This window comes from Bombina bombina, chromosome 5, assembly GCF_027579735.1.
Source record: "Bombina bombina isolate aBomBom1 chromosome 5, aBomBom1.pri, whole genome shotgun sequence".
Lineage (NCBI taxonomy): Eukaryota > Metazoa > Chordata > Amphibia > Anura > Bombinatoridae > Bombina > Bombina bombina.
Genome location: NC_069503.1, coordinates 55,271,441 through 55,415,619, shown reverse-complemented (window position 1 = coordinate 55,415,619; position 144,179 = coordinate 55,271,441). Strand labels below are relative to the sequence as shown.

General features: G+C 38.7%; 1 protein-coding gene across 1 annotated transcript; it reads left to right on the top strand.

Moving 5' to 3' along the window:
- The first annotated feature begins 34,987 nt into the window (after positions 1-34,987).
- Positions 34,988-143,018, top strand: LOC128661303 (zinc finger protein 27-like). The gene is made up of 4 exons (XM_053715574.1): positions 34,988-35,105; positions 35,658-37,030; positions 108,257-108,979; positions 140,638-143,018. Exons 1-4 carry the CDS (start codon positions 35,087-35,089, stop codon positions 141,976-141,978), a joined length of 3,456 nt encoding a protein of 1,151 aa, XP_053571549.1. The 5' UTR covers positions 34,988-35,086; the 3' UTR covers positions 141,979-143,018.
- Positions 143,019-144,179: the final 1,161 nt, after the last annotated feature.

The following is a 144,179-nucleotide window of genomic DNA, read 5'->3' as shown; positions in this document are numbered from 1 at the left end:
AGTATACTTACAACAAGTCTTTAAAGAACATTCACAGACCCACTTTCAGCTGACACTGCCCTCTGCTTCAGGTAGTCTCTGGAAGATAGTTCCAAACCGCGGCAAACTGGCTGAACACCACCAAATGCCCTGAGACCATGGCAGAGACCTCTCTGGCTCCTACAACCTCCTGTTCTAATGTACTCTACCTAAGGAGAGTTAAGGGTAATGCTAGATGTGATCCTCAAGATTTACTGCACACATGGTCTGAGAAGCTTCAGATATCATCTTCAAACAGTAAGTCCTGCATAATAGTTTTACATCTCAACTGCTAACTCTAAAAAGATTGCTGCATGACACAATCCACATCATAGACTTATGCAATTAGCATATACATCTTGTGCGGACTACCTACATATCTCATCCATGTGTACTAGATATCTGAATGTCATGGTGACATGATACAACTCAGAACAAACTGAATAAGAAAACACATCTGAATAGACAAGTAGGTTTTAATACCCACTCACAGGGAACAACCCTAACCCTGTAGACAACAACCAACTTACAGATAATATCTGCCTCAACTAAGACTTATCGTGGCACATCGCAGAACTTCTAAAGCGGATAAACTAACCAGAGCCGCACCCACACACAGGCCCCAATCCTGTTAATACATTCTTTAAACAAATGGATAGAAAGAAAATTACAGACTCTCCTTCCACAGACTGTGAAGAAGTTATTCTAACAGAGCAAAAAAGAGAGATTAAAACAGTGCTTGCTATCTGGGTAGAAAAATATTGCTAACAAATGACTAGTATTATATAAATGTTCTCAATAAAAATACAAAATATAATATAAAACAAAGTCTAAATAACCAAACACAGAAAAATTAATAAAAAAATGTAATTAAAATATAAAAAATAGGGGGCGTGTCCGAACCGCGACTCTACACAGTCGCACTTTCCCTGAGCTCTTACAGAAATCTTGATACCCGCCGGTAAAAAATAAATTTTACAGCAGAAATTTATAACCATCTGTTTACTTGAGCAAACCTGCTAGTCAGCACTTGAATTTTGGGGAAATTTGTGCTGCATTCGTGAAGTTTGAGCCCGGCATCGGATGAAGGAGGCCTAGAGCGGCGGCTCATACATAGGCAGCACCACCCCCCTCGAGGACTCAAGGGTTCTTGCCTTAATTGTGGTTCCATAAATCTTGCCTGAATTAAACAACCCTCTGCAGCACTATTAGCTAAGAAGTGCCCGAAGTAAAGAATACATTGTTATTAATCTCGCATTCCTTCCATAGCAAAAATGTCTGCCACACAGGAAACATGTCTGCAAACACGTATTGACCACAGCATGGAAAAGCTAGAACGCTGCTTCCAAACTCTGCTTGCAGGGACTCCATGGGACTTTTTCATTCAGGCTTATCAAAGGCAACATCAGCTCAATCAACCTGATATCAGCACCAGTGCAGATCCTAACCAAAATGTGTCTGAGGTTGCCATGCCTCCACTGATACCTACACGCACAGTGAGACTCCTGCACCTTGCAACACAATCGACAAGCCGCATGGTGGGAGCTAACAGGAAGGTTTGCTTGGACTATGCTGGTGATACCGAACTTTCGGCTGGGAAGCTAACGGACACCGCAGTGATTAACATTTACGCAACAGAACGGATGGCAGCTGATACGGCTCAAGAGCTCCTAACGCTGGATGGGATCTTGATAGGGGCCATGTCGGTGCGGGGGATCGGGGGGGACTCCCGTGCTGCCCTGTGCTCCAGGATGACCTTCACTCCAGCAAGCCCTCTCAAACTAAATAACTCTGGGCTCTTAATTAACTGGACGGGCTCTGCCGCTATGCCTCAACCTGGAAAATCGAAAGTGGATGTTAACTCACAAATTACCTCCTCAGGCCGCCGCCACCACATTCGTGGCTTAGGTGATCGGGACTGGGATGTTGGGACAGTGTTTTCTTTTGAGGACTGTGTGTTTGAACTTGGACCTGAAATCTAGTATAAGCTCTCTTCTGGCATACATGGTTTATTGTGCGCTAGGGGAGAGATCCGAATATTCTCAACTTGTTCAATTAAATGTTACCCATTATTGCAGAGCAATTGTTTATATATTTTACCTTGCAATGGCATAGTTATAAAGATAGAATACAATTTAACCTAGTTATTTATACTGACATGCGTGGGAGGTTCCTTTGAAATTTTTACTCACTATCTACTCAGCCTGCTTCCTGCGACTTTGTCAGGGATTCATCTCTTGTCATGCTGTACCTTTAAGAAAGTGAACTCCCTAGCCCTATTTAAGGCACCTCCCAACAGAACTCATTGCTTGGCAATTTGTTGCTCAGTGACAAGCTGCTTCTGAAGAGACTTAGCCGTTTATACAACATTGTATTTATTTACATTACTCTCTAAACTCACCTTGAGTTTCTACTTGCTTGGATCTATCTGCTTATGCTCTCTTGAGGTTAAAGCCTTTCACCGTTTATCTCAGTCAGAGATCTTTCTGTGTCAGCTGTACTGAAGTTTACTCCCTGTGGCGTGTGAGGTCACGCCCGACATTCTCCCGCTGCGGCTGTGTCTCCGGCTCTCTCTGATACCGATGGGACTGTTTGCTGTCTGGTAACAGTATTACTCTGCTCATAGCCACCTCCTGTAATACTGGTCTGTATATTTTACATTATACGAACTGCATATACTACTACTACTTCAGTAATCTATCTGCAAGCTTGCCATACTAACTGTGTATCTAAGGCTCACACTTGCTGGGGATTTGTATCTGCCTTCTTTGACGAATAGGTTTAGTAGTGCCTCAAACTATTTTTCCTGCTTACTAACTTGAATACAATTAACTCTGACAAAGATATATATATTGCTTCAATCTGTTCATAACGGACTTCATAAGCATACTCAAGTAGTATTCAAACTCATCTCCAAATCTGCTTGCAAATGACAGTTTGTATTATATCAATTTCACCTGCTTCATAAGAACAACACAGCTACTTTATTTTATGCTTAAAGTTACATTGGATAAGTTTGGATATAACTAAGTATTCATTCTCAAAGTGGAATATACCTTATTTTCAGCTTGGTTAGTTTTTATTCATATAACCATTTGCTGTGTGATTGCTGGTGTGTTTGACAAAGCTAATTGTATATATTTTATGTTTGACTGCATGTGTGACTGAATCAAGGCACCTGCAGTAATTAACACTTTCACTACAAGTGAGTTGCCAATTTCAAACATTTCTCTCCTTTCTGCTGCCAGCAGATTTTGTTGCGTGAAGGTTCCGTATTCACTCAGCTACCCTGCTGTAGTGACCCTCAGATCAATGAGCATATCAGGGTTCCCTTAAATTCAATCTGTGGGAATCCGAGGTAAGGTGTGAGACTGAGTGGTCCTACATTGGCAGTAAGCTGTTACTGTAGTATTATCTTAAATAAACCTAACATATCCTAACAGACTTACGGCCGGAGTCGGGGAAGGGGTTATATTTTGCCTTAAAGGGCACAGGGAATCGTTCTTGACTACAGAGGTTTTGGTTTCAATGTTTAGTCCATTGTGTTTGTTCACGTTATATTGTGTCCCTTATATTTACTACACTCATATTTTGAATAGTGCATTGTACATTTGTGGTTTTTTTATATATTTTTTTATTTTATTTTCCAATCTCGTACAGTGAACACTGCTACTTTTATAATGTCCTTAATCTCCTCTGTATGTTTTCTGGGGGTTTAGTGGGGGGCCCCTTAGGAGACATCCTACAATATATAATTAAAATAAGGGCTTTTAAATTCAAAGTGATGCACTTTCCACAAGTAATTAGTGTAAAAGAACAATTAATCATCTATTTCATCCATATATATAGGAAAATCCATAGAATACAGCAGCTATCACCCAACATGCAACCTATAATGTACTTTAATAGTGGAGCAATGCAGCTCAATATGTCCCCTTAAAATTATGTTGACACTAACTGCTATCCCAGAGATACTAGAGGCATATTTGGATATCTATCGCTATTACAATCCAATATGCAGGGCCTTATTTTAATTGTGCTAATGACTATTTACAACAAAAGGAGTTCCCAGTTAAGGCTCATGCATCTTCCATTTTCATATTTAAAGACAGGAATGTCATTACAGCAATATTATTTCAGAGATGCATTTTTTTTTTGTTTTTCGTTTCTCTTTTATAAACCCCTATAATGTATTGTTGTCATATCTATGATCAAAGAGTGATCTACTAAGTTAATGACAAGGGGAGAAAATGTGGGGGAAGGCTACTCTATCTTAGGTGCATTGCAACTCCTCAAATATGTCATGTATATAAGTATTGATGATTGTAACATGCAACCTATGTTTGTAAAACAATTTTTTTTTACCCTCAATAAAAATATAAATATAAAAAAAATATAAAAAATAAAATCATACACTTGCAAAATTAACAATTAATATGGGTGTGTATAGCAAATGACGTGACAAAATAATTATAAACAAATTCTCACCCTAGACCAAAAAGGTCTAAAAATATCGAAATAAACGGGAAACCAGATGCAGCTGTTTACCAATGGTGTCCTTCGAACTGCCCGGAGCAGGGTAGAAAAAATCTGTGAAAAAACAAAGAGCAACCAGATTAAAAAGTAGATGTTAAAAATAGAGCACACCACACTACTATATTTCACTTACAATGTTAAAAATGTATTGTTGCACATCGATAACACATCCCAAAAGTTCTTCAAACAAGATGAAAGGAAAAAACAAACAAAAGTCCCCATGTGGGTAGGTCACTCCTTCAACGTTATCCTCCAGCCAATCTCGATACTCAATGCCTACAGCTTGTATCATCACGTCCCGCTTATACCTTGGGTTTGCAGCGTGAATTCCTATAGCCGTACTGGAGTAAGGGAAGCGAGTTGATGTTTCTACGGATCCTCGAATGGCTCAATTTTTGCCTCAACGCATTTCAACCACCACCGTGCGGTCTTTATCAAGAGGTGATGTGAGGATTCCACTCTGTTTTGCATCTCTCCTTCCATTTCCACATCACATGGTTTTACCTTTCCCTTTACTTAAGGGATCACCTGACATTAAACAGGTGCTTAGTTATTGCAGATAGTACTGTTTCACAGGTTGTTTGTTTGTTCCTGCTACTTGGAAATTAAGCCTTCATTTTAGACTCCTTTCTTGATCCTTCCTAATTGGATTCATTGCACTTCTGCTATCCGTTTGCAAACGGACATCATTGCTTTGCAAAATTACAAGCTTCATTTATTTCTACTGAAGTACTGAACTAAACCTGTCAGCCTGCTTGGAGTTCAAGCTGTGTGCATTCCCTGCTGCATTACACAGACAAGCTTGGGAGACTATTTATCTGTTTTAAGCTCACATTAAATCTTGAGCTTAACAGCACAGAGTGCTTTGCTTAAATAGAATCTGCTTTCCATTTAACTGCATATATATACTGCCATAACATCTAAAGCTCTACTCTGCTTACACAAACTTTGTGCTCCTTTCAACTTACTTGCTTATTCACAAGACCTGCTCCGGTGTGCTATTTAAAGAGACAGTACAACTAGAAACATCAAGCTGTTCTCTCACTTCTTTTTTGCACAAACAACCACTGCTGCATAATCTCTCAATTTATTGCAGGCAGGTATATAAAGGATGTATAGTGTTGCTTATTAGTGACCATAAAAGACTTTTATAATTACTTGCAATTCTACACTGATTCCTATCTGTAAGGCAATAACAGATCTGAGAAATCAGTGTGCTTTGATTTGCTGTGCTTGCATTAACAGCAACTTACCTAAGTTTATTATATTTCACCTCAGACTGCTTGGTCTATGCTGTCATAATAGCCCAATTGTCTTGGTGATACAAATATACTTTTTTTCATCTGCAGTTGTGATCCTCCCAAGAGTTGAAACCTAAGTTTTCTCAAGAGTTTTACAGAATAACTAAGCCCATTGATAATGGATCCAGCAGATCTCCCAAATATTGTTTTTAACCTGTCACAATGGGTGGATGAGCTCAGCCAGGGTCTGAGAGAATTAAAAGTCGAAAATGAAACATTAAGGAAAGTTATAAAGGATACAGTTACCAGCAAACCAGCTGCTTTGCAGGCTACAACTGAACCTATTATAGCACCTCCAGATTTGTTTAATGGAGATAGACATTCATATCAGCACTTTAGGAATGACTGTGTTCTCACCTTCAATTTGAAGCCTATCACTTATCCCAATGATAACACCAAAGTGTTAACAATGATCAGTTATTTACGTGGTGAACCCCGCATATGGGCGGATACCTTGTTTGAGTCCAACAACCCAATACTCTCCTCTCTACAGTCCTTCCTAGCTGTCATGGATGAGTTATATTCAGATTCTAACCTTCAACATACTGCTGATAATAAACTACGGACGTTAAGACAAGGCAATCGACCGGTTGAGACCTACATCACCGAGTTTAAACAGCATGCAATTGACTCCCAATGGACTGCAGCTACCCTGAAAAGTCAATTCAGATTATGTCTCTCTGACCAGGTTAAAGATGAACTCGCTCGTACTGACCTCCCCGATTCCCTGGAAGCCCTTATGAGATTGGTCATTCAAATCGATAGACGACTAAGAGAGACAAAGTCGGAATGACATTATGCTGATTCCCCTTATAAGAAACCTATCCAACCAATCCAGGCTACCCATCATGCCCATTCACCCACCAGTAGCCCAGAGGCTATGGAAATAGGTTTTATCCGTGGCCCTCTCCCCTCAGAAGAAAGATTTAGACGTAAATCTAAGGGCCTCTGTATGTATTGCGGTTCTGCTCCCCACTCTCTACGAAACTGTCCTTCTATTCGCAAGAACAAAAACCGAAAGTCATCTCCAAATTTGACTTCTTTAATTGTGCTTAACAAACCTATACACTGCATTCTACCCCTCTCTTTACAGTAGGACAGCAAGCAACTGAAGAAAGAGGCCATAATTAATACAGTGGCACAGGAGAACTATATAGATACATCTATTGTTACACTTAATAAAATTCCTCTCATTAAAAAACTGACTCCAGTTTTTATTTGTGTAGTGGACGGCTCTGAGATTTCCTCTGGACCTATCACACACCACACTGTTTCCATTTTAGTAACCACTCTTAATTCACATCAAGAATATATTAGTTTTGATGTTATCACCTCACCACTCTTTCCTATAGTCCTTGGCCTGCAATGGCTTCATTTACATGAACCGACTATCAACTGGAGTTCATTGGACATAACTTTCAATTCTGATTATTGCCAACAAACCTGTTTCCATTCGACTACTTTATTACACTTGACTGAAGAACCCATGATTCCTCAGGTTTACAAAAAGTTTACAGAAGTATTCAGTAAAAAGGAGGCAGAGACCTTACCACCGCATCGTTCCTACGATTGCCCTATTGACCTAAAACCTGGCACCACACTTGCTTTTGGCCATTTATATCCTCTCTGTCAACCAGAGTTGAACCACCTTAAAACTTACCTCGATGAAAATTTAAGAAAAGGTTTAATTCGTCCTTCTGTCTCACTAGCAGCTGCTGGTTTTTTCTTTGTTAGAAATAAAGATAACTCACTTCAACCCATCATAGATTTCAGGCAGTTAAACAAAATAACGATAAGAAATCGCTACCCTCTACCCCTCATCCCCGAACTGATCGAGCGTCTTCAACATGCAAAGATCTTCACTAAACTTGATGTAAGAGGGGCTTACAATCTAGTCCGTATAAGAGAGGGTGACGAGTGGCTGACCGCATTTCAAACCCGATACGGCCTCTCTGAGTATTTGGTGATGCCTTTTGGACTCACCAATGCTCCAGCCACCTTCCAGTACTTTGTGAATTATGTCTTCCACAACCTGCTTGACATCTGTGTCGTCGTGTATTTGGATGACATCCTTATATACTCAAACACCATGGAATATCACGTGAGACATGTCAGCTGGGTGCTCTCAAGACTCCAAGTTCACAGATTGTATGCAAAATTAGAAAAGTGTGTGTTTCACACCACACAAATAGACTTCCTTGGATATACCATTGGACCTAAGGGTATTCAAATGCAATAAAACAAGGTCGAATCTGTCAGAAATTGGCCACAACCTACTAATAGAAAGGAGCTACAATGGTTCCTTGGCTTCAGTAACTATTACCGCAAATTCATTAGAAATTTCTCTCAGAAAATAAAACCTCTCTCAAGACTTACCAGCACTTGCATACCTTTTCGTTGGGACACCTCAGCTAATGAAGCTTTTAACAATCTCAAAAGTTCATTTACCTCTGCACCTATTCTACAGTTTCCAGAACCTTCCCTTCAGTTCGTGCTTGAGGTTGACTCATCATACTATGCCCAAGGAGCCATTCTTTCACAAAGAAAAAGTTTCACACAACCGCTTCATCCGGTCGCCTTTTTATTCCAAATTACTTTCTCCAGCTGAAATAAATTACTCCATCGGAGAACAAGAACTACTTGCAATTAAACGAGCATTTGACACTTGGAGGCATCTCTTGGAAGGCACGGTACAACCAATAATTATCTACACTGACCATCGTAACCTGGAATTCCTTAAGAAGAACAAAACACTCTCCAGCAGACAGGTGAGATGGAGTCTGTACTTCAGTAGATTTAACTTCCTGTTCGTATACAGACCCGGTTCTAAAAACGGCAAAGCCGACGCACTCTCCAGGAGAGATCCCAGACCACTGAATATCCAAGAAACCACTTCAATGATACCTGCGGATAAATTCCTAGGTTTGATGCCCACATTCAAGTTACAACTCCAAACTGCTCTATAATCTGATAAACTGATTCCCCACCATGCTCTTTCACTAAGAAATGATCTTTACTATCATGACTCCAAATTATATATCCCAGAAGTTCTCAGAAATGAGGTAATCAAACAACATCATGATCCTCCATTACTGGGTCACCCCGGTATTAAAAGGACCACGGATCTACTGGCAAGAAATTATTGGTGGCCAAACCTGGTTGATTCGGGCCATGATTACATTCAAAACTGCACGATATGCATCACTTCCAAGAGGGACAAGAACAAACCCTATGGTCACCTCATACCGTTGGATATCCCTGAAAGATCTTGGGTCCATATAGGATTGGATTTCATTGTCGAACTTCCTTTGAGTTCTGGATACAACACCATTCTGGTTGTCACAGATATCCTCAACAAAATGGCTCTGTTCATCCCGTACCATAAGATTCCCACTTCTAGTGAAACCGCTCAGCTTTTCCTGAATTCTGTTGTATGCTTCCATGGGATTCCTCATATCATAACAACAGACCGGGGTGTCCAGTTCACTTCAAAATTTTGGAAGTCCCTCTCTCAACATCTACAGATAGATCATCGTTTGAGTACAGCTTTTCATCCTCAGACCAACGGCCAGACTGAACGTCTAAACCAATGGCTAACATCCGCTGCTACTGTTCCTACCAGCAAACAGAGTGGGCCCGATATCTTTACATGGCAGAATTCGCATACAACAATAGCAAGCATAGTTCAACCAATCTCTCCCCGTTTTTTGCTAACTATGCCCATCATCCAACTTTCTCCATACAAGACACACTGGTTCCTAAATCTCCTTCAGTAGACGATCTATTACAAAAAATTGCTGAGAACTTTCACTTCTTACGTCAAAACATCCAAAATGCACAAGCTACTCAAAAGAAATATTACGATCTTCATAGAAGACCATCTCTTAAATATGCTGTGGGTGATAAAGTCTGGCTCTCAACGTAGAATATTAAAATACCTGTTCCTAGCAAAAAATTAGCCGGATTATTTATAGGTCTGTTTGCCATCACTCAAGTAATCAATTCCAACGCTGTTACTTTGGATCTTCCATCTTCGTTACCCATTCATTCCACTTTCCATGTCTCCCTGCTAAAACCTGCCAGCTCTTCAACAACAAAGACTATACTCCCTCCTCAGCCGGTACCTCTTGATGATGACTCCTTTGAGGTTCTGGACCTTCTGGACTCTAGAATACGCAATGGCCAGTTACAATATCTAGTGAGGTGGAAGGGCTACTCGACAGATGAGGATCGTTGGGAACCTTACACTCATATCAACGCCCCTAGACTGCTTTCTCATTTCCACAGACGTTACCCACACAGACCTAAGCATCAAGCCGAGGATCGGCTTCCTTGAAGGGGGGCTTATGTGAGGATTCCACTTCGTGTTTTGCATCTCTCCTTCCATTTCCACATCACATGGTTTTACCTTTCCCTTTACTTAAGGGATCACCTGACATTAAACAGGTGCTTAGTTATTGCAGATAATACTGTTTCACAGGTTGTTTGTTTGTTCCTGCTACTTGGAAATTAAGCCTTCATTTTAGACTCCTTTCTTGATCCTTCCTAATTGGATTCATTGCACTTCTGCTACCTGTTTGCAAACGGACATCATTGCTTTGCAAAATTACAAGCTTCATTTATTTCTACTGAAGTACTGAACTAAACCTGTCAGCCTGCTTGGAGTTCAAGCTGTGTGCATTCCCTGATGCATTACACAGACAAGCCTGGGAGACTACCTTTGTAAAGTAAGGACTATTTATCTGTTTTAAACTCACATTATATCTTGAGCTTAACAGCACAGAGTGCTTTGCATACATAGAATCTGCTTTCCATTTAACTGTATATATATATATATATATATATATATATATATATATATATATACTGCCATAACATCTAAAGCTCTACTCTGCTTATACAAACTTTGTGCTCCTTTCAACTTACTTGCTTATTCACAAGGCCTGCTCCGGTGTGCTATTTAAAGAGACAGTACAACTAGAAACATCAAGCTGGTCTCACTTCTTTTTTGCACAAACAACCACTGCTGCATAAACTCTCAATTTATTGCAGGCAGGTATATAAAGGATGTATAGTGTTGCTTATTAGTGACCATAAAAGACTTGTATAATTACTTGCAATTCTACACTGATTCCTATGTGTGAGGCAATAACAGATCTGAGAAATCGGTGTGCTTTGATTTGCTGTGCTTGCATTAACAGCAACTTACCTAAGTTTATTATATTTCACCTCAGACTGCTTGGTCTATGCTGTCATAATAGCCCAATTGTCTTGGTGATACAAATATACTTTTTTTCATCTGCAGTTGTGATCCTCCCAAGAGTTGAAACCTAAGTTTTCTCAAGAGTTTTACATGTGATCTATCCACAGTATGAACAGATTTCCTTATATAGCTGTTAATCTTTTCTTATAGGTCAAAAAAATTTCCAATCACCATTTTTCATTTTTATAGTATATTCAATTGAACATTCCATCTATATTAAGAACAGCTTAAAAACACATATATTTAATACTCCAAACAAAAACAAAATGAATACAAATTATATATAATTTTTATATTTAATTATATTTAATTAATCCATTAAAATCCATTTTACCCAGTATAACACCATAATATGAAACAAATAGCAGAATAGAGCAACCATTATTATTAATGCTTCTATACAAACATATATAACAACAACAATAATAATAACAATACTAATAGATACCAACAACCTAACTGATGACCATGTAATTATTAACTTTTTCATATTTCATAGTATATTCAACTTCACATTCTATATTCAAAATAATTAGAAATAATTAAAATCACATATTTATTTAATACTCCATACTGAAACAAAATAAATAAAACGTATTTAAAAAATTATATTTAAAAAATCCATTATGCCCAAAATATTACCATGATATGTAACAGATGGCAGATGGGAACATACATTATTATTAATACTACTAAATTGCTAAAAAAAAACCCATATACAATAGAGCAATAATGATAATAATAGATAACAACAACCTAACTCATGACCCTGTTTGAAATGTTAACTGCTACTAGCTATATCTAGCAGCAGTTTCACATGAAGGCAGCCAAATCTAAATTAACATTCAGACCCCCTGGATGCAGACAGTTTAACTTCTGTATCCGGAATGTTTCCGGAGAGCAAGTAGTCTATTGGATCTATTGGGGGGGGATCCAGTCAACAACTTTAATTCTTAAGGATCTAGAATCTCCCCCTTGAACATCTCTAAAATGAATAGGAACACTATGTTTATCTTATTTATTTTTAATATTATTAAGATGTTCCGTAAACCTGCATCTAATCTTTCTCTTGGTGCGCCCTACATACATAAGGTCACACTCGCATGTTAACAGATAAACCACATGTGTGAAATCACACGTACGACGACTCTTAATTTGAAACTTTGTGGTATGATCACTATTTGTAAAGTTGGAATCCATATTAACATGTTTGCACATTCCACAATTACTTTTACCACATTTATATGTTCCCTCTTTTAAAGATAGCCAATTACTCTTGATAGATGGTGTTTTATCATTTTTTATAGATTTTAATTTGCTCGGGGCCAATAAGTTTTTGAGATTAATTCCTTACTTATAAGTAATCAATGGATTATGCGTCAATATGGGAGCCAATAATCTGTCAGATTTTAAGATTCCCCAGTGTTTTCTATTATAGGAAAGCCCACCAGAGAAATTGGAAGGACAATATTCCTTATAGCCAATTTCTTAGATTAAGAAGAAATTGTACATCTGTAGGAGATTTTAATAACGAGGCAGATATTTTGGCTAGTAAATTCAAGGAGAAGAGCTTTAAAGCAAGATAGGGATTTGCTCTTAGGAAAGGAGAAGGTTAGCAGGATACAGATGAGCCAACAACAACAGCAAAAATGGAATAATGATCAAGTTAGATTTATCACTACTTTTAATGAGGGTCATAAAATAATTAAAGATGTTTTTAGAAAACACTGGGGGATCTTAAAATCTGACAGATTATTGGCTCCCGTATTGACGCATAATCCATTGATTACTTTAAAGAAAGGAAGGAATCTCAAAAATTTATTAGCCCCGAGCAAATTAAAATCTATAAAAAATGATAAAACACCATCTATCAAGAGTAATTGGCTATCTTTAAAAGAGGGAACATATAAATGTGGTAAACGTAATTGTGGAATGTGCAAACATGTTAATATGGATTCCAACTTTACAAATAGTGATCATACCAAAAAGTTTCAAATTAAGAGTCGTCGTACGTGTGATTTCACACATGTGGTTTATCTGTTAACATGCGGGTGTGACCTTATGTATGTAGGGCGCAACAAGAGAAAGATTAGATGCAGGTTTACGGAACATCTTAATAATATTAAAAATAAATCAGATAAACATAGTGTTCCTATTCATTTTAGAGATGTTCATGGGGGAGATTCTAGATCCTTAAGAATCAAAGTTGTTGACTGGATCCCTCCCAATAGATCCAATAGACTACTTGCTCTCCGGAAGCAGGAGACCTTCTGGATACAGAAGTTAAACTGTCTGCATCCAGGGGGTCTGAATGTTGATTTAGATTTGGCTGCCTTCATGTGAAACTGCTGCTAGATATAGCTAGTAGCAGTTAACATTTCAAACAGGGTCATGAGTTAGGTAGTTGTTATCTGTTATTATCATTATTGCTCTATTGTATATGTTTTTTTTTAGCAATTTAGTAGTATTAATAATAATGTGTGTTCCCATCTGCCATCTGTTACATATCATGGTGATATTTTGGGCATAATGGATTTTTTAAATACAATTTTCTATTTACTTTGTTTCAGTATGGAGTATTAAATAAATATGTGTTTTTAATTATTTCTAATTATTTTGAATATAGAATGTGAAGTTGAATATACTATGAATATACTATGAAATATGAAAAAGTTAATAATTACATAGTCGTCAGTTAGGTTGTTGGTAGCGATTATTATTTTTATTATTATTATCATTGTTATATATGTTTATATAGTAGCATTAATAATAATGGTTGCTCTATTCTGCTATTTGTTTCATATTATGGTGTTATACTGGGTACAATGGATTTTAATGGATTAATTAAATATAATTAAATATAAAAATTAAATATAATTTTTATTCATTTTGTTTTTGTTTGGAGTATTAAATATATGTGTTTTTAAGCTGTTCTTAATATAGATGGAATGTCCAATTTAATATACTTTGAAAATGAAAAATGGTGATTGGAATATTTTTGGACCTATAAGAAAAGATTAACAGCTATATAAGGAAAACTGTTCATACTGTGGATAGATCACCTCTTGATAAAGACCGCATGGTGGCGTTTGAAACCCGTTGAGGCAAAAATTAAGCCATTCGAGGATCGGTAGCAACATCATCTTGCTTCCCTTACTCCTGTACGGCTATCGGAATTCACGCTGCAAACCCAAGGTATAAGCGGGACGTGACGATACACGCTGTAGCATTGAGTATCAAGATTGGCTGGAGGATTACGTTGAAGAAGCGATGGACCCACAGGGGACTTTTGTTTGTTTTTTCCTTTCATCTTGTTTGAAATACTTTTGGGATGTGTTATCGATGTTCAACAATACATTTTTAACATTGTAAATGCATAATAGTAGTGTGGGGTGCTCTATTTCTTCTATAAGATATGACGAGTCCACAGATTTCATCCTTACTTTTGGGATTTATCCTCCTGCTAACAGGAAGTGGCAAAGAGCACCACAGCAGAGCTGTATATATAGCTCCTCCCTCCTCTCCACCCCAGTCATTCTCTTTGCCTGTGTTAGTAATAGGAAGAGGTAAAGTGAGGTGTTAGTTTTAGATTCTTCAATCAAGATGTTTTCTATTTTAAAATGGTGCCGGTGTGTACTATTTTTTTCTCAGGGAGAAATCTTCAGTCTGGATTCCTGAAGGGAATGAAGAGATCTTTTTTCTGCCCTGAGATTAATGATCTTAGCAGTCGTTACTAAGATCCATTCTGGTTCCCGCAGAGTTGCTGAAGGTAGTGCAAGAAAAATCTTCAGTGTGGAGACCAGTGTCATGCTATAAGCAGCATTGTGGTATGTTCAGTCTTTTATTTTCTGAGGAGACATGTTATATCAGAACTGGCTGACATTATTCCCTATAAGGGAAAGGGTAAGCAGTAGGCAAATGAGACTTATGGGTTACTGTGTTTTACTAAGTGTATACATAAGGGTTACTACGTTTATGTGGATCACTGGGGGCTTGACACTGGGAGAGGCAGCTTGTTATTTACTGTTTATTAAGCAATATAATTTGGCATAATAAAAAGGTACCTAGGCAGTACAGTAAAATTGTTGCACTTTTATTATTTAAAGGCACAGTACGTTGTTTTATAAAATTGTTTTAATCCATTAAGAAGGTTTAAAAAATGTCTTTGTGTTTTTGCTAGTCTGTTTAACATGTATGAACTTGAGGAATCTCCTTGTTCTATGTGTTTAGAAGCCATTGTGGAACCCCCTCTTACTTTGCATACTTCTTGTACTGAAAGAGCCTTACAATGTAAAAAGCATATTTTATGTAAAGAAAGTGTGCCTAAGGATGATTCCCAGTCTGAAGAGAATCAGGATATGCCGCCTAATTCTCTCCAAGTGTCACAACCTTTAACGCCCACCCAAGCGAAGCCAGGTTCCTCAATCGCGTCTAATTCATTTACTCTGCAGGATATGGCTGCAGTTATGTCAACTACCCTTACAGAGGTATTATCTAAGTTACCAGGTTTACAGGGTAAACGCAGTAGGACAGGAATAAATATGAATACTGAGTCCTCTGACGCTTTGTTAGCTATTTCCGATGTGCCCTCACAGGGATCTGAGTTGGGGGTCAGGGAAATTTTTGTCTGAGGGAGAACTTTCAGAACCGGGAAGTGTGTTACCTCAGACAGATTCAGACGTAATGTCCTTTAAATTTAAGCTAGAACACCTCTGCCTACTACTTCGGGAGGTCTTAGTGACTCTGGATGACTGTGACCCTATTATGGTACCACCAGAAAAATTGTGTAAAATGGACAAATATCTAGAAGTACCCGTTTACACTGATGTTTTTCCTATTAGGAAGGAATGGGAAAGACCGGGTATACCGTTCTCTCCTCTTCCTACTTTTAGGAAGATGTATCCCATATCAGACACCATTCGGGACTCTTGGCAGACTGTCCCCAAGGTGGAGGGAGCTATATCTACCCTGGCTAAGCGTACAACTATTCCTATTGAGGACAGCTGTGCTTTCAAAGACCCCATGGATAAGAAATTAGAGGGTCTTCTAAAGAAATTATTCATTCATCAGGGTTTCCTTTTGCAACCAACTGCCTGTGTTGTTCCAGTTACTACTGCAGCTGCTTTCTGGTTTGATGCCTTAGAAGAGTCTCTCAAGATGGAGACTCCCTTAGAGGATATTTTAGATAGATTTAAAGCTCTCAAGCTAGCTAATTCTTTTATCACAGATGCCGCCTTTCAAATTGCTAAATTGGCGGCTAAGAATGCAGGATTTGCCATTTTAGCGCGTAGGGCGTTATGGTTAAAATCATGGTCTGCTGATGTGTCATCTAAATCAAAGCTTTTGGCTATTCCTTTCAGGGGTAAGACCTTATTCGGGAGATTTCTTCTTTCACGATTGTCTGTAGACCAGATAAAAAGAGAGGCGTTCTTACGTTGTGTAAAAGACCTCTCTACAATGGGGGTAATTCATCCCGTTCCAAGACTGGAACAGGGGCAGGGGTTTTACTCAAATTTTTTCATGGTTCCCAAAAAAGAGGGAACTTTCAGACCCATTTTAGATCTCAAGAGTCTAAACAAGTTTCTCAGAGTCTCGTCATTCAAGATGGAGACTATTCGAACAATCTTACCAATGATCCAGGAGGGTCAATATGTGGACTTGAAGGATGCATACCTTTATATTCCTATTCACAAGGATCATCATCAGTATCTAAGGTTTGCCTTCCTAGACAAACCTTTTCAGTTCGTGGCTCTTCCCTTTGGGTTGGCCACTGCACCCAGAATCTTCACAAAGGTTCTAGGGTCCCTTCTGGCGGTTCTCAGGCCGCTGGGCATCACAGTGGCGCCTTATCTGGACGATATCTTGATTCAGGCGTCGACTTATCATCTAACAAAGTCTCACACAGACACAGTGTTGTCCTTTCTGAGAACTCACTGTTGGAAGGTGAATCTAGAAAAGAGTTCACTAATTCTACAGACAAAGGTTCCCTTCTTGGGAACCCTGATAGATTCTGTAGCATTGAAGATTTTTCTGATTGAGGTCAGAAAGTAAAAAATTGTAAATACTTGTCAAGCCCTTCAGTCCAGTCCTCGGCCGTCAGTGGCTCAGTGTATGGAGGTAATTGGATTGATGGTGGCGGCAATAGACATCATTCCATTTGCCCGGTTTCATCTCAGACCACTGCAACTGTGCATGCTCAAACAGTGGAATGGGGACTATACAAATTTATCTCCTCTGATAAATCTGGATCAAGAGACCAGAAACTCTCTTCTTTGGTGGTTGTCGCCGGATCATCTGTCCCAGGGGACATGTTTCAGCAGACCCTCGTGGGTGATTGTGACAACAGACGCCAGTCTACTGGGCTGGGGTGCAGTCTGGAATTCCCTGAAGGATCAGGGTGTATGGACTCAGCTAGAGTCTCTGCTTCCAATCAATATTCTGGATTTGGGAGCAATATTCAATGCGCTTCAGGCGTGGCCTCAGTTGGCTTCGGCCAAATTCATCAGATTCCAGTCGGACAACATCACGACTGTGGCTTACATCAATCATCAGGGGGGAACAAGGAGTTCCTTAGTGATGATAGAAGTATCCAAGATAATTCGGTGGGCAGAGTTCCACTCTTGTTATCTGTCAGCGATTTACATCCCAGCAGTGGACAACTGGGAAGCGGATTATTTAAGCTGTCAGGCTTTTCATCCGGGGGAGTGGGAACTCCATCCGGAGGTATTTGCCTCTCTGATTCTTGGATGGGGCAAACCGAATTTGGATCTGATGGTGTCTTGACAGAATGCCAAGCTCCCAAGATACGGCTCCAGGTTGAGAGATCCTCAGGCCGAACTAATAGATGCATTGGCAGTGACTTGGATGTTCAACCTGGCTTATGTGTTTCCACAGTTTCCTCTTCTGCCCCGGGTGATTTCTCGGATCAAACAGGAGAGAGCTTCAGTAATTCTAATTGCGCCTGCGTGGCCACGCAGGACTTGGTATGCAGATCTAGTGGACATGTCCTCTCTGCCTCCATGGAAACTCCCAGTGAGACAGGACCCTCTCATTCAACGTCCTTTCCATCATCCAAATCTAATTTCTCTGCAGCTGATTGCTTGGAGATTGAACGCTTGATTTTATCTAAGCGGGGTTTCTCTGATGCGGTCATTGATACCTTGATTCAGGCACATAAGCCTGTCACTAGAAAGATTTATCATAAGATATGGTGTAAATATCTTTTTTGGTGTGAATCGAAAGGTTACTCATGGAGTAAAGTTAGGATTGCTAGGATTCTGTCTTTTCTCCAAGAAGGATTGGAGAAAGGGTTATCAGCAAGTTCCTTAAAGGGACAGATTTCTGTCTTGTCAATTTTGCTTCACAAATGTTTGGCTGATGCTCCAGACGTTCAGTCTTTTTATCAGGCTCTAACCAGAATTAAGCCTGTATTTAGACCAATTGCTCCACCTTGGAGTTTGAATTTAGTTCTTAGTGTTCTTCAAGGGGTTCCGCTTGAACCCATGCATTCCATAGATATTAAGTTGTTATCTTGGAAAGTTTTATTTTTGGTTGCTATTTCTTCTGCTCGAAGATTTTCATAACTTTCAGTGTTACAATGCGACCTGCCTTATCTTATCTTCCATTCTGATAAGGTGGTTTTACGTACCAAACCTGGGTTCCTCCCTAACGTTGTTTCAAATAAGAATATTAATCAGGAAATTGTTGTTCCTTCTTTATGTCCTAATCCTTCTTCTAAGAAGGAGCGTGGTCCGTGCCCTGAAGTTTTACTTGCAGGCAACTAAGGATTTCCGTCAATCATCGTCATTATTCATTGTTTATTCTGGAAAGCATAGGGGTCAGAAAGCTACGGCTACCTCTCTTTTCTTTTTGGCTGAAGAGTATCATCCATCTGGCATATGAGACTGCTGGACAGCAGCCTCCTGAAAGAATTACGGCTCATTCTACTAGGGCTGTGGCTTCCTCATGGGCATTTAAAAACGATGCTTCTGTTGAACAGATTTGCAAGGCTGCAACTTGGTCGTCTCTTCACATTTTTTCCAAATTTTACAAATTTTATACGTTTGCTTCTTCTGAGGCTGGTTTTGGGAGAAAGGTTCTTCAAGCAGTGGTGCCTTCCATTTAGGTTCCTGTCTTGTTCCCTCCCTTTCATCCGTGTCCTGTAGCTTTGGTATTGTATCCCATAAGTAAGGATGAAATCCGTGGACTCATCATATCTTGTAGAAGAAAAGTAAATTTATGCTTACCTGATAAATTAATTCCTTCTATGATATGACGAGTCCACTGCTCACCCTGTTATTTTAAGACAGTTTTAGGTTATTTTTATTTTTGTAAATTTCAGTCACCTCTGCACCTTTAGCTTTTCCTTTCTCTTCCTAATTTCGGTCGAATGACTGAGGGTGGAGAGGAGCTATATATACAGCTCTGCTGTGGTGCTCCTTGCCACTTCCTGTTAGCAGGAGGATAAATCCCACAAGTAAGGATGAAATCCGTGGACTCGTCATATCATAAGCATAAATTTACTTTTTTATCATCTACACTTGAATCCAGTTGCGCTTTGTTTTTTCACAGATTTATTCTAACAGAGAACACTGGTAACATTGTACAAACCAGCCTTCTAGAACCTAAACCAGTAAATGCTGATGGCCCTGTTACTCTGAAAGCGATGGAAGCTCTTATTTCACAGGTCAAATCATGCATAAAAGAACAATGTTCCAACTTAAAGAGAGACATTAATGAGCTTGGATATAGGGTTGAAGCCCTGGAGGATGAAAGAGAAGAAATAGCTAAAGACATGACAGATATGTCACAAAAATACTGAAATAACAGATCACAGATCTAGAACAAAAGTTAGACGACATTGAGAACAGAACTCGATGCAACAACCTTCGAATCAGAGGGATACCTGAGAAGGGGCCAGGCGACGGAATTCACAACTACCTCCAAGAGATATTTCAATCACTAGCAATAGCAAACTCTGTAGTTATTCAAGAAATCCCTCTGGAAAGAGCTCACCGCACACTTCGCTTTAAGCCTACAGAAAACCATCCTTCCAGAGATATTGTGGTGTGCTTTCAGAGCTTCAGGGATATAGAAAAGATACTGAACTTTTCTAGACTACAGCACAGCTTTACATACTTAGATGCAAAGATCCAATTCTTCCAAGACCTCTCCATCAAAACATTGCAAAGAAGGAGACTTTAACATCCTAACTATGCATCTAAGATCCTTGAAGGTTCCCTATAGATGGGTCTTCCCTGTATCCATCCAAATTATCAAAAGTGGAAAACAAATTGAATGTACAGACCCATCCGACACAGCTTCCTTCTGCACTGCACTGGGAATACAAGCTCCAGATGTTCCTACAATGTCATCCAAATCGGTTGTTGCAGTTCGACCTAAACCTCAAAGAAGCACCTTGTCAGAATTAGCTAGTAAACTCAGCAAGAAGAACCTTACATCCGAAACCCACACCGCATCAGAGGTTACCTGAAATTCTGCTACTAAACAGAATGACATTCTAACATTAATAACCATCTATAATTCTAGGAATTTGTGAGTTCTTTCAATCTTAACGTTAATAACCATTACCTGCTATGATAATGAAGTATGTTGTATGTAACATTGTTCATGTTGTTATTAATGTTGATTTGACATAGCAATACAGTTTGCATTTGTGCTCTCAGACACGTTTGTAGTCTTTACAATGTTTAAATTCAGGATGTCTGAAGTTTTTGTATTTTATTTATCTTTTGTCTCATGCTATGACATTCATTTGTTAGAGTATAAATATCTTTGTCCCCCTTTTTACAATTTTTCAATATACTTGAACCAGGTCACTAAACTTCCTTGATGTACTATAACCTGTTTCCCCACCCAACTTTGTTACCCTGCAATAATTCATATCCACCGGTGGTGGGTTTCAACATATCGTATCTAGCCCCCTTCTCTACAGTAAAGTAGACTACTAAACCTAATGCTCTTCTTTCTCCTCACCTTCTTTAACTTTATTCTAACACTTCTTCCCCCTCCCTTCCCTTTAGCCAACTTCAGTCTTTATCTGGTACATACTACACATCTTCTTTGATAGAACCACACATATTCTGGTTTTGCTCTCCGGTCATATTTGATACCCATAGTAGTACCTCCCACACACGCAAATAAATGAGTAAACATGTAAAACTTAAAACTCTTACAAGAGCAACACAAAATGTCAATGGGTTCTTATCCCCAGAAAAGAGGTCAATTGCTTTCCATGACTTCTATAAAAAGCGAATTGACCTCCTTTTAACCCAAGGAACACAATTAAGAAAAACCAATGAACCCAAACTGTTAACATATTACTATGACCAGTACTTTCTTAGCTCAGGCCCAGATAAAAAAAAGAATGGTGTCGGTATCTCCATCAGAAAAGGCACTTCATTTGAACTACTAAATAAATATTCTGACACTGACAGTAGAGTTCTAATAATCTTGGGCTTACTATATGGTAGACTACTCACAATAGCAAATATGTACGCCCCCAACCGATTCACACCCACCTTTTTTCGTAAGGCACTTAACCAACTAATAGATAATGCTAAAGGCCCGACTATTATAGGAGGAGACTTTAACTTTTACATTTACACACAGATGTGCACTTATTAAATCACACTATAGAGTCTGGATACATTTACACACAGCTAAAGGCCCAACTAAAGAGCTAAAGACCAGACTATTATAGGAGGAGACTTTAACTTTCCACTCAACCCAGCAATAGATACATCCACAGAGAAATCTTATATGGGAAATATATGAACAAAGGCTAACTGGCATGCTCTCCAAACCCTTCTACTATATGACACCTGGCAGATTACGCATCCCACTTCTTGGGACTACACCTTCTTCTCACATCCACAAAACTCCTACTCCCGCCTTGACTACTTACTTTGTGACTAAATCACACTATCTAACTTAAAAGATTCTAAGATAACACATACGGTATGGTCAGACCACAGCACTGTGATGAACACTTTCATTTGGTCCTCTATGCCACTTAGCTGTCCAAGCTAGAGGCTCAATGATCTTAATTTTCAAACCCACTCATCCTTACTGACATCAAGGAGAGAACAGTTGAATTCTTTTCTTTTAATAATCTCCTAGACACTTCTAACTACTACAATTGGGAAGCATACAAATGCTATATATGGGGGGAACTCGTCAAACAAGAAGAGACAACGTCAACAAAGAACTGCACAATATTATACTCTTACCTCTAAACTTATGCAATCGAACTGGCGCATAAACTTAATCCGACTTCCCCTCAACAGCGGGACAGAGACACTCTAAATAATTTATACAATTAAAAATGCGCATTTGTGTGATCCCAATTCTAAAACAAATCTGATTACAGATTATCAAGCCCAAATTAACCTCCCATCCTTTACAGCAGAAGACTCCTCCACCTTAGACCAACCATTCCATATACAAAAAATTCTAGCGGCTATAAAATCCCTCCCACCCGGGAAAGCCCTAGGCCCAGATGGCTTCACCCTCAAATTCTACCATCTACTTAAAACACAATTAAGACCGCAACTCTTTACTCTATTTCAATCGATAAACCAGACTGGCAATCTCTCCCAACACCTCTTGGAGGCTAACATATTAGTGATCCCAAAACCAGGCAAATGCCCTGATCAAGTAGGTAACTATAGGCCAATATCCCTATTGAACATAGAACTATATGCTAATATTCTAGCCACTCGTATAAATAAAGTCCTACCCTACCTAATCCATACTGACCAGGTGGGCATTATCCCCGGCAGAGAAGCCAAAGACCATTCCATTTGTGTACTTCAAACTCTACATTACTCAAAATAATAGCAAAACCCCATTTATTTTGCTCTCTACGAATGCTGAGAAGGCGTTCGACAGGGTGGACTGGGAGTTCACGTGGTCCACCTTGTCGAAACTCGGGTTCTCTACCAAATTAATTACAAGAATGAAGGCCCTATACACTAACCCTACTGCTGTAATCCGCACTAATGACTCAACTTCGGACAAAATTTCCATTAAAAGCGGTACCCAACAGGGCTGCCCCCTATCACCCTTCCTATTTTGCCCTTACGGTTGAGACTTTTGCTACACATATCCAATGTAATCTAAACATCAAAGGACTGAAATTTGTCCCCATAGAACAAAAATGTCTACTGTACGCAGATGACATCTTCTTCACCATAGGCTCCCCAAGCACATCCATCCCCACTTTCCTAAAAGAACTTGATCCATATAAAATGATCTCTAACTTTTCCATCAACATGGACAAATCTTCCCTCCTACCCATTAACCTGACAGACAAAACCACATATATAACTTCAAACATCCTATTCTCAACCTCCAACTCTATACGCTATCTAGGCATCAATATTACACCAGACTTAACAGAGCTATTCAAGAAGCTTTTAGAATCATGGCATAAACAGGGCCATTTATTGTGGAACGGATGTGTAAATACTGTAAAAATGACAATCCTCCCAAAATACCTTTTATCTATTTCAAGTACTCTGACTTGATCTACTCTCTCACTATTTGACAACACAACAGAAACCAATAACATAATTTATGTAAGAACTTACCTGATAAATTCATTTCTTTCATATTAGCAAGAGTCCATGAGCTAGTGACGTATGGGATATACATTCCTACCAGGAGGGGCAAAGTTTCCCAAACCTTAAAATGCCTTTAAATACACCCCGCACCACACCCACAATTCAGTTTAACGAATAGCCAAGAAGTGGGGTGATAAAAAAGGAGCGAAAGCATCAAAAAAATAAGGAATTGGAATAATTGTGCTTTATACAAAAAATCATAACCACCACAAAAAAGGGTGGGCCTCATGGACTCTTGCTAATATGAAAGAAATGAATTTATCAGGTAAGTTCTTACATAAATTATGTTTTCTTTCATGTAATTAGCAAGAGTCCATGAGCTAGTGACGTATGGGATAATAAATACTCAAGATGTGGAACTTCCACGCAAGAGTCACTAGAGAGGGAGGGATAAAATAAAGACAGCCAATTCCGCTGAAAAATTAATCCACTACCCAAATCAAAAAAGTTTCAATTTTTATAATGAAAAAAAACTGAAAATATAAGCAGAAGAATCAAACTGAAACAGCTGCCTGAAGTACCATTCTACCAAAACTGCTTCTAAAGAAGAGAAGACATCAAAATGGTAGAACATAGTAAAAGTATGCAAAGAAGACCAAGTCATTGCTTTGCAAATCTGATCAACAGAAGCTTCATTCTTAAAAAGCCCAGGAAGTAGAAACTTACCTAGTAGAATGAGCCATAATCCTCCGAGGCGGGAATCCACCCAACTCCAAAAAAGCATGATGAATCAAAAGTTTAAGCAAGATGCCAAATAAATGGCAGAAGCCTTTTGACCTTCCTAACACCAGAAAAGATAACAAATAGACTAGAAGAGTATCTGAAATCTGAATAGCCTCAACATAAGATTTCAAAACTCTTACCATATCCAAAGAAAGTAAGAATCTTACCAAAGAAGTCTTAGTAAAAGACAATAATTCCTCCCTAATGTTGATAGAAATCACAACCTTAGGTAAAAAGTGCAATGAGGATAGCAAAAACCACCTTATCCTGATGAAAAAATCAGAAAAAGGAGACTCACAAGAAAGAACAGATAATTAAAAATTGTTCTAACTGAAGAGATGTCTAAAAAGAACAATACTTTCCATGAAAGTTAATAATGTCTAGAGAAAACATATGCTCAAATAGAAGAGCCTGTAAAGCCTTTAGAACCAAATTAAAACTCCAAGGAGGAGAAATTGGCTTAATGACAGGTTTGATAAGAATAAATGGTGAGAGACAGCACCTTTTCAAACAGGGGCACAGGAAAGGGTTAGCCAAACCCCAATGTCAATCTCAAAAAGGTAATTTTCCAGCCTCCAGTAGATTTTAAAAGACCTTTATTAGTTTCGTACAGGGTCCATTATAACAATGACGTTTCAAACCTATACCAGGTTCTTAATCATGTTTATAGAATAGTGTACAGGTGTGTCTTTTATACCTGTCCATTTCCTATAAGATTACACAACAGTGCCATCATGTGGTCAAAATTTAAAATTACAAGTGATAAATAAAAATCTTCAGTTATATAACTTCTTATACATCTGAAATTAAATTTTTAAGTTAGTTGCCATCTTCTTCTTGATTTTTATGTATGTTTATCACATGCAACATTAAAACCAAATACTAATGCATCTACAAATAAAACCTATACACATAAAAAATTGGAATCAAATTTGCTACTACAGATAAATGCTACAATTATCAATTAAAAAAATAATGACCATTCAAATTCTTTATTCAGACCTTCAGGTATCATAGTATTTAATTTATTAATCCAAAACATCTCCCTTCTTTTAAGCAATTGGTCCCTGTCACCTCCCCTCCTGGGTCTGTCAACTTAACATTTCTAATTACACCTTATCAGAAATAGAACACAAAATTTTAAATAAAGGTTTATCGTATTGTTTATCCAATATGCATGATGAATTTGTTATAGAACAAGACTTAGAGAGATTTTTTAGAAAACTGAAACTCAAGGTACATTTCTCTACACTCACTAGTATGACAGAAACACCTGTTATAATGGCAAAAGATAGGATTAACAAGGATATAAAATTTAATAATCCAAAGACATATGGGATTAAAGGCAAGAGTAAATTTAACCCACCAACACAATACAGTGTAGCCACATTTGCAAAACTAGTTCAAAAAGAAGTAAAAAACTTACTAAAAAGAAATAAAAAGAGAGAACTAGTACAAATTGATAAGAAACAGCAAGATGCCATCAACAAATTAAAAAACAATAAAGAAATCATAATAAAGGAGGCAGATAAGGGCGGGGCAGTAGTGCTTCTAAATAAAACTGACTATGTAAATGAAATTCTAAAACAATTAAACGATACCACAGTATATGAAGCCCTAACTAGAGATCCCACAATGCAAATAGGTAAAGAAATAGAACACATCACCAATATAGCAGTCAAGAATGGCATCATCACTACTGAATTTAAAGAGTGCCTAATAGAAAAAAATCCAGTAAGACCTGTAATTTATGCTTCACCCAAAATACACAAAGATAAATTTCAACCCCCAGGCCACCCAATAGTGGCGGGAGTTAATTCTATTTTTTCAAAAATTGCAATATTCCTAGATAAAGTGTTACAGCCCTTCTTGTTAGAGACATCTTCTTACCTGAAAGACACTAATGATTTCCTTGAGAAACTAAAAGATATTGGACAAATTGGAGACAAATGCATCCTATATACACTAGATGTCACTAGCTTATATACCTCTATAAAGCACACCAGCGGCATTGAGGCTGTGACAAACACATTAAAAGTGAATAATAAATATACTGAGAAAGAAATACAGTTTTTGACAGATTTATTGTCTGTTATTCTATATCAAAATTACTTCCTATTTCAAGACAATTTTTATTTGCAAAAACAGGGTACTGCGATGGGCTCCAGTGTCGCCCCAACATATGCCAATATCTTTATGTCCCACATAGAAGAGAAATTTGTATACTCAAATCCATTATTTCTTCAATATGGTGCAGCATGGTGGAGATTTGTGGATGACATATTTGGCATATGGTGGGGTGACACTGGTAGCCTATGGCAATTTGTTGAGCATCTCAACTCATCTGTCACAGGCTTAAAATTCACTCTCAATACCGAGGAAACAGGAGTAGCATTCTTAGACACTTTTGTATATAAAGAACAAGGCTTCCTAAAAACTGATCTATATGTGAAACCCACAGATAAAAATAAAGTACTACAATATGATAGTTTCCACTCCAAAAAAACAATAGAAGCCATACCCCAAGGTCAATTTAAAAGAGTGAAGAGAATAGTTACTGATAAAAAGAAATGTGATATAAGATTAAAAGAAATGGCAGAAAAATTCAAAAGAAGAGGGTATCCAGAAGAACTAATTACAAAACAATTAGAGTACTTTAATAATAAGGAAGATGGTAATACAAAAAACAAAACAAAAGAAAACAGAATGGTCTTTGTAACCCAATACAATACTTTAGGATCTAAAATATCACATATTATTAATAAATACTGGCACATACTTCGAGAATGCAATCCTCAAGTTGAAGATTTCAAAAACATACCTATAGTAGCTTATAAAAAAACTAAGAACCTGAGAGATTTACTGGTAAGAGCAGATATAGGTAGCAAAAAGAAAAGCATTCAAACATCAATAGGACCCGATAATAGAGGTTGTTATCCTTGCCTACATTGAAGCCACTGTAGTTCCATAATAAAGGGGAAGGAATTTTTCCACCCTATCAAGGGGACCAAATATCCAATCAAAAAATATCTAACATGTAGAAGCACATACTCTATATACCTCATTAAATGTCCGTGTGCCAGGATTTATATAGGTGAAACTAGCAGGGAGGTAAGAACAAGAATCACTGAACACAAATCCAATATCAGAAATAAAAATACAGAGGCACCTGTTTCCTGTCACTTCCTCTCCATGGGTCATAACATCAGTCAACTGAGATTTCAAGTCATTGAACAAGTTGACAGACCCAGGAGGGGAGGTGACAGGGACCAATTGCTTAAAAGAAGGGAGATGTTTTGGATTAATAAGTTAAATACTATGATACCTGAAGGTCTGAATAAAGAATTTGAATGGTCATTATTTTTTAATTGATAATTGTAGCATTTATCTGTAGTAGCAAATTTGATTCCAATTTTTTATGTGTATAGGTTTTATTTGTAGATGCATTAGTATTTGGTTTTAATGTTGCATGTGATAAACATACATAAAAATCAAGAAGAAGATGGCAACTAACTTAAAAATTTAATTTGAGATGTATAAGAAGTTATATAACTGAAGATTTTTATTTATCACTTGTAATTTTAAATTTTGACCACATGATGGCACTGTTGTGTAATCTTATAGGAAATGGACAGGTATAAAAGACACACCTGTACACTATTCTATAAACATGATTAAGAACCTGGTATAGGTTTGAAACATCGTTATAATGGACCCTGTAAGAAACTAATAAAGGTCTTTTAAAATCTACTGGAGGCTGGAAAATTACCTTTTTGAGGTTTGATAAGAACCAAAGCCTGAACAAAATAATGAATAACAGGAAGGAACACTGCCTTACCCTGATGAAAAATCAGAAAAGGAGATCCACAAGAAAGAGCAGAAAACTCAGAAACTCTTCTAGCAGAAGAGATAACCAAAAGGAACAATACTTTCCAAGAAATTAATTTTAATGTCCAGAGAACGCAAAGGTTCAAACGGAGGAGCCTGTAAAGCCCTCAGTTCCAAATTGAGACTCCAAGGAGGAGATATTGACTTAATGACAGGCTTGATACAAACCAAAGCCTGTACAAAACAATGAATATCAGAATGAATAGCAATCTTTCTGTGAAAAAGAACAGAAAGAGTAGAGATTTGAGATGATTAAGAATCAAACGTTCAATCTCCATTTCTTCAAATTAAATGAATTGAGATCCTGATGGAAAAATGGGCCTTGAGATAAAAGGTCTGGTCTTAACGGAAATGTCCAAGATTGGCAACTGGCCATCCGAATGAGATCCACATACCAAAACCTGTGAGGCCATGTTGGAACCACCAGCAGTACAAACGAACGCTCCATTAGAATTTTTGAAGAACTAGAGGCGGAAGATATAGACAGAATGATAATTCCAAGGAAATGTCAATGCATACGCTACTTCCGCCTGAGGATCCCCGGACCTGAAATAGGCCCCTGGGAAATTCCTTGTTAAGACGAGAGGCCAACAGATCTATTTCTGGAAGCCCTCACATCTGAAAAATTGAAAAACATATCTGGGTAAAGACCATTCTCCCACGTCTATACCTGGGAAAAGGACCCCAGAATTTAGATAGGAGCTGGATTTAGCCCAAGCAAATATCCGAGATACTTTTGTCACAGTCTAAAGACTGATAGTCACACCCTGATGATTGACATACACCACAGATGTGATAATGTCTGAAAAAAACAATAAACGTCTCTTCTTCAAAAGAAACCAACTGAAGAACTCTGGGAATGCACGGAGTTCCAAAATATCAAATGGTAATCTCGCCTCCTGAGATTTCCAAACCCCTTGTGCTGACAGAGAACCCCAGACAGCCTCCCAACCTAAAAGACTCGCATCTATAGAGATCATGGTCCAGGTTGAAAGAATTGAAGAGACCTGTAGAACTAAATGATGGTGATCTTAACCACCGAATCAAAGATAGATAAACATAGAATTCGAAGATTTAAAAAGTGAAATCCTAGAATCCCTGCACCATTATGCAGCATAAAAAACTGGAAAGGTTTTCTATGAAAATGAGCAAAGGGAAATGAATCCAATGCTGCAGCCATAAGACCTAAATTTCCATGCATATATAGCAACTGAAGGAAATAATAGAGACTGAAGGTACCGACAGACGGAACCCAATAAGAAAAAAAATCACTTTTCTGTTAGAGACAAAGACAGTGACACAATCTATCTGGAAACCTAAAAAAGGTGACCCTTGTGTGAGGAATCAAGAGCTTTTGATAAAAAGATCCTCTAACCATGTCTTGAAAAAACAAAATTGAATCATATGAGATTCCGTAGTCTCAGAAAATAAAAATAATCTGAATGAAAACAGAAATGAAGATATGCATCTATTGTATCTAATGAAAACAAATAATGCTATCACTGACCAAAAAAAGTCAGAATAGACCATATAAATACCAATCTAAAAGATGGCACATTTATATAATAAAAAAGATTTTCTATCTTTGGAACAATGAATAGTTTGAATAAAACCCCAAAACCCAGATCCTAAAAATGGAACTGGAATAAATACCCCAGAAGATTCCAGATCTGAGCAGCGCTTGATCCTCAATAGGTGATCAACCGCACTTCAACATTACCCAAAATATATGGGACTGAAACACATTAAGGAAAGTGTTAGCCTTGCTGGAATAGCTGGAATATAATAGAGAGAAAAAGACTTCTCACAGACGGTTTTACTTCAAATTTTATTTGTACCCAAAATCTAAGAATTTTGGACCGAATAGAACCAAAAAAACTTCTAAATAAAAACATGTTACTTGGGTAAGAATTAAGAATTTTGTTCTTTAGTAAGAACAACCAAACTAAAATAAGCTTAAAGTTTTAGTCTAAGAACTTAATCTTGAAGCCCAGAGTAACAGTTAAGAATTGAATCCAATATGAATCAAATAATTGATTATCTTGGAAAAAAAGAAATAAGGATTTTTTAGAAATCACAAAATTTCTTCTAGCTAAAAACAGCTAAGGACATAGATTAAACCTCATTTGTGAAAATATTCAAAAAATGAAGAAACAAATAAAATTATTAGCATGTAAATCCAGTGAAGGGACCAGAACACACCGGACTTGCATAAAAAATGCAAGACCACAAGACAAATTCAACAGCACCCAGTCTGAACCTCAAATGAGCAGTAGACTTTGTCCCTTAACAATGCTAAATAATACATAATCTGATACTTGATCTTTAAAGTAAACAGAAAAAATGGAGCAAAAGCAACATCATCCAAATAAATTACAGGTCCAAGAAAAGTACCTGAAAATAAAAAAAATTCTTTAAATAGGATACAACCATTTAAAAAGAAAATAAATACTATTTTGCTATAGAAACAATAGCATAATTTAGCAGGAGTAGAGATAGCCCCATTAAATTGGAGAAACCTCAAAATTGATTTTAACTGCCGGCAAAGAATATAATTTAAAACCTTTGAAAAAATTGTCAGCCTATTCCATTCCCTAGTATGAAGGAATGGAAAAAAACCTCTGAAGACACAGAAGATAAAATAAGCAGAATTAAAATGTTAGCTAGTTTTGAAAAAGAACTAGTTACCTCAATATCCAAAATAATCAACACCTTTTCAACAAAAAAACAAATGTACTCTAATAAAAAATAAAAAAGTAGATTTGTTAGTGTCAATATCTGATGAAGAAAAGTTCTGAAAGAGAAAAAACATCATCAGAGAAGGATAATTCATTATGTTGTTGGTCATTTGAAACTTCATCAAAAAGAAGTTTGAAAAAGACCTAAAAATTTTTTAATAGAAGGCGCAAAGTCAGACAAAGCCTTAACCTAGAATCAGAAAAATATTCTTATACATTTTCTAAGTATATCTTGTACATAAGATGTAAAAAGAAAAGCAATACATAAAGCATAAAATACTAATGGATTCTGCATGTAAAAGTATATCATGATAACTTATTACAAACCATAGCTAAAGATAAAGATTCATAACATTTAAAATAAATGAACTTAGCTTTGGTAGGACTTCTTAGTCAACAGGAATCCCTCAGTATGTTCTGATCCAGGAATAATTTATGGAAAATCTTGCAATATGTAATAGAAAAAAACAACATATAAAGCAAAATTATCAAATTCCTTAAATGACAGTTTCAGGAATGGGAAAAAATGCAAAACAAATAAGCCTCTAGCAACCAGAAGCAACAAAAAAGTGAGACTTAAATAATGTGAAAAAAAGTGGCGCCAAGTATGACGCCCACATTTTTTGGCGCCAAGTATGACGCCCACATTTTTTGGCGCCAAGTATGACGCCCACACTTTTTGGCGCAAAAAAACGTCTGTAACACACATGCGTCAAAAATGACGCAACCACGTGTAAACTTCCGGCGTCAACTATGGCGCCGGAAATGACAACATTTTGCGCCAAAAAAGTTTGCACCAAGAATGACGCAATAAATTGAAGCATTTTCTGCCCCCGCGAGCCTAACAGCCCGCAAGGAGAAAAGTCAATTAGAAAATTTCTTTAAGGTAAGAAAAAATATTTTATTCATAAATTCATTTTCCCAAATAATGAAACTGACAGTCTGAAAGAAGGAATACTGATTATCCTGAATCATGGCAAATATAAGTTTAAAGACATATATTTAGAACTTTACGTATAAAGTGCCCAACCATAGCTTAGAGTGTCACAAAAAAATAAGACTTACTTACCCCAGGACACTCCTGTACATATAGCAGATAGCCAAACCAGTACTGAAACGAGAATCAGTAGAGGTAATGGTATATAAGAGTATATCGTCAATCTGAAAAGGGAGGTAAGAGATGAATCTCTACGACCGATAACAGAGAACCTATGAAATAGATCCCGTAGAAGGAGACCATTTAATTCAAATAGGCAATACTCTCTTCACATCCCTCTGACATTCACTGCACTCTGAGAGGAAAACCGGGCTCCAGCCTGCTGTGAAGCGCATATCAACGTAGAATCTAGCACAAACTTACTTCACCACCTCCACGGGAGGCAAAGTTTGTAAAACTGAATTGTGGGTGTGGTGAGGGGTGTATTTATAGGCATTTTAAGGTTTGGGAAACTTTGCCCCTCCTGGTAGGAATGTATATCCCATACGTCACTAGCTCATGGACTCTTGCTAATTACATGAAAGAAATAAACATTTATATGGTCATACCACCGACCAAGAGTAGAAAAACAGACCTTATACCGAAACAGGTAAGATGGCAGCCTAGGAATTCCCAACTTGACTACTTAAGGGCTATCCATCTAGAACGTATTGCTGCATTGAACCATAACAACCCTTTTAAGCCATGGGTCCAACTAGAAGCAGCGCTCCCTAATCTTCCTTCTTTGGGCGAGATGTGTTGGATCCCAAAAAGATACATGCACCACTAACTACTATGTAGCAAACACACTCAAAACATGGGACAAAACCATCCAATTAAATCACACAATCTCAAGCCAAATATCCCCTCTCACCTCACTCTGGGGACACCCATTGTTCCTCCAGCCCGAATTGACACAATCTCCATAACCGATCAATTACAACAACTACCAATATCTTCACTGTTTAAAGACGGACATTTCAGAACACAAAATGACTTACAACATATAGGAACACCTTTTCACAAATGGTTTGTTTATCTTTAAATTCGTCATGCAATCCAAATAAATCCACATAAGCTAAATTTCGTAAGACCTAACACACCATTTGAATCCTTATGTATTAATTTATAGTATGCTTAGAGGCTACTTCCCAACACATAAACCCCTATATATAACTAAGTGGGAAAATGAACTGCAAGAAACGTTTACAGAAGAACAAAGCAAATTCTTTAAATTGACCAAGAAAGCATCCATCTCTCCAATCATTGTAGAACTTAACTACAAAATCCTATCAAGATGGTACCTCCCACCCCACTGACTCCACAGTATTTTCACTGGTGCCTCCTCATTGTGTTGGAGACGTTGTGGTGAAATAGGCACTCTCCCATATCTTGTGGCATTGCCCTCAGATAAAAACATCACCTTACACATTAACTCAATATTAGGTACAACACTCAAACTTTGCCCTTCCATAATACTCCTCAATGACCTCCCCCAAATCCCTTGTCTGTATCATAGGAGATTGTTACAATGTATGATAAATTGCGCCAAGAGATTTAATACCTAGATTTTGGAAAAAAGCGACAACACCCACCTTACAAATGTAAAGTGATCATGTTCTCTCTTTGGAAAAACTGCACTACTGCTTTCAAGGTAAAGCTGATTTTATCTTGGACATCATATTTATATGGGACCAGAAAACAACAATATAACCTAAAGTACCTTTGACACAAAACCTCCTTCTCATCTCCCCCACCTCCTCCCCTTCTTTAACTTATATCCTCTCCTACTTTTCCCCCTCTTTAGAAATATCCTTCATTTCTTTATGGTCACACGGCTACGCTGATTATAGTGCCTCTAATTTATGTTATCAAGAGTGACTGTAATTTGTATTTATATTTTACTTTGACTATATTCCACAAATGTTATGTGCTAATGTTATTCATTTTTGAAAAATTCAATAGAAACAATTTAATAAAAAAAAAAAAATAACTGTTTGCTGTTTGTAATTTATTTCCATTATCAAATTGTACACAGCCTTTTAAATTACCTGTTATGAGGCACTGGCTCCTACTTACATTATATATACATTATATATAACAGACGCATTATATAAAAATATGTGTCTGTTATTGGCTGATAGCTGTCACATGGTACAGGTGCAGAACTACATTTATCAGAAAACAATTTACTATGACTTTAAAAAGAGAAGTAGGTTTTATTGTATTGTATTTTTATTATGCATTTGTTGATTTTGTAATTCTATATGTTATGGTCCTTTTAAATGGACTGAATTTGCCAAAAGAACATATCTCATTATATTATCACTCCTTGTAAACAAAAAATCTTTTTTTTTTTTTTAACTCTATCCAAGATAACAATTGAAATGAACATTTTAGTGCCTATCTTGCAGTGTGATTTAAGACAATTCAGTATTGACCAAGAGAAGTTAAAGGACTGGGGGTCGAGCACATGACAAAATGTCTGACAGTGAGAATTAGTAGGAAGTACAATACCAATAATGCAGTATCCAATTTAATTTATATTTAAACAACGGATATTTAACATTTCTTTCAGGAGAAAATATTGTTTCATATAAATGATAGAAAACAAAGATTATAATATATTTGTAAAGTTATGATATGGCCCCACTTAAATAGATTTTCTACCATTATGTTGTATAGATCTGGGAAGAATAATATTTAAGGGGCAATTATAACACCCACAGAGCTCACTGCTAAATGCTTGTGCTGAATCAATAGCACATATGTAATAACCTAAACAGCTGATCTGTATCACATGAATTGTTATGTGTGCCTTTAATTATACCATACGTACAGTTAATCAGAACCATTATTTATTATTATTTGTCTAAACCATTTAATATACTTTTTACAGACATGACCAGAGCACTGAGAGATATCAGGTATTGATGTAACTGGAGTGAATAAGTGAACCTTCTTCCTGAGCACAGACATTGGAGCCTGTTATCAGCATGAACTCATATGTGTTAGGTGAGTAAAATAGATATTATACTGACTTTAATTACTAGGAAAATAGAATAGATCACTCACTAAACAAATATAAACTATTATATTTATATCTGCATCTTTTAAGAACATTTGTGTCAGTGACCATTATAAAGAAGGAGCAACATCCATTGGGCTGAGGAGGAGGGAAAAAATACTACTCCCCCCTCTGTCCTTTTAGACCGACCATGTCCAACAACTGCCTAACCTCACCCCCTGACCTGTTTCATTTCTCAGAACACCTGCAACTCCACCTTCCCCTGCCCTGACATCGCTCATGGAACACCCATAACTACACTTATGCCTACCTTGTTCCCATGTGTGAAACACCCACAACTCAGTAATTTAGTTTACTATGATGGAGTAATGTTTACATTCTATGTCATCCTTTTTCAATTTGTGAGTTAGAAGTAAATACATTTAAAAATACAAAACGGAAGGCATTTTTGAGTATAAAAAATGTTTTTTTATTGAGATGGATGCTATTATAAAGAATAAACAGTTTTATTTTAATTTATTCCATTTCTTTTTATGTAGACAAACACTTGAATAGTTCATATCCCTCCTTCACTACAGAAAGCATCAGAATGATACCACAAACTCCAATAGTCTTGGACACCAATGACTATTCACAAACATTGGGCATATCACAGCAGATATTTAGAGAAGATGGTGAATTGGCAGGAACTGGGCAGCAATCATTATGTACAGATAGTAATTTAGTCATCAAACAAGAGGACAACATTTATGCCTTATCTAGTGAAATTATTATCCCAGAGGATAAACCACACACATTTACTGAGTTTTCAAAACATATTAAAGAAGGGAAAAGTCTACAGTCTAACCAAATGATTCATACAAAGGAGAAACCTTTCAAATCTACAGAATGTGAGAAAAGCTTTAGATGGAAGTCTCATCTACTAGAACACCAGAAAATTCACACAGGTGAGAAACCACACACGTGTACTGAGTGCGGCAAATGTTTTACACGAATAGATAATCTGAAAACTCATGAAAGGATTCACACAGGAGAAAAACCTTTCACATGTACAGAGTGTGGAAAAAGTTTTACACGAAAGAGTGATCTGAAAAAGCATGAAAGGATTCACACAGGGGAAAAGCCGTTCACATGTACAGAGTGTGGAAAATGTTTTACAGAAAAGAGTAAACTGAAAACTCATGAAAGGATTCACACAGGAGAAAAGCCTTTCACATGTACAGAGTGTGGGAAAAGTTTTACAGAAAAAAGTCATCTGAAAACTCATGAAAGGATTCACACAGGAGAAAAGCCTTTCACATGTACAGTGTGTGGAAAACGTTTTATACAAAAGAGTGAACTGAAAAGTCATGAAAGGAGTCACACAGGAGAAAAGCCTTTCACATGTACAGAGTGTGGAAAATGTTTTACACGAAAGAGTGATCTGAAAAAGCATGAAATGAGTCACACAGGAGAAAAGCCTTTCACATGTACAGAGTGTGGAAAATGTTTTACAGAAAAGAGTAAACTGAAAACTCATGAAAGGATTCACACAGGAGAAAAGCCTTTCACATGTACAGAGTGTGGGAAAAGTTTTACAGAAAAAAGTCATCTGAAAATTCATGAAAGGATTCACACAGGAGAAAAGCCTTTCTCATGTACAGAGTGTGGAAAATGTTTTACAGAAAAACGTCATCTGAAAACTCATGAAAGGAGTCACACAGGAGAAAAGCCTTTCGCATGTACAGAGTGTGGAAAAAGTTTTACACAAATAATTAGTCTGAAAACTCATGAAAGGAGTCACACAGGAGAAAAGCCTTTTACATGTACAGAGTGTGGAAAACATTTTACATTAAAAAGTAATCTGAAAACTCATGAAAGGAGTCACACAGGAGAAAAGCCTTTCATGTGTACAGAGTGTGGAAAATGTTTTACACAAATGGATCATCTGAAAACTCACAAACGAATTCACAAGGGAAGAAAACTTTAACATGTTTGGAAAGTGGAAAAAATGTTTTTACTGAAATCAGGTATCACAAAACACTTAATATTTACTCACAAATAAACTTTATAAACACAGTGTACAAACCTTTTTTTACAATTATCCTAAAGATGACAAACTCTCTAAATAGAAGCATCAAAAAGGATCCTATTGTAAATAACACTTTCTAATCCCAGTTATAAAAGCCCCAGATTAGAAGTGATCTCCTGTTGTCCTTTGTTCCTCTATATATGTGCACCTCAGTTTCTCTCATATTAATGTGATAGAATACATATACCACACAGGAATATACAAATCTGTCCTCATACTGACCAGTTTACACAACCATTCACCACCAAAGCACCCCCAGTGTTGTTTATTAATACGCCAGTGTTAGGAGATGTACATTTGATTTACATAGGGGGGAGGAAATAATTACATTTACAGAATAAAGGAGTCTTTATATGAAGAGTGTTAGAGAATTATATAAACAAGAACATCCGTCTCAAATGATTGACATCTGGGAGATATATTTAATGTGCACATCATGTAGATAAACCTTTTCTTATAGCAATAGATTCTTAGCATTGTAAATGTTATATACCAGAGGAATTACTGATTTTATTTCATGAGACACAATATCAGTAACTGGTACATTTGTGATCATAATCAGTATAATATTAATGGCTACTATAACCTACATGTATACTGGGTATGTAATATGTGTGTCATGTGATCATAATCAGTTTAATTTAAATGGTTACTATAACCTACATGTACACTGGGTATGTAATATGTGTGTCATGTGATTATAATCAGTTTAATTGAAATAGCTACTATAACCTACATGTACACTGGGTATGTAATATGTGTGTCATGTGATCATAATCAGTTTAATTTAAATGGCTACTATAACCTACATGTATACTGGGTATGTAATATGTTTGTCATGTGATCATAATCAGTTTAATTTAAATGGCTACTATAACCTACATGTATACTGGGTATGTAATATGTGTGTCATGTTCTGTAACTTGATATTATGTCTGTTAGATGATTTCATGTTAGTTAGAAGCCACAAGAACTGATAATAGCACATACTGTATATATAAAGGGAACATTATATGTCTGATAAATCCCTTTGTATCAAGAGCACAAGTGTTAGGTATATTTATACCATTGTGTGCATATATCATGTAATGCTGCTGTTTACTATATAATGATATACAATGTTTTTTCATGCAAATAAAAAGTGATTGTAATCCAGACCAGTATTTTGTGTTTTTTGTATAAATAAAAAACCAATATCACAGAATAATTAGGAAAACATCATCAAAAACAGAAGCAAAATCTGACAGTGAAAGTTAAACGCTGATAATTCAATTAGAGCAGCAATTTTACCCAACTTTCCAATTCCCTTCTTTTATCTAATTTGCTTTGTTCTTTTGGTATCCTTTGTTATAGAGTTAACCTAAGAAGCTGATATTATATGAGCTTAGGGGCGTGCACGTGTATTTAGCACTCTGTGCAGCAGTGTCTGTAACTGTATAACTGCTATAAATGTTTATGCAAACTCTGCTGTCTGAAGATACATGCACGCTCCTGGGTTCACCTAGGATTACTCTTCAACAAAGGATACTAACAGAACTAAGCACAAATTATAATAGAAGTAAATTGGAAAGTTGTTTGAAATATCATGTTCTATCCAATCCATTTGTTTAATTTTGCCTTTTCTGTCCCTTTAACAGTACATAAAACAATATCAAATTAACCCTCAACCTACACCAACCCAGATTATTAATCACCAGCAAGACTTTTTATACACAGACATTTTATGTAACTTAAATCATACTTAAAGGGATAGAACATTACACTTTCATAATTCAGATAGAATGTGTAATTTTAATTTCACTTCTGTTATCATGTGTATGTACTACTGAGAGCTGACTGGTGGCTCTACACGTGCCTCTTGTCATTGGCTCACCAAATATGTTCAGCTAGCTCCCAGTAGTACATTGCTGCTCTATAGCTGACTTTCCAGGAGTTAAATACATAGTTATAAACAATCAGTGGTACAATAATAAACTGATCTAACATATTTAAAATATTTTTGCCCCTTTATATCCCTTTAATTAACAGCAGAGACAAATAATAACAATTATATCTAGGTAATCAATATCTTGTTAGATTTGTCACAATGTTATCTTCATTAAACAAGGATTCACAACAATATAGCACAAAGCTAGATCTGACTAAAGGGGCAGTAAACACCTTGAGACTGTAATATAAACTGACTAATTATTCCTAGGAAAACAACTTTACCGTATACTTTCATTGTCTAATAGTATTGTTATATCAGCTGTGTGCCGGGATATTATCTGTGTGTCACAGACGTACAGTGACTAATAATGCAATAAACACATAGAAATAACTTCACTGACTCACTAATTAATGTCTAATAGTATTGTTATATCAGCTGTGTGCTGGGATATTATCTGTGTGTCACAAACGTACAGTGACTAATAATGCAATAAACACATAGAAATAACTTAACTCACTATTTAATGTCTAATAGTATTGTTATCTCAGCTGTGTGCCGGGATATTATCTGTGTGTCACAAACGTACAGTGACTAATAATGCAATAAACACATAGAAATAACTACACTGACTCACTATTTAATGTCTAATAGTATTGTTATATCAGCTGTATGCCAGGATATTATCTGTGTGTCACAGACGTACAGTGACTAATAATGCAATAAACACACAGAAATAACTTCACTGACTCACTATTTAATGTCTAATAGTATTGTTATATCAGCTGTGTGCCGGGATTTTATCTGTGTGTCACAAACGCACAGTGACTAATAATACAATAAACACATAGAAATAACTTCACTGACTCACTATTTAATGTCTAATAGTATTGTTATATGAGCTGTGTGCTGGGATATTATCTGTGTGTCACAGACGTACAGTGACTAATAATGCAATAAACACATAGAAATAACTTCACTCACTCACTATTTAATGTCTAATAGTATTGTTATATCAGCTGTGTGCCGGGATATTATCTGTGTGTCACAGACGTACAGTGACTAATAATGCAATAAACACATAGAAATAACTGCACTGACTCACTATTTAATGTCTAATAGTATTGTTATATCAGCTGTGTGCTGGGATATTATCTGTGTGTCACAGATGTACAGTGACTAATAATGTAATAAACACATAGAAATAACTTCACTGACTCACTATTTAATGTCTAATAGTATTGTTATATCAGCTGTGTGCCAGGATATTATCTGTGTGTCACAAACGTACAGTGACTAATAATGCAATAAACACATAGAAATAACTTCACTGACTCACTATTTATTGTCTTATAGTATTGTTATATCAGCTGTGTGCCAGGATATTATCTGTGTGTCACAAACGTACAGTGACTAATAATGCAATAAACACATAGAAATAACTTCACTCACTATTTAATGTCTAATAGTATTGTTATATGAGCTGTGTGCTGGGATATTATCTGTGTGTCACAGACGTACAGTGACTAATAATGCAATAAACACATAGAAATAACGTCACTGACTCACTATTTAATGTCTAATAGTAGTGTTATATCAGCTGTGTGCTGGGATATTATCTGTGTGTCACAGACGTACAGTGACTAATAATGCAATAAACACATAGAAATAACTTCACTCACTCACTATTTAATGTCTAATAGTATTGTTATATCAGCTGTGTGCCGGGATATTATCTGTGTGTCACAGACGTACAGTGACTAATAATGCAATAAACACATAGAGATAACTTCACTCACTATTCCCTTTTGTCTCCGGTTGAATTATAGATCCGTAGGCATAAAGAGTGTCCCACTTGCTTGTGCTAGTAGTCACTACCGATCATGGCGAGTTTCCTGTGTAGCTTTAGGTTACCTCCGGCAGCTGCACGCCAACACTTCAGTGGTACAAAGGGTCCCCACTGTTACAGTGATTCCTCTATTCACTACATATAAATTGTAATAAACAAACAGCAGGGAACAGTCCTATGGATTAAGGCGGCTTTATTAGAAAGATGCAGCATTATCGTGACCTCTTATTGTGACTTCATCGAAGACGTCTGACAAAGCGCTTGATGAGCAAAACGCGTAAGAATTGTCCTGATAATGCTGCCTTTTTTCTAATAAAGTAGCTGTAATCCATAGGGTTGTTCTCTGTAATTTGCTTTATTATATTTACCTTCATTATTTATTTTTCCCCATTTTCCTGTAATTTAAGTCTCAGAATGTTGTATTTTTCAGTCCTGAAAACTAAAAGTGCACACAGCAGCATCACATATCTGCCCAGGAGTGGCTTCTTTTTTATCCAGTAGTTATGTCTTACTGTAAGGTATATAATGTCAAGTTGCTATGAATACTTTCCTTACCTTACCTACTTCATCTTTTCAGTCCATAGAAAAAGAGGTTTGGTATTACAATCACTATGTATACTATATCTGTAAGTGTTTGTTTAGATATAAATATTCTGTCTTATTAATAAATAATATTGTTAATTGAAGGATAAATACAAAGCATTTTTATATCTAATTTTGTATAAAAATATAGTGAAACAATCTCTAGTGGATTATAGGAATAATATTAAGTTCCCAAGAGCTAATACACAGGTATGGAGCACTTCAGTACAACAGATAACTGTGCCTATGTACAGCACGTGAGAGGGGAAATAAGGTTGTCAGATTTACATAGAAAAATCTAAGTCATTGTAAAACAAACAAACACTGAGGATGGACATTATGGTGCCGAATATCTAAAGGTCTCTGGGATGGAGAGATTATTTAAAGGGATAGTAAAGTACCAATTAAACTTTCATGATTCAGATAGGGCGTGTCATTTTAAACAACTTTCTACTTTAATTTTATTCATCAAATTTGCTTTGTTCTCTTGGAAATCTTAATTGAAAGCTGTACCTAGGTTGGCTCATATGCTAATTTCTAAGCCCTTGTAGGCCACCTCTTTTCTGAATGCATTGACAGTTTTTCACAGCTAGAGGGTGTTAGTTCATGTGTTTCATATAAATAACATTGTGCTCATGCACGTGGAGTTATTTAATAGTCAGCACTAATTGCCTGAAATGCAAGTTGTCAAAATAGCTGAGATATGGAGGCAGCCTGCAGAAGCTTAGATACAAGGTAATTACAGAGGTAAAAAGTATATTTCTATAACAGATAAGGAGGCAGCCTGCAGAAGCTTAGATACAGGGTAATTACAGAGGTAAAAAGTATATTTCTATAACAGATAAGGAGGCAGCCTGCAGAAGCTTAGATACAGGGTAATTACAGAGGTAAAAAGTATATTTCTATAACAGATAAGGAGGCAGCCTGCAGAAGCTTAGATACAGGGTAATTACAGAGGTAAAAAGTATATTTCTATAACAGATAAGGAGGCAGCCTGCAGAAGCTTAGATACAGGGTAATTACAGAGGTAAAAAGTATATTTCTATAACAGATAAGGAGGCAGCCTGCAGAAGCTTAGATACAAGGTAATTACAGAGGTAAAAAGTATATTTCTATAACAGATAAGGAGGCAGCCTGCAGAAGCTTAGATACAGGGTAATTACAGAGGTAAAAAGTATATTTCTATAACAGATAAGGAGGCAGTCTGCAGAAGCTTAGATACAGGGTAATTACAGAGGTAAAAAGTATATTTCTATAACAGATAAGGAGGCAGCCTGCAGAAGATTAGATACAGGGTAATTACAGAGGTAAAAAGTATATTTCTATAACAGATAAGGAGGCAGTCTACAGAAGATTAGATACAAGGTAATAACAGAGGTAAAAAGTATATTTCTATAACAGATAAGGAGGCAGCCTGCAGAAGCTTAGATACAGGGTAATTACAGAGGTAAAAAGTATATTTCTATAACAGATAAGGAGGCAGCCTGCAGAAGCTTAGATACAAGGTAATTACAGAGGTAAAAAGTATATTTCTATAACTGTGTTGGTTGTGCAAAACTGGGGAATGGTAAATAAAGGGATTATCTATCTTTTTAAACAATAAACATTTTGAGTGTTTACTGTCCCTTTAAGGATCCTCGCCAGTTCTACTATTTCCCTGGGGGATTTCTATAAAGCTGCTTTTTACCCTGAGAACAGAGTCTCGCTAAGGGGTGTATACTGCACTTTCATATGGGGAGGAGATAAATAAATTATAAACTGCAAAACTAAATTAATCATTTATAAACGAATTATTGAACCTTTCACACACAAATACAAAGGAAAAAAAATTGTATTGTTAATGTGCATCTAAAAATCATAACAAAATTGTTCAGCAAAAAGCGTATTTTATCAAAAACGTACAACTTGTATGTAAATTACACGGGAATGAATCATATTAACTATGCACAGCGTGAATCATAATTTAAGTACATGGGATCTGCAAAAAAACACATCACAATTTGTACTTATAAATACAAAGCATAATTGTTGTGGTTTTGTTTGGAAAATAACCTGAACATGGGCGTTCCATGGGCGTGTGACATTTTCTCTCAAATCCCAACGTAATTATCTAAACATTTCCATCCTTCAGTTCTCACTGTTTTTCTCACAACTATAAAGGTGGCTAGGTTGTGACAAAATACTGAACATACTTAACCCTTTGGCTGCTAAGCCATTTCCCACTTGGGTGCAAAGCTGGATTTGAGCTTTTTATTTGTTTTACTTTTTTTAAAATATATTTATTTTACTTTTTAACTTTTTTTTTCAGATCCCCAAGACTTATACCATTGTAAAGGTTAAGTGATTACCTTTCCAACGGTGGGTCTTGGGAGTCTGTAGCTGATTAGATGCCTGAGATACAGGCTTCTAAGCAGCATGCCCCCATTTCCCTATATTGTCCATTTTTAATTTTAAATAAAGTTGCGCAGTGACGTCATCACGTCATTGCGCCTGATGTCACCACATGAATCGTGAAGCCCCTTGCGATGCCTCTCACTATTCAGGCCAGATCACCGGGGTGGGAGTAGGTGGGAGCCACCAGATTGCTCTCAAGGTGGGTGAGTGCTTGCGACGGCTCTGAGCCATCATCAGCACCTGACTGGGACAATTTGCGACGGCTCGGAGCCGTCGTTCGCACTCAAAGGTTTAATACACTAATAGAAAGACACCTGAATATAAAAATATAGGTGTTTGTAAGATGCGCATCTTAAATAAAAAATAAGAGGCCCCAATGCTAATTAGTAAGAAGAGACACATTACATAGGGTTTTACTGGCTTTACAAAATAAAATCCATTGCAAATAATATGAAACCGTGACAATAAGCTGGTTATCTTGTGCCACTAAAAACCCAATAATACACATGGGACTCTTTATCTCTGCTATTCCAGTACATACAGAGATACTTTACCTTTAGCTTTTATTAGCAGTATTTACATGTTTTTGTCTCTTTTGTGACTGCGTTATTTTTTACTTTAATCTTACAGTTCTTGCGCTCACAGCTCACTTTATGTTATGTTTTTTACAGTTTAAATTTTAAATCACACTTTCAAATAATAAAAATTATGCACAAATTCAATATGATCGTCTAAAGAATCTTTTATGGTTGCAACCAATTGTTTTGAAGGTTTAAACAAATTCATTTTGCAGAAATGAATATCAGATAAGTGAAATAGCTGTATTTAGCCATATTAGTCAGACTTCAGAAATAGTAATTATTTGTCATGTTTTACAATAACTGTAACTGCTGCTGCCATGAAACACAATAATACACATTTTTTTTTTAACATTTTTATTGAATTTTGTGTTAACACAACAACAATAAGACAAAAGCAAAACTGTTTTCCTAGAAAGGAAAAGTTATACATCTCATGTTTCAAAGCAGAGTGCTCAAAAGTCCTTTCCAGAGTGCCTCAGGCTAATAGTCTTTTCACAATAACGCTGTGTCCTTGGGAGGCTCAGAGTCTCTAAGTTAGGGTGCATAGCATATGAGCTTTCCCATCTATTAACAAAAAGAGGACATCTAGAATCTATTTCTCATTGAGTTTGTGCTGGAAGCTTAACATGAACATGTACACAGGTGAAGGTTTGTCATTTGCCTTGCAGAATATAGGTTAGTTAGAAAGAGTAAAGAAAAGGAATAGAAAGAAAACTAAGAACGGTTATAGACAATAAAGTTCTGTTTCTATTTGGTTACTTGTGTTATTTCTTAAGCATATTATATACATTATTCACTGTATTTGAAAGATTCCCATAAAAACATCATGTCAAGGTAAAAAGATAGCTGACCTAGTTTTAGGTAATATAACCTCTCCAGCAATAAGTTTTTGTTGACTAAGTCTACCCATTCTGATACGGTAAGTGCAAGTGTCGACTTCCATTCGCTCTGTATTATCTGGTTAGCTGCATTTAGCATGATGTGAAATAAGTGTTTACTTATTTTACAAGCGATTGTGATAGGTTGATTTAACATAACTATTTCTGGGCTAGGTGATATTTGTGTGTTTAGAATTTTATTAATGTTCATGAAGATGATGGACCAGTATGATTTGATATGCTCGTATTCCCACCAAATGTTGTAGGGATGTCCCTCCTGGATACAGCCCCTCCAACACGAACCCGGGGACTTTTTGTATATGTATTTAATTCTAGCTGGTGTTAGGTACCACCTCATCATTAATTTAATGTTGGTTTCTTTTGCTTGGGCCAAATGTCCTGAGTGTGACAGATTAGAGAATCTGTGGGACTATGTCTTTGCACATGTATTCGTGTTTAGCTCATTATCCCATCTTTTTGCGTAGGAGGGGAGATCCGGGAAGGTGTTTGTTAAGGTGAGTTTATATAACTTGGAAATCACTCCTTTTATTTCCTCTTTAGACACGCATAGCTGTTCAAAAACCGTGAGAGGACGGGTTAGGTCCTTTCTAAATTTATGTGATATTATATAATGTCTCATTTGGTGGATACGAAACAAAGATGAGAGGAAAGGGTGTTAAGTCAAGCTGGGGTTTGGTTTTAGTATTTTTAGCATCGTCCAACAGGAGATACATAGGGAGGAATTGTAGGGAATCCGTGTAGGAGTCATATTCCGGGAGGTTGCCAGGCTTAAATTCCGGATTGTTTAATAATGTGATAAGGGGTGAGTATCTGGAGGAAATTTTGTTTGGCGTTTTACAGATTTGTTTCCAATCCAACCAAGTTTCGTTGGAGATTGAAAAAGAGGAAATGGGGTGTCTGCCGAAGAAGGCAGGATTCCAGCTGACAATATTTAGGTTGTGTGTAGTGGCCTGCGTCTCCAAATATAGTCGTTTATGATCTTTTGCAGAATATCTAGGTCTTTTTGGATACCTGGGATAGGGACTGTCTGAAGAATGTATAGAACTTTTGGGAGTAGGGTCATTTTTGTTGTTTGTATTCTACCTAGCCAAGATATACTTTTTGGAAGCCAGTGAGATGTTAGAGTCTGCAGCTCTGTGATTAAACTACCATAATTATACATGCATAGATCTGCCTTATCTGGGGTAATGTGAATGCCAAGGTATTTTAAGTATTTTGTTTGTTGCTTGAGGGGGCATGTTGATTTTAAGATGCTAAGGGCTTGGACTGGCAAATTTATGGGCAGATATTCCGATTTGGTCATGTTTACTAAAAAGTTTGATATAGTTCCAAATTGTGCTAATTCAGTGGTTATCTGTTGTTGACATAATGAAGGGTTTGTGAGTGTCAGGAGAATGTCGTCTGCAAATATGGCTAGTTTATGTGTTTGGTTTGCAATAGTTATCCCTTGAATTTGATTGTTTAGTCTTATTTTGATGGCCAATGGTTCTAGGGACAGGATAAAAAGAAGCGGGGAAAGGGGGCAGCCCTGTCTAGAACTGTTTCGGATTTCAAATGGCTCTGAGAGAGTGCCATTGATCTTTACCTGTGCTGGGGGGTTTGAATAGAGAGCAAAACATTTTTGGATAAAGGAGTCAGGGATATGAAAATGTTGTAATGTCGAGAGTAAGTATGTCCAATCTAGTCGGTCAAAAGCCTTTTCGGCGTCGGTTGGTAGGAAAATAGTCGGGGTCTTGTTTTGTGTGACATATTCCAGCAAATTGAGGACTTTGACCGTGTTATCTTTTGCTTCTCTATGTGGGACAAAGCCCACTTGGTCTTGGTGAACTATGGACGGCAGAATTTGATTGAGGTGGGAGGCTAAAATTTTTGCATAAAGTTTGAGATCAACATTCAATAATGAAATTGGCCTAAAGTTCACCGGTGTGTCCGGGGGTTTGCCAGGCTTAGCTTTGACCGAGATGTTGGCTTGCATCATAGTGTCAGGGAATGGGAATTTTTCTGGAATAGAATTAAACAGGGATGTTAAGTGTGGTAATAAAAGTGAAGCAAAGGTTTTATAATATAAACCCGTAAAGCCATCAGGTCCTGGAGCTTTATTTTGTTTTAGATGTTTTATTGCCTCTAATATTTCAGAGGGTTGAATAGGGCGGTCCAGGAGATTACATTGATCAGAATTTAGTTTTGGGATTGGTAGGTTATCCAGGTATTGGTTACAGTAGAATGCATGGTTTTGAGGGTTTCTATGTGGGAATAGATTATAAAGTTTGTGATAGAACCTCTTGAACTCTCTGGCTATAGATTTAGTGTCTTCTAAGTGTTTGCCATCTGAAGATTTGATGGAGTGGATATAAGTTTTCTGTTGTTGCTTTTTTAATGCTCTGGCTAAAAGTTTTCCTGACTTATTTCCCTCCCTGTAGAAGTTTTGTTGGAGGTAAAGAAGTTGCCTTTGTGATTTAATATGTAATATGGAGTGCATTTTTTCTCTTTTAATTTTGAGTTGCTCTAGAATAGTATTATCAGAGGGATTGGATTTGTGTTCGAAATCTAGGTTAGCGATATCTGTAGCTAGAAGATTTATCTCCTCCCGACTTTTCCTTTTGATTTGGGGGGCAGCTTTAATGAACTCGCAGCTTATAGTGCTTTTGTGGGCTTCCCAAAGGGTGGCCGCGTTAATTTCTGGGTTGGCATTTAAGGAGAAATATGAGGTTATATGTTGTGAAAATAATTCTCTCTGCGCTGGGTCTAACAATAGTGAGTCTTCCAATCTCCACGGGAAAGCTTGGAGAGGGGCTGTTGGCCATCTTATGGTGCATGCAACTAAGGAATGATCTGACCAGGTTGTGTGATTTATATATGAGTGTTTGGTGTGGGATAGGACTAGATGGTCCACTAGGATGTAATCTAGCCTAGAATAGTTGCGATTGGGATGTGAAAAGAAGGTAAAGTCTAGTTTTTGGGGGTTGAAGTACCTCCAGGTATCATGTAGCCCAAGAAGTTTGAATTTTTGCCAAATATTATTAAGGTTTGGGGTTTTAGCTCTAGTGTTGGGATTTGAGCAGTCAATTGTGGGGTCAAGTGGGAAGTTTAAATCTCCTGACATGATTAGGGATCCCTTAGCTTCTTTAAGAATTAAATCCGTTACTGAGGTTATGAATTTATCCTGATGTGAATTTGGGGCGTAAATATTCATTAAAGTTACTGGTTTGCCATATAGAAGGCCATTTAAACATATATATCTGCCTTCTTTGTCACAGATAATGTGTGTCTTAGTGAAGGGAATGGATTTGTGGATTAGGATGCTAACCATTAATTTTTTTGTTTGGGTTGGTGCTGTGGAAGTGTTGGGGTTAATGTGTGGAGAAGTATTTGGGAATATTTTTCCCTTTAAAATGGGTTTCCTGGAGCATTAGGATGTGTCCTCCCCTTTTGGTCTAAGATGGCCATTCTTCTCTTGTTAGGGCAGTTAAGGCCTTTGGTGTTTTGTATGAAAATAGTGAGGTTTTGTGGCGCACAGTTATCCATTATGGGAAATAGGTGTTGGTGGAGCTAATGAAGAATAACACATTCTGCATTTTGATACAAGCACAATTGACAATAAATGCTTAAATAGAAGAGAAAAAAGAAAGGGAAAAGGAAAAAAAGACAGAGAAGAAAAATAATAAAACACATTATTTTTGACAAGTGTTTAAACAACATATTCCTAACGTTAAGGAGATAATCTCCCAACTAAGTGAGAACAAGGAATAAAAGTCAACATCAGTTAACAATTAACCTTTTAACCTATAAAGCTCCATATCAGCAACTCTGTGAGCTTTGAGACCTATTGTGTAAGGGATTACTGGTGGTACTTGCAAGTAAAGGTCCCTTCACATAGGGGCCTAGATGGTGTATAACAGGACTTGAAAGAACTGGTTTGTCATTACCCCTTTTTATCTAGTGGCTGAGGTGAAGGATGTGAAGGCTTTCGTATCCTCTTTTGGGGGACCTGTCTCCATTCCCTACTTTGTGGCAGGGGGGTTGATTTACTTGGACCTGGGGGTTCTTCTTGAAGTGTAGTGTTTTCTTCCATTTGGGGGGTTGGGATGTCTAAATCTTTACAGATATTTGGTATATCCTTGGTGGAAGCGCAGGTGATGCGTCTTCCCCTCCAGAGGATCAACAGATGAAAAGGAAACCCCCATCTGTAAGGGATATTTACCTTCCTCAGCAACATTGTAAGTGGTTTGAGTTCCCTTCGTTTTGTAAGAGTCCTCTGTGAAAGGTCAGCAAACATTTGTATTTCTGTGTTTTCATATTTAATGGGCTGTTGTTCCCTAGGTAATCTCATTAGCTCTTCTTTTTCTTGAAAATTAGTAATACGGACTATAACATCCCTTGGGGCTTGTCCAGCCAGAGGTTTAGGACGCAGAGCCCTGTGGGCTCTATCCAAGCTAATTTTGGAAGAGAATTTCCTCTTTTTTTCAACGCACTAAAAAAGTCTTGAAGATATTGTTCGATGTCTGATGGTGGAATAGCTTCAGGGATTCCCCTCCTAATATTGTGACGTCTGCTGCGGTTTTCGACATCGTCTATCTTATCCTCAAGTTCATTGATAGTTGCATCTTGTTTATGAATGGTATTATGGAGGTCAGAAATAGCTTCCGCGTGTAAAGCTTGGGTGTTTTCAAGCTATTCGACTGTGTGACCTATATCTGAGATATCCTTTTTGAGATCCGATATTTCATCTTTGATACACTGTTTGACCTGAGAGATAAGGGAGGAAAAGTCTTTTTTTGATGGAATTGAATTAAAGAGAGCTGTGGGAATAGTGATATTTTCAGGTGTGTGGTCACTTTCAGAATCCGATAAACTTTGATTAGACCTTTGGTCTGGCGGAGCTTCTTCTATGGGAGCAATTGCTTTGGCATCTAATGTCTTGAAAAAGTTATTTACAGAGTGAGTAGGAGTTTTCAAATGTTTTGCATTCTTGCTGGGTTTGCTGCCCTTTTTTGGATACATTGCTATAATTATCTAAAGAGATCAGGCCTCTCTGTGACCACTGTAGCTTTAAGAGTGAGGTGTAGTTACTGTTGCCTTGTATGAGAGTCCTTTAATCTTTGCTAATGCTGATATCGGTTGTTAAAGATAAAACTGCAGCTCTTGTTTACATTGTTCAGTGTAAAGTGGCTTATGGAGGAAAGGGTGTATTTACATTATTGCAACTTTAAAGCCTTGAAAATGTTTGCTTGCAAAATATCACCATGTTTTAGGCAGGTTGAATATGAAGCAGACAGCTTAAGATATTTATGGGGTTAACACTATGCAAGGTGATCGATATATATCCCTTTGCTGCTGACTTCTGCATTAATGCTGTAGTATGCTTAATTTATATGTCCCCTCTCTTGCCCTCCTGTAGGATTTCCTCCTCTGCTGCGTTGCTGTACCAGAGCTTGGTATTACAAGTGCGCATTCAACTCTAGCGCAGGCTGCGGCCTATCATGGAGCGTTCTTCATGCTGTGTCTCGCTCCGGTTTTGGAGATTAGGTGATTTTACGGGCCTTATGGTGTCTCTCTCTTCAATCACCCCACACTGGCGATGACCCGTGGGTCCAGTATGAGGAATTCAGCCCTCAGAAAAGTCCGGTGTAAGGTGGGCCTGAGCGCATAGTATGCGCAGTATAGAGAGGTGAATCCTCTGTAACGGGTGAAGCAGGTCCCTTGAATCTAGGCAAGTTCAAAGTAGCTCACATTCCCAGCAATTCAGAGCTTCAAAGTGCATGGTGGCTATTGCCAGTTACGTTCGCACTTAGATAGGGCACAGGAGCTCAGTTAGACAGCAGCCATCTCCTAGGCTGGCTAGCCCCGCCCCCTTTTTTATTTTATTTTAACATTTTTATTGAGGGTAAAGACAAAACAATACAAGGTTGCCACATGCAAAACCCCTTAATCAGTAAAAAACAAATGACAGCAATTAACAGGATTGCATTGTAACATTCTCTTTTAGAGAGCGTGAACTATAAACTACAATTTAGCTTCTAGACATAACAAAGGCACAATGGACTAAGGAGTATTCCAGTGCTGTAATGCTGCATGTCTGGCAAAGGAAAACATAAGGCACAGCTCAGTTTCTTTCATATAGGTGGCGAGAGTCCATGATTTGTTACACATGGGATATAAATTCCTACCAGGAGGAGGCAAAGTTTCCCAAACCTCAAAGCCTATAAATACCCCACCCACCTTACTCATATCCCAGTTTAAACTTTGCCTCCTTTGGAGGTAAAGTATGATGTGCTTCAGTGATAGGTGCTTCAGTGTATATTGAAGTCTGTTTTTTCCTCAGAGTGCAGTATTTGCCAGAAGGAAGTAAGGAGAGTATTGCCTAAGGTTATCATGTTTCTACCTCTGTGTATACCGTATTGCCTAAGGTTATCATGTTTCTACCTCTGTATATACCGTATTGCCTAGAGTTATCATGTTTCTACCTCTGTATATACTGTATTGCCTAAGGTTATCATGTTTCTACCTCTGTATATACCGTATTGCCTAAGGTTATCATGTTTCTACCTCTGTATATACCGTATTGCCTAAGGTTATCATGTTTCTACCTCTGTATATACCGTATTGCCTAAGGTTATCATGTTTCTACCTCTGTATATACCGTATTGCCTAAGGTTATCATGTTTCTACCTCTGTATATACCGTATTGCCTAAGGTTATCATGTTTCTACCTCTGTATATACCCTATTGCCTAAGGTTATCATGTTTCTACCTCTGTATATACCGTATTGCCTAAGGTTATCATGTTTCTACCTCTGTATATACCGTATTGCCTAAGGTTATCATGTTTCTACCTCTGTATATACTGTATTGCCTAAGGTTATCATGTTTCTACCTCTGTATATACCGTATTGCCTAAGGTTATTATGTTTCTACCTCTGTATATACCGTATTGCCTAAGGTTATCATGTTTCTACTTCTGTATATACCGTATTGCCTAAGGTTATCATGTTTCTACCTCTGTATATACCGTATTGCCTAAGGTTATCGGGTTTCTACCTCTGTATATACCGTATTGCCTAAGGTTATCATGTTTCTACCTCTGTATATACCGTATTGCCTAAGGTTATCATGTTTCTACCTCTGTATATACCGTATTGCCTAAGGTTATCATGTTTCTACCTCTGTATATACCGTATTGCCTAAGGTTATTATGTTTCTACCTCTGTATATACCGTATTGCCTAAGGTTATCATGTTTCTACCTCTGTATATACCGTATTGCCTAAGGTTATCATGTTTCTACCTCTGTATATACCGTATTGCCTAAGGTTATTATGTTTCTACCTCTGTATATACCGTATTGCCTAAGGTTATCATGTTTCTACCTCTGTATATACTGTATTGCCTAAGGTTATCATGTTTCTACCTCTGTATATACCGTATTGCCTAAGGTTATCATGTTTCTACCTCTGTATATACCGTATTGCCTAAGGTTATCATGTTTCTACCTCTGTATATACCGTATTGCCTAAGGTTATCATGTTTCTACCTCTGTATATACTGTATTGCCTAAGGTTATCATGTTTCTACCTCTGTATATACCGTATTGCCTAAGGTTATCATGTTTCTACCTCTGTATATACCGTATTGCCTAAGGTTATCATGTTTCTACCTCTGTATATACCGTATTGCCTAAGGTTATCATGTTTCTACCTCTGTATATACCGTATTGCCTAAGGTTATCATGTTTCTACCTCTGTATATACCGTATTGCCTAAAGTTATCATGTTTCTACCTCTGTATATACCGTATTGCCTAAGGTTATCATGTTTCTACCTCTGTATATACCGTATTGCCTAAGGTTATGACGTTTCTACCTCTGTATATACCGTATTGCCTAAAGTTATCATGTTTCTACCTCTGTATATACCGTATTGCCTAAGGTTATCATGTTTCTACCTCTGTATATACCTTAATGTGGCTTTTCTGTTAATCGGTTACAGAGATTCATCTCCTATCTCCCGTTACAGTTTTAAACTTACTCTCATATATATTTATTCCTCTGCTGATAATTTCCTGCACTGGTTTTGCCTGTCTGCGTTCAGTGGACAAGTGTCTACCAGCATGTTTCCAGCTACCTGCCATGCCATCTTCCTCTAAGACCAGACCTTTTGTCTCAAGGTGCCTTCTTTCATCTAGATCTAAAATCTCTGAACTTAATGGTGTGGAGATTGAACGCCTAGTTCTAAGTCACAGAAGTTTTTCTGACTCTGTGATTAATAATGATTCAAGCAAGAAAACCTGTATCCAGGAAAATTTATTATAAGGTTTGGAAAACTTATATTTCCTGGTGTTTCAATCATAATTTTTTCTTGCCATTCATTTAGAATTCTTAGAAATCTTCAGTTTCTTCAAGATGGTTTAGATAAAAATGCATCTGCCAGTACCTTGAAAGGACAAATATCTGCACCTTCTGTAATGTTTCACAGAAAGATTGCTAATCTTCCAGATATTCACTGTTTTGTTCACGCTTTGTCCAGAATAAAGCCTGTTATTAAAGGGACAGTAAAGTCAAAACTAAACTCTTATGATTCAGATAGGGCATGCAATTTTAAACAACTTTCCAATTTACTTTTATCATCAAATTTGCTTTGTTCCCTTGGTGGTATTTTTGAAAAGCTAAACCTAACTAGGCTCAAACTGATTTCTAAACAGTTGAAAACCGCCTCCTAGCTCAGAGCATTTTGAAAGTTTTTCACAGTTAGACTGTGCTAGTTCACATGTGTCATATAGATAACATTGTGCTCACTCCCGTGAAGTTATTTAGGAGTCTTCACTGATTGACTACACTGAATGTCTGTCAAAGGCACTTAGATAAGGAGGCTGTCTGCAAAGGCTTAGATACAAGGTAATCACAGAGGTAAAAAGTATATTAATATAACTGTGTTGGTTATGCAAAAACGGGGAATGGGTAATAAAGGGATTATCTATCTTTATAAATAAGAAACATTTTGGTGTAGACTGTCCCTTTAAGTCTGTTTCTCCTCCATGGAGTCTCAATCTAGTTTTGCAGACTTTACAGGCTCCTCCTTTAGAGCCTATGCATTCTTTAGATATTAAACTACTTTCTTGGAGTGTTATTTCTTTTAGCTATCTCTTCTGCTAGAAGAGTTTCTGAATTATCTGTCCTCTCTTGTGAGTCTGCGTATCTGATTTTTCATCAAGATAAAGCAGTTTTGGGGACTACTTTAAAATGTTTGCCAAAGGTTGTTAATTATAACAACATTAACAGGGAAATTGTTGTTCCTTCTTTATGTCCTAATCCTAAGAATGATGCTGAAAATACTTTACATTCTTACTCCTTAGTAGGCAGCTGTGATTCCAATACATCATCTTATCTATGTTGTTAATGTATATCTTATCGTACTACTCCTTGTTTATATATAACACAATATATTAATATATTACAGGATCATGTAGTTGTCAGTAAACATACATCTTGCAAACATACTGGTTACTTTCATACATGTATAAATTAGCTATGGTGCCGATACTCTTACAGGCACGTAATCTACTCATAAGCCCCGCCCAGGTAGATTACGTGCCTGTAACAGTATCGGCACTGGGGCTCTCTCCATGAGATTAATAATTACTTATTAATGATTACAATAGTAATGCTTGTAACAGCTGATAATAGCTTGTAATAGTCTCTGTTGAATACTTGTAACAATATATCTTTAATATTTATATAGGATCTAAAACTCTAATCCTTAATTGATCATGTTAACTATAGAGTGGGTGCTTGAAAGATATCGGCACCCACTATAGTGATACTATAGTAACTGAGTGTGTATAATTGGACCAAGAGTGCTTGCTGTAAATACAAAACTGATTTCATAACTTGGTAATTAATGGTCGCCTGAAAAAGTATCGGCACCATAGATAATTTATACAGGTATGAAAGTAACCAGTATGTTTGCACGATGTATGTTTACTGACAACTACATGATCCTGTAATATATTAATATATTGTGTTATATATAAACAAGGAGTAGCACGATACGATATACGTTAACAACATAGATAAGATGATGTATTGGAATCACAGCTGCCTACTAAGGAGTATTAAGTAAAAGTATATATATATTTGGAGGTTATAACACCGCCACTACCTGACGCAGGTGGACTAAAGGGAATTGAGCCTATAGTTACTATCTTTGAATGTCTTAAAGATACAGACACTCAGTTGATGAGGAAATAAGTAACTCTCTATATACCATCTATCTATATATATATATATATATATATATATATATATATATATATATATATCTCTTTAAAATTGCGGCTGTTGAAACTATTAATTATTGCACGTACTTGCCCTAACCCCATGGCCCATTTTTAAATCTGTTCCCCTGTTTGTAGCCTTCTTGTAACTCTGAATAGCGATGTTACCAAAGGGTAGCAATGAGACTTAACCCTTTGTTCAGAAATCAAGAAGGAATGTATGTGTGTATCATTTCCTTTGTCTAAAGGAATTTTTAATATGGCTACAATAAAGTTTAAGTTTTAATGAGTGTTTTTTCTTCACAATCTCCACAACCTACTTATTGTTTATTAAATGCTTACTAGACAAGCCCACTTACCACAGTGGACCGTCACCTAGAACAGAAAGGGAGGACTGTCCCATTCCCGCTCCCTTCTGCAATAGGCTATCAATTCTATGAGCAAATTATATTGAAAAGTCAATTCATTCACACTAGAAAGCCCTTCCTATCCCAGTACAGTCCTGTGGATACAACACACTAGGGGCGCGATCCGATATAGATCGTAGTTCGCGGCGCAAGCGAGGGAACCCGCGTCGCCCGCAGTTTCAGCTCGCAACTCGAGCTATCCCATATATGGCGCCGTCAGATGCTAACGTGCCGTAAGTCGGATAAACCAGCGATGTCCATAAATCTGCGCAAGTACAAATTTCTGGCGTCGCCAGTGACGTACGGCACGTTAGAAACTGCCGGCGCCTACAAAACCTGACTAAAGTCTAAATCACCCGCCCTGTCTAACACGCCTCCGTAACATAGCCCGACACGTCTAACCCTCTATCCGCTATCCCTCCTCACTATCCTAACAATAAAATATGTATTAACCCCTAAACCGCCGCTCCCGGAGCCCGCCGCTACCTAATAAAGTTATTAACCCCTAAACCGCCGCCAGCTATATTAAATCTATAACCCCCTAAAGTGAGCCCCTACCCCGCCGCTATCTATTTTAAAATTATTAACCCCTAATCTAATCCCCCTACCCCGCCGCCATCTATATTAAATTATTTAACCCCTAAAATACTAAACTATCCCTACCACTAAACCTAAGTCTAACCCTACAAATAGCCCTGAAAAGGGCTTTTTGCGTGGCATTGCCCCAAAGTAACAGCTCTTTTGCCAGCCCTTAAAAGGGCTTTTTGTGGGGCATGCCCCAAAGAATTCAGCTCTTTTGCCAGCCCTTAAAAAGGCTTTTGGCGGGGCTTTGTCACAAAGTAAACTGCTCTTTTGCCTACAATCTACATCCCCCTACACCGCCGCCATCTATAATAAATGTATTAACCCCTAATCTAATCCCCCTACACCGCCGCCAGCTATATTAACTATATTAACCCTAATTATATTAGGGTTAATATAGTTAATATAGTTATTATATTATATATATTAACTATATTAACCCTAATTATATTAGGGTTAATATAGTTAATATCGTTATTATATTATATATATATATATATTAAGTATAATAACCCTATCTAACTCTAACATCCTAACTAAACTCTTATTAAAATAAATCTAATATTAATATTATTAATTAAAATATTCCTATTTAAATCTAAATACTTACCTATAAAATAAACCCTAAGATAGCTACAATTTAATTAATAATTACATTGTAGCTATGTTAGGGTTTATATTTATTTTACAGGTAAATTGTTAATTATTTTAACTAGGTATAATAGCTATTAAATAGTTATTACCTATTTAATAGCTACCTAGTTAAAATAATTACCCAATTACCTGTAAAATAAATCCTAACCTAAGTTACAAATATACCTACACTATCAATAAATTAAATAAACTACAAATATCTATCTAAAAATACAATTAAACTAAACTAAATTACAAAAAAAAACAAACACTAAATTACAAAAAATAAAAAAAAGATTACAAGATTTTTAAGCTAATTACACCTATTCTAAGCCCCCTAATAAAATAATAAAGCCCCCCAAAATAAAAAAATTTCCCTACCCTATTCTAAATTAAAAAAAGTTCAAAGCTCTTTTACCTTACCAGCCCTTAAAAGGGTCTTTTGTGGGGGCATGCCCCAAAGAAAACTGCTCTTTTGCCTGAAAAAAACCCCCACAATACCACCCCCCAACATTACAACCCACCACCCACATACCCCTAATCTAACCCAAACCCCCCTTAAATAAACCTAACACTACCCCCCTGAAGATCTCCCTACCTTGTCTTCATCCACCCGGGCCGAACTCCTCATCCGATCCGGGCGATGTCTATCCAAGCGGCAAAGAAGAGGTCTTCATCCCAGCGATGTCTTTATCCAAGCGGCAGCAAAGTCTTCTTCCATCGGGCAGCATCTTCCATCAAGCGGCATCTTGAATCTTCTCTCCACCGACGCGGAGCATCCATCCCGGCCGACGACTGAACGACGACTGAGGTACCTTTAAATGACGTCATCCAAGATGGCGTCCATCGAATTCCGATTGGCCGATAGGATTCTATCAGCCAATCGGAATTAAGGTAGAAAAATCTGATTGGCTGATTGAATCAGCCAATCAGATTCAAGTTCAATCCGATTGGCTGATTGGTTTGAACTTTTTTTAATTTAGAATAGGGTAGGGAAATTTTTTTATTTTGGGGGGCTTTATTATTTTATTAGGGGGCTTAGAATAGGTGTAATTAGCTTAAAAATCTTGTAATCTTTTTTTTATTTTTTGTAATTTAGTGTTTGTTTGTTTTTGTAATTTAGTTTAGTTTAGTTTAATTGTATTTTTAGATAGATATTTGTAGTTTATTTAATTTATTGATAGTGTAGGTGTATTTGTAACTTAGGATTTATTTTACAGGTAATTGGGTAATTATTTTAACTAGGTAGCTATTAAATAGGTAATAACTATTTAATAGCTATTATACCTAGTTAAAATAATTAACAATTTACCTGTAAAATAAATATAAACCCTAACATAGCTACAATGTAATTATTAATTATATTGTAGCTATCTTAGGGTTTATTTTATAGGTAAGTATTTAGATTTAAATAGGAATATTTTAGTTTATAATATAAATTAGATTTATTTTATAAGAGTTTAGTTAGGGGTGTTAGGGTTAGATAGAGTTAATATAGTTAATATAAATACTATAGTAACTATATTAATTATATTAACCCTAATATAATTAGGGTTAATATAGTTAATATATATAATGTAATAACTATATTAACTATAATATACTTAGGGTTAATATAGATAATATAGCTGGCGGCGGGGTAGGTAGATTAAATTAGGGGTTAATAATTTTAATATAGATGGCGGCGGTGTAAGGGGCTTATATTAGGGGTTAATACCATTAATATAGGTGCAGCGGTGTAGGGAGGGCAGGTTATAGGGCAAAAGAGCTGTTAACTTTGGGGCAAAGCCCCGCAAAGGCCCTTTTAAGGGCTGGTAATAGAGTTTATTACTTTATGTATATTAGATTAGGGGTTAATAATATTAATATAGCTGGCGGCGGTGTAAGGGGTCAGATTAGGGGATAGATCAAGTAGATGGTGGCGGTTTTAGGGGCTCACAGTAGGGGGTTAGTTTATGTAGATGGCAGCGGTTTAGGGGTTAAATACTTTATTAGGGATTGCGGCGGGGGATCGCGGTTGACAGGTAGATAGACATTGCGCATGCGTTAGGTGTTAGGTTTTATTTAGCAGATCGCGGTTGACAGTTAGATAGACATTGCGCATGCGTTAGGTGTTAGGTTTTATTTAGCAGATCGCGGTTGACAGTTAGATAGACATTGCACATGCGTTAGGTGTTAGGTTTATTTAGCAGCTAGTTTAGAGAGTTACGGGGCTCCAATAGTCAGCGTAAGGCTTCTTACGGCTGCTTTTTGTGGCGAGGTGAAAATGGAGTAAGATTTCTCCATTTTCGCCACGTAAGTTCTTACGCTGTATATTGGATACCAAACTGCGCGGGTTTGGTATACCTGCCTATGGCCCAAAAAACTACGGGCGACAGCAGAAATATACGCGCGTAACTTCTAGGTTACGCCGTATATAGGATACCAAACCCGTGCAAATATTGGCGTCGCCAGCTTTTGCGGGCGACGATTTTTATCGGATCGACCCCTAGGAGTTTTCACTTCTATACCAAGCTTCTGGGATGCATTCTCATTCTGAAGCTTTTCACAAAACAAGATTTTGCTAACATGAGGGATAATACTGCTGTGTCCGTGTTCACAAATGAAAACTAATAACATCCAAATATTAAAAGAGAGAGAGAGACGCACTCAACTGAGAAAGAACAAAAGCTAGAAAAACTTCCGTGCTTGTCCACAAGGCCAGTGCCACTCAGGGTGCAGTCTCTTTTTGCACACTATGCCTTTCCACAGAGAAAAAATATCCTGTAGCTTATCAGTCTGATCTTGCCCAATGACAGTCCAGCGCCGAAATACCAGGCAATTCTTCTCTGAACAAGAGAAACAACAACCCCAGACGGTCGTTTCTGCCTTCTGTGCGCCTCATCCAGATGGCAGCGCACAGAACGTTTGTTAAGGCAAAAATCCCTTCTGGGTCTATAATCCTTTTTTATCTATACGGGAAGAACTATGTGCAACTCAATTTCTGACTTTGACATTCACCCTGTTGGCTTTTTGCTGCAAAACCAGCTATATAGCTGTCTTAAAATTGTTTTAATTGACAGAAACTACAATTAAAGACTGATCTGTAGCAGGGGTATCCTTGAAAAAGCCATTGGGGTGCATTGCAAAGTCAGAGAGTAAGAAATTATTTAATTTCTAAACTAAATTACGTGCAAAGGGAGCTAAATAAGAAAATGAAAATATATTGAGCTCTGCAAATTCAGTCATTTCTAATTCTCAGACCTTAAAATCCACCCTGTTGCCTTTTTAAGGATAACTCCTCTACAGAACAGTTTTTAATTTGCTTTAATTTACAGAAACTACAATTAAAGACAGTCATGTAGCAGAGTTAGCCTTGAAAAGCCAGCAGGGTTATCAGAACTCACCTAATTTGCAGAGCTAAATCACATGCAAAGGCCACAAGGCAAAAATAATTTAAAAAATGCTTTGGTAAAATAATCTATATGTTCAGGTTCAGCAAATATATGGAAAAAAGCATTTATAGCAATACCAATGCATGAGCTGCAGATCTTGTTTTTTGTGTTTGCGTTTTTTTATTGACATTTAGCGGCAGCTGGTACAGCCCTGGGACACTAGAAAGCTATAGATTCATTGTGTACAAAGTCAGGCACAATACAAAACCTCTTATGATATATTATGTAAATATTATATATGTGTGCATACACACATGCACCCACCCATACATGTACACACACACATTCACAGACTACACACATGCACCCACACATACAGACACATACATGTACAGACGCACACACACAAACGCATACACATTCACAGACTAAACACATGAACCCACCCATACATGTACACACGCATACACAGACTACACACATACATGTACAGACGCACGCACACAAACGCACACACACACACACATTCACAGACTACACACAAGCACCCATACATACAGACACATACATGTACAGACGCACACACACAAATGCATACACACACACACATTCACAAACTACACACATGCACCCACCCATACCAACACATACATGTACAGACGCACACATACAAACGCATACACACACACATTCACAGACTACACACATGCACCCACACATGTACAGACGCACACAAACACACACATTCACAGGCTACACACATGCACCCACCCATACAGACACATACATGTACAGACGCACACACACAAACGCATACACACACATTCACAGACTACACACATGCACCCACACAGACACATACATGTACTGACGCACAACACAAACACATACACACACACACACATTCACAGACTACACACATGCACCCACCCATACAGACACATACGTGTACAGACACACACACATTCACAGACTACACACATGCCCCCATACATACAGACACACAAATGCATACATGTTCACAAACTACACACATGCACCCACAAATACAGACACATACATGTACAGACACACACACACACCCATACATATACACACGCACACACACACACACAAACATTCACAGATTACACACATGCACCCACACATACATGTACAGACGCACACATTCACAGATTAAACACATGCACTCACCCATACAGACAAATACATGTACAGACACACACACATTCACAGACTACACACATGCACCCACACATACAGACACATACATGTACAGATGCACACACACAAACACATACATTCACAGACTACACACATGCACCCTCCCATACAGACACATACATGTACAGACACACACACATTCACAAACTACACACATGCACCCGCAAATACAGACACATACGTGTACAGACACACATGTACCCACCAATACAGACACATACATGTACAGACACACACACACACACACACACACACACACACAAACATTCACAGACTACACACATGCACCCACCCATACATGTACAGACACACACATTCACAGACTACACACATGCACCCACCCATACATGTATAGATGCACACACACACACATATTCACAAACTACACACATGCACCCACCCATACAGACACATACATGTACAGACGCACACACACAAACGCATGCACACACACATTCACAGACTACACACATGCACTCACCCATACATGTACAGACGCACACACACAAACGCACACACAGTCCCCCTCCATATACACCTTTCCACCCATCTGACCTCATCCATCCCCCGTCTGCCTGCTCGGTAACGGGGTTAAGGGGAGGTAGAAGAAGCACATTCAGGAGGTGTATAACTTGTGTTTACCCCCACACTACCAATAATAATTATATAAGAAAACTCTGTGGGTTTGCACCACCCAGGACAACGCTGTATGACACTGCCCAAAGTCCCAATCACATAGAGCAAGTGAAATATCTACAGGACACCAGTGGTCTTATACCCCCATCCTTCTCCTCATCTCTAGGGTGCGTGTTTCTGAGGTGAGAGCTTAAGACACTTCTGCCGAAACGCGTTGCTCTTTTCTTATCCTGCCTCGACTTCTGTAGCCGCAAAGATCCTGTAAAGACTACACCTGGTATTGATACAAAGCAGTCTGACACACTACATTGTGGTGTAACCGCTTGAAAGACTGCACACACGCCTACTGACTTTTGGCTTTGAAATCTACAACAAGCAACCACCTTATGGGACATTTAAAAGGACACAAAGCACCTATCCGGTGTAAGTAAATAATAACACCTTATATTTGTGACCTTTATACTTGGTGACAAGGATCCCCCTGTCTCATTACAGGATTCCCGGATTCTTTCCTTCTGTGGCTATCCCGCAACTGGCTTCTTCGCAAACCTCCGCAGCCACCGTTACTCCTCGAAATATTCCTCCCATCGTCCTTATGTTTTGTAAATATACAAAATAGAGTGTTTATGCCAAATAGGGTTTAGCAGCAATTTATTGTTGCATTTTGTATATTATCATTTTTGCAATTTTGTGTAAACTATTTCTGATTTTTTAACTGATTTTTTAATTGGTTTGAGTTTAACTCAGTCAAAAATAAATATTACCGTTTATATTAGACAGCCGGAAACTGCACTTATTTAGCTCTGCATAGAGCGCCATAGCTTTAATTTCGATGTGTACTATTACACACTCAATTTTAATAACAATCAAGTGTTTCTGAGGTAACCAACAGACGGCGGGGATCACCTAGGCATCTGCAGATCGCCAATGACCCCGGTACAGTTGTTTTACTCCACAAATGGGCAGATTGTGTAGCGCAGAGAGGACTAATTACGCCAAAAATATTCATTAAATTATAAAGAAACTGTCACAGACTATCAAGGAGGGTAAGTGACATCTCTGAGTAACCAAACTAAAACCCCCAAAACCCCACACAAATCTGACAGAATATAAATGTCATTATTCATTTAAATAATTATCAACTACATTTTTTAAATAATATATAAGATGGAAAAAAAAATAATAAAACATTTTTATTAAAAAGATACAATTCTGAGCACCCACTGAGAGGCAATCACAGTGCTATGAAGAGAAGTGCTAAACAATTCATGCAACACGGAACAATAGTGTCAGCTAAATAACTGGAGAATAACTGGTACGATACACTTAAGGTGTCTACACTGCGCATGCAAGAAACATTGTGTGTGCGCTAAGAAACTTATTTACGGTCGATGCTGATTGGACAAAATATAAAATAAGCAAATACTAGCAAGCAGTGGGTGGAGCCTGTGCACATTTTAGATTGCTACATTAGAAAAATAGTTAACGTTTTAAGCAACTTAGAGCAGCTGTAGAAGAATGGACCAAGTGCAGGAGAAATGATTTAAGAATTAGCTCAAGTATATAGAACAGAAATTTCCTAACAGGATTTATAAAACATACATTTTATTAATTATCAAAAGATAAGGAAACAAAGATATTCGGTTATAACATACAAATTAAAAATGTCACAGATACCACTTAACTGTGTAATATATTAATAGAGAAGATCACAATGTAAGTTAATTCAGCCTACATAGATTCTAGGTAGATGTGATCCCAATTTGAGTTGTTGAGGTTGCTCTCTATATCATGACCATAACCTTGATCCCAGAATTGGGTTTAAAGTTAAGTCACAGTAGTTAACTGCAGAAATAATGTTCTAATGTGTACACAGTGAGTTATTTACAGCCAAAATCGTGGCTGATAATAATTAGTAGATAGTGAGTTACTCTTAGTGGTTCATGCTCTATTATGTGGTCATGTCAGAAAATATATAGGTTTGTATAGAACGGAAATAAATCACAAAGTGGCCCCACACTCTTTCAAGAAAATTATATTTCTTTATTGTTGAGATGTATTGAAAGTGTAGTTTGTCACTTATATTGTTTTTTATATAATCACAGTTCTAATTATAGTCTCATGGACCTGATGTATATGCTGGTCTTTAATCCCCCTACAGAGGCTTTGGATAATCACCAACATTAATTAGTGTGTTTAAAGTGAAGGTAAAGTTTTGTAATTATGAAGACATCAATGCATTATTTAATATTACAATAAACTATCGCTATGTTTATTTTATTTTATTTTTGTTATTTTGCAACTATAATATATATATATATATATATATATATTCCCTACCATTTTGATGCTAACTCCTCCCAACCTCTGTTTCCTGCATTTATGTTCTGTGACGTATAGAGCGGTCCTACCCGCTCTATACGTATCTCTAAAGCGCATTCACATATACTCCTTTGAAATGCGCCTGTGCAGTATCGGAGACCTCTGTAAAACCTGGTGACGTATTAAAGTTATTCCTGCGCCTGCGCAAAATCCAGATATGGGATTGTCATTATCGGGGACCTCAGTATTAGCCGGGGAAGTATTATAGGTATTCCTGAGCCTGCACAAAGTCAAGAGATGGGATTGTCAGAATCGGAGAGCTGTGTAATAGCAGGTAACATATTATAGGTATTCCTGCGCATGCGCAAAACAGGAGCGCGCGTTGATTAAGATATGAAGTGAAAAAGAATAGCGCATGCGCAGATCAAGAAGAAGGCAGATGACGTAGGGTGACGGCCGCCTAACGGCCAGATTTTCAATTGGAGCTTCATAAAACGTGATCAAGAGATAACATTTTGTAATATGTAACGGGTTGAATTTGCGGACTTTAAAAAAGGAATTTATTACAGCGATAAGTTTATTTACAGTACAATTGGTAAAAAATGATGAATGAAACTCATATTAATTTGCAACAAAGAATGTTATTATAGATAGACAACCAGGTAACTTTACCTTCACTTTAAGGATACATATATTACAGTCACCCCTTATAAATCGATCCCCCCAGTCAGTGGCACAGCCAAATATCCAAATTGTGGCAGTTTATTGTGTTTTTAATTCTTCAATTGTGAGTATTTATATAAACATCATTCACAGCATAGCCACACTCTTTACAAAGGTCTGTATTAGGGGTATTCACAGTATAGCCACACTCTTTACAAAGGTCTGTATTAGGGGTATTCACAGTATAGCCACACTCTTTACAAAGGTCTGTATTAGGGGTATTCACAGTATAGCCACACTCTTTACAAAGGTCTGTATTAGGGGTATTCACAGTATAGCCACACTCTTTACAAAGGTCTGTATTAGGGGTATTCACAGTATAGCCACACTCTTTACAAAGGTCTGTATTAGGGGTATTCACAGTATAGCCACACTCTTTAGAAAGGTCTGTATTAGGGGTATTCACAGTATAGCCACACTCTTTAGAAAGGTCTGTATTAGGGGTATTCACAGTATAGCCACACTCTTTAGAAAGGTCTGTATTAGGGGTATTCACAGTATAGCCACACTCTTTACAAAGGTCTGTATTAGGGGTATTCACAGTATAACCACACTCTTTAGAAAGGTCTGTATTAGGGGTATTCACAGTATAGCCACACTCTTTAGAAAGGTCTGTATTAGGGGTATTCACAGTATAGCCACACTCTTTAGAAAGGTCTGTATTAGGGGTATTCACAGTATAGCCACACTCTTTAGAAAGGTCTGTATTAGGGGTATTCACAGTATAGCCACACTCTTTAGAAAGGTCTGTATTAGGGGTATTCACAGTATAGCCACACTCTTTAAAAAGGTCTGTATTAGGGGTATTCACAGTATAGCCACACTCTTTACAAAGGTCTGTATTAGGGGTATTCACAGTCGGCTATATCTCTTTGACTAAACCACTTTTGGAATTGACATCTCTTTGTGTCATTTCTCTTATGTGTTCTTATTGATTACTTATGCATGAGCACCATTTTCTCTTTCACTGTTGGGGAAATCAATACTAATTTACCCCCATTAGTAAAAACAATTGTTTTGAGGAAAAGCCTGAGTAGTGCAATTGTTCATGGGTTGTATCACTAACTGCACAGATCTCTGTGCTGGTGAAGGGGTTAATACACACTGACACTGTGCAGCTCTTTGTCTTAGTGAAGTGGTTAATACACTGTGTAGATCTCTGTTGAGGGGTTAATACAAGCTGCACAGCTCTCTGTGCTACAGTGTTAGTGAAGGGGTTAATACAAAGTGCATCTCTTCTCAGTGCTAGTGAAAGTGCTAAATTGTGTAGCTTTATGTATATAGTGTAGCTGTAATGCACTAGTAGAGGATATGACAGTGACAATGTGCTCAGTGCTAGTGAAAGTGCTAATATATATTGTGTAGCTTTATTTATATAGTGCAGCTGTAATGCACTAGTAGAGGATATGACAGTGACAATGTGCTCAGTGCTAGTGAAAGTGCTAATATATATTGTGTAGCTTTATGTGTATAGTGTAGCTGTAATGCACTAGTAGAGGATATGACAGTGACAATGTGCTCAGTGCTAGTGAAAGTGCTAATATATATTGTGTAGCTTTATGTATATAGTGTAGCTGTAATGCACTAGTAGAGGATATGACAGTGACAATGTGCTCAGTGCTAGTGAAAGTGTTAATATTTATTGTGTAGCTTTATGTATATAGTGTAGCTGTAATGCACTAGTAGAGGATATGACAGTGACAATGTGCTCAGTGCTAGTGAAAGTGCTAATATATATTGTGTAGCTTTAAGTATATAGTGTAGCTGTAATGTATATAGTGTAGCTGTAATGCACTAGTAGAGGATATGACAGTGACAATGTGCTCAGTGCTAGTGAAAGTGCTAATATATATTGTGTAGCTTTATGTATATAGTGTAGCTGTAATGTACTAGTAGAGGATATGACAGTGACAATGTGCTCAGTGCTAGTGAAAGTGCTAATATATATTGTGTAGCTTTATGTATATAGTGTAGCTGTAATGCACTAGTAGAGGATATGACAGTGACAATGTGCTCAGTGCTAGTGAAAGTGCTAATATATATTGTGTAGCTTTATGTATATAGTGTAGCTGTAATGCACTAGTAGAGGATATGACAGTGACAATGGGCTCAGTGCTAGTGAAAGTGCTAATATATATTGTGTAGCTTTATGTATATAGTGCAGCTGTAATGCACTAGTAGAGGATATGACAGTGACAATGGGCTCAGTGCTAGTGAAAGTGCTAATATATATTGTGTAGCTTTATGTATATAGTGTAGCTGTAATGCACTAGTAGAGGATATTACAGTGACAATGTGCTCAGTGATAAAGTGCTAATATATATTGTGTAGCTTTATGTATATAGTGTAGCTGTAATGCACTAGTAGAGGATATTACAGTGACAATGTGCTCAGTGATAAAGTGCTAATATATATTGTGTAGCTTTATGTATATAGTGTAGCTTTATGTATATAGTGTAGTTGTAATGCACTAGTAGAGGATATGACAGTGACAATGTGCTCAGTGCTAGTGAAAGTGCTAATATATATTGTGTAGCTTTATGTATATAGTGCAGCTGTAATGCACTAGTAGAGGATATGACAGTGACAATGTGCTCAGTGCTAGTGAAAGTGCTAATATATATTGTGTAGCTTTATGTATATAGTGTAGCTGTAATGCACCAGTAGAGGATATGACAGTGACAATGTGCTCAGTGCTAGTGAAACTGCTAATATATGTTGTGTAGCTTTATGTATATAGTGTAGCTGTAATGTACTAGTAGAGGATATGACAGTGACAATGTGCTCAGTGCTAGTGAAAGTGCTAATATATAATGTGTAGCTTTATGTATATAGTGTAGCTGTAATGCACTAGTAGAGGATATAACAGTGACAATGTGCTCAGTGCTAGTGAAAGTGCTAATATATATATAGTGTAGCTTTATGTATATAGTGTAGCTGTAATGCACTAGTAGAGGATATAACAGTGACAATGTGCTCAGTGCTAGTGAAAGTGCTAATATATATTGTGTAGCTTTATGTATATAGTGTAGCTGTAATGTACTAGTAGAGGATATGACAGTGACAATGTGCTCAGTGCTAGTGAAAGTGCTAATATATATTGTGTAGCTTTATGTATATAGTGTAGCTGTAATGCACTAGTAGAGGATATGACAGTGACAATGTGCTCAGTGCTAGTGAAAGTGCTAATATATATTGTGTAGCTTTATGTATATAGTGTAGCTGTAATGCACTAGTAGAGGATATGACAGTGACAATGTGCTCAGTGCTAGTGAAAGTGCTAATATATATAGTGTAGCTTTATGTATATAGTGTAGCTGTAATGCACTAGTAGAGGATGTGACAGTGACAATGTGCTTAGTGCTAGTGAAAGTGCTAATATATATTGTGTAGCTTTATGTATATAGTGCAGCTGTAATGCACTAGTAGAGGATATGACAGTGACAATGGGCTCAGTGCTAGTGAAAGTGCTAATATATATTGTGTAGCTTTATGTATATAGTGTAGCTGTAATGCACTAGTAGAGGATATGACAGTGACAATGGGCTTAGTGCTAGTGAAAGTGCTAATATATATTGTATAGCTTTATGTATATAGTGTAGCTGTAATGCACTAGTAGAGGATATGACAGTGACAATGGGCTCAGTGCTAGTGAAAGTGCTAATATATATTGTGTAGCTTTATGTATATAGTGTAGCTGTAATGCACTAGTTGGGGATATGACAGTGACAATGTGCTCAGTGCTAGTAAAAGTGCTAATATATATTGTGTAGCTTTATGTATATAGTGTAGCTGTAATGCACTAGTAGAGGATATGACAGTGACAATGTGCTCAGTGCTAGTGAAAGTGCTAATATATATTGTGTAGCTTTATGTATATAGTGTAGCTGTAATGCACTAGTAGAGGATATGACAGTGACAATGTGCTCAGTGCTAGTGAAAGTGCTAATATATATTGTGTAGCTTTATGTATATAGTGTAGCTGTAATGCACTAGTAGAGGATATGACAGTGACAATGTGCTCAGTTACTAATTTTATTAATTCAATTTGCAGCATTTAAACATCTTAAAAAGCATCCAATTTGTCTTTGAAATGTTTGCATTTTTTCTTTTGTCTGATCTGATTGGCTGTTGCTTAACATGTGACCTCTCTGCATGTATTCTGGGAGATGTAGTTCAGTATTGAACTGCTCTTTGTTCCCCTCCCATTTACTTCCTGTGCAGCTGCTGCTGGGTGAGTGAGTCAGGCTGTGTGTATTGTGTGATAAAACGTTTTAGTCACTTTCTGGTCTTCTTAAAACGTTTATAATTGTTATAAGTGTTGTTATGTTAATGCTTGTTATTCATCTGCTTGTGCCAGGCAATGGGGAATTAAGTGCTGCTTAACTTACAGTGTGCAGATTACTGTGCTAGTAAAGGGGTTAATACACACTGTAGATATTTGTCTTGGTGAAGGGGTTAATACATACTGTGCTACACTCTGTGCTAGTGAAGGGTTAATACACACTATGCTACACTCTGTGCTAGTGAAGGGTTAATACACACTGTCCTGCCATTTGTGCCAGTGAAGGGTTAATACACACTGTCCTGCCATTTGTGCCAGTGAAGGGTTAATACACACTGTCCTGCCATTTGTGCTAGTGAAGGGTTAATACACACTGTCCTGCCATTTGTGCCAGTGAAGGGTTAATAGACACTGTCCTGCCATTTGTGCCATTGAAGGGTTAATACACACTGTGCAGCTCTCTGTGCCAGTGAAGGGTTAATACACACTGTGCTGCTCTCTGCTAGTGAAGGGATTAATACATACTGTGCTGCTCTCTGTGCTAGTGAAGGGTTAATACACACTGCTGCTATCTGTGCTAGTGAAGGGTTAATACACACTGTGCTGCTCTCTGTGCTAGTGAAGGGTTAATACACACTGTGCAGCTCTCTGTGCTAGTGAAGGGTTAATACACACTGTGCAGCTCTCTGTGCAAGTGAAGGGTTAATACACACTGTGCAGCTCTCTGTGCTAGTGAAGGGTTAATACACACTTTGCTTCTCTCTGTGCTAGTGAAGGATTAATACACACTGTGCAGCTCTCTGTGCTAGTGAAGGGTTAATACATACTGTGCTTCTCTCTGTGCTAGTGAAGGGTTAATACACACTGTGCAGCTCTCTGTGCTAGTGAAGGATTAATACACACTGTGTAGCTCTCTGTGCTAGTGAAGGGTTAATACACACTGTGCAGCTCTCTGTGCTAGTGAAGGGTTAATACACACTGTGCAGCTCTCTGTGCTATTGAAGGGTTAATACACACTGTGCAGCTCTCTGTGCTAGTGAAGGGTTAATACACACTGCAGCTCTCTGTGCTAGTGAAGGGTTAATACACACTGTGCTGCTCTGTGCTAGTGAAGGGTTAATACACACTGTGCAGCTCTCTGTGCTAGTGAAGGGTTAATACACACTGTGCAGCTCTCTGTGCTAGTGAAGGGTTAATACACACTGTTCTGCTCTGCGCTAGTGAAGGGTTAATACACACTGTGCAGCTCTCTGTGCTAGTGAATGGGTTAATACAAACTGTGATGCTCTCTGTGCTAGTGAAGGGTTAATACACACTGTGCTGCTCTCTGTGCTAGTGAAGGGTTAATACACACTGTGCTGCTCTCTGTGCCAGTGAAGGGTTAATACACACTGTGCTTCTCTCTGTGCTAGTGAAGGGTTAATACACAATGTGCTGCTCTCTGTGCTAGTGAAGGGTTAATACACACTGTGCTGCTCTCTGTGCTAGTGAAGGGTTAATATACACTGTGCTGCTCTCTGTGCCAGTGAAGGGTTAATACACACTGTGCTGCTCTCTGTGCCAGTGAAGGGTTAATACAAACAACAATCACAAGACAAAGGCGCCTCCTAGTGTGATAAATTGATACAAAATGGACTATGTAGATGACAAATGAAGGCTCACAAATGGAGCAGCACCCAAGTGTGCTAAGTCAGGCAGACTGGGAACTTGCAGTGTCCCATCTCACTGGCACGGCGTGAGTACCGGTCTCCCAGGTGTCCTCAGTGGATAAAATAAGCTCAGACTCTCAAATATAGTTACAATTTCCACAATTTAATGGTAAGCATAAAAACAGATGTCAACCAAATGACTCTGATATTTAAAATCACAGAATGCAATGCGTTTCTCAGACCTCTGTCTGTTTCATAAGGCTTCTGTTCACTAAATGAGAGTTCTGGCTTAAATACAACATATAACCAATCCTAATCCTCTAAAGACTGACCCACCTACTCAGGTGTGTGTATGCATAATTAATCCAATTAGTGATAATGTGAATGCACACATTTGTAAAATGGCTGTTTTACTTTCACTTTCTGTTTGTGATCTCAGTAGCAGCTAGGGTTGCCACCTTAGCCATGTTTTCCTGGACACTTATGCGTTACACATGCTGCAGGATGTGCAGGGAGGAACATGTATTGTGTTTCTGGACAGCACTATTCATATTCCTCCCTGCACACCCTGCAGCATGTGTAACTTATAAGTGTTCTGTATTTTAAAGGACGGGTGGCAACCCTAGTAGCAGCCAATCAATTTCTAAAAAAGTCTAAAAGCAGAATTCTTGCAGGAGATGTGAAGAGGAGGGAAAGCCACTTACTTATATTTTCCCATAGAGATGTCCGCACTCTGAAATTTAGGGTATGTAATCATTATGGAACCTCCCACACAATCTCCTGCTCTCTGAGAAACTGCTCAAATACATTGCAGATGCAGTTAACGCCACAGCTGCCAAAAAGGCTAAAACTGCAGTCCCCTCTGCTAACTAGCTGCTGGGTTAACTGCATCTACAATGTATTTGATATCAGCCAGGCACAGCATTTCTGAAAGGAGAAGCCCCCCACCCTTACTGCTATATGCCTGTATTGGATTCTTGGATAGGAGCAGGGCTCATTTTCAGTCAAGATAAAATGTTTAAAAAAAAAAAGAAAAAAAAAAATATATATATTATATACACACACACACAAACATATGTGTGTGTAACTGTGTATGTGATTGTATATACAGTATATATGTGTGTGTGTGTGTGTTTATGTATGTATGTATGTATGTGTGTGTGTATATGTATTTATTTATTTATAAATTATTTTACCAGGAAGGATACATTGAGATTTCTCTCGTTTTCAAGTATGTCCTGGGTCCATAATACATTACATTGATACAATAGGGTACAATAAAATACAAAAACAATATCAATACATAATATATGCAACATTTAACATAGAATAGGTAGGAAATATATAATCAACCATGATTGATCAAGCTGCTTTCTTTTTGTATGGAGGCAGACTAAATAATGTGCTGGTACTGGATCGGAGGTTATGGGAGGTGGGAACAGCCGGGGAGAGCATACTGCTCAGGTAGGGTAGGAGCTTCCCAGAAAAGCTCTTAAACACAAGGCTGGAAAGATGGAGGGTGCGTCTGGATTCCAGTGACAGTCAGTTTAGTTATTTTTGCATGTCACAATGGTGGATCCTGTAGTTACATTGTGGCAGAATGAGTTATACAGTCTTAGTGATGTCGCGAACTGTTCGCCGGAGAACAGTTCCCGGCGATCTTAGCTTGTTCGCGTTCGCCGCGGTGGGCGAACATATGTGATGTTCGATCCTCCCCCTATTCGTCATCATTGAGGAAACTTTGACCCTGTATCTCACAGCCTGCAGACACATTTGAGCCAATCAGCAGCAGACACTCCGTCACAGACCCTCCCAGCTCCTGGGCAGCAGCCATTTTAGATTCATTATGATCCTTAGTGAGAGGAGGGTTAGTGCTGCTGCTCGTGATTTTATAGGGAAATAGTTAGCTAGGCTAGTGTATTTAGTGTCCACTACAGTCCTGAAGGACTCATCTAATCTCTGCTGTAAGGACAGCACCCCAAAAAGCCCTTTTTAGGGCTAGAACTTCAGCCCATAAAGCCCTTTTTAGGTCTAGAACTTCAGTGTTTTTTTTTTTTTTTTAATTTGTAATTTTATTTGCATTTGCCTGGCTGTCAGCCTGTGTGTGAGGCTCACAGCATATACTGTGATTAGTGCCACCACTGATATCTGCTTAACATTAGTGTAAATTTAAAAAAAAAAAAAACTTTTACATCATTTTGCTAGTGTAATCTAATTTCATTTTCTATCAGGCCTGTGTGTCAGGGTCACATCATATACTGTGATTAATTGCTCTGTGCCACCACTGATATCTGGTGTAACATTAGTGTAAAATTAAAAAACAAAAACTTTTACATCATTTTGCTAGTGTAATCTAATTTCATTTTCCATCAGGCCTGTGTGTCAGGCCCACATCATATACTGTGATTAATAGCTCTGTTTTTTACTACTTATATATGGTGTAACATTAGTGTAAATTTTTTTTTAAAAAAAACCTTTTAAATCAGTCCTCTTCTAGTGTTATTTAATTTTAGTTGCCAGGCCAGCCTGGCTGCCACTAGTGCCAGCCTGTGTGTCAGGCTGCCAGCATATACTGTGCCTACTTCCATCCTCAGTGCCACCACTCCTATCTGGTATAACATTAGTTTAAATTTTGTAAAAAAAATGTTTACATCCGTCTTCTAGTGTTATTTAATTTTAGTTGCCAGGCCAGCCTGCCACTAGTGCCAGCCTGTGTGTCAGGCTGCCAGCACATACTGTGCCTACTTCCATCCTCAGTGCCACCACTCCTATCTGTTGTAACATTAGTGTAACTTTTAAAAAAAAAAAAAACTTTAACATCAGTCTGCTAGTGTTATTTAATTGCAGTTGCCTGTCTGCCAGCGTGTGTGCCAGTTCCACTTTCCAACTAGTGCCACCAATCATATTTGTTATAACAGTAGTTTAAATATTTAAAATAAAAACTTTTTTGACTGTGAATCATCAGTCTGCTAGTGCAATTGAATTGCAGTTGCCTGTCTGCCAGCGTGTGTGCCAGGCCCACTTGCCAACTAGTGCCACCAATCATATTTGTTATAACAGTAGTGTAAATATTTAAAAAAAATATTTTTTGACTGTGAAACATCATTCTGCTAGTGTAATCTAATTGAAGTTGCCTGCCTGCCTGCCAGCGTGTGTGCCAGGCCCACTTGCCAACTAGTGCCACCAATCATATTTGTTATAACAGTATTGTAAATATTTAAAATAAAAACTTTTTTGACTGTGAATCATCAGTCTGCTAGTGCAATTGAATTGCAGTTGCCTGCCTGCCAGCGTGTGTGCCAGGCCCACTTGCCAACTAGTGCCACCAATCATATTTGTTATAACAGTAGTGTTAATATTTAAAAAAAAAACTTTTTTGACTGTGAAGCATCAGTCAGCTAGTGTAATATAATTGAAGTTGCCTCCCAGTGTGTGTGCTAGGCCCACTTCCCCAACTAGTGCCACCAATCATATTTGTTATAACAGTATTGTAAATATTTAAAATAAAAACTTTTTTGACTGTGAATCATCAGTCTGCTAGTGCAATTGAATTGCAGTTGCCTGCCTGCCAGCGTGTGTGCCAGGCCCACTTGCCAACTAGTGCTACCAATCATATTTGTTATAACAGTAGTGTTAATATTTAAAAAAAACAACTTTTTTGACTGTGAAAGATCAGTCAGCTAGTGTAATATAATTGAAGTTGCCTCCCAGTGTGTGTGCTAGGCCCACTTCCCCAACTAGTGCCACCAATCATATTTGTTATAACAGTATTGTAAATATTTAAAATAAAAACTTTTTTGACTGTGAATCATCAGTCTGCTAGTGCAATTGAATTGCAGTTTCCTGCCTGCCAGCGTGTGTGCCAGGCTCACTTGCCAACTAGGGCCACCAATCATATTTGTTATAACAGTATTGTAAATATTTAAAATAAAAACTTTTTTGACTGTGAATCATCAGTCTGCTAGTGCAATTGAATTGCAGTTGCCTGTCTGCCAGCGTGTGTGCCAGTTCCACTTTCCAACTAGTGCCACCAATCATATTTGTTATAACAGTAGTTTAAATATTTAAAATAAAAACTTTTTTGACTGTGAATCATCAGTCTGCTAGTGCAATTGAATTGCAGTTTCCTGCCTGCCAGCGTGTGTGCCAGGCTCACTTGCCAACTAGGGCCACCAATCATATTTGTTATAACAGTATTGTAAATATTTAAAATAAAAACTTTTTTGACTGTGAATCATCAGTCTGCTAGTGCAATTGAATTGCAGTTGCCTGTCTGCCAGCGTGTGTGCCAGGCCCACTTGCCAACTAGTGCCACCAATCATATTTGTTATAACAGTATTGTAAATATTTAAAAAAAAAAAACTTTTTTGACTGTGAAACATCAGTCAGCTAGTGTAATCTAATTGCAGTTGCCTTCCTCCCAGCGTGTGTGCCAGGCCCACTTGCCAACTAGTGCCACCAATCATATTTGTTATAACAGTAGTGTAAATATTTTAAAAAAAATATTTTTTGACTGTGAAACATCATTCTGCTAGTGTAATCTAATTGAAGTTGCCTGCCTGCCTGCCAGCGTGTGTGCCAGGCCCACTTGCCAACTAGTGCCACCAATCATATTTGTTATAACAGTATTGTAAATATTTAAAATAAAAACTTTTTTGACTGTGAATCATCAGTCTGCTAGTGCAATTGAATTGCAGTTGCCTGCCTGCCAGCGTGTGTGCCAGGCCCACTTGCCAACTAGTGCCACCAATCATATTTGTTATAACAGTAGTGTTAATATTTAAAAAAAAAAAACTTTTTTGACTGTGAAGCATCAGTCAGCTAGTGTAATATAATTGAAGTTGCCTCCCAGTGTGTGTGCTAGGCCCACTTCCCCAACTAGTGCCACCAATCATATTTGTTATAACAGTATTGTAAATATTTAAAAAAAAAACTTTTTTCACTGTGAAGCATCAGTCTGCTAGTGCAATTGAATTGCAGTTGCCTGCCTGCCAGCGTGTGTGCCAGACCCACTTGCCAACTAGTGCCACCACTCATATTTGTTATAACAGTATTGTAAATATTTAATAAAAAAACTTTTTTGACTGTGAAACATCAGTCTACTATAGTAATCTAATTGAAGTTGCCTGCCTGCCAGCGTGTGTGCCAGGCCCGCTTGCCAAGTTAGTGGCACCACTCATATTTGTTGTAACAGTACTTAAATATTTAAAAAATAAACATTTTTGACTTTGAAACATCAGTCTGCTTTTTTGTGTCAGGCTCACAGCGTATACTGTGCCCACTTGCCCAGTGCCACCACTCATAATTTGTTTAATAGTAGTGTAAGTGTACATTTTAAAAAAAATGACAGGCAGAGGCAGGCCACCCCGCAGGTGCTGTCGTGGTCGTGGTGCTGTGATTCCCTTAGACCCTACAACTATGCACAGTGTTCAGAGGCCAGGTGCCATGGACGCAAAAAGTTCTGAGGACCTAGTTGAATGGCTAACACAGGACACCCAATCTTCTACAGCTTCCGCTCCTAGTCCTAACCTTGATGCACCATCCACCTCCAGCTGTGCTTCGGGCACCTCTCAAGTGACCAGTGCCACTCGCCCGCCTGTCGCCACCACCAACACTAGCACCACAGCCGCTTCACTTGATCTGTCAGAGGAGTTATTGACACATCAGTTGGAAGAAATGAGTGATGCGCAACCATCATTGACAGAGGATGTAGATAACAGTGATATGTCTCAGTCTGGCAGCATTACAGACATGGACGTACGGTGTGATGATGATGATGTTGTACCCGCTGCTGCTTCCTTTGTTGATTTGTCAGATACAAGTGAAGCGGTTGATGATGATGTGTCCGTGAATGTCACGTGGGTGCCCGCTAGAAGAGGGGGAAAGTTCAGATGGGGAGACAGAGAGGAGGAGGAGGAGACGAGTTGGAAGCAGGGGGAGGTTGTCGCAAGGAGCTAGTGGCACAGTCAGACAGCATGCATCGGCACCCGGGGTCAGCCAGACAGCACACCAATCAACGCATGCTGTTGACACCACCAGAATGCCGTCATTGCAGAGCTCAGCAGTGTGGCATTTTTTTTGTGTGTCTGCCTCTGACAACAGCGATGTCATTTGCAACCTGTGCCAAAAGAAACTGAGTCGTGGGAAGTCCAACACCCACCTAGGTACAACTGCTCTGCAAAGGCACATGGTCTCACATCACAAACACCAATGGGAAGAACACATGAGTAGAAGCAGCACACAAACTCAAAGCCGCCCTCCTCCTCCTGGTCCAGCATCTTCAGTCACGTCAACCACTGTTGTCCTCCTTTCCCCCTCTCAACCATCCTCCACTCAGTCTCTCTTACGTAGCAGTTCCTGGTCATCTGCCCACAGTCAGGTGTCTGTCAAGGACATGTTTGAGTGTAAGAAGCCAATTTCCCAAAGTCACCCCTTTGCCCGGCGTCTGACAGCTGGCTTGTCTGAACACTTAGCCCGTCAGCTTTTACCATACAAGCTGGTGGAGTCTGAGGCTTTCAAAAAATTTGTATCTATTGGGACACGGCAGTGGAAGGTACCCAGCAGAAATTTCTTTTCACAAAAGCAATCCCAAACCTGTACTCGATTGTGCGAAAGGAAGTAATGGCATGTCTGGCACACAGCGTTGGGGCAAGGGTCCATATGACCACTGATAGCTGGTCTGCAAAGCATGGTCAGGGCAGGTATATCACCTACACTGCGCATTGGGTAAACCTGCTGATGGCTGACAAGCATGGAATGCGTGGCTCTGCAGAGGAGTTGGTGACACCGCCATGACTTGAAGGCAGGCCTGCTACTACCTCCTCTACTCCTCCTACTCCATCCTCTTCCATAACCTCTTCCTCGGCTGAGTCCTCTTCTGCTGCTGCGTCTTGCTCCACATCAATGGCAGCTCCCCAGGTACTATTCAACATCCCGGATACGGCAGTGTCACGCCGTCTTGGGGTTGACTTGCCTGAAAGCCGAGAGTCACACCGCACCAGCACTCCTGTCCGCCCTGAATGCACAGGTGGATCAGTGGCTGACTCCGCACCAACTGGAGATTGGCAAGGTTGTTTCTGACAATAGAAGTAATTTGGTTGAATTGAAATTGGGCAAGTTGACACATGTGTCGTGCACGGCACATGTGTGTAATCTGATTGTACAACGCTTTGTGCATAAGTACCCAGGCTTACAGGATGTCCTGAAGCAGGCCAGGAAGGTGTGTGGCCATTTCAGGCGTTCCTACACGGCCATGGCGAACTTGTCCGATATCCAGCCTCGAAACAACCTGCCAGTGAGGCGCTTGATTTGCGACAGCCCGACACATTGAAATTCAACACTCCTAATGTTTGACCGCCTGCTCCAACAAGAAAAAGCTGTTAATGAGTATTTGTATGACCGGGGTGCTAGGACAGCCTCTGGGGAGCTGGGGATTTTTTTTCTCCAAATTACTGGATGCTCATGCGCAATGCCTGTAGGCTCATGCGTCCTTTTGAGGAGGTGACAAACCTTGTCAGTCGCACTGAAGGCACCATCAGTGACATCATACCATTTGTTTCTTCCTGGAGCATGCCCTGCGAAAAATGCTGGATCAAGCCGTAGATGAGCGTGAAGAGGAAGAGTTGTGGTCTCCATCACCACCAGAAACAGCCTTATCAGCATCGCTTGCTGGACCTGCGGCAACGCAGGAAGAGGATTGTGAGGAAGAGGAGTCAGAGGAGGCATGTGGCTTTGAGGAGGAGGAGGAGGAGGAAGACCAAGCACAACGGGCATCCCAGGGTGCTTGTTGTTGTCACCTATCTGGTACCCGTGGTGTTGTACGTGGCTGGGGGGAAGAAGATACCTTCAGTGACATCAGTGAGGACAAGGAATGGGACATGATTAGCTCTGCATCCAACCTTGTGCAAATGGGGTCTTTAATGCTGTCGTGCCTGTTGAGTAACCCTCGTACAAAAAAGCTGAAGGAGAACGACCTGTACTGGGTGTCCATGCTACTAGACCCCCGGTATAAGCATAAAGTGACTGAAATGTTACCAAATTCCCGCAAGTCGGAAAGGATGGAGCAGTTCCAAAATAAATTAAAAAGTATGCTTTACACAGCGTATAAGGGTGATGTCACAGCACAACGGGAATCTAACAGGGGAAGAGATGAAAGTAATCCTCCTCCCACGGCGGCAAGGACAGGACGCTTTCCAGACCTGAGCTATCCGAATTTGCAATCGAACTTCTGGCCTGCCCCGCTTCAAGTGTCCTGTCAGAAAGGACCTTCAGTGCAGCAGGAGGTTTTCTCACTGAGAAGAGAAGTCGCCTAGGTCAAAAAAGTCTTGATTATCTCACCTTTATTAAAATGAATGAGGGATGGATCCCGAAGGGACTGACATTGGGCGATACATTAGAGTTAAAAAGGCCTGATGAGATGAGCTGCCTTGGGCTACAAATGGTACACACTCTGCTGTATTTTATCTTCGAATGGCGGATGTCTTGTGTGACTTACCCGCCAACAACTAGGGTTCAAGCCGCAATGTTTTATGGCACTTTCTAACTGTCAAACATCAATTTTTCTGGCCGCTGCTACAGCAGCGGCTGCAACAATACCTAATTTTTCAGGCAGTTTTACATGCCTAATTTTTCTGGCCTCTGGTGCTGCACTGTGGCTACAAAACCCAAACCAAGAAAAGGCACATAACAGTGATTAAACTGTTAAGAATAGTACTACTTAACACACCACTCATATCTGATGGCACAGTAGATTGCACGCGCAGTGCCCCAAATTTGAAGTAGGAGGACCGACCAAGCATCTTTTTCCATCTCCCGGTTCCTAAAAATTATCTCCGGGTTAGGGGGAGTAAAAGGGATTAAAGTGCTAAGAATAGTACTACTTAACACAACCTTACCATGGGTGTCAGACCGCATGTCTTATTGTTATATTTTGTAAGGGTCATTATATATCATGCAGGCCATATAGAACAACTACCCCGATAGGGGGAGTAAAAGGGATTAAACTGCTAAGAACAGAACTACTTAACACAACCTAGTTACCATGGGTCCCAGACCGCATGTTTTATATGTTATACTTTGTTAGGGTAATCATGCAGGCCATATAGACCTTCCCCGATAGGGGGAGTAACAGGGATTAAAGTGCTAAGAACAGTACTACTTAACACAACCTAGTTACCATGGGTCCCAGACCGCATGTTTTATTGTTATACTTTGTTAGGGTAATCATGCAGGCCACATAGACCTCCCCCGATAGGGGGAGTAACAGGGATTAAACTGCTAAGAACAGTACTACTTAACACAACCTAATTACCATGGGCCCCAGACCGCATGTCTTGTTGTTATACTTTGCCAGGGTAATCATGCAGGCCATATAGACCTCCCCTTATAGGGGGAGTAACAGGGATTAAAGTGCTAAGAATAGTACTACTTAACACACCACGGGTCCCAGACCACATGTCTTATTGTTATACTTTGTCAGGGAAATTATATATCTATCAAATCTATCTATTTATCTATCGAATCTATCTAACTATCAATCGTATCTATCAAATATATATTGCATCTATTGATCTATGTAATTCGTATCTATCAAATGTATATTGCATCTTTTGATCTATGTAATTCGTATCTATCAAATGTATATTGCATCTATTGATCTATGTAATTTGTATCTATCAAATGTATATTGCATCTATTGATCTATGTAATTTGTATCTATGATATGTATATTGCATCTATTGATCTATGTAATTTGTATCTATCATATGTATATTGCATCTATTGATCTATGTTATCTATGTATCTATCTATCTCGTGGTTGTGCAAATGGACTGTTTGCGGTTGTTTGCGGTGCGTTACACAGGGAGTTTGGTCTGTCACTGTGAAGCGGGCATAACCCTTACACTACCTGATCGATACAACATCATACCTGATGTTTTAAAGCACGTTATTCCAAACAATTTAGGAATGTTAGGTGATTTAGGCCCTTTATGGGTTAAAACCAGACTCTGCATCAACTATGTAATTTTCCATGGGAGTTTTGCCATGGATCCCCCTCCGGCATGCCACGGTCCAGGTGTTAGTCCCCTTGAAACAACTTTTCCATCACTATTGTGGCCAGAAAGAGTCCTTGTGGGTTTTAAAGTTCGCCTGCCTATTGAAGTCAATGGCGGTTCGCCGGTTCGCGAACAGTAGCGGATGTTCGAGTCCGTCGTTCGCGAACCGAAATTTTAAGGTTTGCGACATCACTATACAGTCTATTAAGTTTATTAAGGTGAGTTTGTGGTGCAGGTGCATATATTACATCTCCATAATCCATGATTGGCATCAGCATTTGCTGTACAATCTTTTCTTTTACTGGAGGGCTGAGGCAGGATTTGTTTCTGTACAGGGCAACTAGTTTTAGATAGAGTTTAGATGCAAGTTTTTCCGTGTGAAGGTCAAAAGATAGATTGGGGGCCAACAACATACCCAGGTATTTGAAAGTGTGGACTGCAGTCAGTGTGCAATTTGATTTTGTTTTTATGCGTAGATGGGAATTTTGTAGTTTGTGTAATTTAGGTACTGTTCCAAAGATCATTGTGACAGGTTTTTTTTGTCAGTGTTTACGAAGAGTTTGTTTTCTGAGATCCACTTTTCTGTCTCTGGGAACTGGTCTTGGAGCACTGCCTCAAGCTGCGGCAGATCGGATTTGTTTGCACAGATTACCGTGTCATCTGCGTACATGTGTTCAGTTGAGGATTTGCAGACATTTGGCAGATCATTTACAAATAATGTGAATAGTAGGGGGCCGAGAATGGAACCTTGTGGAACACCACACGTAACTGGAAGAGGGAGGGAGTCGCTGTCAGAAATGGAGACATACTGCGATCGATCTGATACACATGATCGAAACCAGGTTAGTGGATGATCACCAATACTTGAGTTTTTTAGTTTGAGCAGTAGTATGTTGTAGTCTACTGTGTCAAAGGCCTTTGCAAAATCAAGGAAAATAGCTCCAGTTAGGTCTCCTTGTTCCATGCCAGCTTGGATGTTGTTGCAAACTTTTAGGAGGGCAGTTGTAGTGGAGTGATTCGGGCGAAAACCCGATTGAACAGGGGTCATATAGTTAGATTGTAGGTAATACTCACATAGTTGCGTATGGACACATTTTTCTAAGATTTTTGACAATACTGGGAGCATTGATATTGGGCGATAGTTATTAACCAGGGTTAACTCACCACTTTTATGGATAGGCACTACTCTTGCAGTCTTCCAAAGTTTGGGAATGTATCCAGACACCAATGATTCGTTAATTAGGGTTTTATAAAGCCTGGGTACATTTACACACAGATGTGCACTTATTAAATCACACTATAAAGCCTGGGTACATTTACACACAGATGTGCACTTATTAAATCACACTATAAAGCCTGGGTACATTTACACACAGATGTGCACTTATTAAATCACACTATAAAGCCTGGGTACATTTACACACAGATGTGCACTTATTGAGTCACACTATAAATCCTGGGTACATTTACACACAGATGTGCACTTATGAAATCACACTATAAACGCTGGATACATTTACACACAGATGTGCACTTATTAAATCACACTATAAAGCCTGGGTACATTTACACACAGATGTACTTATTAAATCACATGCACTTATTAAATCACACTATAAAGACTGGGTACATTTAGACACAGATGTACTTATTAAATCACATGTACTTATTAAATCACACTATAAAGCCTGGGTACATTTACACACAGATGTACTTATTAATTCACACTATAAAGCCTTGATACATTTACACACAGATGTACTTATTAAATCACACTATAAAGCCTGGATACATTTACACACAGATGTACTTATTAAATCACACTATAAAGCCTGGGTACATTTACACACAGATGTACTTATTAAATCACACTATAAAGCCTGGGTACATTTACACACAGATGTACTTATTAAATCACACTATAAAGCCTGGATACATTTACACACAAATGTACTTATTAAATCACACTATAATGGTCATATTAAATCACACTATAAATGCCTGGGTACATTTACACATTTACTTATTAAATCACACTATAAAGCCTGGGTACATTTACACACAGATGTACTTATTAAATCACACTATAAAGCCTTGGTACATTTACACACAGATGTACTTATTAAATCACACTATAAAGCCTGGATACATTTACACACAGATGTACTTATTAAATCACACTATAAAGCCTGGGTACATTTACACACAGATGTACTTATTAAATCACACTATAAAGCCTGGGTACATTTACACACAGATGTGCACTTATTGAGTCACACTATAAATCCTGGGTACATTTACACACAGATGTGCACTTATGAAATCACACTATAAACGCTGGATACATTTACACACAGATGTGCACTTATTAAATCACACTATAAAGCCTGGGTACATTTACACACAGATGTACTTATTAAATCACATGCACTTATTAAATCACACTATAAAGACTGGGTACATTTAGACACAGATGTACTTATTAAATCACATGTACTTATTAAATCACACTATAAAGCCTGGGTACATTTACACACAGATATGTACTTATTAAATCACACTATAAAGCCTGGATACATTTACACACAGATGTACTTGTTAAATCACACTATAAAGCCTGGGTACATTTACACACAGATGTACTTATTAAATCACACTATAAAGCCTGGGTACATTTACACACAGATGTACTTATTAAATCACACTATAAAGCCTGGGTACATTTACATTCAGATGTACTTATTAAATCACACTATAAAGCCTGGGTACATTTACACACAGATATGTACTTATTAAATCACACTATAAAGCCTGGTTACATTTACACACAGATGTACTTATTAAATCACACTATAAAGCCTGGGTACATTTACACACATATATATTTATTAAATCACACTATAAAGCCTGGGTACATTTACACACAGATATGTACTTATTACAGCACACTATAAAGCCTGGATACATTTACACACAGATGTACTTATTAATTCACACTATAAAGCCTGGATACATTTACACACAGATGTACTTATTAAATCACACTATAAAGCCTGGATACATTTACACATAGATGTACTTATTAAATCACACTATAAAGCCTGGATACATTTACACACAGATGTACTTATTAAATCACACTATAAAGCCTGGGTACATTTACACACAGATGGTCATATTAAATCACACTATAAAGCCTGGGTACATTTACACACAGATGGTCATATTAAATCACACTATAAAGCCTGGGTACATATACACACATATATGTACTTATTAAATCACACTATAAAGCCTGAGTACATTTACACACATATATGTAACTGGAAGAGGGAGGGAGTCGCTGTCAGAAATGGAGACATACTGCGATCGATCTGATACACATGATCGAAACCAGGTTAGTGGATGATCACCAATACTTGAGTTTTTTAGTTTGAGCAGTAGTATGTTGTAGTCTACTGTGTCAAAGGCCTTTGCAAAATCAAGGAAAATAGCTCCAGTTAGGTCTCCTTGTTCCATGCCAGCTTGGATGTTGTTGCAAACTTTTAGGAGGGCAGTTGTAGTGGAGTGATTCGGCCGAAAACCCGATTGAACAGGGGTCATATAGTTAGATTGTAGGTAATACTCACATAGTTGCGTATGGACACATTTTTCTAAGATTTTTGACAATACTGGGAGCAATGATATTGGGCGATAGTTATTAACCAGGGTTAACTCACCACTTTTATGGATAGGCACTACTCTTGCAGTCTTCCAAAGTTTGGGAATGTATCCAGACACCAATGATTTGTTAATTAGGGTTTTATAAAGCCTGGGTACATTTACACACAGATGTGCACTTATTAAATCACACTATAAAGCCTGGGTACATTTACACACAGATGTGCACTTATTAAATCACACTATAAAGCCTGGGTACATTTACACACAGATGTGCACTTATTAAATCACACTATAAAGCCTGGGTACATTTACACACAGATGTGCACTTATTGAGTCACACTATAAATCCTGGGTACATTTACACACAGATGTGCACTTATGAAATCACACTATAAACGCTGGATACATTTACACACAGATGTGCACTTATTAAATCACACTATAAAGCCTGGGTACATTTACACACAGATGTACTTATTAAATCACATGCACTTATTAAATCACACTATAAAGACTGGGTACATTTAGACACAGATGTACTTATTAAATCACATGTACTTATTAAATCACACTATAAAGCCTGGGTACATTTACACACAGATGTACTTATTAATTCACACTATAAAGCCTGGATACATTTACACACAGATGTACTTATTAAATCACACTATAAAGCCTGGATACATTTACACACAGATGTACTTATTAAATCACACTATAAAGCCTGGGTACATTTACACACAGATGTACTTATTAAATCACACTATAAAGCCTGGGTACATTTACACACAGATGTACTTATTAAATCACACTATAAAGCCTGGGTACATTTACACACAGATGTACTTATTAAATCACACTATAAAGCCTGGATACATTTACACACAAATGTACTTATTAAATCACACTATAAAGCCTGGGTACATTTACACACAGATGTACTTATTAAATCACACTATAAAGCCTGGGTACATTTACACACAGATGTACTTATTAAATCACACTATAAAGCCTGGGTACATTTACACACAGATGTACTTATTAAATCACACTATAAAGCCTGGGTACATTTACACACAGATGTACTTATTAAATCACACTATAAAGCCTGGGTACATTTACAAACAGATGTACTTATTAAATCACACTATAAAGCCTTGGTACATTTACACACAGATGTACTTATTAAATCACACTATAAAGCCTGGGTACATTTACACACAGATGGTCATATTAAATCACACTAAAGCCTGGGTACATTTACACACAGATGGTCATATTAAATCACACTATAAAGCCTGGGTACATTTACACACAGATGTACTTATTAAATCACACTATAAAGCCTGGGTACATTTACACACAGATGTGCACTTATTGAGTCACACTATAAATCCTGGGTACATTTACACACAGATGTGCACTTATGAAATCACACTATAAACGCTGGATACATTTACACACAGATGTGCACTTATTAAATCACACTATAAAGCCTGGGTACATTTACACACAGATGTACTTATTAAATCACATGCACTTATTAAATCACACTATAAAGACTGGGTACATTTAGACACAGATGTACTTATTAAATCACATGTACTTATTAAATCACACTATAAAGCCTGGGTACATTTACACACAGATGTACTTATTAAATCACACTATAAAGCCTGGATACATTTACACATAGATGTACTTATTAAATCACACTATAAAGCCTGGATACATTTACACACAGATGTACTTATTAAATCACACTATAAAGCCTGGGTGCATTTACACACAGATGGTCATATTAAATCACACTATAAAGCCTGGGTACATTTACACACAGATGGTCATATTAAATCACACTATAAAGCCTGGGTACATATACACACATATATGTACTTATTAAATCACACTATAAAGCCTGAGTACATTTACACACATATATGTACTTATTAAATCACACTATAAAGCCTGAGTACATTTACACACATATATGTACTTATTAAATCACACTATAAAGCCTGGGTACATTTACACACAGATGTACTTATTAAATCACACTATAAAGCCTGGGTACATTTACACACAGATATGTACTTATTAACCCCTTAATGACTGGACCATTTTCTTTCATGTAATTAGCAAGAGTCCATGAGCTAGTGACGTATGGGATATACATTCCTACCAGGAGGGGCAAAGTTTCCCAAACCTCAAAATGCCTATAAATACACCCCTCACCACACCCACAAATCAGTTTTACAAACTTTGCCTCCTGTGGAGGTGGTGAAGTAAGTTTGTGCTAGATTCTACGTTGATATGCGCTCCGCAGCAGGTTGGAGCCCGGTTTTCCTCTCAGCGTGCAGTGAATGTCAGAGGGATGTGAAGAGAGTATTGCCTATTTGAATTCAATGATCTCCTTCTACAGGGTCTATTTCATAGGTTCTCTGTTATCGGTCGTAGAGATTCATCTCTTACCTCCCCTTTTCAGATCGACGATATACTCTTATATACCATTACCTCTACTGATTCTCGTTTCAGTACTGGTTTGGCTTTCTACTACATGTAGATGAGTGTCCTGGGGTAAGTAAGTCTTATTTTTGTGACACTCTAAGCTATGGTTGGGCACTTTTATATAAAGTTCTAAATATTTGTGTTTAAACATTTATTTGCCTTGATTCAGGATGTTCAATATTCCTTATTTCAGACAGTCAGTTTCATTATTTGGGATAATGCATTTGAATAATCAATTTCTTTCTTACCTTAAAATTTGACTTTTTTCCCTGTGGGCTGTTAGGCTCGCGGGGGCTGAAAATGCTTCATTTTATTGCGTCATTCTTGGCGCGGACTTTTTTGGCGCAAAAAATTATTTGTTATTTCCGGCGTCGTTCTTGTCGCCGGAAGTTGCGTCATTTTGGAGGGCTGAGGCAGGATTTGTTTCTGTACAGGGCAACTAGTTTTAGATAGAGTTTAGATGCAAGTTTTTCCGTGTGAAGGTCAAAAGATAGATTGGGGGCCAACAACATACCCAGGTATTTGAAAGTGTGGACTGCAGTCAGTGTGCAATTTGATTTTGTTTTTATGCGTAGATGGGAATTTTGTAGTTTGTGTAATTTAGGTACTGTTCCAAAGATCATTGTGACAGGTTTTTTTTGTCAGTGTTTACGAAGAGTTTGTTTTCTGAGATCCACTTTTCTGTCTCTGGGAACTGGTCTTGGAGCACTGCCTCAAGCTGCGGCAGATCGGATTTGTTTGCACAGATTACCGTGTCATCTGCGTACATGTGTTCAGTTGAGGATTTGCAGACATTTGGCAGATCATTTACAAATAATGTGAATAGTAGGGGACCGAGAATGGAACCTTGTGGAACACCACACGTAACTGGAAGAGGGAGGGAGTCGCTGTCAGAAATGGAGACATACTGCGATCGATCTGATACACATGATCGAAACCAGGTTAGTGGATGATCACCAATACTTGAGTTTTTTAGTTTGAGCAGTAGTATGTTGTAGTCTACTGTGTCAAAGGCCTTTGCAAAATCAAGGAAAATAGCTCCAGTTAGGTCTCCTTGTTCCATGCCAGCTTGGATGTTGTTGCAAACTTTTAGGAGGGCAGTTGTAGTGGAGTGATTCGGGCGAAAACCCGATTGAACAGGGGTCATATAGTTAGATTGTAGGTAATACTCACATAGTTGCGTATGGACACATTTTTCTAAGATTTTTGACAATACTGGGAGCAATGATATTGGGCGATAGTTATTAACCAGGGTTAACTCACCACTTTTATGGATAGGCACTACTCTTGCAGTCTTCCAAAGTTTGGGAATGTATCCAGACACCAATGATTTGTTAATTAGGGTTTTATAAAGCCTGGGTACATTTACACACAGATGTGCACTTATTAAATCACACTATAAAGCCTGGGTACATTTACACACAGATGTGCACTTATTAAATCACACTATAAAGCCTGGGTACATTTACACACAGATGTGCACTTATTGAGTCACACTATAAATCCTGGGTACATTTACACACAGATGTGCACTTATGAAATCACACTATAAACACTGGATACATTTACACACAGATGTGCACTTATTGAGTCACACTATAAATCCTGGGTACATTTACACACAGATGTGCACTTATGAAATCACACTATAAACACTGGATACATTTACACACAGATGTGCACTTATTAAATCACACTATAAAGCCTGGGTACATTTACACACAGATGTACTTATTAAATCACATGCACTTATTAAATCACACTATAAAGACTGGGTACATTTAGACACAGATGTACTTATTAAATCACATGTACTTATTAAATCACACTATAAAGCCTGGGTACATTTACACACAGATGTACTTATTAAATCACACTATAAAGCCTGGATACATTTACACACAGATGTACTTATTAAATCACACTATAAAGCCTGGATACATTTACACATAGATGTACTTATTAAATCACACTATAAAGCCTGGATACATTTACACACAGATGTACTTATTAAATCACACTATAAAGCCTGGGTACATTTACACACAGATGGTCATATTAAATCACACTATAAAGCCTGGGTACATTTACACACAGATGGTCATATTAAATCACACTATAAAGCCTGGGTACATATACACACATATATGTACTTATTAAATCACACTATAAAGCCTGAGTACATTTACACACATATATGTACTTATTAAATCACACTATAAAGCCTGAGTACATTTACACACATATATGTACTTATTAAATCACACTATAAAGCCTGGGTACATTTACACACAGATATGTACTTATTAACCCCTTAATGACTGGACCATTTTCTTTCATGTAATTAGCAAGAGTCCATGAGCTAGTGACGTATGGGATATACATTCCTACCAGGAGGGGCAAAGTTTCCCAAACCTCAAAATGCCTATAAATACACCCCTCACCACACCCACAAATCAGTTTTACAAACTTTGCCTCCTGTGGAGGTGGTGAAGTAAGTTTGTGCTAGATTCTACGTTGATATGCGCTCCGCAGCAGGTTGGAGCCCGGTTTTCCTCTCAGCGTGCAGTGAATGTCAGAGGGATGTGAAGAGAGTATTGCCTATTTGAATTCAATGATCTCCTTCTACAGGGTCTATTTCATAGGTTCTCTGTTATCGGTCGTAGAGATTCATCTCTTACCTCCCCTTTTCAGATCGACGATATACTCTTATATACCATTACCTCTACTGATTCTCGTTTCAGTACTGGTTTGGCTTTCTACTACATGTAGATGAGTGTCCTGGGGTAAGTAAGTCTTATTTTTGTGACACTCTAAGCTATGGTTGGGCACTTTTATATAAAGTTCTAAATATTTGTGTTTAAACATTTATTTGCCTTGATTCAGGATGTTCAATATTCCTTATTTCAGACAGTCAGTTTCATTATTTGGGATAATGCATTTGAATAATCAATTTCTTTCTTACCTTAAAATTTGACTTTTTTCCCTGTGGGCTGTTAGGCTCGCGGGGGCTGAAAATGCTTCATTTTATTGCGTCATTCTTGGCGCGGACTTTTTTGGCGCAAAAAATTATTTGTTATTTCCGGCGTCGTTCTTGTCGCCGGAAGTTGCGTCATTTTGGAGGGCTGAGGCAGGATTTGTTTCTGTACAGGGCAACTAGTTTTAGATAGAGTTTAGATGCAAGTTTTTCCGTGTGAAGGTCAAAAGATAGATTGGGGGCCAACAACATACCCAGGTATTTGAAAGTGTGGACTGCAGTCAGTGTGCAATTTGATTTTGTTTTTATGCGTAGATGGGAATTTTGTAGTTTGTGTAATTTAGGTACTGTTCCAAAGATCATTGTGACAGGTTTTTTTTGTCAGTGTTTACGAAGAGTTTGTTTTCTGAGATCCACTTTTCTGTCTCTGGGAACTGGTCTTGGAGCACTGCCTCAAGCTGCGGCAGATCGGATTTGTTTGCACAGATTACCGTGTCATCTGCGTACATGTGTTCAGTTGAGGATTTGCAGACATTTGGCAGATCATTTACAAATAATGTGAATAGTAGGGGACCGAGAATGGAACCTTGTGGAACACCACACGTAACTGGAAGAGGGAGGGAGTCGCTGTCAGAAATGGAGACATACTGCGATCGATCTGATACACATGATCGAAACCAGGTTAGTGGATGATCACCAATACTTGAGTTTTTTAGTTTGAGCAGTAGTATGTTGTAGTCTACTGTGTCAAAGGCCTTTGCAAAATCAAGGAAAATAGCTCCAGTTAGGTCTCCTTGTTCCATGCCAGCTTGGATGTTGTTGCAAACTTTTAGGAGGGCAGTTGTAGTGGAGTGATTCGGGCGAAAACCCGATTGAACAGGGGTCATATAGTTAGATTGTAGGTAATACTCACATAGTTGCGTATGGACACATTTTTCTAAGATTTTTGACAATACTGGGAGCAATTATATTGGGCGATAGTTATTAACCAGGGTTAACTCACCACTTTTATGGATAGGCACTACTCTTGCAGTCTTCCAAAGTTTGGGAATGTATCCAGACACCAATGATTCGTTAATTAGGGTTTTATAAAGCCTGGGTACATTTACACACAGATGTGCACTTATTAAATCACACTATAAAGCCTGGGTACATTTACACACAGATGTGCACTTATTAAATCACACTATAAAGCCTGGGTACATTTACACACAGATGTGCACTTATTGAGTCACACTATAAATCCTGGGTACATTTACACACAGATGTGCACTTATGAAATCACACTATAAACACTGGATACATTTACACACAGATGTGCACTTATTGAGTCACACTATAAATCCTGGGTACATTTACACACAGATGTGCACTTATGAAATCACACTATAAACACTGGATACATTTACACACAGATGTGCACTTATTAAATCACACTATAAAGCCTGGGTACATTTACACACAGATGTACTTATTAAATCACATGCACTTATTAAATCACACTATAAAGACTGGGTACATTTAGACACAGATGTACTTATTAAATCACATGTACTTATTAAATCACACTATAAAGCCTGGGTACATTTACACACAGATGTACTTATTAATTCACACTATAAAGCCTGGATACATTTACACACAGATGTACTTATTAAATCACACTATAAAGCCTGGATACATTTACACATAGATGTACTTATTAAATCACACTATAAAGCCTGGATACATTTACACACAGATGTACTTATTAAATCACACTATAAAGCCTGGGTACATTTACACACAGATGGTCATATTAAATCACACTATAAAGCCTGGGTACATTTACACACAGATGGTCATATTAAATCACACTATAAAGCCTGGGTACATATACACACATATATGTACTTATTAAATCACACTATAAAGCCTGAGTACATTTACACACATATATGTACTTATTAAATCACACTATAAAGCCTGAGTACATTTACACACATATATGTACTTATTAAATCACACTATAAAGCCTGGGTACATTTACACACAGATATGTACTTATTAACCCCTTAATGACTGGACCATTTTCTTTCATGTAATTAGCAAGAGTCCATGAGCTAGTGACGTATGGGATATACATTCCTACCAGGAGGGGCAAAGTTTCCCAAACCTCAAAATGCCTATAAATACACCCCTCACCACACCCACAAATCAGTTTTACAAACTTTGCCTCCTGTGGAGGTGGTGAAGTAAGTTTGTGCTAGATTCTACGTTGATATGCGCTCCGCAGCAGGTTGGAGCCTGGTTTTCCTCTCAGCGTGCAGTGAATGTCAGAGGGATGTGAAGAGAGTATTGCCTATTTGAATTCAATGATCTCCTTCTACGGGGTCTATTTCATAGGTTCTCTGTTATCGGTCGTAGAGATTCATCTCTTACCTCCCCTTTTCAGATCGACGATATACTCTTATATACCATTACCTCTACTGATTCTCGTTTCAGTACTGGTTTGGCTTTCTACTACATGTAGATGAGTGTCCTGGGGTAAGTAAGTCTTATTTTTGTGACACTCTAAGCTATGGTTGGGCACTTTTATATAAAGTTCTAAATATTTGTGTTTAAACATTTATTTGCCTTGATTCAGGATGGTCAATATTCCTTATTTCAGACAGTCAGTTTCATTATTTGGGATAATGCATTTGAATAATCAATTTCTTTCTTACCTTAAAATTTGACTTTTTTCCCTGTGGGCTGTTAGGCTCGCGGGGGCTGAAAATGCTTCATTTTATTGCGTCATTCTTGGCGCGGACTTTTTTGGCGCAAAAAATTATTTGTTATTTCCGGCGTCGTTCTTGTCGCCGGAAGTTGCGTCATTTTTGCCGTTTTTGCGCCAAAAGTGTCGGCGTTACCGGATGTGGCGTCATTTTTGGCGCTAAAAGCATTTAGGCGCCAAATAATGTGGGCGTCTTTTTTGGCGCTAAAAAATATGGGCGTCATTATTGTCTCCACATTTAAGTCTCATTGTTTATTTGCTTCTGGTTGCTAGAAGCTTGTTCACTGGCATTTTTTCCCATTCCTGAAACTGTCATTTAAGGAATTTCATCAATTTTGCTTTATATGTTGTTTTTTCCATTACATATTGCAAGATGTCTCAGATTGACCCTGAATCAGAAGATACTTCTGGAAAATCGCTGCCTGATGTTGGATCTACCAAAGTTAAGTGTATTTGCTGTAAACTTGTGGTATCTGTTCCTCCAGCTGTTGTTTGTAATGAATGTCATGACAAACTTGTTAATGCAGATAATATTTCCTTTAGTAATGTTACATTACCTGTTGCTGTTCCATCAACATCTAATACTCAGAGTGTTCCTGTTAACATAAGAGATTTTGTTTCTAAACCCATTAAGAAGGCTATGTCTGTTATTCCTCCTTCTAGTAAACGTAAAAGGTCTTTTAAAACTTCTCATTTTTCAGATGAATTTTTAAATGAACATCATCATTCTGATTCTGATAATGTTTCATCTGGTTCAGAGGATTCAGTTTCAGAGGTTGATGCTGATAAATCTTCATATTTATTCAAAATGGAATTTATTCGTTCTTTACTTAAAGAAGTCTTAATTGCATTAGAGATAGAGGAATCTGGTCCTTTTGATACTAAATCTAAACGTTTAAATAAGGTTTTTAAATCTCCTGTAGTTATTCCAGAAGTTTTTCCTGTCCCTGATGCTATTTCTGAAGTAATTTCCAGGGAGTGGAATAATTTGGGTAATTCATTCACTCCTTCTAAAAGTTTTAAGCAATTATATCCTGTGCCATCTGACAGATTAGAGTTTTGGGACAAAATCCATAAGGTTGATGGGGCTATCTCTACTCTTGCTAAACGTACTACTATTCCTACGGCAGATAGTACTTCCTTTAAGGATCCTTTAGATAGGAAAATTGAATCCTTTCTAAGAAAAGCTTACTTATGTTCAGGTAATCTTCTTAGACCTGCTATATCTTTAGCGGATGTTGCTGCAGCTTCAACTTTTTGGTTGGAAGCTTTAGCGCAACAAGTATCAGATCATAATTCTCATAGCATTGTTAATCTTCTTCAACATGCTAATAATTTTATTTGTGATGCCATCTTTGATATCATTAGAGTTGATGTCAGGTATATCTATCTCTCTAGCTATTTTAGCTAGAAGAGCTTTATGGCTTAAAACTTGGAATGCTGATATGTCTTCTAAGTCAACTTTGCTTTCCCTTTCTTTCCAGGGTAATAAATTATTTGGTTCACAGTATTTCAACTGTTACTGGGGGGAAAGGAACTTTTTTACCACAGGATAAAAAATCTAAAGGTAAATTTAGGTCTACTAATCGTTTTCGTTCCTTTCGTCACAATAAGGAACAAAAGCCTGATCCTTCCCCTACAGGAGCAGTATCAGTTTGGAAACCATCTCCAGTCTGGAATAAATCCAAGCCTTTTAGAAAGCCAAAGCCAGCTCCCAAGTCAACATGAAGGTGCGGCCCTCATTCCAGCTCAGCTGGTAGGGGGCAGATTACGATTTTTCAAAGAAATTTGGATCAATTCGATTCACAATCTTTGGATTCAGAACATTGTTTCACAAGGGTACAGAATAGGCTTCAAGATAAGGCCTCCTGCAAGAAGATTTTTTCTTTCCTGTGTCCCAGTAAATCCAGTGAAGGCTCAAGCATTTCTGAAATGTGTTTCAGATCTAGAGTTGGCTGGAGTAATTATGCCAGTTCCAGTTCTGGAACAGGGGCTGGGGTTTTACTCAAATCTTTTCATTGTACCAAAGAAGGAGAATTCCTTCAGACCAGTTCTGGATTTAAAAATATTGAATCATTATGTAAGGATACCAACATTCAAGATGGTAACTATAAGGACTATTCTGCCTTTTGTTCAGCAAGGGCATTATATGTCCACAATAGATTTACAGGATGCATATCTGCATATTCCGATTCATCCAGATCACTATCAGTTTCTGAGATTCTCTTTCCTAGACAAGCATTACCAGTTTGTGGCTCTGCCGTTTGGCCTAGCAACAGCTCCAAGGATTTTTACAAAGGTTCTCGGTGCCCTTCTCTCTGTAATCAGAGAACAGGGTATTGTGGTATTTCCTTATTTGGACGATATCTTGGTACTTGCTCAGTCTTCACATTTAGCAGAATCTCATACGAATCGACTTGTATTGTTTCTTCGAGAACATGGTTGGAGGATCAATTTACCAAAAAGTTCATTGATTCCTCAGACAAGGGTAACCTTTTTAGGTTTCCAGATAGATTCAGTGTCCATGACTCTGTCTCTGACAGACAAGAGACGTCTAAAATTGGTTTCAGCTTGTCGAAACCTTCAGTCTCAATCATTCCCTTCGGTAGCCTTATGCATGGAAATTCTAGGTCTTATGACTGCTGCATCGGACGCGATCCCCTTTGCTCGTTTTCACATGCGACCTCTTCAGCTCTGTATGCTGAACCAGTGGTGCAGGGATTATACAAAGATATCTCAATTAATATCTTTAAAACCGATTGTTCGACAATCTCTGACGTGGTGGACAGACCACCATTCCCTTCGGTAGCCTTATGCATGGAAATTCTAGGTCTTATGACTGCTGCATCGGACGCGATCCCCTTTGCTCGTTTTCACATGCGACCTCTTCAGCTCTGTATGCTGAACCAGTGGTGCAGGGATTATACAAAGATATCTCAATTAATATCTTTAAAATCGATTGTTCGACAATCTCTGACGTGGTGGACAGACCACCATCGTTTAGTTCAGGGGGCTTCTTTTGTTCTTCCGACCTGGACTGTGATTTCAACAGATGCAAGTCTGACAGGTTGGGGAGCCGTTTGGGGGTCTCTGAAAGCACAAGGGGTTTGGGAATCTCAGGAGGTGAGATTACCAATCAACATTTTGGAACTCCGTGCAATTTTCAGAGCTCTTCAGTCATGGCCTCTTCTAAAGAGAGAGTCGTTCATTTGTTTTCAGACGGACAATGTCACAACCGTGGCATATGTCAATCATCAAGGAGGGACTCACAGTCCTCTGGCTATGAAAGAAGTATCTTGAATACTGGTATGGGCGGAATCCAGCTCCTGTCTAATTTCTGCGGTTCATATCCCAGGTATAGACAATTGGGAAGCGGATTATCTCAGTCGCCAAACGTTACATCCGGGCGAATGGTCTCTTCACCCAGAGGTATTTCTTCAGATTGTTCAAATGTGGGGACTTCCAGAAATAGATCTGATGGCTTCTCATCTAAACAAGAAGCTTCCCAGGTATCTGTCCAGATCCAGGGATCCTCAAGCGGAGGCAGTGGATGCATTGTCACTTCCTTGGAAGTATCATCCTGCCTATATCTTTCCGCCTCTAGTTCTTCTTCCAAGAGTGATTTCCAAGATTCTAAAGGAGTGCTCGTTTGTTCTGCTGGTGGCTCCAGCATGGCCTCACAGGTTTTGGTATGCGGATCTTGTCCGGATGGCCACTTGCCAACCGTGGACTCTTCCGTTAAGACCAGACCTTCTATTGCAAGGTCCTTTTTTCCATCAGGATCTCAAATCCTTAAATTTGAAGGTATGGAGATTGAACGCTTGATTCTCAGTCATAGAGGTTTCTCTGACTCTGTGATTAATACTATGTTACAGGCTCGTAAATCTGTATCTAGGAAGATATATTATCGAGTCTGGAAGATTTACATTTCTTGGTGTTTTTCTCATCATTTTTCTTGGCATTCTTTTAGAATTCCTAGAATTTTACAGTTTCTTCAGGATGGTTTGGATAAAGGTTTGTCTGCAAGTTCCTTGAAAGGACAAATCTCTGCTCTTTCTGTTCTTTTTCACAGAAAGATTGCTAGTCTTCCTGATATTCATTGTTTTGTACAAGCTTTGGTTCGTATAAAACCTGTTATTAAGTCAATTTCTCCTCCTTGGAGTTTGAATTTGGTTCTGGGGGCTCTTCAAGCTCCTCCGTTTAAACCTATGCATTCGCTGGACATTAAATTACTTTCTTGGAAAGTTTTGTTTCTTTTGGCCATCTCTTCTGCTAGAAGAGTTTCTGAATTATCTGCTCTTTCTTGTGAGTCTCCTTTTCTGATTTTTCATCAGGATAAGGCGGTGTTGCGAACTTCTTTTAAATTTTTACCTAAGGTTGTGAATTCTAACAACATTAGTAGAGAAATTGTGGTTCCTTCATTGTGTCCTAATCCTAAGAATTCTAAGGAAAAGTCGTTGCATTCTTTGGATGTAGTTAGAGCTTTGAAATATTATGTTGAAGCTACTAAGGATTTCCGAAAGACTTCTAGTCTATTTGTTATCTTTTCCGGTTCTAGGAAAGGTCAGAAGGCTTCTGCCATTTCTTTGGCATCTTGGTTAAAATCTTTGATTCCTCATGCTTATGTCGAGTCGGGTAAAACTCCGCCTCAAAGGATTACAGCTCATTCTACTAGGTCAGTTTCTACTTCCTGGGCGTTTAGGAATGAAGCTTCGGTTGATCAGATTTGCAAAGCAGCCACTTGGTCTTCTTTGCATACTTTTACTAAATTCTACCATTTTGATGTGTTTTCTTCTTCTGAAGCAGTTTTTGGTAGAAAAGTACTTCAGGCAGCTGTTTCAGTTTGATTCTTCTGCTTATAATTTTAGTTTTTTTCATTATAAGATTTAAACTTTGTTTGTGGTGTGGATTTTTTTCAGCGGAATTGGCTGTCTTTATTTTATCCCTCCCTCTCTAGTGACTCTTGCGTGGAAGATCCACATCTTGGGTAGTCATTATCCCATACGTCACTAGCTCATGGACTCTTGCTAATTACATGAAAGAAAACATAATTTATGTAAGAACTTACCTGATAAATTCATTTCTTTCATATTAGCAAGAGTCCATGAGGCCCACCCTTTTTTTGTGGTGGTTATGATTTTTTTGTATAAAGCACAATTATTCCAATTCCTTATCTTTTATGCTTTCGCACTTTTTTCTTATCACCCCACTTCTTGGCTATACGTTAAACTGATTTGTGGGTGTGGTGAGGGGTGTATTTATAGGCATTTTGAGGTTTGGGAAACTTTGCCCCTCCTGGTAGGAATGTATATCCCATACGTCACTAGCTCATGGACTCTTGCTAATATGAAAGAAATGAATTTATCAGGTAAGTTCTTACATAAATTATGTTTTTCAATTTTCTTACCCTTAATGACAATGGCTATTCTTACATTTCTGCAGTGTTTGTGTTTAGCTGTAATTTTCCTCTTACTCATTTACTGTACCCACACATATTATATACAGTTTTTCTCGCCATTAAATGGACTTTCTAAAGATACCATTATTTTCATCATATCTTATAATTTACTATAAAAAAAATATATAAAATATGAGGGAAAAATTGAAAAAAACACACTTTTTCTAACTTTGACCTCAAAAATCTGTTACACATCTATGACCACCAAAAAACACCCTTGCTAAATAGTTTCTAAATTTTGTCCTGAGTTTAGAAATACCCAATGTTTACATGCTCTTTGCTTTTTTTGCAAGTTATAGGGCAATAAATACAAGTAGCACTTTGCTATTTCCAAACAACTTTTTTTCAAAATTAGCGCTAGTTACATTGGAACACTGATATTTGTCAGGAATCCCTGAATATCCCTTGACATGTATATATTTTTTTTTAGAAGACATCCCAAAGTATTGATCTAGGCCCATTTTGGTATATTTCATGCCACCATTTCACTGCCAAATGCGAGCAAATAAAAAAAAATTGTTCACTTTTTCACAAATTTTGTCACAAACTTTAGGTTTCTCACTGAAATTATTTACAAACCGTTTGTGCAATTATGGCACAAATGGTTGTAAATGCTTCTCTGGGATCCTCTTTGTTCAGAAATAGCAGACATATATGGCTTTGGAATTGCTTTTTGGTAATTAGAAGGCCACTAAATGCCGCTATGCACCACACGTGTATTATGCCCAGCAGTGAAGGGGTTAATTAGGGAGCTTGTAGAGACCTTGAAGGGTTAATTTTAGCTTTAGTGTAGTGTAGTAGACAACCCAAAGTATTGATCTAGGCCCATTTTGGTACATTTCATGCCACCATTTCACCGCCAAATGTGAGCAAATAAAAAAAAAAAGTTAAATTTTTCACAATTTTAGGTTTCTCACTGAAATTATTTACAAACAGCTTGTGCAATTATGTCACAAATGGTTGTAAATGCTTCTCTGGGATCTCCTTTGTTCAGAAATAGCAGACATATATGGCTTTGGCATTGCTTTTTGGCAATTAGTAGACCACTAAATGCTGTTGCGCACCACACTTGTATTATGCCCAGCAGTTAAGGGGTTAATTAGGTAGCTTGTAGAGAGCTTGCAGGGTTAATTTTAGCTTTAGTGTAGAGATCAGCCTCTCACCTGACACATCCCACCCCCTGATCCCTCCCAAACAGCTCTCTTCCCTCCCCCACCCCCCAATTGTCCCCGCCATCTTAAGTACTGGCAGAAAGTCTGCCAGTACTAAAAGGTGTTTTTTTATTTATTTTTTTTTTTTTTTTTTTTAATTATTCATCTGTGATGGACCCCTGCCTTAGCCCCCAACCTCCCTGACCCCCCCCCCCCCCCCAAACAGCTCTCTAACCCTCCCAACCTACCTATTTGCCACCATCTTGGGTACTGGCAGCTGTCTGCCAGTACCCAGTTTTCCCCAAAAAATAAAGGGTTTTTTTTTTTTTTTTTTTTTCTTAAAGGGACAGTCAAGTATAAATTAAACTTTCATTATTCAGATAGGACTTTTAATTTTAATTGACTTTGCAATTTACTTTTATCATCAAATTTGCTTTTTTTCTCTTGGTATTCTTAGTTTAAACTAAACATAGGTAGGCTCATATGCTAATTTCTAAGCCTTTGAGGGCTGCCTCTTATCACATTCTTTTTAAATCTCTTTTCAACACAAAGAGACAGAAAGTACACGTGGGCTATATAGATACACTGTGTTCAGGCACAGAAAGTTATTTAAGATCTAGCACAACACAATGCTAAATTTAAGACATTAGATAATAAACAGTCACAGTCATGTGATCAGGGGGCTGGAAGAAGGTTCCTAGATACAAGGTAATCACAAAGGTAAAAAGTACATTAATATAACTGTGTTGGTTATGCAAAACTGGGTAATGGGTAATAAAGGGATTATCTATCTTTTAAAACAATAACAATTCTATGGTTGTCTGTCCCTTTAAATACAGCGTTCTCTGTAGTGTAGCTGCCCCCCAATAACCCCATCCCCCTACCCTAGCAGATCCTATTAATTTTTTAAAAAAAAACATGTTTTCTGCCCCCCTCTCTCTTAACACTAATCATTGGTGGCAGTGGTTGCTGCGCGCGCACACATGCACACGCACGTGCCCCCGCAGGCCCCCCTCCGCACGCTCACCCGCCTCCCTTGTAAGCTCCCACCCACCAACGAACGGCACCATCGCTACCGGTGCAGAGAGGGCCACAGAGTGGCTCTCTCTGCATTGGATGCTTTATAAAGGGTATTGCAGGATGCCTCAATATCGAGGCATCGCAATCGCTTCCAGCACTCTCTTAGACAACTGACGTACCAGGTACGTCCATTGTCACTAACTGTCAGTTTTTGCAGGACGTACCTGGTACGTCAGTTGTCATTAAGGGGTTAAATTACACTATAAAGCCTTGGTACATTTACACACAGATGTACTTATTAAATCACACTATAAAGCCTGGGTACATTTACACACAGATGTACTTAATAAAGCACACTATAAAGCCTGGGTATATTTACACACAGATGTACTTATTAAATCACACTATAAAGCCTGGGTACATTTACACACAGATGTACTTATTAAATAACACTATAAAGCCTGGGTACATTTACACACAGATGTACTTATTAAATCACACTATAAAGCCTGGGTACATTTACACACAGATGTACTTATTAAATCACACTATAAAGCCTGGGTACATTTACACACAGATGTGTACTTATTAAATCACACTATAAAGCCTGGATACATTTACACACAGCTGTACTTATTAAATTACACTATAAAGCCTGGGTACATTTACACACAGCTGTACTTATTAAATTACAATATAAAGCCTGGGTACATTTACACACAGCTGTACTTATTAAATTACACTATAAAGCCTGGGTACATTTACACACAGATGTACTTATTAAATCACACTATAATGCCTGGGTACATTTACACACAGATGTGCACTTATTAAATCGCACTATAAATCCTTGATACATTTTGCTGTTAGTTTAATATGAACCAATATTTTACTTACAAAAGATTCCTGCTTTAATAGAATGTATTAGGGACAAACTGTTGAAATTCCTTAGTTTATTTTCTCAGCTTATTTTTCTTAAAGGGACATGAAACACATGTTTTTCCTTTGGCTGTTTAAATTAATCAAACAGCTGCAACCACAATCTTAAATTATCATAAGATCACTCATTCTTACCCTCTCAAACCATCTCAAACATTAGATAATGCAGTTAGTAAACAAATAATAAAAGTATCAAATTATTAGTATTGAAATATTCATTATTATATCTCATGTATTTAATAACATGTTAATATTGTACATCTGTTTACAACGAAATTCTATTATATTAACAATTTCCATCAATAAAAACATAATATAATGCTGTATCCTGAGATATTTTAGGACACAACAGAAAAATCTTTCACCTTTAAATAAACTGTTTGTTTCCTCCTTACTTATCCATATGATAATCACACCCTGAGGGGGAGGCAGGGATTCTGTATTCATGTGACACCAGAGGGGACAATAGACATCTATATGAGAACAAAAGGCCAGGTGTGACCCTCTCATTGTCTCCCAACTGACAAGTTGTACTCATGTGAGTCACACAGAGAAAGGTGACACTCCCACATTAGTATAAATATCTGTGTAACACTCCGTGATATCAGAGGAGGAACCAGAGAGACTTCATACTTACAGAGCTTCTGCTAAACGGTAATGTGCAAACCCTGACATAAATCTTTATTAACAGTAATATTTATTTGCTCCAGTAATAAATATCACTCAGCTTATGGCCCTGTTGTATCAGTCACATCACACTTACTGATCTAATGATAAATATCTTGTGATCTGCATATTATTTTATTTCTAATGAGGTTATTTTATAATACATTTCTTATTTCTATTAGCTGCACCTGTTTATCATCAGAACGTTTATCCCACTGATCTGTGACTGATTCTTTTTGTTAGTAAAGACCTACTGTCACATGATCACAGACTTAAAGGGACAGTGTCCTGTAAATTTGGTTTTCCCTTAAAATAACAAGAAACCCCAAATATTTTTTTTTTTTTTTTATTTATATAATTTTTATTGAGGTTGTGCGAAAACAATACAACTTATAATAAACGACATATCATGAAAGCAAACATACATATTACATTTCAAAAATGCCGACTTCCATATAGACAGAAGGATAAAATTCCCAACAAAAATAAATCTAATGGAAAAAAAATGGAACCTCTTTTTCTCTATTTTACATAGATTAGAACTAGCAGTTTGAATGGTCACATTTGGGTTTATAAGCTTATGTAAATAGTATGATAAAATATATAAGTAGAATTATACTAGTAACTCGAGCAATCCTGCGGCATTAAATATGATAACCAAGGTCAGCATCATACAGAACCACAGGGATTATTAATAGAAAACAGTAATTAGGTTGCGGCATAGGTTAGATGAGCCGCGTAGTTAGACCTCCCAAATTAGGAGGTATATTGTTATGGGGGGGGGGGGGGAGGTGGTAAGTTGAATTTTTAAATATTAGGTACCGGCTATAGACAGGTATGGTGAACCTGCACAATATAAATATATTAGATTAGGTAAATAACTGTTTGTGCAGAGCTGAAATATGTGAAGTAAGGGATATCAAGCATAATCTTAAGGCTTGGGGGTCTGTGTTAACTAAAAAAAAACATTACTATGTAGGCTTAAAACATATGGAAACGCAAAAATGTACATAATCTTCATAACAACACAGTCACAGCAGGGCAAGAATGACTATAGGGAGCAGTCATGGCACCTTCATAGCTCTGATTTATGTGTGGGCTTCACAGAGAGTTTACACGTTAGCTGGGGCTTTGTAAGGGACGACATACAGCTATTGGGCTAGAGGTAGGTAGCTCTTAAACTATAAACAAATTGCTATGGGGGGCAATAAGCTGCTAAATATAAGATACTGGAGATCTGGAAACATAGTATATGCAAGACAATGCAAATAGGGCAGGATAAAACAATAAAGACACCTTAAATTCGCTGTTTGTAGAGTCATGATGTAGATTCTGCTATTAGCTTAGTTAGTCTACTGCCTAAGAAGGCTAGCTCTATAGATAGAGATAAGGTCTCCACAAATGCAAAGGGCATATTGACTCTGCAATGTAAGCGATAGTATCTGCTGGGTCTAACACAGCTAAGTTTTAACTATATACAGTTTGTTATAAGAGGTGGTAAGTTGTAAAACAACAAATACTGGAGGTATTATATTGTAGCGTCATATGGTCTGTTAGCAACATAAATGTTGCCCGTCAAGCCTAGAGACCAGGGGACTAAGAAGCTCAGGTATCCCGGCCGCAGACACCAGAGCTCCCCAGGATATTAACAGACAACCTAGACGGGCATATATACATATCTAATAGATGAATACTTATGTAAGCTGCCAATTTTAAGCTAGAGATAAATATACAGTAACCATACTGAGGGTTTGTAGGTAGCATAAAACATAAACTTAGTGCTGACTTTAGCCAAACAATATGGAATAGTACATTAATAACAAGTTGTTTTAGCATATTCATTATTGACAACTAAACAGATGCAGCAAAGACTGTTGGTGACCTACTACAATGTTCATATCTCTGCTAACTCAGCAATTAGATGAGCGTGGTAAGTAGCAACGTGCAGGATACCAATGCAAAAATATTACCCCAATCAGGGTTAAATAATCAAAATAGCAGAACAGCTGTAATGTATTAGTGTATCTACCATAACACTGTAAAGAGTTCATAGTCCCAGCAAAACATGCATATCCCCAATATTCAGTTCTTTACAGGGAGGTAGTGCTTCTAAGACAGTTTACCCAATTCCATGTTTTTGAAACAAATTGGGAGCTGTATGTCCGGGTTTCATTGCTCCATGACAGATAAAGTTTACTTTACCATGTGAAAGTAGTGAGCCGATTTGCGATGGAAACAGAAGTTGTTGTTCTGGGGCGTGGAGGGAAGTATACAGAGTTACCCGGACTGTAGCTGGAGTAGCGCCGCGTAGTTTCAGGGATCTGCTGTTATGGCTGTGTGCCAAGCCTAAAGTAGGAGCTGCAGGAGGAATTGTACTGGTGTGAGGGAGGACGTCCGCAGCAGCGGAAGTGCTTACTGCCCCATTGACCGCCGGAAAAACAGGGTGACCTGGCTCTTTTGGTGTGTCGCCTGTCCTGTCCACCATTGCCACGTTGCAGTTAGGGAGAAAGCGCCGGGACCCCGCAGCGCCACTCCCATCTCGTTCACTGAAGATGGGCACAGCAAGGTCGGGCTGCCGAGACCGACAGCCGCCATTTTTTTGAGGAGCAGCGTACAGTTTGGCGGCTAGACTAGCGTGGTGGTTTTCAAGTAGGAGCCTAATTTCCTCTAGCAAATCAGACGAGGTCTTCATAGTGCAGGCTAGGTCAGAACCCTTGAAGGATATGGGGTGTACAGCTGCCTGTGAGTGGAGCAGATGGCTAGAGGCGCGCAAGATGGCGGCTCCCCTTCCCCGCTCTGTAGTGAATAGCAGTGATGGAAGGCTGGTGCAGTCTCCTAGGACCCCTAAAAGTTCACAGAAATGCGCTATCAGTTCTTAGATCTATCCACATGGGTTTAGAATTGAAGAAGATCACGATAAAGTGTGGAAGGACCTCTAAGTTAGGATCTTGGGCCCGGGAGCTGCACCAGAGCATGTCCTATCAGCTCTGCAGTTGGCTCCGCCTCAAACCCCAAATATTTTTATCATTTAAATAGAACATATCATTTTCAACAACTTTCCAACTGACTTTTATTATGATATTTGCGTCATTCTCTAGATATCCTTTATTGAAGCAATGCACTACTGGGAGCTAGCTGAGCACATAAGGTGAGCCAATGACAAGAGGCTTGTATGTGCCACTAATCAGCAGGTAGCACACCATAGTGCATTAGATGCTTTGTCACAAAGTTCCCCAAGGGAATAAAGCAGATTTGATAATAGAAGACCATTGGAAAGTTGTTTAAAATCTAATCATAAAAGTTACATTTTGACTTTGCTGTCCCTTTAATTGTGTTTCTAATGAGTTGTTTTACCAGTGTATAAAACAGTTTGCTGGGGGGCAGAGCATGCAAGCATACGTGATGGCTGCACCTTTCTGAAGCTCCGAGTGCTGTCCGCTTGAAACCCGCCACTGGCCAGCATCACATCCCCAAAAATTGCACCAGTTACTAGGGAAATTACAGGGATAGCTCAGCCGTAATCCTACCGGCCCTCCAAGACCTACCCGATCGCCGCGGTGGTCTACTTCGATGTTGGCTTCAATACTAGGCGGCATCCAAACTGCAACAATCTGGCCGAATACCACCAAATGCCCTGAGACCATGGCAGAGCCCTCTCCGGCTCCTACAACCTCCTGTTCTTATGAACTCTACCTAAGGAGAGTTAAGGGTAACACTAGATGTGATCCTCAAGATTTACCGCTTTATCGCAGAAATCATCTCCATGAGACTCCGCACACATGGCCTGAGCAGGGATAGGCACAGACAAAGGCTGTGGCAGATATTTTCCAAAGTACAGACCTTAGTGAAGGACACCAAGGTGCATTTGAAATTAAAAACATTATTTTATAGTTCTTTGTGCTATTATACTGATGCAGATACAGCTGATCCTATAACCAGCTCTCCTCTGGCTATACATATGAGCCAGTGTCACTATTGTGTCTTTGTATAGTGCTTGGTGTTATTATACTGATGCAGATACCACTGATCCTATAACCAGCCCTCCTCTGGCTATACCCATGCGCCAGTGTCGCTATTGTGTCATTATATAGTGCTGGGTGTTATTATACTGATGCAGATACCACTGATCCTATAACCAGCCCTCCTCTGGCTATACCCATGCGCCAGTGTCACTACTGTGTCATTATATAGTGCTGGGTGTTATTATACTGATGCAGATATCACTGATTCTATAACCAGCCCTCCTCTGGCTATACCCATGTGCCAGTGTCACTACTGTGTCATTATATAGTGCTGGGTGTTATTATACTGATGCAGATATCACTGATTCTATAACCAGCCCTCCTCTGGCTATACCCATGAGCCAGTGTCACTACTGTGTCATTATATAGTGCTGGATGTTATTATACTGATGCAGATACCACTGATCCTATAAGCAGCCCTCCTCTGGCTATACCCCTGTGCCAGTGTTACTACTGTGTCATTATATAGTGCTTGGTGTTATTATACTGATGCAGATATCACTGTTTCTATAACCAGCCCTCCTCATAACCAGCCCTCATCTGGCTATACGCATGTGCCAGTGTCACTACTGTGTCATATAGCGCTGGGTGTTATTCTACTGATGCAGATACAGCTGACCCTATAACCAGCCCTTGTCTGGCTATACGCCTGTGCCAGTGTCACTACTGTCTTTGTATAGAGCTGGGTGTTATTATACAGATGCAGATACACATCCAGTATTTCACTCAGGCTTTATTTATTCCATAACTTATCACCCAATATCGCTAGCAGACTCTTGACAAGCCACCAACTTTATTCACACTACATATTTTTTTTTAATTCCTATTATTTAATCGGAAAGAAATTATATACTAAGGTTGTGGAGGACACTGCAAGGGCTAGTCACAGATACCAGTGTCCGTGTAAGGACACCTTGCCTATCCCTGGGCCTGAGAAGCTTCAAATATCGGCTTCAAACAGTAAGTCCTGCATAATAGTTTTACATCTCAACCGCTAACTATAAAAAGATTGCTGCATGATACCATCCATATCATAGACTTATGCAATTAACAGATACATCTTGTGCAGACTACCTACATATCTCATCCATGTGTACTAGATATCTGAATGTCATGGTGACATGATACGATCAGAACAAACTGAATATGAAAACACATCTGAATAGACAAGTAGGTTTTAATACCCACTCCCAGGGAACAACCCTAACCACATAGGCAACAACCAATTTACCGATAATAATCTGCCTCTACTAAGACTTATCATGGCACATCGCAGAACTTCTAAAGCGGATAAACTAACCAGAGCCACACCCACACACAGGACCCAATCCTGTTGATACATTCTTTAAACAAATGGATAGAAAGAAAATGACAGACTCTCCTTAAACAGACTGTGAAGAAGACATTCTAACAGAGAACACTGATAACACTGTACAAACCAGCCTTCTAGAACCTACACCAGTAAATGCTGATGGCCCTGTTACTCTGAAAGCGATGGAAGCTTGTATTTTTTCACAGGTCAAATCATGCATAAAAGAAGAATGTGCTGACTTAAAGAGAGACATTTATGAGCTTGGATATAGGGTTGAAGCCCTGGAGAATAAACGAGAAGAAATAGCTAAAGACATGACAGATATGTCACAAAAAATACTTCTACAGCAAGAACAGATCACAGATCTAGAACAAAAGTTAGACAACATAAGGAACAGAACTCAAACCAACAACCTTCAAATCAGAGGGATACCTGAGAAGGTGCCAGGTGACGCAATTCATGACTACCTCCAAGACATATTTCAATCCCTGGCAATAGCGAACTCTGTTGTTATTCAAGAAATCCCTCTGGAAAGAGCTCACTGCACACTTCGCCCTAACACTACAGAAAACTATCCTCCAAGAGATACTGTGGTGTGCTTTCAGAGCTTAAGGGATAGAGAAAAGATACTGAACTTTTCTAGACAACGGCACAACTTTACATACTTAAGTGCAAAGATCCAATTCTTCCAATACCTCTCCATCAAAACATTGCAGAGAAGAAGAGACTTTAACATCCTAACTATGCATCTAAGATCCTTGAAGGTTCCCTATAGATGGGGCTTCCCTGTATCCATCCAAACTATCAAAAGTGGAAAATTAATCAAATGTACAGACCCATCCGACACAGCTTCCTTCTGCCCTGCATCTCAAGCTTCGATATCGGTTGTTGCAGTTCGACCCAAACCTCAAAGAAGCACCTGGTCAGAAGTAGCTAGTAAATTCAGCAAGAAGAAACTTACATACGAAACCCACACCGCATCAGATGTTACCTGAAATTCTGCTACTAAACAGAAAGACATTCTAACATTAATCACCATCTATGACTCTAGGAGTTTGCGAGTTCTTTCAATCTTAATGTTTATAACTATTACCTACTATGGTAATGAAGTATGTTTAGTTATTCAGAGTTGCTTAACATTGTTCATGTTGTTATTAATGCTGATTTGACATAGCAATACAGTTTCCAATTGTGCTCTCAGACACGTTTGTAGTCTTTACAATGTTTAAATGACAGGATTTCTGAGGTTTTTGAATTTTATTTATGTTTTGTCTCATGCTGTGACATTCATTCATTAGAGTATAAATACCCTTGTCCCCCTTTTTATAAATTTTTCAATGTACTTGAACCAGGTCACTAAACTTCCTTGATGTACTATAATCTATTTTCTCACCCAACTTTGTTACCATGCAATAATTCATATCCACCGGTGGTGGGTTTCAACATACTGTATCTAGCCCCCTTCTCTACAGTAAAGTTGAGTACTAAACCTAAATCTATTCTTTCTCCTTACCTTCTTTAACTTTATTCTAACACTTCTTCTCCCTCCCTTACCTTTAGCCAACTTCAATCTTTATCTGGTACATACTACACTTCTGCTTTGATAGAACCACACATATTCCGTTTTTGCTCTCCGGTCATATCTGATCCCCATAATTATACCACCCACACGCAAATAAATGAGTAAACACGTAACACTTAAAACGTTTACAATAGCAACACAAAATGTCAATGGGTTCTTATCCCCAGAATAGAGGTCATCTGCCTTCCATGACTTCTATAAAAAGCGAATTGACCTCCTTTTAACCCAAGAAACACACTTTTAAAAAACCAATGAACCCAAACTGTCTACATATTACTATGACCAGCACTTTCTTAGCTCAGGCCCAGATTAAAAAGAATGGTGTGGGTCTCTCCATCAGAAAAGGCACCTCCTTTGAACTACTAAATAAATATTCTGATACGGACGGTAGAGTTCTAATAATCGTGGGCTTACTATATGGTAGACCCCTCACAATAGCTAATATATACGCCCCCAACCGACCCACACCCACCTCTTTTTTCTAATGACACGGTGAGTCCAAGGATCATTCATCTTAATTACTGTTGGGAATATCACTCCTGACCAGCAGGAGGAGGAAAAGAGCACCACAGCAAAAACTGTTAAATATCACTCCCCCTACCCACAATCCCCAGTCATTCTCTTTGCTTGTATAAGTTGCAAGGAGGGGTAAAGTTAGGTGTCTGATTCTTCAATCAAGAGTTTGTTATTTTCTCTTACATTGGTGTATCCGGTCCACGGCTTCATCCTTACTTGTGGGATATTCTCAATCCCTACAGGAAGTGGCAAAGAGAGCACACAGCAGAGCTGTCCATATAGCTCCCCTCAGGCTCCACCCCCCCAGTCATTCTCTTTGCCGCTCTAACAAGTAGCATCTCCACGGGAGGGTAAAGAGTTTGTGGTGTTAGATTTGTAGTTTTTATTTCTTCAATCAAAAGTTTGTTATTTTAAAATAGTGCCGGTTTGTACTATTTACTCTGTGGCAGAAAGTGATGAAGATTTCTGCTGAGAGGAATATGATTTTAGCACCCGTAACTAAAATCCATTGCTGTTCCCACGCAGGACTGTTGAGTACCGGAGAACTTCAGTTGGGGGGAACAGTTTGCAGGCTTAACTGCTTCAGGTATGATCAGTCATTTTTTCTAACAAGACCCAGTAATGCTAGAGGACTGACAGGAATCCCCATGAGGGAAGGTAAACCATTTTCTGAGACTCAGTATAGAAGGATGGCTTAGGTTAAGGGTTTAAATACTGGTTGACACTATTTTGGGCTAAATCGATTGCTTTATTAGCATGATTTCATATTGAATCTAGTGTTTTTAGACTTATAAAACACTTATGGGGTTTTTTATTTCGCCTGGCATTTTATTAGACACCTAATCTATCTCAGAGGCCCCATCACTCCGGAATGAAGAGGGAGGGGGCTTCATTTTCGCGCCTCAGTTGCGCAGTTGTTTTGCTAGACAGTTCATGCAGCTTCACGTGTAGAGTCCAGAGACCTCAGGGAGGACTTCAGAGAGGCTTATTTTCATCTTCAAATAATCCCTAAGGAAGGTAAAAGCCACAGTAGAGGCTGTGGCATCGTGCTGTAGTGTTTACAACTGGTTGACTGCTTCTTTAGCTCCGGTTTGGGCAATAAGGGGTTAATTGATTTGAAAATTTGTGTGCAATCTTTTCAAAGCATTAGGATAATGTGGTGAAAATTTCATTAAGATCGGATGTTTCTTTGATGTTTTGGTAAAAAAGTGTGTGCTTTTTATTATTTAAAGACACAGTAACGTTTTTTCAAAAAGTATTTTTTCTTGCATTGTAGTGCTGTCTAAGTCTGTCAAACATGTCTGAGCCTTCAGATAGCCCTTGTTCTTTGTGTTTAAAAGCCATGGCGGTACTCCCATTGCATTTGTGTTTAAAGTGTGCTATAGCGTCTAAGCAGTTTAAGGACCATGCAGTGACACTTAAAAATGTAGCCCTAGATGATTCTTTAGCAGAAGGTAGTGAGGATAGTACTCTTTCCTCTCCTCCTGTGTCGACACCAGTTATGCCCGCGCAAGCGATGCCCAGTACCTCTAGCGCATCGATCCCTATTACTTTGCAACAGTTAGCAGCAGTAATGGATAATTCTCTTGCATTATTTTTATCCAAACTGCCAGCATTTCCAAGGAAGCGCGATAGCTCAGTTTTAAATACAGAAAATGAGCAATCGGACGCATTGGATAATTTATCTGTAGTGCCCTCACAACAATCTGACTTGGCGGTGAGGGATGGCCTGTCTGAGGGAGACATTTCTGACACAGGAAAAGTTTCTCAGCAGGCAGAGTCAGATACCATAGCATTTAAATTTAAGCTAGAACACCTCCGCGCCCTGCTTAAGGAGGTCTTAGCTACGCTAGATGATTGTGACCCCTTGGTGGTCCCAGAAAAATTGTGTAAAATGGACAAATTCTTAGAGGTCCCGGTACACACTGAGGCATTTCCGATCCCTAAGAGGGTGGCGGATATTGTGACTAGGGAGTGGGAGAGACCAGGTGTTCCCTTCGTTCCCCCTCCTATATTTAAGAAAATGTTCCCCATAGTTGACCCTAGACGGGACGCGTGGCAGACGGTCCCTAAGGTAGAGGGGGCAGTTTCAACACTAGCCAAGCGCACGACTATACCAATAGAAGACAGTTGCGCTTTCAAAGATCCTATGGATAAAAAATTAGAAGGTTTACTTAAGAGAATATTTGTTCAACAAGGTTTCCTTCTTCAACCAATTTCTTGCATTATTCCTGTAACCACTGCAGCGGCTTTTTGGTTTGAGGAACTGGAAAACTCGCTCCAGAAGGAGACTTCTTATGACGAAGTCATGGATAGAATTCACGCCCTGAAGCTGGCTAATTCTTTCATCACAGATGCCGCTTTTCAGTTAGCTAAATTAGCGGCGAAAAATTCTGGTTTTGCCATCTTGGCGCGCAGAGCGCTCTGGCTAAAATCATGGTCGGCGGACGTGTCGTCCAAAACAAAATTGCTTAATATTCCTTTCAAGGGTAAGAGCCTATTCGGGCCAGAGTTGAAAGAGATTATTTCAGATATCACTGGGGGAAAGGGCCATGCCCTTCCACAAGATAGACCCTTCAAAGCTAAAAACAAGGCTAATTTTCGTTCCTTTCGCAATTTCAGGAACGGATCTGCTTCAACCTCTACAGCCACTAAGCAAGAGGGTAACGCTTCCCAGCCCAAACCAACATGGAAACCTTTGCATGGCTGGAACAAGGGTAAACAGGCCAAGAAGCCTGCTGCTGCTACCAAGACAGCATGAAAGGGTAGCCCCCGATCCGGGACCGGATCTAGTAGGGGGCAGACTTTCTCTCTTTGCTCAGGCTTGGGCAAGAGATGTTCCAGATCCCTGGGCATTAGAAATTGTTGCTCAGGGGTACCTTCTAGAATTCAAGGACTCTCCTCCAAGGGGAAGGTTCCACATTTCTCGCTTGTCTTTAGACCAGACAAAGAGACAGGCGTTCTTACGCTGCGTAGAAGACCTTCTAAAGATGGGAGTGATCCACCCAGTTCCAACTGCAGAACAAGGACTGGGTTTTTACTCAAACCTGTTTGTAGTTCCCAAAAAGGAAGGAACTTTCAGGCCAATCCTGGATTTAAAAATCCTAAACAAATTCCTCAGAGTTCCATTATTCAAGATGGAAACCATTCGGACAATCTTACCGATGATCCAGGAAGGTCAATATATGACTACCGTGGATTTAAAGGATGCGTACCTGCATATTCCTATCCACAAAGATCACCATCAGTTCCTAAGGTTCGCCTTTCTGGACAAGCATTACCAGTTTGTGGCTCTTCCCTTCGGATTGGCCACTGCTCCCAGAATTTTCACAAAGGTGCTAGGGTCCCTTCTAGCGGTACTAAGGCCAAGGGGCATTGCAGTAGCACCTTACCTAGACGACATCTTAATACAAGCGTCGTCCTTTCACAGAGCAAAGGCTCATACGGACATTGTTCTGGCCTTTCTAAGGTCTCACGGCTGGAAGGTGAACATAGAAAAAAGTTCTCTGTCCCCATTCACAAGGGTTCCCTTCCTGGGAACAATAATAGACTCGGTAGAAATGAAAATCTTTCTGACGGAGGTCAGGAAGTCAAAACTTTCGAATACTTGTTGAGTTCTTCATGCCATTCCTCAGCCTTCTGTGGCTCAGTGCATGGAGGTAATAGGGCTAATGGTTGCGGCAATGGACTTAGTCCCTTTTGCCCAAATTCATTTAAGACCACTGCAAATGTGCATGCTCAAACAGTGGAATGGGGATTATGCAGATTTGTCCCCCCAGATACAAATGGACCAGAAAACTAGAGACTCACTCCTCTGGTGGTTGTCTCAGGATCACCTGTCTCAGGGAATGAGTTTCCGCAGACCGGAGTGGATCATTGTCACGACCGACGCCAGTCTCTTAGGCTGGGGTGCGGTCTGGGACTCCCTGAAAGCTCAGGGTCTATGGTCTCGGGAAGAATCTCTTCTCCCGATAAACATTTTGGAATTGAGAGCGATATTCAATGCGCTCCAGGCCTTCATCAGATTTCAGTCGGACAACATCACGACTGTAGCGTACATCAATCATCAGGGAGGAACAAAGAGTTCCCTGGCGATGAGGGAGGTATCCAAGATCATCAAATGGGCAGAGGATCACTCCTGCCATCTATCCACAATTCACATCCCAGGAGTGGACAACTGGGAGGCTGATTATCTGAGTCGTCAGACTTTCCATCCGGGGGAGTGGGAACTCCACCCAGAGGTTTTTGCCCAGCTAACCCAACTATGGGGCATTCCAGAACTGGATCTGATGGTGTCACGCCAGAACTCCAAAGTTCCACGTTACGGGTCCAGGTCCAGGGATCCCAAGGCGACATTGATAGATGCCTTAGTGGCGCCTTGGTCGTTCAATCTAGCTTATGTCTTTCCACCGTTTCCTCTTCTCCCTCGGCTAGTAGCCAGAATCAAGCAGGAGAAGGCTTCGGTAATTCTGATAGCTCCTGCGTGGCCACGCAGGACTTGGTATGCAGACCTGGTGGATATGTCATCGGCTCCACCATGGAAGCTACCTTTGAGGCAGGACCTTCTAATCCAAGGTCCATTCAAGCATCCAAACCTAGTTTCTCTGCAACTGACTGCTTGGAGATTGAACGCTTAATTCTAGCTAAGCGTGGGTTCTCTGAATCAGTTATAGATACTCTGATCCAGGCTAAAAAGCCTGTTACCAGTAAAATTTACCATAAGATATGGCGGAAATATCTTTGTTGGTGCGAATCCAAGGGTTACTCGTGGAGTAAGATTAGGATTCCAAGGTTACTATCTTTTCTCCAAGAAGGATTGGAGAAAGGGTTGGCAGCTAGTTCCTTAAAGGGACAGATATCTGCTCTGTCTATTCTGTTGCACAAGCGTCTGGCAGCCGTGCCAGATGTTCAGGCGTTTGTACAGGCCTTAGTTAGGATCAAGCCTGTCTACAGACCTGTGGCTCCTCCATGGAGTCTAAATTTAGTTCTTTCAGTTCTTCAAGGGGTTCCGTTTGAACCTCTACATTCCATAGATATTAAGTTACTATCTTGGAAAGTTTTGTTTTTGGTAGCTATTTCTTCTGCTCGAAGAGTTTCTGAATTGTCTGCTTTGCAGTGTAACTCACCCTATCTGGTGTTCCATACAGATAAGGTCGTTTTGCGTACCAAGCCTGGTTTTCTTCCAAAAGTGGTTTCCAATAAGAATATTAACCAGGAAATAGTTGTTCCTTCTCTGTGTCCTAATCCAGTTTCTAAAAAGGAACGTCTGTTACACAATCTTGATGTGGTTCGTGCTTTAAAGTTCTATCTGAAAGCAACTAAAGATTTCAGACAAACATCATCCTTGTTTGTCGTCTATTCTGGCAAGAGGAGAGGTCAAAAAGCGACTGCTACCTCTCTGTTTTTCTGGCTGAAAAGCATCATCCGGTTGGCTTATGAGACTGCTGGAAGGCAGCCTCCTGAACGAATTACAGCTCATTCCACTAGAGCTGTGGCTTCCACATGGGCTTTCAAGAATGAGGCTTCTGTTGAACAGATTTGTAAGGCAGCGACTTGGTCTTCACTGCATACATTTGCCAAATTTTACAAATTCGATACTTTTGCTTCTTCGGGGGCTATTTTTGGGAGAAAGGTTTTGCAAGCAGTGGTGCCTTCCATTTAGGTTACCCGACTTATTCCCTCCCTTCATCCGTGTCCTAAAGCTTTGGTATTGGTTCCCACAAGTAAGGATGAAGCCATGGACCGGATACACCAATGTAAGAGAAAACAGAATTTATGCTTACCTGATAAATTTCTTTCTCTTACGGTGTATCCGGTCCACGGCCCGCCCTGGCAATTAAGTCAGGTTTAAATTTATTTTTGTAAACTACAGTCACCACTGCACCCTATGGTTCTCCTTTTTCTCCTAACCGTCAGTCGAATGACTGGGGGGGTGGAGCCTGAGGGGAGCTATATGGACAGCTCTGCTGTGTGCTCTCTTTGCCACTTCCTGTAGGGATTGAGAATATCCCACAAGTAAGGATGAAGCCGTGGACCGGATACACCGTAAGAGAAAGAAATTTATCAGGTAAGCATAAATTCTGTTTTTTGAGCAGATCAAGTTTGCTTTGGTTTTTTTTTGGGTGTAGCCGTAGTCCATGTCAGTCTCTTCAGTAGAGCAATGATGGCTTTTAAGCATTTGGGAACTTGGGGGATATAATCCCCTCTGCACCTCCCATGTAGTTTGTGCTGCCCTTCTTTTGAAAATCTGAGAAGGTTTACTCAGTATTTTTTGTTTCCCACAGGTCCATGTAAAGAGTGATGCCTTTCAAACTTTGTGAGCTTTCCTGCTGCCGGGCAGATTGATCTTCAGGTAAGTGCCTAGTTTTTATTTTCTTATGGAGAATATGGCACTTTAGCAGTTAAGTCTGTTTTTGGGACGTTAAGCACTAATAATCCTATGTGGGGTTAATAGGATTTTAGTAGGCAGTGTGTGCAGGCACTCAGAAGTTATTTTGTTTGGAGAGACTTTAAATGTTCCTGTTTATTCCGGACTTTGTGGGTCAGAGACAGTCATACTGTGTGCAACGGCTCTGGAGGCTCAGATTTAGTTTATTTTTCCGGTTTGTTTCCGGACTTATTCCTTTTGTCACCCAGCTCCTAGCTTAAGCATCTGTTTTATGTAAGGGTGGAGAGTCTCTGTTTTATCTCCTTTATTATGTGTTACAGCATTTTCTGGTTTGTTGTCCTAGAGGTTGAAACGCTTAGGTTTCTTATGGGAGCGGGTGATGCAAAAATAAAAATAATTTATTTTTATTTCATTTCAGACACACAGCTGAGTTGATTGCACGCGCTTTTTTTTTTGTGGAGTACATTTGTTCCTGCCCTCATCTTCTTCTGATTGCATGGCGGATAAGCGCCATCTTTATTTTAGAATGGAACAATGTGTCCGATCAGGGACACGCCTTCCTCTTGGTACTCCATCAGAACAGAGTTTTTTTGCTGAACGTACAATGTTTGTTTTGACTAGGAGCTGTTTTTTTTTTATTATGCTAAAGCTAATTTACTGTAGACGCCTCTAGGGGAATTTTGAAAGAATTTTTTTTGCAGGTTAACGATGTTTATCAGTTTATTTTGAAATATTTTTATTTAGGTTTTTGTACATACATACATAAAACAAAACAAATAATAGTCTAATAAATCCAACATTACTTATGCTCAACTCTTACTTGTAAAGTAGTTAAATATAAAAATAAAAATAAAAGAAAAATAAAGAGAAAAACATTTTTATGTCTTTTATTGCTCTCTATTTATGGCATGATCTGCCTTTCCGCATGTCCTGCTCTCCCCCCCCCTTCTAGAGGCCTCATGGTAGTGAATGTAAGGTTCCCATTGCAACAAGTATGCGTCCCTATTATTTAGGGTTTCAGCTACTGCAGTTGCTTTCTCGAAGTGGTAAGATATTTTTTGCTTTACCCTATCAAAACTGGGTGGGGTACTTTTCCAAAATTGGGCTACACTCAGCCTAACTATAGTGCAAATCCACATAATTAGTCTGTTGTTATGTTTGGTGAATTCCCCAATCGGGAAGTGGAGTAAGGCCTGTTCCATAGTTAAAGTAACCCTCTTCTGGAAGATCTCGCTAATGAGGTTAGAGGTATGATCCCAGATTTCTTTTGCGTATCTACAACTCCACCACATGTGGGAGTAGGTCCCTGATTCTCCACACCCTCTGTAACACAGTTTAGTTAGTGGGTCAGTCCCCCCTCCCGATCTAGCCGGATAAAGGTACCACCTAAAGGCCACTTTGATAAAATTTTCCTTGAGTGTTGCGTTTTGTGAGAATGATAACCCACCCCTAAGATTTTCCGTCCACTGTTCGATTGACCACGTTTTCCCCGTGTCCTGTTCCCATTTTAACATGAGGTGAGGTTTGTCAGCTGTCGGTGGCCGGTTGAGGATTTTGTATAGGGTTGAGATGCCTCCCCTTATATGATGGGTCGATAGACCTAATGTTTCAAGTGTAGTGCAGGGTGGGGATTTTTCATTACCCATTATCTGTTGAACCCTAGATTTCAGTTGTAGGTAATGGTACCAAATATGTTTATCCTCAGGGTCAAGGGCTTGGTATTGATCATAGGTCATCAGTGACCCTTCTTTATATGCATCTGCTATCCTATATAACCCCCTGTTGCTCCATTTCTGTTGTGTAGCTGTATCAATAAGAGAATGTGGAGTTATCAGAGGGGTTATTTTTGATTTTTTACTGAGTAGAGGAAATTTTAAATTTAGTTTTTTCCATATGTATATAGTATGTTGAATTGCAATGTATTCATATTTTTTATGTGTCGCAGTGTTATGTGGGGTCCATAATAAGTTAGATACTGGGAAAATATTTAGGGCCTTAGATTCAATATGAACCCACTGTGGTATGTTACTGGTGATGAACCACTTTAAGGTTTGCGCCATACGGGCTGAATAATAGTATGGGATTAGGTTTGGTAATCCCACCCCTCCCCCCTTCCTGTCAGTGCACATAATTTTTTTATTAATCCTTGCCCTTTTGCCCTGCCATATAAAATGAAGAATGTCTCTCTGAAGTTTGTGCAGTTCTGTGAGTGGTAGTGTTATTGGGAGAGAGCGGAATAAGTACAGTAGTTTGGGAAGTAAAGACATCTTTATAGATATAATTCTGCCGTATAGGGATAGTTTCAGTTTCATCCACTCCGCTAACAGCTCTCTAGCATATGAAAATATTGGTGAATAATTTAGGTGATAAAGGGAATGTATATTGCTGGATAGATTAATTCCAAGGTATTTGATGGACTTTTTTGGCCAGCTAAATGAAAAATTTAGTTTCATTAATTTTTGGGTGTGCTGTGGCAAATTAATGCCGAATGCTTCACATTTACTCTCGTTTATTTTGTAGCCGGAAATGCGTCCAAAATGCTGTATTAAGTCATATACTGGGGGTAGGGAGAGCAGTGGTTTGGTCAATGTAAGTATTACGTCATCCGCAAATAACGAAATTTTGTGGTCAGACTGTCCTACTGTGATTCCAGAAATGTCTCGGTTGTCTCGTATTTTGATTGCTAAGGGTTCTATACTTAACGCAAATAGCAGTGGGGAAAGTGGGCACCCCTGACGTGTGCCATTATTGATGTGTATTGAGTGGGACTGGTACCCGGAGAGTTTGACATATGCAGTGGGGCACGAATACAGTGATTTCAATGCATCAGCGAAAGGACCCTTGATTCCCGCCCTGCCCAGTACTGCAAACATAAAGTCCCAATCAATCCTATCGAACGCCTTCTCTGCATCCAGAGAAAGGAACAGAGAAGGCGTTCCCTTAACTGTGGCTATATTGATTAAGTCTATTATTTTTCTTGTGTTGTCTGGAGCTTCCCTTTGCATGATAAACCCCACTTGATCGGGGTGTATTAGTTTAATGAGGAGGGGGTTGAGACGATTTGCTAAAATTTTGGTGAATAGTTTAATATCTTGATTAATTAGTGAGATGGGCCTATAATTTTGACAATGGTTTTTATTTTTCCCTGGTTTAGGTATAACTGAGATTCTCGCCATTAGTAGTTCCTTAGGTATTTCCTTCCCCTGAAGCATTGAATTAAACACCTTGGCCAGTTGTGGGACTAAGAAAGGTTGCAGGGTTTTATAGAAAAGACCAGAGTAACCGTCAGGTCCTGGGGCTTTTGAGCCTTTGAGGTTTTTAATACTAAATTTTATTTCCTCATGGGTTATGGGTCTATTTAGGGAATCACGATCTTCTGCGGTAATGGTTGGGAAGGGACTGTCTCCTAAAAAGTTTATTAATTCTGTGGTCATGTCCTTTTGTGTATTGCTGGTCTTTAAATTGTATAGCCTGCTGTAATAGTCAGCAAATAAGTTCGCTATGGCTTGGGGATCATTGGTGGTTTTGTTGTCTGATGTTTGCAGCTGGGGGATTGTAGTGGTTCTAGTTATTTCCTTCAGTTTATTAGCAAGCATTTTATCTGGCTTGTTTCCGTAGATGTAGTATTGGGTGTCAATTACCTTTATTGATCGAAGTGCCTCTTTATTTAGGAGTTTATCTAATTCCTCATTTATCGTTTTTAATTGTTTAGCTATGGTTTTTGTAGGGTGTGTGCTAAGTTGTAGTCTCAACGCATTTGCTTCTAATCTTAGTTTTGTTTTGGTAGCTTCTGTGAGTTTACGTTGCTTGGCTGATTCTGCAATCAAAAGCCCTCTAATATATGCTTTCAGGGCTCCCCACTCGAGGATTGGATTATCAGTAGAGCCAGCGTTAAGTTCAATAAATTCCCTCACTTGCTGTTGTACCTTATCTAAAATCACACTATCCTGGAGCAAAATGGGGTCATAGGTCCAAGTTTTACATCTAAGTGGGTTAAGCATTCCTGCCAGAGTCACTGTTACAATAGAGTGGTCAGACCATGAGCAATTTTTAATTGTGGCTCTGGTTAGCAGAGGCATTAGAATTTGACTGATGAGGATGTAGTCTATTCTGGAATGTGTTGTGTGTGCTGGTGAGTAATATGTGTAATCTCTGACATTCTGGTTCAATGATCGCCAACTGTCAATCAGGTTATGGTCTGTGGTGAAGTCCAACAGGACTCTACTCTTCTTTTTGGGCGAGATATTTTGTGAAAAGGCTTGATTTGATCTGTCTACTTTATCATTCATGGTGCAGTTGAAATCCCCTCCTACAATCATTTTATGTCTTTTCCACAATGTGAGATGTTTGCTTAATTTGGAGATAAAATTTACCTGTTGATCATTTGGGGCGTATATGTTGACTATGAGGACAGGGGTGTTTTGAATCGTTCCCTTTACTATTAAGAATCTTCCCTCCCTATCCTTCACAACCGATTCTTCGTGAAAGTTTAAAGTGGAGTGGATTAGTATTGAGACCCCACATTTTTTTTTAGGTCCTATTGCGTGGTATTGGGTGGGAAAAGCTTTATCCCAGTATTTGGGAGTAAATTTAGGTGTGAAGTGTGTTTCCTGCAACATTACTATGTGTGCATTTAGAGCTTTATATTCTAGAATTGCTTTCTTCCTCTTGACGTCTGAATTTAAGCCTCTAACATTATGTGAGATAATGTTTATTGACATGATGTGGGTATGTGGGGGGGGTAGCTTAACCGGTACCTGTGATCATATATTCGAGGAACCCAAAACCTGGACTTCTGGGGGAGAGCAGTGCGGACCATCCCATATGTTGTCTCCTCATTCGGAGAATGTACTAAATCTATTTTGCGAGCGAAGGGAAGGCACAGTTTAATATATGGCAATGAAAGATACCTAGGAATGAGAGAGCAAATTTCAAAAATTTCAGTAAAGACAAAAAAGCATGTAAAGACAAGTTGAGCAATGTTAAAACTTATATCAAACAGGTGAATAGGAGTAATCATTATGTGACAAATAAACCTATATTCTTTACTGTGAACATGTGCAATTCTTTGTAGTTGGATGGGGACAGGAAAGATTAAGGGAAGGTGAGGGGAGGGGGAGGGCATGGAGGGAAGGCATAGGGATTGAAGGGAAAGGGTAAGATCCTGAGAATTTAAGCATATTTTTTATATTCAAGATTTAGTCCAGCCATCAGAGTGGTGACAACAATTTGGACTGCGAGATGGACTATAATCAAAAATGGTGCTATCAGTCCAACACCGGAGGAGATAATCTCTTCCGGTAATTATTAGGTAACTTTAAAACACTAGAGCTGTAAATAGAAAAAAAAAAACAGGGTTAAACTGTTAACTTTCAGAAACTTGGAAGTATGTATATTAAACCTCTTAATTAAGTGGAAGAGTCCTCATCATCGGTAGGGTGAGCTTCCTGAGTAGTGCTGCTCAGCTTCGTTTTCTGTCTCTTTGCTTTGCTATTTTTCCCCACTGGAATCCATTCTCTTTGGATAGATTTCTTCTGGGTTTCCGGAATATTGGGTGATGTTTGGAGGTCTGTCTGAATTTTTAGTCGGTCAAGTATGGCTTTTCCTTCCTCCAGGGTGGAGCATGCGTAGTTGTTGTTATGATAGGAAAAAGTCAGTTTAAAGGGGAAATTCCACCTGTATTTGATGTGTTCCTTGGTGAGGGCTGTGGTTATAGGTTTCAAGTTTCTTCTCTTCCTTAAGGTAATGGGAGCAAGGTCTGCAAAAATCTGTATGTTATTACCTTCGAACTCAATGCATTTTTTTTCTCTGGCAGCTTTCATGATGAGCTCTTTCACATGGTAGTAATGCATCTTAAGAATTACGTCCCTATTTATATTTTGCTGGGGCCTTGTGAGGGCTCTGTGTACTCTGTCCATTAATAATAGGTGCAAGTCAAGGTCGGGCACTAGCTGTTGAAACAGATCTGTCATAGTTGCTTCGAGGTCTTTATAAGATTCTGGGAGATCCCTGATTTGCAGATTGGATCTGCGTGACCTGTTTTCAAGGTCTTCAAGCTGGTCCTCCAGTTTAGTTATGTAGGATGTATTGTCCTGAATGGAGCTTTTGATAACTGGGATTTCTTCAGCCATAGTGTCAAGCCTCTCCTCAATTTCTGCTGTTCTCCCACCTATTTCTTTGATATCTTGTCTAATCTCTTGCATAGCTGTTTTAAATTCTTCTTGGAACAAAGATTTAATCTGAGACAATAAATCTCTGTTGGGATCTTCTGGGTGAGTGACCTCGGGGTCCCTTAAGTTGCTCGCTGACGGGCTAATGGCTTTAGCTGGGCTATTTTTATCCGTGCTTTTCTGTTTCATTTGTGACCTAGAAAGGCACTCCTTAACGGTTTGAGACTTATTTCTCCAACATAGGTGTGTCCGGTCCACGGCGTCATCCTTACTTGTGGGATATTCTCCTCCCCAACAGGAAATGGCAAAGAGCCCAGCAAAGCTGGCCATATAGTCCCTCCCAGGCTCCGCCTACCCCAGTCATTCTCTTTGCCGTTGCACAGGCAACATCTCCACGGAGATGGCTAAGAGTTTTTTTGGTGTTTAAATGTAGTTTTATTCTTCAATCAAGAGTTTGTTATTTTAAAATAGTGCTGGTATGTACTATTTACTCTGAAACAGAAAAGAGATGAAGATTTCTGTTTGTAAGAGGAAAATGATTTTAGCAACCGTTACTAAAATCGATGGCTGTTTCCACACAGGACTGTTGAGATGAATTAACTTCAGTTGGGGGAAACAGTGAGCAGACTTTTGCTGCTTGAGGTATGACACATTTCTAACAAGACTTGGTAATGCTGGAAGCTGTCATTTTCCCTATGGGAACCGGTAAGCCATTTTCTTAGTTTAGTATAAGAATAAAGGGCTTCATTAGGGCTTAAAAAAACTGGTAGACATTTTTCTGGGCTAAAACGATTACTTTACTAAGCATATTTGGCAGATTATAACTATTAATAGTTATTATAATCTTGGGGATTGTTTTAAAAAAACGGCAGGCACTGTATTGGACACCTTTTTCACTGGGGGCCTTTTCTAGTCATAGGCAGAGCCTCATTTTCGCGCCACTAATGCGCAGTTGTTTTTGGAAAGCATGGCATGCAGATGCATGTGTGAGGAGCTAAGAACCACTGAAAAAGCTTATAGAAGGCATCATTTGGTATCGTATTCCCCTCTGGGCTTGGTTGGGTCTCAGCAAAGCAGATACCTGGGACTGTATAGGGGTTAAATGTAAAAACGGCTCCGGTTCCGTTATTTTAAGGGTTAAAGCTTTCAAATTTGGTGTGCAATACTTTTAAGGCTTTAAGATACTGTGGTGAAATTTTGGTGAATTTTGAACAATTCCTTCATACTTTTTCACATATTCAGTAATAAAGTGTGTTCAGTTTAAAATTTAAAGTGACAGTAACGGTTTTATTGTAAAACGTTTTTTGTGCTTTGTTGACAAGTTTAAGCCTGTTTAACATGTCTGAACCATCAGATAACGATGTTCTATATGTATGAAAGCCAAGGTTTCTCCCCATTTAAATATATGTGATAATTGTGTCATAGTGTCCAAACAAAGTAGGGACAATAATGCCATAGATAATGATATTGCCCATGATGATTCCTCAAATGAGGGGAGTAAGCATGGTACTGCATCATCCCCTTCTGTGTCTACACCAGTTTTGCCCACACAAGAGGCCCCTAGTACATCTAGTGCGCCAATACTTATTACCATGCAACAATTAACGGCTGTAATGGATAACTCCATAGCAAATCTTTTATCCAAAATGCCTACTTATCAGAGAAAGCGCGATTGCTCTGTTTTAAACACTGAAGAGCAAGAGGACGCTGATGATAACTGTTCTGACATGCCCTCACACCAATCTGAAGGGGCCAGGAGGGAGGTTTTGTCTGAGGGAGAAATTTCAGATTCAGGGAAAATTTCTCAACAAGCTGAACCTGATGTTGTAACATTTAAATTTAAATTAGAACATCTCCACGCACTACTTAAGGAGGTATTATCTGCTCTGGATGATTGTGACAATTTGGTCATTCCAAAGAAATTATGTAAGATGGATAAGTTCCTAGAGGTTCCGGTGTCCCCCGATGCTTTTCCTATACCCAAGCGGGTGGCGGACATAGTAAATAAGGAGTGGGAAAGGCCCGGCATACCTTTTTGTTCCTCCCCCTATATTTAAGAAATTATTTCCTATAGTCGACCCCAGAAAGGACTTATGGCAGACAGTCCCCAAGGTCGAGGGGGCGGTTTCTACTCTAAACAAACGCACTATAGAAGATAGTTGTGCTTTCAAGATCCTATGGATAAAAAGTTAGAGGGTTTGCTTAAAAAGATGTTTGTTCAGCAAGGTTACCTTCTACAACCAATTTCATGCATTGTTCCTGTCACTACAGCTGCGTGTTTCTGGTTCGAAGAACTAGAAAAGTCGCTCAATAAAGAATCTTCGTCTGAGGAGGTTATGGACAGAGTTCAAGCACTTAAATTGGCTAACTCTTTTATTTTAGATGCCGCTTTGCAATTAGCTAGATTAGCGGCGAATAATTCAGGATTTGCTATCGTGGCGCGCAGAGCGCTTTGGCTAAAGTCTTGGTCAGCGGATGTGTCCTCCAAGACCAAATTGCTTAACATCCCTTTCAAGGGTAAAACACTGTTTGGCCCTGACTTGAAAGAGATTATTTCAGACATCACTGGGGGAAAGGGCCACGCCCTTCCTCAGGATAGGTCTTTTAAGGCTAAAAATAAGCCAAATTTTCGTCCCTTTCGCAGAAACGGACCAGCCTCAAATTCTACACCCTCTAAGTAAGAGGGTAATACTTCTCAAACCAAGCCAGCCTGGAGACCGATGCAAGGCTGGAACAATGGTAAGCAGGCCAAGAAACCTGCCACTGCTACCAAAACAGCGTGAAGTGTTGGCCCCCGATCCGGGACCGGATCTGGTGGGGGGCAGACTTTCTCTCTTTGCTCAGGCTTGGGCAAGAGATATTCAGGATCCTTGGGCGCTATAAATAGTTTCTCAAGGTTATCTCCTGGAATTCAGGGAACTACCCCCAAGGGGAAGGTTCCACAGGTCTCAATTATATTCGAACCAAATAAAAAGACAGGCATTCTTACATTGTGTAGAAGACCTGTCAAGAATGGGAGTGATTCATCCTGTTCCATTAGGAGAACAAGGGATGGGGTTTTACTCCAACCTGTTCATAGTTCCCAAAAAAGAGGGAACATTCAGACCAATTTTAGATCTCAAGATTCTAAACAAGTTTCTAAGGGTTTCATCGTTCAAAATGGAAACCATTCGAACGATCCTTCCTACCATCCAGGAAGGTCAATTCATGACCACAGTGGATTTAAAGGATGCGTACCTACATATTCCTATCCACAAGGAACATCTTCGGTTCCTAAGGTTCGCCTTTCTGGACAAGCATTACCAGTTTGTGGCACTTCCATTCGGATTAGCCACTGCTCCAAGGATTTTCACAAAGGTACTAGGGTCCCTTCTAGCGGTGCTAAGACCAAGGGGCATTGCAGTAGTACCTTACTTGGACGACATCTTGATTCAAGTGTCGTCTCTGTCAAAAGCAAGGGCTCATACGGACATTGTCCTAGCCTTTCTCAGATCTCACAGGTGGAAAGTGAACATAGAAAAAAGTTCTCTGTCCCCGTCAACAAGAGTTCCCTTCTTGGGAACAATAATAGTTTCCTTAGAAATGAAGATTTTTCTGACAGAGGCCAGAAAATCAAACTTCTAAGCTCTTGTCAGGTACTTCATTCTGTTCTTCTTCCTTCCATAGCGCAGTGCATGGAAGTAATAGGTTTGATGGTTGCGGCAATGGACATAGTTCCTTTTGCGCGAATTCATCTAAGACCATTACAACTGTGCATGCTCAGACTGTGGAATGGGGATTATACAGACTTGTCTCCGACGATCCAAGTAGATCAAAGGACCAGAGATTCACTCCGTTGGTGGCTGACCCTGGACAACCTGTCACAGGGAATGAGCTTCCGCAGACCAGAGTGGGTCATTGTCACGACCGACGCCAGTCTGGTGGGCTGGGGCGCGGTCTGGGAACCCCTGAAAGCTCAGGGTCTATGGTCTCGGGAAGACACTCTTCTCCCGATAAACATTCTGGAACTGAGAGCGATATTCAATGCTCTCAAGGCTTGGCCTCGACTAGCAAAGGCCAAATTCATAAGGTGTCAATCAGACAACATGACGACTGTTGCATATATCAACCATCAGGGGGGAACAAGGAGTTCCCTGGTGATGGAGGAGCATCCGGGGGAGTGGGAACTCCATCCGGAAATCTTTGCCCAAATAACTCAATTATGGGGCATTCCAGACATGGATCTGATGGCCTCTCGTCAGAACTTCAAGGTCCCTTGTTACGGGTCCAAATCCAGGGATCCCAAGGCGACTCTAGTGGATACAATAGTAGCACCTTGGATCTTCAACCTAGCTTATGTATTCCCACCGTTTCCTCTCATTCCCAGGCTGGTAGCCAGGATCAATCAGGAGAGGGCTTCGGTGATCTTGATAGTTCCTGCGTGGCCACGCAGGACTTGGTATGCAGACCTGGTGAATATGTCATCGGCTCCACCATGGAAGCTACCTTTGAGACAGGACCTTCTTGTTCAGGGTCCATTTGAACATCCGAATCTGGTTTCCCTCCAACTGACTGCTTGGAGATTGAACGCTTGATTCTATCAAAGCGTGGGTTTTCAGATTCTGTAATAGATACTCTTATTCAGGCTAGAAAGCCTGTAACTAGAAAAATTTACCATAAAATATGGAAAAAATATATCTGTTGGTGTGAATCTAAAGGATTCCCATGGAACAAGATAAAAATTCCTAAGATTCTTTCCTTTCTACAAGAAGGTTTGGAGAAAGGATTATCTGCAAGTTCTCTGAAGGGACAGATCTCTGCTTTATCTGTTTTACTTCACAAAAGGCTGGCAGCTGTGCCAGACGTTTAAGCGTTTGTTCAGGCTCTGGTTAGAATCAAGCCTGTTTACAGACCTTTGACTCCTCCCTGGAGTCTTAATCTAGTTCTTTCAGTTCTTCAAGGGGTTCCGTTTGAACCCTTACATTCCGTAGATATTAAGTTATTATCGCGGAAAGTTTTGTTTTTTGGTTGCAATTTCTTCTGCTAGAAGAGTTTCTGAGTTATCTGCTCTGCAGTGTTCTCCGCCCTATCTGGTCCATGCAGATAAGGTGGTTTTGCATACTGAGCCTGGTTTTCTTCCGAAGGTTGTTTCCAACAAAAATATTAACCAGGAGATAGTTGTGCCTTCTTTGTGTCCGAATCCAGTTTCAGAGAAGGAACGTTTGTTACACAATTTGGACGTAGTCCGTGCTCTAAAATTCTATTTAGAGGTTACTGAAGGTTTCAGACAAACATCTTCTTCGTTTGTTGTTTATTCTGGTAAAAGGAGAGGTAAAAAAGCAACTTCTACCTCTCTTTCCTTTTGGCTTAAAAGCATTATCAGATTGGATTTTGAGACTGCCGGACGGCAGCCTCCTGAAAGTATCACAGCTCACTCCACTAGGGCTGTGGCTTCCACATGGGCCTTCAAGAACGAGGCTCCTGTTGACCAGATATGTAAGGCAGCGACTTGGTCTTCACTGCACTCTTTTGCCAAATTTTACAAATTTTATACTTTTGCTTCTTCGGAGGTTATTTTTGGGAGAAAGGTTTTGCAAGCCGTGGTGCCTTCCGTTTAGGTGACCTGATTTGCTCCCTCCCTTCATCCGTGTCCTAAAGCTTTGGTATTGGTTCCCACAAGTAAGGATGACGCCGTGGACCGGACACACCTATGTTGGAGAAAACAGAATTTATGCTTGCCTGATAAATTACTTTCTCCAACGGTGTGTCCGGTCCACGGCCCGCCCTGGTTTTTTAATCAGGTCTGATGAATTATTTTCTCTAACTACAGTCACCACGTTACCATATGGTTTCTCCTATATATATTTCCTCCTGTCCGTCGGTCGAATGACTGGGGTAGGCGGAGCCTGGGAGGGACTATATGGCCAGCTTTGCTGGGCTCTTTGCCATTTCCTGTTGGGGAGGAGAATATCCCACAAGTAAGGATGACGCCGTGGACCGGACACACCGTTGGAGAAAGTAATTTATCAGGCAAGCATAAATTCTGTTTTTTCATGCTGTCTTGTTTCAAGAAGTGTAATAAGAAACAATAGGGTGGGGAACTTATGAGTGTAATACAAGGATGCTGGTTCACTTTTAATTCTCAGGATTTGGCTTAGAAGTTAGCTTATTATGCACATGCCTGCTGTTGTCCAAAAATAAATTGGAGTTACATGCTGTGAAGGTTTATTGCCTTGCTCCGCTTCTCTGTTCTCACATTAAGGCAATTAGTGACAGGAGTCTAGAGCTGAAGAAAGTGTTGTATTATCCCTCTCGTCAATTGACTTGTAGGCCCCAAATGAGTCTCTCCCAATTTTCCCAGGCCGCCCCTAAAAAGTGTAGCCTCCCGGGTAGAGAGATCAGGTCTGATGAGCCTACGGAGAGGGTTTATTGATTGCTTAATAAATTTTGATGTTTTAGATCATGCTAAAACTCGCACTGTGCTAGTCCTTTAAGTGAGGGTGTGGAGCGTGGGTTGAAAATGGCGTTTTTCCCGCCGTCAGAAAAGCTGCACACTGTGAGTCCCTGTCAGGCTGTGCCTTTATCACTTGTATTGGTGCTGCCCGGATCCCTCCGGATAATAGTGAGTGTGTTTAAGTGTCCCCCAAAAACTTTTGCAATGTTCTGGCCAAGAGTAAAGAGAGGGTCTTACTTATTTCTTGCCTCCGGATCTCTCCCAGGTCCCACCACGTGGGTCAGCTTGTCTCTCTCTCCGTGACCGTGTGGGGATGTAACCCCTGTCCTGAGCCGGTCCCGGCAGTTGCTGATGGCTCCTGGGTAACAGTTGTGCTAAGGGCGATTGCGGCAGCGAACCTGGCAGTCACCGGAGCGGAGCCCCGACCCTCCGGTCACTGCTGTGTGTTCCTTAGGCCTCTAGTTTTAGGCAGATGGATTGTGATGTCGCCCGATCTTTAGGGAATTACCCCAGAATTAGGTGTTGTTCTTGAGGTCTTCCTTAGTGTTTATTGCGGAATAGATGAGCTGAAAATTCGATGTTTATCAGTTTAATAGTCCAAGAGGACAAGGTCTGGGGTTCTTTTCATTAATCTGGGGGTCTTTAGTAGGCGCTACAGATTTTGTCTTTTATCTAATATTTTTCTATCATTGCAATACACATCCTGCAGTTTATAGGTTGTTGTTTTTTCAAATTTAGTATTGTTAGTTCTTGCCTGCTAATGTTAGTAAGGCTACTCACTTAGTTTTAAGTAGCTTCAACTTTTATGCAGCAAGTATATACCTTTTCTGAGGTATATTAGTCTCTATGTTCTTAAAGTGATAGTGTCATTTTAAATATTTTTTTTCCAAGACTTAAATTTTAACCTTTTGTCTCTCTGGATGATACTGTTTAGGCTGTGTCACAGTTTTTTTCCTCAAACGTCCCAAGCTTTTGTATGACATCATATGCAGTGTCCTGCGGTTCCTCTCAATCTCCTGGAGGAGTTTTTTGCTTGCAGAATAGTCTACCCCCAGGTATCTTCATGTATCTGTGGCTTTTTCTGATTTTTTTCCTATTTTAAAGGGAAATTGCAAGAGGAACATTAACGAATCAGATAGTAAGGTTTCTTGCTGCTTACTGCTACTCTTTTTTTCCTTCCTATAGTGTATGAGGAGGATATTTCTTAGCATCTGAGGGTTAAAGCTAAGAGTCTGTTAGTATAATTCCTTCATTTGGCGATGAAGTAGTTCTCTTCAGTATCAAGCCTGGACTCCTTTGTGTATTATTTGTAGGTTGGTTTCTAGATAGACCTCGGCTCCCCTGTCATTGTCTCTTCTCAGAATTTAATATATACTTGGACTCAGCTGGGGGGAATTTAAGCTGTCTCCTTTAATTTTCATGGCACTTGATGCTTAAAGTAGTAGAGGTCTTTACTATTATGGTTAGAGATTTTCAACCCGTATAGAGGGTGGATGCTCTTTTATAGATGGAAGTTTTTATGGACAAGTGCATCCTCTTTGGTGCAACGCCTTGTCTGTCTCCATTTGGAAGTTTCCATGAGGAGATCCAGATCAGAAGGGCCGTTGGGCCAATCTTTTATTTTTGTTGCTTCCTTCGTAACTTCAGGAAGTCTTCCCCTCTGTCTTCCAAGATGCAGCAGTTCAAGTCCTCTTGGATACCCAGTACAGTCTTGGATCAGGGGGAAGTAATTATGGAAATCTGCAGCTGTATTTCATTCAGCATGTAGGGTTTGTCCCGAGCCAGGATTGAGTCCTGTGGGAGGCAGTTTCAGTTTTTATCATGCCTGGATACAGGATGTCCTGGATCTCTAAAGGACTATAGATATAGTATTCCAGGGTTTAGAATTGGAATTCATCCTCTTCCTCTCAGGAGCAGGTTCCTCTCTATATGATCTGTGGTCCAGATAAGAAGAGAGGCGTTCTTGAAATGTTTTCAGGATCCTCCACCATTGGAGTATTTGTTCCTGTTCTAGTTTTGGAACATGGTTTAGTCTATTGTTCTTGTAAAAAGGAGGAAATTGGACAGTAAATGTCTAACTAAGATGGTGCAAGTGGGTCAGTCTATAGTGACATTAGACTTTAAGGATGCGTATCCTTACGTTCCTATTCAATTCTCTAATAATTTAAGAGTTTTGCTTTCTGGCCAAGCTTTTTCAGTTGTGGGCCATCTATGGTTTTGCCAGTTCCCAGTGTTTTCTCTTTCTAGGCTGCAATTCGTTTGCAGGGGTGTCCCTCCTGGATGTCCTATTGGTATTTTTCTATAAACAAAATCTCTTTTGGAGGTTTTTGTTATCTTCTTAGCTCCACAACAGTGGAGCTGGAAAAGAGGTTCCCTTGTTGCAGCTACAGGGGTAGGGTGTTTAGGGACTATATTTTCTCCTTATCGATGTAACTCTGTCTCACAAAGGTTAGAGGAGCCAAGAGCTTTCATTTTGCCTCTTTTTAGTCTTCTGTTTGACAATCAGTAGCTCTGTGTAGGGAGGTGATTAGTCTGATGGTGTCTTCTATGGACATAATTCCCTTGCTCGATACCGGTTGAGAGCTTTGCAGTTGTGCATGCTCTGATGGTGCAATGGGGATTGTTTCAGAGAATCTAGTTCTGTTGACAAGGGTATCTTCCCGTGATGGTTCTATCAGGGATCGGTCTCAGGTCACATGCTCTGGAGACTTTTTTATGGCCACCAGCCAGCTGGGCTGGGGTGGAGTCTGGTTTTTGTTGTAGGCACAGGGACTATGGTTCTGGGAGTTGTCTGTTCTCCCCTTCACATTTGGAGTTGAGAGTGATTTCTATGCTCTGAGAATTGGCCTCATTTGACTTTAGCCCAGTTTTCGGGTTCCGGTCAGACAATATAGCCCCTGTGGTTTCTTCAACCTCCAGGGAGGTACTCTGATTTCCTTAATCATGAAGGATGTGTTCAGGTTTTTTCTGTGGAAGGGTGCTCACAGTTATGGTCTTTCGGCCATTCACGTTTCTGGAAATGGATAACTGGAAACCGGATTCTGGAGGATTGTTGTTCCTCCTTTGTGTCCTAATCCTTCTTCTCATAAGGAGTGTTTGTTGAACAACCTTGATGTGGTTCGTGCATTGAATTTATTTATTTTTTTGCAGGCGACTAATGATTTTCGCCAGTCTTCTTCTTTATTTGTTGTTGTTTCTGGGAAGCATAAGGGTCTGAAAGCTATGGCTACTTCTCTTTCTTGTTGGTTGAGGAGTGTTATTCGCTTGGCTTATGAGACTGCTGATCAGCAGCCTCTTGAGAGAATCACGGCTCATTCCATGTGGGCTGTATCATCTTCCTGGGCCTTCAAAAATGGCCTTCAAAAATGGAGCTTCTGTAGATCAGCTTTGCAAGGCTGTGACTTGGTCATCTTAGCATACTTTTTCTAAATTTTACAATTTTGATACTTTTGTTTCAGCAGAGGCTTCTTTTGGGAGAAAGGTTCTTCAAGCAGTGGTGTCTTCTGTTTAGGTTTCCTGTCTTGTCCCTCCCTTATCATCCGTGTCCTCTAACTTGGGTATTGGTTCCCAACAGTAATTAAGATGATGCGTGGACTCGCCATGTCATTAGAAAGAAAACATAATTTATTCTTACCTGATAAATTTCTTTCTTTCTTGACACGGTCCACGGCCCGCCCTGTGTTTTTCAGACAGTTTATTTTTTTTATAAACCTCAGGCACCTCAGCACCTTATATTACTTCCTTTCTCCTTTCCCTTTGGTCGAATGACAGGGGATTGTGGGTAGGGGAGTGGTATTTAACAGTTTTTGCTGTGGTGCTTTTTGCCCCCTCCAGCTGGTCAGGAGTGATATTCCCAACAGTAATTAAGATGATCCATGCACTCACCGTGTCAAGAAATAAATAAATTTATCAGGTAAGAATAAATTATGTTTTTTCGTAAGGCACTTAACCAACTAATAGATAATGCTAAAGGCCCGACTATTATAGGAGGAGACTTTAACTTTCCACTCAACTCAGCAATAGATACATCCACAGGGAAATCTTATATGGGAAATAGACAAACAAAGGCTAACTGGCATGCTCTCCAAACCCTCCCACTATATGACACCTGGCAGATTACGCATCCCACTTCTTGGGACTACACCTTCTCCTCACATCCACAAAACTCCTACTCCTGCCTTGACTACATTCTTGGCGACCAAACCACACTCTCCAACTTAAAAGATTCTAAGATAACACATATGGTATGGTCAGACTAAAGCGCTGTGATTAACACTTTCACTTGGTCCTCTATATCACTTAGCTATCCAAGCTGGAGGCGCAATGATCTTATATTTTCAGACCCACTCATCCTTACTGACATCAAGGAGAAACCAGTTGAATTATTTTCTTTTAATAAACCCCTAGACACTTCTAACTCCAACAATTGGGAAACATACAAATGCTATATACTGGGGGAACTCATCAAACACATGAAGAGACAACATCAACAAAGAACTGCACAATATAATAGTCTCACCTCTAAACATATGCAATCCGAACTGGCACATAAACTTAATCCGACTTCCCTTCAACAGCGGGACAGAGATGCTTTAAACAATTATATAATTAAAAAATGTGCATTTGCGTTCCCTCACCATGAAAGCAAAGTTTTTTTGTTGAAAGCAATAAAACAGGTCACATGCTAGCTAGATCCCTCAAAAAATAGAAATACAAAACATTTATTAAAAACATTTAAAATCCATACGGATGCACCTCTTTTGCCATACTATAGGACTTCACTAAATACTACACATCATTACAGATTATCTAGCCCATATTAACCTCCCATCCCTTACAGCAGAAGACTCCTCCACCTTAAACCAACCATTCCATATACTAGAAATTTTAATGGCTATAAAATCCCTCCCACCCGGGTAAGCCCCAGGCCCAGGTGACTTCACCCCCAAATTCTACCATCTACTTATAACACAATTAAGCTGACAACTCTTTACTCTATTCCAATCAATAGACCAGACTTTCAATCTCTCGCAACACCTCTTGGAGGCTACCATATCAGTGATTCCAAAACCAGGCAAATGCCCTGATCAAGTAGGTAACTATAGACCAATATCCCTATTGAACATAGATGTAAAACTATATGCTAAGATTCTAGCCGTATAAATAAAGTCCTACCCTCATCCATACTGACCAGGTGGGTTTTATCCCCAGCAGTGAAGCCAAAGACAATTCCATTCGTATACTTCAAACTCTACATTACTCCAATAACAGCAAAACCCCAATTATTTTGCTCACTACGGATGCTGAGAAGGCGTTTGACAGGGTGGACTGGGAGTTCGTGTGGTCCACCTTGTCGAAATTTGGGTTCTCTACCAAATTAGTTACAAGAATAAAGGCCCTATACACTAACCCTACTGCTGTAATAGTAGTGACATCTTCCTGGTTGAATGTCAAAGGCACATTTCGATGTCACCATCGTACGTGCGTGGCCTGCGAGAGACTAGTGACGGGGGATACCTTCCATTCCCTCACTTCAGGCCAAGAGTTTAAAATTAACTGCTGCCTGAACTGTAGGTCTACATTTGTCATATATGTGATCAGTTGTGAAGCCTGCTCTGTCCAATATGTAGGGCTTACCACCAGGGAGGCCAGAACACACATAAAGGAACACCTAGCGGACATCAGAGCAGGTGTACTCACCACTCCACTTGTAAATCACTTCTCAGGGATACACTCAAAGGAGATCTCAACCTTCGCTTGGACCATCATTGAACGTATACCACCATTAAAGGGGGGACAGGATAGAAACCGTAAGTTGGGTGAGAGGGAGGTCTTCTGGATCTTCAAGCTTAGAACTAGGGTTCCAGAAGGCCTCAACTCGGAATTTGACCTCATCAATTTTTGGTGACCCCTTATTTTGTAGGAGACACACCTCTCGGTTATCCTTGACCCCTCTGGGTGGGTAGCTGGTGGTCAGCGAATGGGTTGATATATATTTATATTCCTTTACACTTACATCACATACCCATATACTCCTATATCTTATCTCGCATCTCTGTTATCCTGTCCTTTTGTTCTGTATTGTTTGTACTGTTTTGTACTCCTTTATGCGTTTATGCGTTTCTGTGACATCATGGTACCCTTTGACACATACCTCATATATTTATTTAAATTTAAATACATAAATACATTTAAATATATATTTGTTATATGGACATATATATTGTCACTATATTGTGTATCCAGTCATGGTCCCTGTGACCCTGTGTGCAGGGTTTCTGCCATGGTGGGTCTGACTCAAAACCAATAGTCTGATCTCTCCCTGTGTAATTCATCTTACTAGCCCTGTTACAAACGCTTTTTGTCTGGTAGATTCAGCTTGGGCTAGTTGAGATTATGAGGGTTGTGACAATCGGATTTGATTTCAGACAATCTCTTTTTTGTGTGGTATGATTGTACATATTGGTATATTTATTTACAAGTATTATGAGCTTATGTATGAAAATCCTTTTTTCCATGCATTTAACCATTTTTGTATTTTTTGTATTTCATATACTGGTTGATGACAATGAATATATGCTCCATCTAATACTTATTCTAATATATATATATATATATATATATTTTGAATCCATTTTCTGCAGGTGCTCCTGATCTATCCTCACCGGCTCACAGCAAAGGGATAATTTCTATAGTCTATGAAATTCAGATTCAAATTTATACTATATTACTAAATGTACCCTGACAGTATCTGTTGTAACGCCATGATTATATTACCTAATGCGAGTTTATGTAATCCTGCTAGGTTTGAGGCTCTTATAATATTATTTTACTATATATAATATTTTTTCTTTTCCTCTCTTTTTTCTACTTTTTTCTACTTTTTCTATTCTTTTGTATTGTTTCCTTTGCATAAGAATGCTTGTAACTAGTGCGATCTCTGTTTAGTGATAAATATATGCGTGCATCTGCACTGTGTTTACTACAATGTTGCTTAATGCTTCACTCTGATTGGTAATATGGAGCTGACGTAATATTTAGCATTCAATTGGTCAGGAGAAGAAAAATGGGTGTGTACCCACTGACCAATGGGAGCTAGGGCTGGTTGTTTTATAGTGCACGATGTACTTTTTAAAACAGGTAATGAGTAAGGCTACACGCTGAAACGTGTTTACCTGATATTTTCCAGCCCTACTGTATATATATTTTTCCGTGTTTAACCCGGGGTGTTTATCCCCTCCACATTTTTTGTGCATTTTGTTTATTTTGACTTCACTCATGTCGCGCTACGGCGCTAATTTGAAATAAATTGTTTTACCTGCATACCACCCGGTCTATGCTCCTCTATTTTTGTTTTTGTCCTTGTTCACGCTTGAGGCCTACTGAGTGAGCACGGAGGTGGTCACCGTACTGCACACACAGCTCAGGTTGCCATATGGGAGGAGGATTGGAAATTGAAGCAACCGCCAGTGAACGGCGGGTATAGGACTCAGCTGGAATACCCCTAAGGAAAAGGAGGCAGTTTGTACTGAAGTGAAACGACGGATTTGCAGTCAGCCCCTACTTCTGCCTGATACGTTCCGGAGGTTGACAGGTACGAGTCCTATCACACACTACACACATCTTGCATATGAAAGACTAGTGGTGTATACTTATTTCCAGATCCTTACCGCCACTGTTTCTGTGGGGAACGTCTGGAGGGTGTCCTCCCATTTAGTGACTCTCACTTGTGTAACTTTACCTTGTACCGGATCAGTGAAAAGTGTTCACACGGTGTATGTGGGGAGTTCATGTGATCACACTTCTACATTTCATCCCACGCTCTGCAACATTTCTACTGCTGTAATCCTTGCTAATGACTCAACTTCTGACAAATTTTCCATTAAAAACTGTACCTTACAGGGTTGCCCCCTATCACCCCTACTATTTGCCCTTACAGTTTAGACTTTTGCTACACATATCCAATGTAATCCAAACATCAAAGGACTGAAATTTGGCCCCATAGAACAAAAATGCCTACTGTAAGTAGACATCATCTTCACCATAGGCTCCCCAAGCACATCCATCCCCACTCTCCTAAAAGAACTTGATACATATAAAGTGATCTGTAACTTTTCCATCAACATGGACAAATCATCCTTCCTACCCATTAACCTGACAGACAAAACCACATATATAACTTCAAACATCTTATTCTCAACCTCCAACTCTATACGCTATCTAGGCATCAATATTACACCAGACTTAACAGAGCTATTCAATTTAAATTATCTTCCATTACAAACGGATACCAGAAGCTTTTAGAATCATGGCATAAACAGGGCCATTTATCTTGGATCAGTCATGTAAATGCTGTAAAAATGACAATGCTCCCAAAATACCTTTATTTCAATTACTCCCACTTGATCTACCCTCTCACTATTTGACAACACAATAGAAATATTTATATGATCATACCACCGTCCAAGAGTAACAAAACAGACCTTAAACCTAAACAGGGAAGATGGTGGCCTAGGAACTCCCAACCTAACTACTTTAGGGCTACCCAACTGGCATGTATTGTTGCATGGAATCATAACAACCTGTTTAAGCCATGGGTCCAACTAGAATCAGTGCTCCCCAATCTTCCTTCTTTGGGTGAGATGTGTTGGATCCCTAAAAGATACAGACCAACAACATGCACCACCAACTACTATGTAGCAAGCACATTCAAAACATGGGACAAAACCATCCAATTAAATCACCTAATCCAAAGCCAAATATCCCCTCTCACCCACTCTGGGGACACCCATTGTTCCTCCAGCCCGAATTGACACAAACAATCTCCAAAACTGATCAATTAAAACAACTACCAATATCTTCACTGTTTAAAGACGGACATTTCAAAACGCAAAATGACTTACAACATATAGGAACACCTTTTCACAAATGGTTTGTATATCTTCAAATTCGTCACGCAATCCAAATAAATCCACATAAGCTAAATTTTGTTAGACCTAACACACCATTTGAATCCTTATGTATTAATTTATTGTATGCTTAGAGGCTACTTCCCAACACATAAACCCCTATGCATAACTAAGTGGGAAAATGTACTGCAAGGAACGTTTACAGAAGAACAATGATGCAAATTCTTTAAATTGACTAAGAAAGCATCCATCTCCCCAATCATTGTAGAACTTAACTACAAAATCCTATCAAGATGGTACCTCACACCCCACTGACTCCACAGTATCTTCACTGGTTCCTCCTCACTGTGTTGGAGACATTGCGGTGAAATATGCACTCTCCCATATCTGCTGGCATTGCCCTCAGTTAAAAACATTTTGGGAAAACATCACCTTACACATTAACTCAATATTAGGCACAGCACTCGAAATTCGCCCTTCCATAATACTCCGCAATGACCCTCCCCCAAATCCCCTGCCTGTATCATAGGAAATTGTTACAATGTATGATAAATTGCGCCAATAGATTTAATACCTAGATTTTGGAAAAAAGCGACAACACCCACCTTACAAATGTGGCTAAAGGAAGTGATCATGTTCTCTCTTTGGAAAAACTCCACCACTGCTTTCAAGGTAAAGCTGATTTTATCTTAGACATCATATTTATATGGGACCAGAAAACAACAATATAACCTAACCAGTACCTTTGACACAAAACCTTCTCATCTCCCCCCTCCCCCTCCACCCCTTCTTTAACTTATTTCCTCTCCTACTTTTCACCCTCTTTAGAAATATCCTTCATTTCTTTACGGTCACACGGCTACGTTGATTATAGTGCCTCTAATTTATGTTATCAACAGTGACTGTAATTTGTATTTATATTTTATTTTCACTATATTCCACAAATGTTATGTGCTAATGTTATTCATGTTGTGTTCATTTTTTAAAAATTCAAATAAAACAATTTAATTAAAAAAAATAACTGTTTGCTTGTTGTAATTTATTTCCATTATCAAATTGTACACAGCCTTTTAAATTACCTGTTATGGGGCACTGGCTCCTACTTAGCATATGCAGAAGTTCAAATTATATAAAAATTATGTGTCTGTTATTGGCTGATAGCTGTCACATGGTACAGGTGCAGAACTACATTTATCAGAAAACAATTTACTATGACTTTAAAAAGATAAGTAGATTTTATTGCATTGTATTTTTATTATGCATTTGTTGATTTTGTAATTCTATATGTTATGGTCCTTTTAAATGGACTGAATTTGCCAAAAGAACATATCTCATTATATTATCACTCCTTGTAAACAAAAAAATCTTTCTTTTCTTAACTCTATCCAAGATAACAATTGAAATGAACATTTTAGTTCTTATCTTGCAGTGTGATTTAAGACAACTCAGTATTGACCAAGAGAAGTTAAAGGACTGGGGGTGGAGCACATGACAAAATGTCTGACAGTGAGAATTAGTAGGAAGTACAATACCAATACTGCAGTATCCAATTTAACTTATATTTAAACAACGGATATTTAACATTTCTTTCAGAAAGAAAATATTGTTTCATATAAATGATAGAAAACAAAGATTATAATATATTTGTAAAGTTATGATATGGCCCCACTTAAATATATTTTCTACCATTATGTTGTCTAGATCTAGGAAGAATAATATTTAAGGGGCAATTATAACACCCACAGAGCTAACTGTACTAAATGCTTGTGCTGAATCAATAACACATATGTAGTAACCTAAACAGCTGATCTGTATCACATGAATTGTTATGTGTGCCTTTAATTATACCATACGTACAGTTAATCAGAACCATTATTTATTATTATCTGTCTAAACCATTTAATATACTTTTTACAGACATGACCAGAGCACTGAGAGATATCGGGTATTGATGTAATTGGAGTGAATAAGGGAACCTTCTTCCTGAGCACAGACATTGGAGCCTGTTATCAGCATGAACTCATATGTGTTAGGTGAGTAAAATAGATATTATGCTGATTTTAATTACTAGGAAAATAGAATAGATCACTCACTAAACAAATATAAACTATTATATTTATATCTGCATCTTTTAAGAAAATTTGTGTCAGTGACATTATAAAGAAGGAGCAACATCCATTGGGCTGAGGAAAAGGGAAAAAATACTACTCCCCCCGCTGTCCTTTTAGACCGACCATGTCCAACAACTGCCTAACCTCTCCCCCTGACCTGGTTCATTACTCAGAACACCTGCAACTCCACCTTCCCCTGCCCTGACCTCGCTCATGGAACACCCATAACTACACTTATGCCTACCTTGTTCCCATGTGTGAAACACTCACAACTCAGTAATTTAGTTTACTATGATGTAGTAATGTTTACATTCTATGTCATCCTTTTTTAATTTGTGATTTACAGGTAAATACATTTAAAAATACAAAACGGAAGGCATTTTTGAGTGTAAAAAATGTTTTTTTATTGAGATGGATGATATTATAAAGAATAAACAGTCTTATTTTTCTTTATTCCATTTCTTTTTATGTAGACAAACACTTGAATAGTTCATATCTCTCCTTCACTACAGAAAGCATCAGAATGATACCACAAACTCCAATAGTCTTGGACACCAATGACTATTCACAAACATTGGGGATATCACAGCAGATATTTAGAGAGGATGGTGAATTGGCAGGAACTGGTCAGCAATCATTATGTACAGAGAGTAATTTAGTCATCAAACAAGAGGAAAACATTTATGCCTTATCTAGTGAAATTATTATCCCAGAGGATAAACCACACACACTTACTGAGTTTTCAAAACATATTAAAGAAGGGAAAAGTTTACAGTCTAACCAAATGATTCATACAAAAGAGAAACCTTTCAAATCTACAGAATGTGAGAAAAGCTTTAGATGGAAGTCTCATCTACTAGAACACCAGAAAATTCACACAGGTGAGAAACCACACACATGTACTGAGTGCGGCAAATGTTTTACACGAATGGATCATCTGAAAACTCATAAAAAGATTCACACAGGAGAAAAGCCTTTCACCTGTACAGAGTGTGGAAAAAGTTTTACACAAAAGAGTGATCTGAAAAAGCATGAAATGAGTCACACAGGAGAAAAGCCTTTCACATGTACAGAGTGTGGAAAATGTTTTACACGAAAGAGTGTTCTGAAAAAGCATGAAATGAGTCACACAGGAGAAAAGCCTTTCACATGTACAGAGTGTGGAAAATATTTTACAGAAAAGAGTAAACTGAAAACTCATGAAAGGATTCACACAGGAGAAAAGCTTTTCACGTGTACAGAGTGTGGGAAATGTTTTACATTTAAAAGTATTCTGAAAACTCATGAAAGGTTTCACACAGGAGAAAAGCCTTTCACATGTACAGAGTGTGGAAAAAGTTTTACAGAAAAAAGTCATCTGAAAACTCATGAAAGGATTCACACAGGAGAAAAGCTTTTCACATGTACAGAGTGTGGGAAAAGTTTTACATTAAAAAGTAATCTGAAAACTCATGAAATGATTCACACAGGGGAAAAGCCTTTCACATGTACAGAGTGTGGGAAATGTTTTACAGAAAAGAGTAAACTGAAAACTCATGAAAGGATTCACACAGGAGAAAAGCCTTTCACATGTACAGAGTGTGGAAAAAGTTTTACACGAATGGATCATCTGAAAACTCACGAACGGATTCACACAGGAGAAAAGCCTTTTGCATGTACAGAGTGTGGAAAACGTTTTACACAAATAATTAGTCTGAAAACTCATGAAAGGAGTCACACAGGAGAAAAGCCTTTCACATGTACAGAGTGTGGAAAACGTTTTACAGAAAAGAGTAATCTGAAAACTCATGAAAGGATTCACAAGGGAAGAAAACTTTAACATGTTTGGAAAGTAGAAAAAAATGTTTTTACTGAAATCAGGTATCACAAAACACTAAATATTTATATACAAATAAACTTTATATACACAGTGTGCAAACCTTTTTACAATTATCCTAAAGAGGTCAAACTCTCTAAATAGAAGCATCAAAATGGATCCTATTGTAAATAACACTTTCTAATCCCAGTTATAAAAGCCCCAGATTGGAAGTGCTCTCCTGCTGTCCTTTGTTCCTCTATATATGTGCACCTCAGTTTCTCTCATATTAATGTGATAGAATACAAACACCACACAGGAATATACAAATCTGGCCTCATACTGACCCGTTTACACAACCATTTACCACCAAAGCACCCCCATTGTTGTTTATTAATACGCCAGTGTTAGGAGTTGTACATTTGATTTACATAGGGGAGGAAATAATTACAGTTACAGATTAAAGGAGTTTTTGTATGAATAGAGAATTATATAAACAAGAACATCAGTCTCAAATGATTGACATCTGGGAGATATATTTAATGTGCACATCAGATGGATGAACCTTTTCTTATAGCAATAGATGCTTAGCATTGTACATGTTATATACCAGAGGAATTACTGAGGAGATACTGATTTTATTTAATGAGACACAATATCAGTAACCGGTACATACGTGATCATAATCAGTTTAATTTAAATGGCTACTATAACCTACATATATACTGGGTATGTAATATGTGTGTCATGTGATCATAATCGGTTTAATTTAAATGGCTACTATAACCTACATGTATACTGGGTATGTAATATGTACGTCATGTTCTGTAACTTGATATTATGTCTGTTAGATGTTTTCATGTTAGTTAGAAGCCACAAGAACTGATAATAGCACATACTGTATATATAAAGGGAACATTATATGTCTGATAAATCCCTTTGTATCAAGAGCACAAGTGTTAGGTATATTTATACCATTGTGTGCATATATCATGTAATGCTGCTGTTTACTATATAATGATATACAATGTTTTTTCATGCAAATAAAAAGTGATTGTAATCCAGACCAGTATTTTGTGTTTTTTGTATAATTAAAAACACAATACCACAGAATAATTAGGAAAACATCATCAAAGACAGAAGCCAAATCTGACGGTGAAAGTTAAATGCTGATAATTCAGATAGAGCAGCAATTTTACCCAAATTTCCAATTTACTTCTATTATCTAATTTGCTTTGTTATTTTGGTATCATTTGTTAAAGAGTAAACATCGGAGGCTGATATTATATGAGCTTAGGGGCGTGCACGTTCATTTAGTACTCTGTGCAGCAGTGTTTGTAACTATGTATAACATTGCTATAAATGTTTATGCAAATTCTGTTGTCTGAAGATACGTGCATGCTCCTGAGTTCACCTAGGATTACTCTTCAACAAAGGATACTAAGAGGACTAAGCACAAATTATAATATAAGTAAATTGGAAAGTTGTTTGAAATATCATGTTCTATCCAATCCATTTAAGTTTAATTTTGCCTTTTCTGTCCCTTTAACAGTACATAAAACAATATCAAATTAACCCCCGACCTACACCAACCCAGATTATTAATCACCAGCAAGACTTTATACACAGACATTTTATGTAACTTAAATCATACTTAAAGGGATAGAAAATTATACTTTCATGATTCAGATAGAATGTGTAATTTTAATTTCACTTCTGTTATCATGTGTATGTGGTACAGAGAGCTGACGTGCCTCTTGTCATTGGCTCACCAGATATGTTCAGCTAGTTTCCAGTATTATATTGCTGCTCTGTAGCTGACTTTCCAGGAGTTAAATACATAGTTATAAACAATCAGTGGTACAATAATACAGTGATTTTTAACCTTTTTTTTGCCGTGGCACACTTTTTTACATTAAAAAATCCCGTGGCACACCACCATCCCAAAATTTTAAAAAAAATCACACATTGTAGCCTAATACAGCATATATATATATATACACATACACACAAACACACACATACTGTATGTATTGTGCTGTTATGTCATGCCTCCTACAAACTACCCCTGCACTGGGAGTAAAAAACAAGCAAAGTTTAAAAAATATGTCACACTGTTGTCAGTCTGCCATGGCACACCTGAGGATCTCTCACGGCACACTAGTGTGCCACGGCACACTGGTTGAAAAACACTGCAATAATAAACTGATCTAACATATTTAAAA

Excerpts from the sequence above, each read along its gene's own strand:
- LOC128661303 (XM_053715574.1), top strand. Across the intron at positions 37,031-108,256 it reads CAGAGTGTGGAAAATGTTTT|GTCAAATCATGCATAAAAGA; the intron begins ACACAAATGGAT and ends ATTTTTTCACAG. Across the intron at positions 108,980-140,637 it reads AAAGAAGCACCTGGTCAGAA|CACTTGAATAGTTCATATCT; the intron begins GTAGCTAGTAAA and ends TATGTAGACAAA.